The sequence below is a fragment of the Leptosomus discolor genome, chromosome 6 (genome assembly GCF_034619465.1).
Source record: "Leptosomus discolor isolate bLepDis1 chromosome 6, bLepDis1.hap2, whole genome shotgun sequence".
Taxonomy (NCBI): Eukaryota; Metazoa; Chordata; class Aves; order Leptosomiformes; family Leptosomidae; genus Leptosomus; species Leptosomus discolor.
Genome location: NC_141396.1, coordinates 4,323,379 through 4,465,211, shown reverse-complemented (window position 1 = coordinate 4,465,211; position 141,833 = coordinate 4,323,379). Strand labels below are relative to the sequence as shown.

The 141,833-nt window shown below is 48.1% G+C and overlaps 3 protein-coding genes across 4 annotated transcripts; 1 reads left to right on the top strand and 2 right to left on the bottom strand.

The window, feature by feature from the left end:
• Positions 1–16,245: 16,245 nt before the first annotated feature.
• OAT (ornithine aminotransferase) lies at positions 16,246–30,516 on the bottom strand. Of its 2 annotated transcripts, none has more exons than XM_086466606.1 (10): positions 30,475–30,516; positions 27,425–27,651; positions 26,225–26,449; positions 26,042–26,137; positions 23,059–23,186; positions 21,291–21,413; positions 19,598–19,726; positions 18,507–18,620; positions 17,552–17,696; positions 16,246–16,595 (listed from the first exon to the last, which is right to left on the bottom strand). In XM_086466606.1, exons 2-10 carry the CDS (start codon positions 27,621–27,623, stop codon positions 16,435–16,437), a joined length of 1,320 nt encoding a protein of 439 aa, XP_086322732.1. In that variant the 5' UTR covers positions 27,624–27,651; positions 30,475–30,516; the 3' UTR covers positions 16,246–16,434. The 2 variants fall into 2 exon arrangements, with proteins under 2 accessions (XP_086322732.1, XP_086322733.1); XM_086466607.1 differs by having other exon boundaries at positions 30,479–30,516.
• Positions 30,517–42,890: 12,374 nt separating this feature from the next.
• On the bottom strand, positions 42,891–44,747 carry NKX1-2 (NK1 homeobox 2). The gene is made up of 2 exons (XM_086466813.1): positions 44,513–44,747; positions 42,891–43,480 (listed from the first exon to the last, which is right to left on the bottom strand). The coding sequence occupies exons 1-2, from the start codon at positions 44,745–44,747 to the stop codon at positions 42,891–42,893; spliced, it is 825 nt and encodes a 274-aa protein (XP_086322939.1).
• A 3,598-nt stretch (positions 44,748–48,345) lies between these two features.
• Positions 48,346–137,222, top strand: LHPP (phospholysine phosphohistidine inorganic pyrophosphate phosphatase). Its single transcript, XM_086467048.1, has 7 exons — positions 48,346–48,461; positions 63,372–63,559; positions 64,311–64,464; positions 68,162–68,225; positions 69,398–69,490; positions 77,944–78,035; positions 137,132–137,222. The coding sequence occupies exons 1-7, from the start codon at positions 48,346–48,348 to the stop codon at positions 137,220–137,222; spliced, it is 798 nt and encodes a 265-aa protein (XP_086323174.1).
• Positions 137,223–141,833: the final 4,611 nt, after the last annotated feature.

Genomic DNA, 141,833 nt, shown 5'->3' with positions numbered 1-141,833 from the left:
CCTTTGGCCAAGGTAGCTGCAGTGGGGAGGTTTCTTCAGAGAAACTCACGGTTTAGAGCAGTCTGTGGGAGAGTGCCAAGCAGACCGTGGGGTACAGTGGGTCAATAGCCATAGCAGGGCCTTTTACAAAAGCATCTTTCCAGAATATACAGGTGTAGAAGGGAAAATAGGATGTACGAAACTTTGACAACCCCAGGGTGCCAGCTGTTTGCAAGAGGATGGCTTGTGGCAGCTGAACTGGTTGCTGGTGGTTTTCCAGGCTTCCTCTAGGATTTGCTGAAGTAGGCGTGATGGTTATCATCACCAATACCTCCTCCAGGTGTTCAGTGCGGAGGGAGGAGGAGGAACGCTACAACTGGTGACACGTTTTGAAGACTGAAGTTCAAATCACCTGCTTTGGTTGAGTCCTGCTCGTGCTGTGCTGACAGCAGTATGTGCTAGAGCTGCTGGTGAGACAAGCACAGCAGGCAGACACAGCAACGGAGGCGGGGGGGGGTTAGCTCAGCTGTGTCACACCAAATTGTCCCTTTTTACACCATGAACAAGCCAGCTGTAGGGCTGCTCACCGTTGCTGTCACTGCAAAGGACTGGGATAGTTGGAGGCTGAGGATGGTGGTCCCGGGGCTGCATGGACCACTCCGGTGTCACCCACATCTCGGTGGTCCTCTGCAAGCTGGGGGTGAGGGAACCAGCAAGGAGGCAAAATGCTCTCAATGGGGAATGTGACATCGCCAAGAACTTGAGGGGAGGAGAAATATATGGAAAAATATGCCGTGATATCCAGGAAGAGCAGTATTCAGCGTCAGGTCACTGTGGGTTTTGCTGCTCATTTGGTCGTTTTTTAACAACACACAGGTTTATAACACCCCTGCTCGGGAGAATTCGTTTGTATCAGGAGGGCCCCCGCAGTGAAGGAAACCAACACGCAGGAGAGCTGGGACAGCGGGGAAACCGTCACAGAGGGTGCAGCCACAGCACATCCTTGGCCTGAGAGGATGCTGGGCTGAGTAATCTGTATATATCTGGGAAAATGTCATCTTGGGGGAGGATTTGCATGGGGGGAAATGGTTTACAAGCAGTAGAAATAAACAGTCCTTGCAAATCACTGGAGGTGGTACAAACCAGCTGGGCCCAGATCTAGGCAAAAAGCAGACCTTTCTGTACAGCCCCAAGAAACCATAAAATCCTCCTTGCCGTCCTGCCCCACATCTGTGATTTACACACAGCTCTAGCTCAGAAAAAAAGGTCTGTTGTTTTTTTGTCAGTCTACATTAAAGGCCACATTTTCCCTGTGCTTAAGAAAAAGGTTTGTTTCAAACCCTTTAGCCTTGTGCTGGGTTAAACTTTGCATAAGGCCAATAATTTTCATGATATTTGGAATAAATTTGGTTTAAAAGAACAGAACTGTGAGTCAGGGAGAATATCAGGCAATAGGACGAGAGTCAGTCTAATGTACTGCTTCTTGTTTCCTCTACTTGGCTCAGCAAAACAGGTTCCAGCAGTTTATTGCTTAATGAAATGTCATCAGGCAGCATCAAACAGATTAAGTTCCTAAGCTAACGAACAAGCCTGAAATATTCCTTCGCCCTGTGGCTTCCACAGATTTGGAAGGAAAGTGTGCTGAGTGGAACAGAAAACATACAGAAACGTGTTCCCCTCGCCTGCTGAGAAAACCCGGCATTGCTGGGTCTGAAGGTAGGAAACGCAACACCAGGGACGTTCACTTGGTATTTTGGGGGGTTCCCAGGCAGAACCGCACCGTCCTTGCTGCATCCAGACCAAAACCTGCCATCAATTCCTCTTGAAAAGCCACTCAGACGTGGGAAGCACACCCAAGACTTCCCAGATGTCCTCAAGGATGTCTGAGGTGCCCCGAAGATAAAATCATAAATAAGGAGATCGGTGAAAACAGGTGATGGAGTGGGCCGTCAGCGAGGATGGTTTTTATTCTGCTGCAGAACTGGAAAGTCCTGAGTGAGTGAGATACAGAAGAGGAGCTGGAAGCCCTGGGGACCGCTGTTCCCAAACCAAGGCAGTGTGTGCGCTGATTTATGTGGCCTAAACACAGTTGTTAAACATGAATGTTATCTGATGAAGTTTTATAAGCCAAGTTTTTGTAAGTAAAAAAATACTTCAGGTGTTAAAAATGCAAGGCATGTGTTTTGGCATGTAGAATGAGATGAGTCATTGTATCAGAGAGCGGCTTTCAATATATGTGGATGCTAAATGAATGATGTTTGATTACAATTCCTCTCCTGAGGTATTTATGGCTATAATTAGACAGAACTTTTGGAAATTACAGGTGACGAAATTATAATGAATGAAACTTTCCTTTGAGTGAGGCTTAAAGAATATAATGAATAAGGCACAGGAAGAGTCACAGGAAAGAAAAACATCCCAGGAAAGTCCAGTTGTCCTGGAGAAGGAATAAATACAAGTGAACAGCAGAATGTCTACTCCAAATTTTCAAATCTCCATACAAAATTTGCCAGTGCTGCTTGCTACACAGCAAAATGTACATCACATTTATTTATCATCTATATTTCCTAAAGGAAAATACTGGGAATCACACTGAATCTCATTGGGAGGAATGATGTTATTGGACATAACATGGAAGATCACTGTTCCCATTGCTTTTACATATGACTTAACTATTTAATCATGCCCATTACATCATCTGCACTGGTGATGGGCTCGCTGAGGAATGCAGATTTTAAAACAATTCCTGCCAACTGCCTGTTAGCCCTCAGTATTTCATTTTTCCAGCCATGGAACTGTGTCAGACATACTCAAAACACATTTTTATGTGTTTGAGCTAGAAAAATCCTAGTCACATCCAAAGCTGGGTATGCGCTGCCAGAGCTGTGAAGGCATGGTCACAAGGTAGCACATAAATCAGCTTCTCTGCATGGGCAGCCCCGTCTTTCAGCAGACCAGTAAATAGGTCAGCACCAGTAAACAGGTTAGGAATTCAGGCTTTGCAGAAAAAATGAGTTTATGTAGCAAAGAAAGGAAGCTTATCCCCACGGTGTGGGCATTGCAAGAAACACAAGGATTAGATCTTCCCAGTTCTACGTGAAAGGGCGCTTTCACAGTCAAGTGGGGAATGGGAAAAAGAAGCTGTTTGTGGGTTTCCAGCCGTATTTCTCTTGCATCAGAGGTGTGTATGATGGTGTCACCCCTTCACGTGACTAAATCGTATTTCTTGCTTGAAACAAAAACTTTGTCCAGGGCGTGGGTGCCATCTCTGGCACATCCCAGCTCCCTGAAGAGGGAACGCAGCCACCACTTCGGGTCTTCTGGGACTACTGGGAAGATGGCAGCGTGCTCCACATGTATAATCCCCAAGATAAAATTGCACTAAAGCTGTGTTGAAAGCCAAAGTACTCAAGAATTAGGGTTAAAGTTGACCTCCAAGAGTATGGGCACTCTTCAGAGGTTTTCATTATCGGAAAAGTTTCCAAATTCAGCTTGCCTTAAGAAAGTTGTTGCCTGACATAAATAAGTAGCAAGATCACTTACCAGCATGGTAAACACGCATCCTTCGGCAGCCATCACCTTTGTGCACTGCTTCTTATCAGCTTCTTTTTTTTCAAAAGCAAGTGCCACATTTTAGCATCTCAGGAATTGCTTCCCACATCTTCTCTTCGTTTCACGAATACAAGAACAAGCCTGCGCTTCATCTGACCATAAAAACTGCAAACGGCAGGTCTCTGAAGGAAATGGAAAAACATGATAAGCCCTGGGGCAGCCTGTGTTTCACTTCTAACATCTGGCTTCTGCTCCTCAGGGTGTAACATCACTGTTTGTGGGACAACCTTTGCTTCAGGTTCCCAGTTGGAATACTGCATCCCAGCCCCCAACACAAGAAAGACATGGAGCTGCTGGAGCGAGTCCAGAGGAGGGCTACCAAGATGGTCAGAGGGTTGGAACACCTTTCCTACGAGGACAGGCTGAGAGAGTTGGGCTTATTCAGCCTGGAAAAGAGAAAGCTCCAAGGAGACCTCATAGCAGCGTTCCAGTACCTGCAGGGGGCCTACAAGAAGGCTGGGGAGGGACTTTTTACAAGGGCCTGCAGTGACAGGATGAGGGGTGATGGTTGGAAGCTGGAAAGGGCAAGTTTAGACTAGATAAAAGGAAGAAGTTCTTCAGCCTAAGGGTGGTGAGACGCTGGCACAGGTTGCCTGAGGAAGTTGTGGATGCTCCATCCCTGGCAGTGCTCAAGGCCAGGTTGAATGGAGCCTTGAGCAACCTGGTCTAGTGGGAGGAGTCCCTGCCATGGCAGGGGGGTTGAAACTAGGTGATCTTTGAGTTCCCTTCCAACCATTCTGTGATTCTGTGATTAATTCAACGGGTGCTGGAGAGCTGAACATGCTGCGATTCCCTGGGTTTGGGGCCAGGCGTCCCCCATATGAAAGCATGTGGATGATCAAAGATGGATCAGGAAAAGTTTGATTGATGTGTGTGAATATGCCATCCTTCCCTGAGCCAGAAATCCTCCTGGGAAGAGGGGGTGGTGGCAGCAGCACGTGTTCGTTAGAACAGCAGCTAATGAGCAGCCTTCATCCTGCTGGAGGTGGTGGTGGAGACCTCTTGGCCTGGAGCAGCAGGAACAGGCTTGCATTCAGGGGATGGGGTGGACCTCAAACTACTCAGGACAGCACTGATTTCATGCATTAGGCATCTTTCTAATAACACATCCAAAAAAAGCCTTGAGTGATGTCTGTCCAGAGGAGGCTGGAGCAGTCAGACAGGCGGCAACGGCTTTCGGTGAACAGGGTTACCAACCCCACCAGGGATGAAACACTCTACGTTTAAAACATAGTGTGAGCTGAGACAAAGCGGCTGATCCTACAATAGCTCCCTGCTAAGAAGGTGTGAAGTGGGCAGAGGCGGCCGGGCAGTGGGAAGGGCTGCAAATAGCAGCTGTGGCCAGCTGCTGGGTATGATCCACCGATGACATGAGCATTTCAGATGGGGGACAGGCCCAGATCTCTGGTGTGTGAGGACAAGAGACTCATTCAGAGAGCTGGGTGGCTAACAGAGGGTTAAATTATCATACAAAAGAAATTAGACATCACATAATCAGCCTCAAAGGACACATAGGAAGTGTCTTCTAGGTAAATCTAGCCTAGACTACATTTTATGTTGCTTTTGAATATTATATATTCTTTTGAGCCTTTGTCTTAAGCCTGGATAAATAGCCCTTTACTTGTGTCACCCCAGGAGCGCTGGGTTGCCCGTGGGCAGAGTGGTGCTCCCCATTCTCCGCTCATCCTCTGCCAGGGGATGAAAAGAGGATTGGAAGAGGAACAGGGCGTCACAGCCCCCAAGAAGTTTCTCAACACCTTTTCCTGCAGACCAGGGCTCTGCCCACACAGGCAGCCACAGGTAGGAGCCAAGAAGGCACAAGCTCAACCTGCTGCTCCCACAGCAGTCTTCAAAAAGGGGCCCACTTTTGGGCTGAAGCAGCCCAAATGCAGCTGATGAGCCAGAATTTCACGCAAAGGCAGGATGAGAGCAGCCACGTGCACCGGCAGGAACAGCGCGGTGCGGTGTGTGATACAGCACGGAAATTCGGTTTGGGAACGTCAGGTAATGGAGCAAACGCTTGTCTTGTAGAAACCTGTGAGCAGCAGGTCCCTTCCAATCAGCTTTAACTCCGTCTTGTGCCGCTTTAAACTTTTATCGATGAGCTGGAAGAAATGGAAAGCTTGTCCCTAAGCGAGCTGGCAGACAGCACAGAGATTAGGGAGCAGACGAGGAGGAGGACACGTCGCAGAGGCAGCAGTGATCTCAGTAAGCTCGTGTTTGAGCTTACCCTATTTGAGCAGTATTATAATGCAACCTGGGCAGGCTGACGAGCCCCAGCAGCTGCTGGGATCTAGCAGGGATCTAGCAGGGATCTGGCAGCCCACACAACCTCCACCTGGGCTGTCCAATGGGCAGCAGCTTGCTTTAGGTTTCTGAGATACGCCTTTGCCAACAGGCGTTGGAATTACCGTCTTGCAGCGATAACTGTAAGATGGAGGCTGGGGGATACAAGCCCATGGGCCAGTGGTTACCCACGGTGGTGTGATGTGTTCGTAATGTTAATCACCTGCTCGGAACTTGGTAATCAGCAGGGATCATATCCTATTAACAGTCCTCATTCTTTCTCAGTGACTAATCCCCTTCCTTAATTTCAAAGCTTCCCATCCGCAAGATGGGCTGGAGTTAATTGTCAAGTTTCTGGCTGCTTCGCTTTTATTTTAATGCTGCCTATTCAAACCCACCGTGACACTTCATCTTTCATGCCTGCATGGGATGCTCTGAGAAAACCCACCCGCTCACACAAGCTGATGATCAGCAGGCATGATGGACTTACAGGGAAAATATCACATAAATCAATTTGAGTCCCTTCCGTAGCAGATTGACACTATTTGTGAACAAGGGAAAAGCAGCAGTCATCGTGTATCCTCTCACTGGGAAGGTTCTCGCTCCTGCTCTCCAAAGCAAGCTCTGAAAACAAGGTCTGCATGAAACTGCAGTAGGATCGGGTGCAAATAAATCTCTTGGCAGCTATCTGGAAAAATGGGAGGAAGCATTTAGCAAGGGTCTGTCCTGGACCTGGTTTGAGTCAGTGCTGTCATGTCCCCCCGGAGCAGGCTAAGCTTGACAGAGCCAGGAGGGGCAGCAGGTAGAAGACTGTCAGGGATAAAATTCAGCAAGATCTTGAGAAACGGGCGAAAGAGGCAGCAGCAAGGACAAGTGCCAAGAGTGACGCCTGGGCAGGAATAATCAATTGCATTGACAGACAATGGAAAACCAGCCACGGGCAGTTACCAGCGAGACGCAAGTCGTGCTGTTGCAAAAAAAAGTCAAAAAAATAAAAAGGGAACAAAATATCCTGCTTAGACGTCTAAATAAGGAGAACAGCCTTCTTGAAGGTGTGCTGCTGCTCCGTGTAAGCCCTGGAAAATCTTCATTTGAAGGCTCCAGCCCGGTTTGGGAGCACAGCAAGGGGAGAGAGCACCACAGAGAGCAACAGAAGCACTGAGCAGGCCTGAAGACACAACATTGGTGGAAACAGTTGAACATCTGGATTGTTTAGCCTCAAGTGAAGAGCGAGGGGGCATGGGCTAAATCTTTAAGAGGAGAATAAATTGTTCTCCAAGGCCTGGGCGATAAAAGCAAGGAATCGAGGTGGGAGACGATGGTCCAGACACCCTTGGGCAGAGCAGGAGAATTTTTTGAGGCTTGGGGAGAGAGCACTAGCTTGGGAAGCATGGCTGAAAAGAGCCCTGTGACCTGGTGCCACTGCCAGCACTTTGTTTCTGTTCTTGCAAAGCTTCTTCACTGCTCTTGTGCAACCTCAGCTAGCTCTGCTTCCTCCCACTGAGCTGTTTCACATACTCACATCCTCGTTATTTTCTTGTTCTTTAGATAAATATTGATCACGTTCCAGGTTTCTCTTCAATTGCAAAAGCACATTCTCCAAAGATCCAAAACTTTAGCTCTGCCAAGAGAAGGGAGACACTCAGGACTTTCTCACAAGGCAAGGCAGGCACCGCTACTTCTCTGTAAGCGCTGGTTTTCACCCCAGATCTTATTTCCCCTCTGCTCAGTGATTTTGCCTTCATTTCTGGATTGAGATCTCAGTTGCTCTAGTCACAAAAAAACGCCAGCGTAATTGCATGGGAACAGTTGGCCCAGCCATACTGAGACAAGGAAAGTTGTGCCACATGGAAAAGCAGGTCCCAGGCACCACCGTGCTCGTCAGCCCTTCTTTTTGGTTTTAATTTACTTGTTATTGGTTTAGCATGTGACCACCCACTAGTCTGCAGAAGAATAGTGTGGGCAAAGGACTAGGTTAATCCAAAACGCTCCTGCTCAAACTCCTGTCATGAGAATTACAAACTGGTGACTTTCAGCTTGGAAAAAGCCATCCCCATCCGTCTCCGAGCGCCCTGTGCTCCCTGGCCCCTCACTATGGTGCCTCCCCCTCGCTGTGAGGGGTCCAGGCTGCAGCGAGAATCTGTTTGGAGAACAATCAGGAACACCTCGAGACTCTCCTGGAAAAATCTGATGACGGGATTCCTCACCCACAAAATAAAAACACCCACAAAGCTGAAAGCCTGCATGGGTGCACTAGGGACCCTCCATCCCTCAGATCATCCCAAGTTCATCCAGGTTGCCTAACGATGAGCTGTGCATCCCTGTGGCTCACGCCTGTGGACATACATAGTGGTATCAGAGCTTAGAAAGCCCATTTACATAATCCCAGTTCATCTCCACAGTGCCACAAAGAGCAGGGCCTTTCAAAACTGTATTCTTTCCTTAGCTCCTGTGCTAGCAAGAAGCCACTCCGCTTGGAGAGGTCACTCTGCACCCACCTAATGTCTTTAACGATGCAGGTATCGTCGGCTACAATGCAGTAGCTGCGCAGGAACGCCTGCCCGATTTGGCTTTAATCTTGTTTTCATTTTTGTGCTCTTGAAGGTTAACTTCAGAGCTGGGAGCTCCAACCGGAGCTCTTTTGCTCAGAGCCCGTACCGCATGCAAATACCAGTCCCTTTCCCACACTGCCTTTAACCTTGATGTGAAGGAACTGTTCCTGCAGATGAGAGAGGGAGAGATCAAGGAGTGTATCAGCGAGGCCACGGCTCTGTGTTTGTGCTCCAACTGCCTGACATTTAGCGCAGTCTAGACAACACAACGCCCTGATTACGTGGCTCTGGTCCGTGCGCACGCACAGCCTCCCCCAGGGACAGTCAGCCTGGTGCAGAGACGCAAAGCGGTGTAAAGCTTTTCATACAACAGCATCATTTCCCCTGTCCTTTTTTCTTTTCCCTTTACAATATTCTGCTCTGTACAACGCAAGTTCGCAAGCCTGCATGTGTATCATCATTGTTTACACGGGGATTACTCACATGATGGTATTGCTTAGATGCCAGAGGAGGAATCACCATCCTGTCATGCCAGGCACAGGGCACCTTCAGAGGTGCTCACTGATGCCTCCAGAGCCTCTAGTGAGTCAAATGTGGTGGCAGAAGGAAAGCACATACATTATCCTTGTCCTGTAGAGGAGGAAGGTGCTGTAGGACTCATCCTGCACAGAGCTGGGTGACCATCCGCAGGTCACTGCAGTTCCTCAGGCACCAGCTCCCCAGCAGTGACCCGGGACTGTCCATCACCCCCTTCCCCACCAGAGCAGCTAAGCAGCATTAACTGCTATTGACCCCCTGAGAGGAACTGACCACCACATGGTTAACACCGTCCCATTCCTTAGGCCAGAGTGAGCAGCCAAAGTTCAGTCTTCGGGGGTTTTTTGGAAGAGAAAACAGGAGCAGAGCTGGGTACTCCCCCAGTGGCTTCCTGTCCACGTGAACGATGTAACCTCAAATAAAGGATGCTTCTCACAACCATCTGCTCCAACAAGGCCTCACCCACTCACCACGAGGACAGTCTGTGTGCAGTCGTGCATCTGTAATACAACACGACTAGTAATTTTCTGCTGGATGTTTTGTCCCGACCCAGGTTGGTGTGTTTAATTACTGAAGTACAGCATGTAAAAGCTGGGGGAGTTCCTGCATCTGTATGGTGGCTCCTGCTCCCACTCACGAAGACAGAGCTGGCTGGTCCCTGTGGGACTCACCCTATGCTTGTTACTCAAAAAGATGGGCATTTATCATCAGAGAAGGTAGGAGCTGCCACGTAACTGGAGGCAGAAGGTGTGTTTGCTGGAGCACAGGATAATAGTTGAAGCTTTCATGTGCTTTGTGATGTGTGGAAATGAATGAAGGTCATTTTTGGAGAAGTTCTACTATTCGCATATTATTGAAAAATGCTTCCAAAATACTAAATAATTCATATTTAATGATGTCTGATTGTTGTTAGAGTAAAAAAGACTACACAGGAATGCAGGAAAGTAGATGTTCTTGTCACAATAGAGAGACCTATAGGTGCAGTGGGTAGCAGCAGTAAGGGAAGCACTCCTGTGCATCTTCTCACTCAATGGTCTCAAGATGATATCTGGACATGAGTGAAACTCCCACAGCATCCTTGTGAGGCTGCTAGCTCCTTCAGCACAGCCCTAATTGCCAAATACCTTAATACACATTGACCAGGCGTTGGCTGTACTGCCAGCAAACGAGGAGAGCCGGAGGGAATGATACACCTCTGCCAGTCCTACCTGGACAGTCCATTTGAGCCATAGGTTTATTTCTTACACAAAACTAGGCTCTGGCACAACTCATCTAAGGCAGGGCAGCCTCAGTGCCTGCTGGAAATACCTATGGCATACGGGAACTAAATGTTTAGAAGGGTAAGTTACCTCCTCCTACGTACGGTTCGTTCTGCTATTTCAAACTGAGGTGTATAGCTGGACCAGCTTTACCCCTTTTTTCACTTCACAGCTACTCCAAATGACTGTATTAGCTTGAGGATTAGGTCTCCCATGTGTCAGACCCCGGGGAAGGGCTGGGAGTTCATCCAAGGTCCAGGCATTTGTTTGGTTTATGTGTTGTGCAAAGGGTCAATACTCTTGAGGGGCTTTCTACGCAGCCTAAATCATGGCAGATTAACAGGATTTTGTACAGGAATGAGTAGGAGTTGCTTTCTACCCTTATTTATTTGGACTAGCGCCGATAAGAGCCCGGGGATTTTCCAGACAGTACAGTCTCTGCACACATTTCTCCAAACAAGCCCGAGCAGACGGACACCGAGCGTCGAGGGAAAAAAACAACCAAAGAGGATTCGTTATGGTCACCTCTTATCTGTGCCACATTAGCATTCAGCACGCTGGGCTGCAGGGTGAAAACAGGCTCCCTCAAGGATGAATTATTTTCAATAACAATTTGCACTGGAAAGAAACAACAAAGGAGGATTTTAACCAGCGGCCCAAGCCAGCAGCTCTTCCTTGACCCCCTCAGCAATCTGAACTGCGTGGGGCTCCGACAACCCCTCGCAGCTCCCTCGTGTTTTACAGACCCAGCAGTGCCAAAAGTTACCGCTCTCAAGTGTTTGGGGCAGATGCCAATACCCCTTCCAAGTGACGGTCAACACAGCAGTTTTGTGAGCTTTCCACCAGGGTAATATGAGGGATTTTTAATTGCTCAGTAGGGCTGGCACCATTTTTTTTCCCTGTCTGCTTTTCCTGCTGGGGGCTGAGTGAACGTTCCGTAAAACACCTCTTTTTACTGCACAAATACAGCAGCTCCAACTGGTTAATCCTCTCGCTCTGAAGTGCCACAGGGAGGCCCAGGGAAATCCGTTCTGCAGTTTAAAGAAATATTTAAAATTTTGTCTCAAACCTCCACCTTCTGATTTGGTCTACTTCAGTGCTGTGAGAAGGAAAGCCTCTTTCTTTATTCTTCCCAGCTGTCCCTACATCCCTGTCAGTCGTACACTGACAGCTACGAATCACTGGGCATTTGCCACACGAGAGATACAGGAATTCTTTTTACAATCCCCCTCACAACAAGATTAGCCACAGGAGTGCACAGTGCAAGCTACGCCTTGAGATAGTGCCCGCAGAGGAGACTGGAGTTTGTGCCTCACTTTGGTACTAGGAAAGCCCAAAAGCAAACCCCCAGGAGTCACAAACTCCCAAAACTCTACAGCCAGCAGCAAGCTCTCAGCTTAAAGCTGAGCTTCTGGCTCCCTCTGCTGCCAGACAGATGGAAAAGATGAGAAAGGAACAAGAAGCAGCTACAGCCAAAAAAAGAAAAAAAAAAAATTAAAAAAAAAAAAATTAAAGACCTGTTTTTCTACTTAACTTAGCCGCTAACATTGCTGCTCAAAGACAAACAAAACAGGGATTGCTTCATCATGGAAACTTCTAACAGGTTCAAGATGTGCAGCTCTTTACCAAGTCATGACCACTAGGCATTTGGGTCCTACTAAGTAATCTATTTTGGTAATTTTTAACTTTAGAAAATAGTGTTTGATGACATAAATTCATTGTTTTGTAGCTGAAAAGAAGCCAGGATAAAGGACAATGCCACAGGCATGGTTCCCAAGATTGCCACCAGGAAAGGGAGAAAAAAAAAGGAAAACCTGCTTTGTCTGTTTTCCTGTCTCCCCACTGTTTGCTATGCTGCTCTTGCCTCTCAGTGTTTCACATGGTGCCTTTAAATCTCTTGGTTACATTTATCCATAAATAGTGTAATTATTTTTTTTTCATGCCAATATATATATTCCATGATTTCATGCCAAAAACCACACACACTTCTCCTGCCAAAGCGCACGAGTGCCCAGCACAATTGGGCATTATTGCCGCAAACAGAGCTTCCAGTGAAGGTTTGGTGCCCGAGGAATGCTGGTTTGGCTCTTCTTGGGTGCTCAGCTTACCTCCCTGCGTTTGCAGAGCACTGAACGCAGAGTCACTATTCATTTCAAAAAGCATTTCATAGAACCTGATGCAAAGCAACATCAGAAGCTACTTCACAAAAGTATGTGCAAGCAATATAATGGAGACAGATTCAGCCTTTACAGCCAGATGCTTAAAGCAATGTTTTGTAGATACATACGTACACCTTTAGAAAATGTTATTGCTGTATCGCTCTTGTTAAAGGAACCCAAACCCTCTGGATCCGGAATACAGATCTCTTTCAAGTTCCATTTTAAAAATAAATTTCAATTTCACCAGCAAAAAAGCATCACCAAAGAAATGTCATTTCCACACTCTCACCTCTAACTAATACAAAGTAAGAAGAGTACTTGAGAAATGCTGGGAAGGTACAGAAAGGGCACTCGCCGAGTTTGCTTTTTCTCACTTCTTCACCTCCTACAAATCTAGGATGCAAAAAACAAACTCATAAAATGTTATGAAATGTTTATGTATTTTCTTTGCACATTTCCGTGTATATATTATGCTAATTTGTGAATTATTTTCAGTTTGGTCTCCTTCAAATTGAGCTTCGCTCAGGACCAGCATTTGGATGAGCTACATCACTTGAGCAACAAGTGGAACAAGTACAAACCCGAAAGCACTGACTGCGTGGCACTAAGCGGGCAAGAGCACTTTCGTTATCTACATTTTTTTGGTGATATAAGCCCTGAAGAAAATTTCTAAGGCTAATTAAGATTGCAGACAACAAAACCAAAGACTGATTTACAAGCACATTAGTTATACAAGCAGCTGTATCGGAACTCGAGAGGTTTAAGCAGTGTGGCTGACAAGTGGCCAAATCCCAGTTCATGCTTGCTAGGAGACAGACAAAAAACTCGTCCCATGACAAAGCAAACCCTTCTTTTGCCTCAGAACAGACCCAACATATCAAAGGCAGGTGATCCTTCTGACAGCCTGTGTTTTTGCCACTTTCCACACCAGAAGAGAAGGAGCTTTGACATTTCTTTGGGCCATTCCAGCTCTTCCTGCTATCGCACTGACAACTGCCAAGATTTTTGTTATAGTTGTTGAAGCGGGGGGTAACTGGTGACAGGCTCAATGTCTGGGAAGAGAAGTCCTGGGTTCCTGTCTTCACCCCCGAAACAATATATGTAATTCTGTAGTTGTTCTGGCATTGAACTATAATTAAACCACACACTGAAACACCCCTTGTCTGCCTCAGCTCCCAGGCTGCAGTCATACCCCCTTGCCCTTCCCACGCTTCCCACCCCATTGGGTTTTCACCCAGCAGTGCTGTTTCACAAGCATAAGCAGAGTTTGTCCCACCCCAAGAAGGACAGAGTGACAAAGGCACTCGTGTAGGGACTCACTCCTTCAGAGCCGCCACCGAATCGATGCAGAAGGTGAGAACCGCCTGGCCCTGCACGACGCGAGGACCCCGGCCGCCTGAAACGTGTCTGGAGGCTCTGGACACGCCTACGAGCTCTGGGGACTTCATCATCCTCAATCCCGCTCCTGAATTCCTGAGCTGCTTAGGCAGGGACTACGCACCCACCTCACACAGGGAGTTGTGACTGTGGGAACAAAGAGGAGCCAAGAGCAGCTCAGAGGATTTCAACTCATCAATTACCCAGTCATTAAATTAGGGCAACTTAGAAAGACAATTTTTGACTTGTCTTCAGAAGGGCTATACGTACCTTGACTTTCATAAGCTTGTGAAGAAACTGGGTTCATGAAGCAACCCTAAGATGAATAAAAAGCCCAGAAATCAGTCAGCAATGGTCTGCTTCGGAAAAAGAAAAATTTCTCAAGTTCTGAGCAGTCGTGGCCTAGTAAATCTGCAACCAGAAAGTGGGTTGGATGAGACCAGGGCTCAAATTGATCACCAGAAGCCAGAGAAATATTCTCAGTAATAAGAGGATGAAAGTCAGTAGGCCAGGCCACAGAATTTTACATGTATGTAATTCTTGCTTCTTACACAAATAAAAAATGGGGGGAAACAGCTTCAAAGCTGTTCTTCAAAACAGTTTGCACAAAAAGGAGTCTGGGAGCACAGGCTGAGAGACAAAAACATGCTACTGCAGGAAAACCCAAACCCCAACACTGGGGCATACCATAGCCTACAGTGCAGCATACGAGCCACGTGAACTCGTCCAGCTCTGCTCAGCATTAGTGAGGGCACAGACAGAGCAGGGAGTCACGGGAGAACAGCCAGAACGACGAAGGGCTCCAGAAACTGTTACCTCTCAGGAAAGAATTAGAATTTTAACTAGAGAAGGAGCAATGACTGAAACAGGAATGATAAACTTGAAGTACGTAAAAGGTCGCTGCAGAGAAGGAAAAGAGCCCGGTTTTTGTGGCCTGATGGGCACCATAAATGGGCAGCAAGAGAGACAGATGGAGAACACGGCAGGAGACTTGCTGATGGTAAGGACAGGGAAGCACCGACACAAGGACTGGAGTCTTCTTCCCTACAGCCCTTCCACGCAATTAGGCAATGACACAGCTGTAACTGGGGCAGGGGAACAGCTGTAATGACGTCTTTGGTCCTTGCCAGCCCTATTACTCCACAAAAGTAAACTTTTTGGCTGCTAAGGGTTTTTTGGGGTTTACCTTTTGGTCTCTGAAAGGACTCCAGGAAATGCGGCTGACATTACGGTTTCTTTCATTTATTTCACTCCTTTCCAATCAGATTACATAAACACGGCTTTCAGAAATGCCAAGCTTCTTAGGCCACATCTTTCTACATGTTTTCCTTGTTCCTAAGACTAACAGCCACAGTGACACGTGACCCCTTGCAACAACGAGGCCTTTCCAAATCGAAATCAGTCTTACTTCATTCACAGCAGATGACCACTCGTTTCATCTCACCCAAAACGAGGTAAACGGTTCTGTGACCCTAACCAGCACATTGGCTCATTTCCACAAACTAAGTTGCCTTTAAAATACCAAGGGATTATTCACCACTCCCAATTACAAACATGTGACTGTGTTTAACCCCTATGCTTGGCAAAGGGAGCATTTTGCACTAACAGCGATTAATCAGGGTTTAGTCTCTGCTAAAACCAGCTCAGTTAAGAAACATGAAAAAAACAACCTAGTGCAAGAACAGCAGCCAACTCCACAACTGCATACAGAATACCAGATTCCAGCGTCCTAAGGCACAAAAATGCAGCAGCACTCACCCTGTAAAAAAAGCACAGCAGAAGCTTCCATATAGATTGACAGAAATACATAGGCTACAAAGGCAGCACTTGCCGGGGCTCTGGACAGAGGCAACTGCAAGTTTGTGTGGGGCTTGCTCTTTTTGAATACACTGTGTTATTTCAGTTGCACATCAACGTTTAATGCAAGGCATGTTTTAATATAAAAATCCGGATTATAGAAGTTTTATAACAGCAAAACCAGATCAATATGGTCAAATCTATTTTACAATATCGCAAAGCCAAACACTGAGACCAGGCTTGAAAAGAGCATCTCTTGTCACACAATCCAAATATGGTACACACAGAACACAGCCCAATGCTTGCCAAGCTCACCAGCGTAACGCCCAGTTTGTCAAACCTTCAGCGTTAAAGTTTTTTCCAGCTACAACTGAGAAACAGAAGTTGATCCATAATGACAAGTGCTTCCATCCACAGACATCTCACCAGAGGGCAAAAATGCCAAATGTGATGTTTTGGAGTCATATGAGAATGCAAGACCACCCTTACTGAAATATATATATATATATATATATATATATATATATATATGTAAAAATGACACTTGAAACTTTGGCCAAGACTTTCAACAATGAAACAGCTTTCTACAGACTGTTTCTCAAACATTCTGACTCAACTGTTCAGTAGGTACAGGACTAGATAAACAGAACCTCACCACTTTATTTCCAAGTATTCCAAGACTGGAAACTCTTTAAAATCACTCTTTATTTTCTTCAGAGCCATGATAATTTAAAGACATAGCTACGTTTTAAGCGTCAAGTCCTCTCAGATTAAAAGGAACGAGAGATGCTTGCTTCAAGAGCAGGCCCTCATCGCACGTATTTCCACACGCCACCTTGGGTCAGTCAGCAGATAGATACTTTAAAAGCCACGGGTTCAGAAAGATAGAATGGTCTTATGAATTATTTCGATGCACTCTCTGATTTCATCCTCCTTAATCACGAGCGGTGGTGCCAGGCGAATGATATCGCCGTGCGTAGGTTTGGCAAGGAGTCCGTTATCGCGAAGCCGCAAACACACCTTCCAGGCATCGTAGTCTACAAATAAAAGGAGAAAGAAAAAGAAGATGCTTACACTAGGGCAGAAAAAGTGGCACCGTCGCAGCACACGGCGTGCAGGGCCAGACTGCCAACTGTTTGCCACCCGGCAGCGAAAAGCTGAGGCACGTTCCTCCCCCCAAACGAAGCGGTCGCTCCCGAGCAACGCCCCCGGGATCGGCAGCGAACACGCCAGCCTGCTGCAAGACTGCAGTTTGTCTGAAGGGGCTCACAAGTTTGCCTTCTCCGCAACCGAGCGCTTTTCTAGATGTTGCAATACGTTTTAAAAGGTGAACCGTGCAAAAGGGAAGTAGGAGACCGTCTGGAGAGGACTTGGGACAAGGTTACGTTCATGCCTGGATTTCCGTGCATGTCCTAGGAAATTACACCACCTCCCTGCAGCACTTTGTCACTTGGCATACTTAGGACAAAAATAATTGTCTGCTCTGGCTTCTAAGCTGTTTTCTGATATAATTCAAGGTGTTAATCCCTAGAAACTTGTTCTCAGTCACTAGCTTTTTCCTTCCTTGTACCGTCCCGTATTCATTGTGCTCTTCTAAGCACCCTGGAACAAACATCCTCGGCAAATCCTTCCATAACGTGACAGAAACCAGCTTTGCAGATGTGGCCAGTGAGAAGACAAAAGGGTGTTTATTGGGAGCTAGATTCGCCATCAGGTTTGAACGTTATCAAATCATAAAAGAATTCCAATAATTAAAAAAAAAAAAAACACCAAACCTGTTCAGACGGACTTAGTAGAAAAAAAAACCCACCCTATTTTTAATAGCACACAGTCACGTGAGTAAGTTTTCAGTGGGTACTACAGTACTATAGGCAAGACCTGAACCCAAACATGATGCCTATAAGCCATCCCTCTATTCCATTACGATACTTCCGATTTAAGCTGAAAAATATTTTTTCATGCTATGGTTGTGCAGCTGATTACGTTTCCTTACCTTTGGTTTCCCGAATTACAATTGCATTTAATAGTCCTTTTCCTCTTACAGAAGTTACAATATCAGATGGTGTCTTCATGAGCTCATTTCTTAGTATGTTACCCATTATTTCTGCATTTTTAACCAACTCTTCCTCTTCAATTACCTAAAGGGAAGTCAGATCTACAGTCAACTGCAGGGCATTGCATTTGTTTTACGTACCATGCTGAAACAGATGACTAATGACATTACAACTGCTGAGATACAAAAGCTGTTGCATCCAAAGTGTCACTGCAAAGGCTGCATATCCAAGCAGATTAGTATTAAGCCTTTACTCATTCATGTTTACCAGAAACAATAATCTCTTTGCATTTTATTCTCAATTAACTGCTTTTCATTTGCCATTATTTACAAGTAGGCAGTAAACCTCTGAAGACTCTTAATCTGTCCAGCTTCACACGCTGGGTAATGATGAGGCTTTCTGAGTGACTTGCATTACATGTAGTCAATTATGCAGTCACAGAATAATTAAAATCTGGACTCTGGACAAGATGTTTTACCAGCTTCTGTTTGAGCTCCAGCAGCATCTATGTGTTATCAAGCTCACAGAGCAGCAGCCTCTGCAATATGGTACAGTAAAATAAGCCAATTAAGGAATGTCTTTGGGAAATCAGTGAAACTATTTTACCAAATTTACGTAAAGTGCCTTGAAACTTCCCCCAGATAAATTTTATTTTGTCATTTAAGACACTAAGACCATAAGAATACAGAAATGAGGACACGTTTCCCGTCAAGACTTTAGAATTTGTTTTGCGATCCATGCAAACCAGTTAACCACTACCAACTTTCCATTCTGACTTAAAACTAGATTTCTACTCGTAGCCTAACAAATAATGCTCGTTTATTTAAGCAAAGACCATGTCAGCGTGACACCCTTTTTTCTCTGGAATCCAAACCGCTATTACCACACACAAACCTCCAGCGCTGCGATTGCAACACGGCAAGCCAAGGGATTTCCCCCATACGTAGAGCCGTGTTCACCAGGCTTAATGGTGAGCATAACTTCATCATCACATAGCACTGCTGAGACCTGAAACGGGAAGGTCAGCCAATTTATTTACATGTACATTTAGAAGAGTAAAATTAAGCATCTCTGAAGCAAACTTTTCATCAGGGCTCAGGAAAGGATCATTTTCAGCCTATGGTGATAAATTACATTTACATTCCCAGCACTGTGTAGAGACAGCGTATCTGAAAATCACATAACAGCTTAATCCCCTTAAATACACTCAGCCACACTGGTAACATAAACCATCTAACTACAGTTGAGGGGCACTGCTCCAAACTGAATATTATTTCAAGAGTTTAAGCTTCAATAATCTGTTTAACAACTTAGGAACAGCTTCGATCGGCCAAAAATAGTTCAAGGCAGGTTGTAACTTCCAGCCTAATCAGCAGGAATTTAAGTCACTCCAAAGAGGATAAAACCAGTCATGTGGACATGCCAAACAAGTGAAATAACGCCAGTTGTTCAGAAACAGCTTTATAATATATGTTTTAACACACATTAGTATTTTTTTTTCCTTTACAGAATTCATCTGGAAATTAATCACAGCAAGACTGTAATAAACTGCTCTCCAGAGAGAGTAGAAAAGACTAACCAGTAATTCCAGGATGAATGGCTGACCGCTGGACACTTATTTGCCTGACAGGGTAATATCAAACTGAAGAAAACAGATTCAATTAATCAACAAAGGCCAAAACACCTAAAAATTACCATCCTAAGAGGATGGTCTCTAATAACTTGCCACCCTAAGAAGTCAAGTATCAATGCAGAAAGTTCAGGATGCTATTTAGCCATTTCAGCTATAAATGCAGACATTACATATTCTATTATTTTCTTATGTGTCTCTCACAGGTCGGACTATCTGCCTCATAAATCATAGTTAAGCTTGTAAACATCGATTTCCAAGCACAACAAATATCAGATTTGTTTGCCTTCCAACTAGACGTTCAGTGTTAATTACTTAAAAATCTTATTCAACAAGAGATTTCTTTGTTACTCACGGGATATAAGCCACCAGAAAGGGCCTTTCCAAGGAGAATTAGATCAGGTCTCACATTTTCATGGTCAACAGCTAGCATTTTCCCCGTTCTGGCTAAACCGGTCTGTATTTCATCAGCAATAAACAGAACCTTTATAAAGACAACAAGAAGAAAAATCCGCACATAACACAGAATGACTTTCACTCCCGTTCCTGACTCAGTTCAAACAACACAGCACAATTGCACACAGTAAGTCAAAGACCTTCCAGCTGCACTGCATTAAGTACTTCCTTTACCTCCTCTAAACCTCCTGGAGACTTATATATTCTATGAAATGTCAAAATACTGACAAGTGAACACACTGCCCTCTCTCCCTCCGACACCTTTCCCATATTCTTTTCTACACAAGGCATACTGCGCATGGGGTTGTCCAAGCAAAATCTGTGACATAACAACGAGTCAGATCTCCACAAGGTTAGGATTTGTCTGTCTCTACTCCCAGTGCATCATTCGTACACTGACCTTTGGAAGCTTCTGAAAAATGTTATTTTAGCAACTCTGCGAGTGTTGTAGTCTGATGTCTAAGTGTCTAAGTAACTCCGAGAACCTAAATCCAAGTTTTTGATCTTGTTTTCCTAAGCTGCACTATTGTCACGTACCACTATTTGTAACTCTTATTTTTTCTAAGGTTTCAGAGCAATAATGAAGCCAACTTCATTAATTAGATGTCAATACCTTCCTCTGAAGGTACAGAAGGAATCAGGGGTAGAACTTGCAAATTAAGAATCAGAATTCTACTGGAACAGAGACCACCGATTTTTAAATCAGAGAGGCAACACCAAAGGAATAAAAAGCTGTAAGTCAGCAGACCTTTTTTTGGTTGTTTTCCTTACCCTGACAAAGGATGTGGCCTTGGCCTGTGAGAGAGGCTGACCACATTGGTCCTGGAATAAGGCGGCATGGCAGCCTGCTCGTGAGAAGCAGCAGTACCCAGAGACAACTGAAGGGCACGGGAATACATACAAACACATCTTCCACTGACACTGAACGCGAATGTCACTCAGTTTATCTTCACTAGCACACCACAGAAATTACGGCTCTGATGCTCCTTTTTCAAAACTAAACGTTTCTTAGTAGAATTCAGGCAGGACATAACATTCAGAACAGGAGTCAGGAACGTGGTATGAAACAGAATCTGAGAAAATGCTGAACAAAAGAACAAAACTGTAAGATCTCTGCTCTTCAGAGACCTTAAATTCATAATCCTATGACCATTTTCTTTAGAGTTTCATTCTGTGATCCATTACTGTCACTAACTCTCGGTAGCACTTAAGCAATCCAGCAACAAGGTCCCTTGATCGCCACGGTAGAAGCATTGCAGTAATTGGCTTCTGGCCCAAGAAACTTATCATGTGAAAAAGAAATGAGAAGTTAAATTAATTTAAAATAAATGCAGTTTCAAGAAAATTCATTCAAAACTTAAATCGCTGACAGCAGTAAGAAACAGTGAAAAATGTACACTGCTAAGAAGCACTTCCTGGTAAAGTGTTGCCAGGAAATACAAGAAGTATCCCTACCCAATTCGTCTGAAAGAAAAAAAAATTATTAAATGGAGTATGAAGTCCTACACCTTGCATAGAAGGTGACCTTACAAGATATGCCAGGATACACAGTGTGTAATGTTTAAGCCACCTCGTTACAGCGAATTCCTTACATTGTGTTTTGTGCAGAGGTCCCGCACTCCTGTGAGATAACCTTTGTCAGGAACAACCACACCTGCTTCACCTTGAATTGGTTCAACCATGAAAGCTGCGACATTGGGGTCTTGAAGGGCTCGCTGTGAAAATGGACAGAGGAAAAGAAAAGACTTTCAGTCAGGTCACATTCAGAAAACAGAGATGAACACATGTAGCAGAACGTAGCTCTAACCCTGGTGTTCTGCCTCAAATGACAATATTAGTATTCACGGCAGGCAGTTATCCCCGAGTGCCATTTCAGCCCCAACACAGACGCCTATGTCACTATTTGCCTCGAAAAATCAGCTGGTGTGCTTGTTGGGAAATGACAAACCTTAAAAATTGCAAACCCAGACAAACAGGTTATCGGATCAGTTCATGAATTACCTCAGAAATACACTCAGTTTTGCATTACCCCATCCAGGACAAACAATTGCTCAACGCTTCCCCAGTACACCTCAAACAAAAAAAAAAAAAAAAAAAGAATGGAGCCTCTCCAGAACAAGTTTGTCACCTTAAAGCAAAGTCCACAGCTACCTTCTTGCACCATCAAGTTCTAAAAGGTTTAGAAGTCCACAAGACTCAAGAGATGTACTGATTCCCAGCATGAATTTACTACAGCTTTTCCCAGTACTGCCCCATAAACAGAACGAATTCAGTTATCAGTCTGATGCACGTGTATCTAGGGTTCAGGTCTCCAGAGCGCACTCAAAGCCTCAATAAAGTTGGCTGAAAGCCACTAAATACCTACAGGGCTTTCACAACGGGCAGCCTTACGTAGGTTCAAATCTAAGTAAGCTATATCTGCAACTATAATACACTGAGGTACCTCTGTTTCCCCTAACCAAACTCCTAGGAGGCAAGCACCTCTGTCTGATAAACCCTCCGGCCTCCACAGCCGACTCACTCGTACTAAGCAAACCCCAGCAGGCCCAGAGGGCTAACCAACCTGTCACTCACAGAGATGATGTAGCCAGATGATGGAGAAGCGGCAACGCCAATATTCCTAGCGCTTCAGGACTATCTATGTTTCGCTGGAAACCTTTTGCCCTCCCAGGTCCCAAGTCCAGCACCATATGGCTGCCATCCAGCACCACCTTTAGTACCTAAGCCCACATTTAGCTTTAGTATCTAAGCCCATATTATGAGGGTGGGAAATTTTAGACTAATCAAGGTCTAACCTCCCCAACAGCCTGACAAGGTGCGTGTCAGAACACCCAGGGAAATGCAGAATCACTGGTGTTTCAGCAGGTTAAGTGAAACACCAGCCTAGCATGGGCCGAAGGATGCTGTGAAACTGGAAAGACTTGTTGGCCACTGAAGCGAATCCTAGTCGTCCAGTCGCTGAAGAAAGCACAGCATTTCTGAGAAAAGTAGGTAAAGATATTAGTTTCAGAATCCAAATCCTGATTTTGGAATGTATGCTACTGGTCTGAATTCCCTTACAATTTATCTGCTGTTTTTCATTTGTACCTTGAACATCTAAGATGTGGGAAATGAAACAGATCGTGTGGTTTTCCTTTTACATTCTAATGCAAAACTGAAAATCAAAACCAAAGCAGAATTTACACATATTTCCCATAGGTAATTATAACATAGATATTTCTTACATATGTCTAGACACTCGTATCTTAATGTCAAAGCACAAAATTATCAAAGGATAAACTTCCGATTTTCCTGCCTTGCGAGTCACCAAAGAGATACTGTAAAATGATTTCTTACAAGAAAACAAAAATTGCCAAATACCTCAAGAGCTGGTAGGTCATTGTACGGGATCACTTCGAAACCTGGCATAAAGGGTCCAAATCCATCATAGCTGGTTGGGTCGGTAGAGCTAGAGATAGCAGACATAGTTCTGCCCCAGAAGTTGCCAGCTAAAAATAAAGAAAAAGAGGGGGATTGTTACAAAACTGACTAAGAGCCAGAAGAGTTTATAGGACATCACACTTTCCATTTGCTAATACATATTGAGGTGTCCAACACAACCATATTAGCATCCTTCTGCTAATTGTTAGCATTTTACATTGATGCTATAAACACACTGTGTTGCTGTATCAAAACCAAAAGAAAATTATACGGTAAGACCTGTCAATATACAAAATAATGCCCATAAGCTTTGTTAGTAGTCTGAAAAATTGAAAATAACTCAGGAAGACAAGATCTTTTAAAGGAACATGTACAGCTTTTATTACCTATTAAATGCAGGGGAAAAAAGTAATCGCCACCCAGAATTTAGGTCCTAGAAATAAAGCTGCCAGTGAACCTAAGTCAAAAAATACACTTCTGTGCACTTCAAAGTTCCAGGAGAACCCACTTATATTTGTAAAAATATTGTGACATAGCACTGTTTCATATAGAAACATCAGTTAAAATGTCAGGGAACCAACTACCACCAAGATATACTCACTGTAATATTTCAGTTCAACCAACACGCTCTCAGCTAATCAATAAGGTGCTTAACAAGACTAAGGAAGATTAAGGGTTCAACACCTTCGCAGCACGACAAGCCTTCTCTTTCCCCCACCAATTCCTTTGTGTGACTGTGATCCTAGGGGCAGAGGATGTGCTCAAGCTGCAGGAAATCCTGAAGTCAATCATTACTGACGTAGCCAGCTCTAGGCACCCCTGCCTTCTCACCGCCCATGGAAACAGCATCACAGCGTTCACCGTCTCCTCCCAGGACAACCCCTGCCATGCTCTGCCGACTCACGCGCTTACCACCCCAAGGTTAGGTCGGGGCAGTCCACTGCACCCTAGAACCAAGCCCTGCAGCCCGAAGCAGCCCAGGAGCAGAGCAGTCCATCTGCCGAGGGCAGCCTGCGTCCACCTTCGTGCCCCACTCTCAGGGTTGGCTCGCTATCAAGCGCAGAACCTACCTCAAGTTCTCGAGACTGATGTTTAAAGCCATTTTTATTCTGACCCTAGCTACCCAGGAGAGCTTTTTTTCTGCCAAAATGCTGGCTGCTGACAAGAGAAGGATTACTTCTTTCTTTTTTTTTCCCCAACTACTTGCCACATAATTATATATTGTGGTTAAGGGGATGGGATCATAAATATGGAGAGCATATCCAGTTTATCAGGATGAGAAAGCACTTACTAAAAGTTACTTGTCTGAAGAGCAAAATAAAATATATATGGAAGAGGAGGGAGAAATACATTTGTTCAAAGAATTCCCAGAAGAAATAAGTTAAAAAAAAACCCTAATCTATCTGATCCCAGAAACCATAATGCAATATTCAACTATAAACTGCAGTTTATAAATGCTGCCTGATGACAGTTTATGGTTCAGCTACTGTATGCGCCAGAAGTCAAGAGCAGTATTTGCAGCTGTAACAATTTAAAAAAAAAAAAAAAAAAAGAGAGTCAATATTTAAGTCATAAGCTTTATTCTGGAAGGTTTCATAAAATAGAGATCCATTGAACACCATTAGAATTGATAAAAATACTTCACCTATAACCAAAGAATACAAAATGCAGTTATTTGAAGTACACATAATTTTTTTATTTTTTATTTTTTTTTAAGCAAGGCACAAGAGCCTCTTCAGGGGCAGGCAACTCCTCCCTGTTACAGAGCCCAGCAGCGCAGGCAGATAAAGGACGAAGTACACCATGTATATAATCAGGACTTTCCAGGGCCTCATATTTACTTGAGCAATATTGCTTTTACTTTCACTATACGATCAAGACTGCAATATGGCCTTGCTGGGTTAACACCAGCTTCTGGAAGACTTTACAAAGGCCAAAGAAAACCACTGGCAGGGAAAGCCTAAGAGGGAAGCAGGCTTAACCCAGGTGTGGAATCTACGTATTTGCAATTTGGAATCTAAGTATTTGCAATTTGAAGGATGAATTCACGAGAAAGGTACGTAAAAATCAACCAGCTCGGAATAAAAAGCTACTGCACTTTAACACCCAAGCAGCAGTTAAAAGAGCATGGAGGACCAAATGCACTTTCCACGTGAATTCAGGCAGCCACTCATCAATTTTTGACAGCTAAAAAGGTTACGTAGCACAACTAAGGTCCGCTTTATATACTTGATTGCTGTTTACGAAGATTTACAAACCACCCTGTTAACTATGGTTCCCATCCTCGACTTCAGTTCATTGTTGCATTCCCCTTGCAAAAACAGACATGACCAGCAGCTCCTGACAAAGCACAACTACCCTCATTGCCTCTTGATGCGTACAGCTCCACAAGGGAGAGGAGCTGAAACTGATTTGTCACAGGAATTACATTCCTATCTCTTGCTTTTCCAGTCACTTATGTTAAGGTCACGTGCTTCTTAAAGGACACTACATTTTAAAAAAAAAAGTTTATAATTCATTGTAACTATTTAAAGTTAAAATCAAATAGCCAGAAGCATACACAGACTATTTTGTCAACAGAATATATTTAAGACTGAACTTCACAATTTAGAAGGAGGCACGTCGAGAACCTTAAGGTCCTGCAAAGACTGTTGTAGCCACAACAGTAGTTTTTTATCAGAATCACCAACTGCAGATCTATGAGTGCGACATAACCAGTTAACAGGCTGAGATCTTAGCTTACATTATTAAAATGTCAAAGGTTACAGAGACCTTCAACAGACTTGCTTCAGTGAAAAAACTGAAACATTAATAACACCGCAAAGTAATCGCTGCAGCGACAGGAGAAAACAGAGTGCTACGTCCAGTGTCTAGAGCTCCCTTCCGCCTCAATACCTCCACTCATATCATGCACTCTACATACCTGCAAAAATAATTTTTGCTTTGTATTTTGGAATTCCTTTCACAGTGTATGCCCACTTCCGAGCCAATTTACAGGCCGTTTCTCCAGCTTCCACTCCTAAAACATAAAGCAGTATCGTTACCACACTTGTACACGTTCAGTCTCACAGAGAAGAAAGAAAATGGAAATAAAATTTTTTTTTACCTGTGTTCATCGGTAGGACTTTGTTATAATTGAACATTTTGGTGACAAACTCCTCGTATTCACCGAGTACGTCATTGTAGAACGCTCTGGATGTAAGGGTCAGTTTTTCAGACTGAGCTTTCAGAGCGTCCACGATCTTTGGGTGACAGTGGCCTTGGTTAACAGCACTGTAAGCACTCAGAAAGTCAAAGTACTTTCTACCTTCAACATCCCACACATAAACACCTAGGAAAACAACGGGATGGTCAATACACAAAATAAAAGAAGACAAGAGTTAATACTAAATGGTATAAGGTAAGAGCTACAACACAACCTGGTCAAATATGAACGGGATTCTCGCTGTTCCTTAGGGCATACCTGAAAGGCCCTCTAACTGGAAAACAGTCAGTTCACAAAGAGAGCATGAGCAACAAACTAGCACAGTACAAACAAATGCCCAACGAGGAATCAAGAAAAGAAGCATTTCTCATATAAAGCTACCATTCCACTAAGTCAGTAAGTAGCATGAGAATACTGCTTCCCCTCCAAGTCCCTGTTGTGGGTCCCAAAAAAGCAGACGGAGAAAAATGTTTTTGTAAGAGAATTAAAAAGAACTGGAGGTCATAACAGAAAGAACAGAACCAACAGAACCCAAACAGTCTCAAAACATAAGAGACTGACAGCTCTGAGCTGTCAAAACATGTACTGATAAACTAGTACAGACAAACCATTGGACAGCATTTCAGTGCAAACTCATAGAATTTAACCTGCAGAGCACAAAAGCCCCTTAAACATAATTAAAGCCCAAAGTACATTTAAATTAAGCAATAATACAGGAACAGCACACAAGGACTTAAATAGGGTTCCAATGCACGTTTTCGTGTTCACATTAACCTTAAACCTCTCCACACAAGGTACCAGATGTTGCTCAAAACATTCCTGCTGCGTTATTCCAAATTATGAAGATTATCAGAACTTACAACTCCTATTTGGACAAATCATTTTAGAGAGACTACAATTTTATCAGGCAGCCTTATGCATAATGATCCAGTTCTCTAACCAGTCTATTTTATCAATTATCCCAATCCTACCCACCCCATCCCCCAAAAAACCCCAAAGATTCATAAATCTATTAGGTCAAAATTATTATGCCATGATCCCATCCCACCTACACACACATATATCCCATCTACACCACCCAGGGAAACCTAAATAAAATACCTTTTCCTTTCTCCAGAGCCACGGGGAGCGGGTGGTAATTGTGGGCACCATACTTGGCCTCACGCTCAAAGATGAACTCAGAGGATGGAGGTCCTTGAATGGTTTTTTTAGTAGCAACTGAGGTAGCAGAACTCAGCGAAGCATGAACACCTCGACAGAGAACAGCAACGCTCTGAGAGCGGCTTAGCTTGGAAAACATTATTGCCTTCAGGTATGCTGCTCTAGATCTAGGGGGGAAAAAAAAAAGAAAGTTAATAATTAGCCTAAGAATACTTCAGAAGAAACGTATGACGCGACTGAAGTGTTTTTACTGCCAGGATTACAGGTTTCTCAACTCTTTTGCAATCCAATCAAGAAAGCTTATACAAAGTATTAATGAATGTGGCACTAAGTTCTAGTAAGTATTGTTTTCTATTTTAACATATACTCACAGTAACAGAAAGAAAACTAAAATGTGTGACTCACCAAGCCCGTGAACTAGGCACATAATTTTTCCTATAAGCATTCCCTTTTCATTGTGCCTTAAACTGGGACTAGATTCATTAATATAAACTACAAGAGAGTTAAGGTTATGAAACTTCTTGTGCTATTGAAAAGTCTTGCATTTAACAAACATTTCCGTAAGACAAATGTTGTCACAAAATCAGAAAGTAAATAATATAATACTGGAAAGAAGCACCTGACCCCAACAAAATTTATAAAGGATTGATTAGTTTTCACTGAGGTCAGCTTTAAGAAGAAGAATTTGTGATTTATACATAAATTGCATTCTTAATTTTAAAATGTTGCCACCTGCACATGAAGCACTCACTGTTAGTAGCACTTCAAGACCATTAAAAAATAGATGGAAAGTAACAATTATTATAGCACCCTGTATTTTCTTAGTAAAACTCGGTGATTTCCCCTGAATCCATAAGCTTGTGCTGTTAACATCTAAGGATAATCTGAGGGTAGAATTTCACGAGACGGATTAAAATGACAAGCGCTCTGACGATCAAATGCAGCCTCCTTTGTAGCCTGAAGAGCTAAGTAGCTTTGTCACTGCTCCACTACCTAACAACAAAAGCATACTGTAAAAGTTAATCAAAATATACTTATTAAATATCAACAGAATGCAGGGATGGTTTACACAAGGGTGTTGTTATTTCAGTCTGCTTGCAGAGACAGAAATATTAAGTCACAGATTTATTCCAAATTTATTTTGGAAAAGGCCTGCACGCTGGATGTGTCACCTTAAACAGAGAGGCATTTCTTTCTGCCGACTCCTCACTTCTAAGCAAAACCAGAAGGCGATTTTCTGCATCTACCAAAATCCAAGCCTATAGGAAGAGTCAATAGTCTCTACTCCAGCAAGAGATGAACAGCAGCTTCACAGCTCTCGGTATTTTACCAGCTATCACCAATACCATTAAATATTAGCCATTTGTGTTAATACTTTTCAAGACTGTTATTCCAAGATTTTGCAAACAAAAAAGACAAATACTTCTCTGTGCAGGAAAAATTTTTGACAGAAACTCAGCTCAGCTGCACCAGTCAAAACTACAACTTGCTTAACTTCTAAAATTTAATTGGGCTGGGACATCCTGGCCCCTGGCACATCTCCATGGCAGAGCAGCTAATTCTATCACAAGCTTCTGTATTTTTGGAGATTTTTCCAGACATTCCTGAAATGAAAGCTGTGAAAAAATTAAAACTCTCATCTGTCCTGTATCAGAGAGAGCTACCTTTCTGCATGAAGAATTACAGACCACTCATTTGTGGTTCTTCTTTTACTCCTGTCAGGTTGGAAAATATTAATCAGAAATTTTTAAAAGGGCTTTCCCCTCCATGAGGAGAAATGCCCTGCAAACTACACTACTGAGGTCTCATCATTTGAGCCAAAGTGGGGGAGATTACATGGAGTAGGGCTGACTGAAACTGAGAATTATGGATGCACCTGGAGTTAAAAGGTGAAGAAAAACTTGGTTTTGATGATCAGCAGGACAAGACGAACAGAAGTTTCAGGAAAGAGGCAGAGCACAATGACGGGGGAAAAACCCAACCAACCAAAAGTAAAAACTCAAACTCATTACTGCGAGGAAGTAAGAAATATGATCACACCCCAGCATACGGTACTGGAATCAGAAGCCAGGGCATTTCACCAAGTGGAAGAGGTCTTGCATCAGAACAGAAAAGCTACTGAAAGCACAGCTGTAACATATCCTTGAACAATTGTTGAATATCCAGACAAGAGCATTGCACCTGCAGACCTCACAGGTCAATGTATTTACCCAACCCCTGACATACACTGAAACACACCCCAAGGTAAATGGCATATATTACCAAAGACATGAAAAACACTCAGGTTTCATGTTGATACAGCACAGAGGAATCCGTGCCACGCTGCAGCCTTTACCAACTGAGTACGAAGGGGGTGAACGTTCAAGAGGACAAGCTATAGCAAGAAGGCCATCAGTCTGGACATGCCAAACTACCCTTTCAGCTTAGCATCCCATCAGAAACAGCTTAGGACCCACACTGGCAGACAAGAAAGAGCAGGAAACCCAGCGGTGAAATACCAGAATCTTCTTGCCATCCCCCGGCCAAGACCACCACGAAGGCAAAGACGGTCTCACGGACGGCTGCGGGGCTGGCAACAGACACAGAGGAGAAAAGTGACTCCCAGGCGACAGGGCCTGCCCGCCCCTCGGGGTCAGGCTGGCACATCCCCCGCTGCCCGCACGGCAAGACCGCCTGGGGGCGGCGGGGGGCAGGGGGGGCGGTCAGGGGGCGGCCCGGCCCCGGCCCCGCAGCCGCTCTGGCCCTCTCCGCGGCCAGGCACTCCCGGCCCCGCCGCCGCGCCCTGCCTCGGGAGGCATCCGCCGTGGGGCGGCCCGACGGCTCCCACTGCCTCGGCGACGGGGCCTGCTGCGGCCTCGCCCGTACAGCCGCTGTCCCACCGCCCCCGCGGGCCGGAACCGGGGGCAAGGAGACCCTGCGGCACCGTGGGAGGCGGGAATACCGCCCCCCCCCCCCCGCGGGCCGGGCCGCCCCCGCTGTGCTACACCTACCTACCGGCCGCCGCCACCGCCTCTGCTGCTTCTCGGCCCGGAGCCCGCGGCGAAGAGGCGGAGGCGGCCCACGGCAACTGTCACGGCTCCTCGCTCCGCGGCGCGCCACGCCCCCGCCCGGCTGACGTCCCGCCGCCACCGCCGCCGATTGGCTTACGGCCGCAGACTGGCAGCTCCACCCCCGCTCCTCCACTCCCCGCCCGGCGGCACGAGCCGTCCCGTCCGCGACCGCCTCCCATTGGTCGGACGGCTCCCGATTGGCGGGTACGCCTCGCGCTCAGCCAATCAGAATGGGAGGCCGGCACACACCCCGCGCCGAGGTCCCGCCCTCGGTCCCCTCAGAGCTGCCGCCTCAGAGCCGCTGCCTCACCCCGTGCCTCAGGCCGGGCCGCCGCGCCCTGGGCGGGCTCCGCTCGGCTCTGCCCCGGTGGGGCTGGCTCGGTGGCAGTTTTGGCAGCCAGAGACACCCCCCCTCGGCGGGCTGAAGCCCCCGGCACCGCTGGCTCTGCGGGCCGAGCGCCCTCCCGCCGGGTGTCGCCCCCCAGCCGCCTCCCTCGTAGTGCCAGTCGGCCCTTGGCCCTGCCTGGGAAGTTGCTGTAGAAAAGGGTGAGCACGGAAAAATTTTAAGAGGGACTGGGAAGAAATTCATGGCAACGGAAGGTTTGTAGGGTGATTGTGGTAACTCCTGGCTGCTGCTCGCCGTCCTGTGGCCCGCCTGCGGGGGTCGTGGCCTCTGCAGGCCTGTCCTTCACTGGTATTTTACAAAATAGTACTGTGAGGGTAGTAGAAGCCAGTCCTTTACAATAGCTGTGCAGGATCTTATTCCTTACCTTTTCATGTTTGATAGTCTGAAGTTTCAAAAAAATAATAGTCATTCACCAGTTTTTTTAATGAATTCCTTACATAGCTCCTATGCCAACTGTTGCTGCCTACGTGTAGAATGCACCAACACCTTCCACAGCTCCTCCAGCGTGGTAACGCTTCAGGAATGGGCTGGTGGTCTCTGTTGGTAGCATGGCATTGAGGGAGCCCTGGCCTTCACACCCTGCTGCCTTGGGAGGGCGGGAGGTGTGCTGCAGGAGGGCCCGGCATGGTTTTGGGCAGAGCTTTCAGCTGGGAGCCAGCAGGTGAGCAGGGGCAGGCTGTAACTAGCCAGCACAACCCTGACCTTTCCCCAGGCTAAATTACACTTGGAGAGCATTTTGTAACCAGAAAATCGGGACGTTTACAAGGAACCGTGAGGTGTGTTTGATAAATACATGCTGGTTTTAATCCAAACGAAAACCACTGAGAATATTCTGCTTTTTTATCCACCTCACTGGGGGAGTTGGATAAAAAAAAACAAACCCCAGTCTTAGCAGTGATGGCTTCTGGGCGCCTCTTGCTTTTTGTTCATGAATTGTCCTGACAAATTTATCAATGCTGGACAAGAGTTTATTTTTTTCCCACAAAGAAAACGTGGTATCCTAGGTTGACACAGAATTTGCGTATCTTGCCCACACTAAAGCAAACCTATGTTTGAAAATATTCCTGATTCTTGTCATATCTCCTAAGCAAATTGCTCAAACCTTGGATGTCAGGGAGCAGCATTACTTATGCGTTTGGAGAACGCTGCCCTCAGAGAAAATTTTCCCAGTGTGCAGTCAGCTTGATGCAGCAAGGTTCGGGAGTAGAACAGATGATACTGTGCTCTTTATAAATACACATACGGTTAGGCTCAATTTGCTGATGTATTTATGTCTCTTACTAGCCTAATTCTGCCAGCGAATACTGCCCTACATCTGCTGCCAAAGTTGAGTGCGTAAAGCACCAAAAGATTGTGCCTTAGGTGCTAAATTGCAAAACACATTTCACAGTCATGTCTGTTAAATGAACACGTGGTTGTACTGTGTCAAGTTTCTTAAGTCCAGAAGCAGTTATTATCTAGCAGCTATTGAAATCCCTTTATTTGTGGTTAAAGGCATGAATTTTTTTGTGAAACAGCTAAAATTTTAAGGCTGAAAATAAGCAATGACCCACCTGGTTTGAGTATTATACTTGGTCCCAGTTTATCTCTGGTGTATGGAAAAAAATGCATCATTGTGTCTTAAATAGCCTGATTGGGCATGGGCCAGGATTGCAATCCATGAGATCAGTGTGATTTTCCCGGGTAAGAAATGCAGGTTTAAGCTGCCTGTTGGGTTTTTTTTTTACTTTGGTATTTCATTAGCATGGTAGATAGCTTATCAGTTTGCTGAAGTCATGCTAATGATGCCTTCTACCCATTTAGCCACAAAAATAAGATGCTGGGAGATACATTCTTCTCATCTTTCATAGACTGAATTCTCACTCAACTCAAGAGCAGCCTTTCACCTGCATTTAAATGCTGTTTTTTCTCAAGGACACTGCCAATTGTTTTAGATTCATCCAGCCATGCGTTTTTCAGAGGAAGCAGAAAAATGTAGAAAGGGCAGGACTTGTCCAAAGGATTAAATAGCAAATACCATATGACGAAAATACACATCTGACAAAATAAAGAATGCAAACTAAAGGCAGCCAAGATCAATCACTGAAATGCTGAATCTTAGGGTCAGGCTCTGCCACACAGAGCTAGAGGCATACCGCCCTGAGAGATGATTTCAGAAGCCAGGCATCCAGCCTCGCTCCCAGGAAAACAGCCATCACGTAGCCAAGTGAGCACTGCCGATTGGGGTCTGAAATACGGAGTTTCAAACACAAACAAATAACCCTCAAGCAAGAAAGGGGCATGCTTTCTTTTGGATTCTGCAAGGCCTGAAAGAAGAAGAGAAAAGGTTCATGTGCTCAAATACAGACATAATATGGAGGTACAGATACTACACGTAAATGTATTTTTAAAGCTGGTGTGGACTGTTTCTGAGATTTAAAAATTACAAGTAAGAAATAACTCTCAACTGGAGTCTAGTTACTCAACACTTGAGAGAGAGTGACTTCAAACCCCTACCTCATGTAAGCTTGATCACAGTTTTATACAGGATCAGTGTAGTCCCGCTGTGACTTGCTTTCTTTCCACCTTTGTTTTTGGCACTTATAAGCAAGACACAGAAAATACCCACTGTTCTCCTTCAAACGCTATCAAGTTGGAATTTTAAATTGTTCACATTGTGCACAATGGCAGCTATTACTCTAGATCCTGAAGCAGTTGCTCTCAGTTAGATGTAGTATTTCCTGTGACTTAAAAAAGGAAAGCAGAAGCTTAATGTGTACTGTTTAGTTACCTGTAGATACCGAAAAGACTCCACATGACAGTAACCAAAAGATGAAAAACAGAAGACATGAAATGTTCACATTTTACAGTAATTTGCCCCGCAGAAAAGAAGAAAATCTTGACCTACTTGAGGAAAGAGGGTTATTATATTCATTCTGCTTCTGCAGAAAATACAATTTGACATGTAAGTAAACCATAAAGTTATAAGAAGGAACAAGTTAAGTCATGCCAGTTGTTAGGAGTAATTCTACAGTTCTGTCTCTGGCAGAAATGCTCATTCAAGTCGTCGGGAATTAGCCATGTGAGGAGACGGAGGAATTGCATCCCAGTTATTGTGGTTATTTGGAGGTAGGGCCAATGCAAGGGAATTACAGCCTTGGCCTCCTGAGTCGGTTCGTCTGCACAAGCTCATTGTCCGCCTCGGATTAACGCGCTGCTCGTGGGAGCTGCTGAAGGCACCGGTGCAGTGGCAGGGTTGCAGGACCCTTTCCTGAGTTTAACGCTGTCTTAGGTCTGCTGCAGTAAGCGTCTAAAGTGCCTCAACAGCCAGCGTTGAGGCATGTGGCACCAGTGTTCAATTCTTCGATGGCTTGGTAGTTTCATACTCAGCTCAGAGGAGGAGTTCCTCACCTCAGAGTGAGACCCAGCCCAGCCAGCAGGTTGGATATGGAGTTCGAGCATCCATGTCACGAGGCTCAAGGTGCAAGTTCAGAGTTAGCTAAAACCAATGCAAGTCTCCAGTGCTGGCAGAAAGACAGTCCCACTCATCTTCCCGTCTCAAGAGGAGGCAGTCTTCACCCTTCCTCCTCTTGTTGAAACTGTGCTGCTACTTAGCACAGATAATTATGCTTTTCTGAGCCAAAGGCAGGTTTCAAGGCAAGCCTAGCGCCTATAGCATATTGCCCTGGAGAACTCAACCACACTCCCAGTCCGACAGCTGTCCAGGTCCTTCATACCGACCAGCTTTCCGAAAAGAGCGTGATGGTGCCACGTACTCCACAGGCCAACCTGTGTTTGTGTCACCTGAGCAAGGGTTGGCAAGATAACAGTACGCAGTGACGGGACTCCTGTGACAGGTGGAGGTGGGAGCGTGGGGACGCAGGCCGTGCAACGGTTCTTGGCTTGCCCGCTGTTGGAAAGCGGCTGGTGTGGTACCAACCCTAGGCAGCGGTAAGACTTTTCTGCGGTAGATGTCTCCTGTTTGAAAATGTATGTCTGGAAAAGATCCAAGAAGAAGATGAAGGTGCTTTATTACTATGGTGGTAAGATACCAATGGATAGATGGGTGATTTCAAGAATTTTCTACTTGTACACGTCAATCTTTCATCAATGAGAGTTTATGCAGATTTTTGATAGTGCCTTCTATAGGAAAATGGCTTTCCATGGCCCATGTTTGTGTTATTCCAGTTATTTACTGAAAGAGGAATTCTACATTAAGATATTTCTTGCAGGACAAGAAACTTTAGTCTTCCCTGCAGCACAACTAGAGTATTTTCCAGTGCAGTGTGTCAGAACATAGGAGCCACAAACTAATGCATGCAAAGCACATCTGCCTCTCAAGTTCAGTTAGAGATTTCTTTTTTAGCTCCTATCGTTCAAGATAGTTTGGCAAAGCATAGCACAACCCCCTCAAAACAGTGCTGTTTTATTGGCTGGATGTTAGTTAACCCAGCTTAAAGTACCACGAACAACCCTTAGAGCTGATAGTCCTATTGCAATATAAACCTTGAGCTATTGTTAGTACTTATCCTCCCCGATTTGTACATTGGTTTATTTTACAAAGATCTCAGTGGTACGCTGTTTGTTAGATGACAGCGTGGATAACTGAATTATGGAATCAAAAAAGTTTCAGTTATTGTCTTCTGTTAGGTGTTGTTTCCAATCCTTGAACTTCAATTCGGTTATTTTCCTTTGCAGCTTATAGATGCCTACGTCAAGAGCCTCCCACAAATGAGATGAGACATTCTATTTGGATGTGAAACCTGGATTTAAAGGTAAATTATAAGATCTTCTATTTCTTGAACCTGTAGTTAATGAAACGAGAGTGCCTTTCTACGTACATTTCTGGTGAGCATCACGTTCCTTGGGCATCACACTACCAAGAAAATGCAAATTGGAAGGTGGTTGGGAAAAATAACTTTCAGATGTACCAAGGCAGATGAAAAGAGGTCTGTATCTTCAGCTCACTACTGACTAGTTTTAGATTGTCCTCCAGTTCTGACATGCAACTCTGACAGTAGTGTACCTGCAATTCCAGCAGCAACGCAATCCAAGCGTGAGATCCATGAGAGCAGAAAGTGGGCAGGAGTCTGAGAATTCAGAGGACCCTGATAAATGGCATTTTCTGGCATAAAAATCAGAAACAAGAAAATAAAATCCAAATACAATCGAAATGAGACTAACTCAGTTTGAATTTCAGGCTTTCAAGTGCCTCATATGTGAGCTTGCCGCTTCCTTGTACAAATGTATTTTGATCTGGATCTTGCAGACCTTCTGCTTCCTAACTTCCGTTCTTCATTCTTGGATTTTATCAGGACAGCGATTTCTGGAAAACAAAACTCCTTTACCTGCTCTCTAGAGTTTCAAAATCTGACCCAGATGGCAGCTATAACTGTTAGGAGAGCACACAGAAAATGAGCATAAATACATCTAACTGCGTAATAAGAATAAATATCTTGTCAATTTGGTTAATCTCAGGATTGAGCACTGAACATCTGGATACACTTTATCTCAGGAGCTGGGAAAGTCTTCTCAAAATTCTGCTGCGGCACATCCCCGCCAGCCCGGCTGTTGGAGTGTTTGACATTGCTGCAGCAACGGTTGCTAATTTTGCTAAATGGTGAGCGCTCATCCGCTCAGGGCTACTGTCGTCTGAGACTGAACAACTCATGTAACGCCTCTCCCAAGCCAGACTTTAACTTGGCATCATCGCAGTGAAAGATTAGTCAGGGAACCTCTTGCATCATCTGCCACTTGTCGCTACCGCAGGATGACATGCTGTCGGTTCCTGAACTTTCCCATTTAGGACTTTAAACTAGCCTTAGGTTTTCTGGAACACCAGATAATTCAGAAAATTACAGGCTTTCTTGATACATGTTAGGACAAAAGACTTTGCTTTGAAATCCATTGTTTTAAACAATTTCTTTCATATAATTGTTTTCAAAAATCACACGAGGTACCGGAAATATGGAGAGCATATTGCCAAAAGGAAGCAAGATCTTCAGAAAGCAGAAAGGTCTCGACAGAAACACTCTTTAACTATCATATGGCTGCTCCTTAGAAGGGGACAAATAAACTAGCAAAGCACTGAATCCATTCTTTGCTCTCTGTGGCTCATTTATCATTTCTTCAAACTAATACTCTTCTGCAGCAATTTCAGTGAAGTGCAGCATTTCTTGAATTCACTGATACCGGTGACTTTCGGTGCAACTCAGTGGAAGGGACTGAGTGATGAGAGAAGCTGTCAGACTAATGGCTGCCCGCCAACACTGAGCGAGAGGTGTCAGCAGAGGTGTTGGATGTTGGGACATGATCCTAGAACTGACCTAACCTGAGAGGACAAGGTTTCAACTCAGCTGACTCTCCATTTGTTATGTCAGGTGCTTAAAGATTCCCAGAAACACAACCTGACATCTTTTAAAAGTCTATGTATCTCTGTATATTCTTTGTTGAAAAACAGATGTTTAAGGCTTCTTTCTGTAAACAACAGCAGTAAAATAACTTCCATGATCAAAGGTACTGTAACAAATCAGCATGTGTAGAAAGGAGTAAAATCTTTTCTTTGTATCGATCTCGTACATGGATCTGGTATCTTTGAAAGGTTTTTCAGCATGTCAGAGGCTGCTTGGTGGAAAAGCGTGAATCTTGAATACTACTGCAATCCCTCTGCAGTGTTACAACGCGCCTGAGCCCCATGCAATGCCACATCTTTAACTACATTTTTCATGTGGCGTTACTCTGAACATAGAAAATTAGATGATCAGCTTGAGAAAGAAGCTAGCTTGGGAACTCTGCAGTGTTTGACGGGGAAAATCTAAGACAAATCGAGTTTAATATTGGTGCTACAGTAGTAAGCAAAGGTGGTGTTGCTACAGGCTACCTGAATCAGAGCAACCACAAAACAGCTCCTGTGAATAAAATGGCAAAGATGCCGACTAAGAGGTTAAAGCAGACCTGTAACATGCAGCTCGTAAATTAGTTGCACGCTCCATTATCTTCCCAGAAACTTTTCCTGAGTACAGTACCAGAAATGGGGCCCAGAACATGAGTCCTCCATGTCAAGAAAGTGCTGTAAAAGATCTGTTCAAGGTGACTTCAGCTGATACGGAGTCATACTGGAAAACAAAAAATGTGTTCAGGTCTAGTGACGCAAGAACGCTATTATCGTTTTTTCTTCAGGAGGATCTCACCCACCAAATATTTTGCTAGACGTCTAGTCTCCCTGTGAGTTGTAAAGCTGCTGGAAATCAGACTTTGATCTCATTCGTAACCACTATATGAGTCTAAAGCAATGCTTCTCAATCACTCCTGAGTCACCTGACCACTTAGTGGGCTGATGAGGCATTTAATAGATCAGCTGTTAGATTTTGTGAGGCCTTTGATAAACACATGGGTGCCTTGACTTTCCTTGCTTTCCTGAGCGTGGTATAGAACGGGCAGATTGCCAAAGACAGCATCTCTGGTGTTTAATGAAAGGAGGTAAACAACAAAAAGGGTCAAGCCGTTGGACTGAGCGCACCAAGACGAGGTTTGCACAAACCTGTTGTTGTACTACGTATCACAGAAAATGACGCAGGATTAGACACCTGCGTCTTTAACAGCAACTCCTCCTGCTTCCTGCATATCCTACAGAAAAAGTGCTGGCTGGGCTCCAGCCCGCAGTAACTAATTTTGGAATGTTTGGTGCGTTTCCTGCTGAAGATCTTCCTGGTCGACACCTTTAGTAGTAAGAGCGAGGACTCGGTTTAGCCCAGCTATCTGGAGCCCGTGAGGTAGTTGATAAAGGGAACAGCCCCAGCGAACCTCCATGTTTGCATCTCCTGTGCGTCAGCCTTTCCACGCAAGGCAGGTGGGTCTGGGTGGGCATGGATGGCCAAGAGGACATCCGCCGGAAGACATTGCTCCGTGCCTCTCGACACAAATACAACCCGTGCTGCTGTCAGGAGGTGGGACTTACGTGCTCCACCACAAAAATCAGTGGTCATGCCTCTTCTGAAGGAACTGTTCTGCCAGAAGCAGGGAGCAGTAGAAGGCCTCTGAGCTCTCTCTCTGCCTGCTCCTTGTCTTGGGTCATCCCTGGCTCTCATTACATGGCCCTGCTGGATCTCAGTAAGGAAAAATCCACAGCTGGAAACCGGGGGATTCTATCATCAGCTCAGGAACCTGTGTGTTGGTAACGCATAGCTAATTACAGATGTTCTAGCAAATAATAATAATGAGAGAGAGAGAGTGAGAGAGGGATCACTAGGAAGGAAATGGACTAGACTAATTTGACAGTCACACGTTACACAACAAATCATACTGGTTTTCTTCATGAAAAATGCTCGGTCACTGACATTTCAATAAATACATTTTTTTTGTTCCTCAATGTATTTAATTGCTCAGTGTATTCTTCAGACTTTGCAAACCCAACTGTATGAGTTGTTTTGGGTTTTTTCTTAAATACAGATCTGAAAGTCTAGTTAAACTGACATTTCTGACATTTCCCTATCTGTGACGTCATGATGTTCCCCCATGAACTTCTTCCATTATCAGGTTAAATGAAGTTGATTTCCAAAATGCTTTTGTGGTTCTTGAACCACTAATATTGCCTGGGCAGAGAGAAGGTACAAAACAAGAATCGAGTTTTTTGCCCAGAGATGAGCACCGTATGAGTCAAGAGCTTTCCCTTCCTACAGCTGAAGCAGAACACACGCTGCCTTGCTGTGCTCTGAAGCACCAAGCATTTGCCATTAGCGGAGGTGAGATTTCAGGCCCAGCGCCCTCCTGCCGTGTCACATTTTGGAACAGAAAGGAAGAGACTATAAGCAAAGTTCTACCCAGGGCTGCTCGACCCAGAAGTTACCAGTAATTTGGGCAGCCTGACACCCAGCTGCTGATGCCTGCTCACGGCAGACACCGTTAGTACGGACAATGTGGTGGGAACGAGGGAGGCTACTAACAGTCCTGTTCTCTCTGGAGCATTGGAGTTCAAAGCTTTTTTGATTTAATAGAGATGCATTTTTTGCTTTTTACACATGGGACTGGCTTGCGATCCCTTTTAACGTCTATATTCAGCTGTGAGTAAAGTCAATTTTTGCCTGTGCTTGAAAATATTGCACAAATCTGTATGCAGAATGGTTAGAGATAACGGATCCTCAGTGGGGCATTTCCAAAAGTGTTACCAGCGCGAACAGCGTAATCTGCACAACGTGGCGTTTGACAGCCACTGCTGCTTCCAGGATTGCTTTGCATTACAGCTGGAGCAAGCGGCCAGTCGCTATATCCCTAACTAGAAGCCAAAGAGATCACCCACCCAAGCAGCCACTCTGTTGACAAAGCAGGAGGGGAAGGGTCCCCAAAGGGCTGGGAAGCATTTAGCCAGAAGAGCTTTGGTGGCCCGGCATCAGCGCGGCAAAATTTGCAGTCCCGTTGCTGCGCAGAGGTGCAAGTCATGCAACGTGGGAACCGGGACCGACACCTTCTCTGGAATTAACTGTAAAACGTTTTTGGGAATCTGGGCTTATAGAAGCGATTAAACAGAGTGGTGGAAAAAAGGGACTGGCATTTCTTGCATAGGAATCAAGTGTTCGGGTTTCCTGTACAGCTAATGTAGTTCTGCCAAAGGCAAAATTGCTGGCAAACCACGGAGCCTTGACAAGGCTTATGAACAGCGAAACCACATCTCAAAGGAGGAGACAATTTATACTATTTGTGACATTTTGATTTGTAACATTCACCCTTTTTTTGCTACGATTTACACTTCTTAAGAAAAGGAACTAACCACATGACAAATGACAGGACGCCAGTCTTTTTTCCCACCAGGGATTTCAGTGCACTGCAGGTGACCAACCATTTCATGCTCTGGGAACGACTTCGAGTGACAACCAAATGAAATCAAGAACTGGTGTTTGCGTGCACGGTGATGACAATCACAAGTAGGAGGCCACAAATAAGTCAAGAGGATTTAGGTCTGGTTAGTCCTAACTTGAGGCAGGGAAAATGGACTAGACGAGCCTGCTAGAATGCCTTTCCCTCCCCGCTGGGCTCGAGCTCTTCATTGACCACAGGCAGGCAGAACTGGGCAGCCACTTTGTTAGCAGCGTTGCGTCCTGATGGCTGAGACACCCAGGAGTGCTGATTCAGTGGCCAGAAAACAAGGCAGCTCTGGATGTATGCTGAGCGGTTGAACGACCCTGTAACTCTACGTCAAGTTTGAGTTAAAAAGTGACTTTAATTAACCTGCAAGTAAATACATTCATACAGTAGCTATGACTTCCAGAACCATGACCCGAGGCAAACCTCGTGTTTTGTTAATAGCTATGCAAATACTCGAGAAGACACCGAGTATCTCCTCCCCGGTGTGGAAAGACAACTGCGGGTAGTATCAGTCAGCCTGCCCGCCGGCCCGGCAGGGCGCAGGCAGCAGCCGTTCCCCCAGCCTGGCCTTGCGGGTTTCACCCCTCTGCTCCCTGCAAAGCTGGAAGTCGGGAAGGTGATTTCTGCCAGAGAGGGGTGTCCCGTGAGTCCCCTCCTCGCAGCCAGCCCGGAGGAGGTGGGGTGCCACCCGCTGTCGCTGACACACGACATGGGGCGCTGTCGAGATCCCCACCCAGTGGGGCAGCAACCCACGAAGCAAACGCTGCTTCGTCCGAGTACAATTAAAACCAATTAAACACGGAATAATTTAAAAAAACTTTTTATTTAGACAAACACAAGAAGAGCTAGATAGGATTTCTGAGCTAAGTTTTTTGGTTGGAGAGCCAATGTGTACTTTAAAGCATCATAAGAGACTGAGAGGATCGTCTTGAACAGCGTGTTGTAATAATTCGTAAAACTGCATGAGACAGATTTTTTTAAACCAATTACTTCCCGTCCGTTCAGGGACGGATAAGCCCCCAGCTAAAATTCCTTTTCATTCCGGTGCTTGTAACGATGAAGATGAAATGTGATTTTCCTTTCTAACAAATGCTCAGAAAAGCAAGCAAGAAAAAACATGTGTTTCTGTGTTATGGAAAATAGGTCTCGGCATGCTGGAAATTCTTCGTTTTACTTACTTTCTACCACAAATGCCCCATTTTTAAAGAAATGAATAATGTAATCATTTTCTCCGATTTATGTTTTCTTTTCTGCCTCATTTGGCACTAATGCTGTGTTATTACAAGAACAACTGTTCTCTGCAAAAAGAACGATCTTTAGACATCTCATCCAAAACCTTTGAAGTCACTGGGAAGGAACTGGAAAGAAAGGCAGAGAGGCCGTGTGCATCAGCAGCAACTGAATACTTTCCCACCGACCCGGCAGATTTTCTACTCGTGGCCAGATGACACGGAGCTGCAGTTTCCTCCACCTTCTCACACAAAAAGACAAACTCTTCCAGGTAGGGTACCAAGTACGTGGCTTGCAGTTTGCAGGTCAGAAGTCAGAAACGATAATAAAACGTGGGTCAAACAGGGCACAACCGGGTCCCACGAGCAAATTCAGAGCCTGGGGACGGCTCTGCTGGCGAGCATCCCTGGGATTTGGAACGGCCGCGTGCACCATCAGCAGCATCAGGAGGACAGCAGTAGTAACCAGCGCCCCAGCTCCCGAGCTCTCGAGGTTTGAGGCATGTGCTGGCAAGCCAAATGGCAACGAGGAGTGTTTTAAAAAGGAACTTGGAGAGGAATCTGGAGGGAATTAGTGTCAGGCATGTGTAAAGAGGGTTACTTTTCCCATTTCCAACTCCTATAATTACATCTCAAATGTGCTAATAAAATCCAGTGGTTACAGCGGGTTTGGGTGGTTGTTTTTTTTTTTTCTCTTTGCCAAAGTATGTACCTTAAACATGCTGCTGAAAAAAAATCAACTTTCTTACACTTCGAATCGCCATGCAACCACCAGAAGCGAAGACGTTGCTCCCCGCCTGGGCCAGAAGGGCCGAGGGCCGTGCGGGGCTGCCGGACGGGCAGGAGGGGCCCGGCCCCACCGCCCCCCGCCGGCTCTGCCCGCCTCAGAGGTGCGGGGCGTAGAAGGGGCCGAGGTACGCGGGGCCGAGGAAGGGCGCGAAGGGGCCGCCGCCCAGCGGGAAGGGGGCGGCCGGCGGGACCAGGACGTTGGCGGCGGCGTAGGAAGGGAAAGTCTGGAAGGGCAGAGCGCCGGGAACCGGCGGGCTGGGGCTGCCGCCGCCCGCCGCCACCGCCGCCGTCGTCGCAGGGGATGCGGCCGGGGCCGCCCCGTCGGCACCCGGGTGCTGCTTCTTCCACTTGGTGCGTCGGTTCTGGAACCAGATCTTCACCTGCGTCTCGGTGAGGCTGAGGGAGAGCGCCAGGCTGAGGCGCTCGCAGACCGATAGGTACCGAGTGGCCCGGAACTTGTTCTCCAGGGCCACCAGCTGCTCGTAGGTGAAGGCCGTCCGAGCCCGCCGCGGTTTGCCGCACCCCGCCTCGGCCCGCCGCCGCCTGACGCCCCGCGGCGAGCCCGGCTCCTCCGGACCGGGCGGGTGGGCGGAGGGTTGAGTCCCGGTCCCGTCCCCGGGAGGACCCTCCTCGGCTTGCTCCTGCCCCGCTGCCTCGGCGCCGATCTCCGCCGGGGAGCGCGCATCTGAGGGGAGATGGCGGCGCTCGTCAGGGGGGGCGGCCGCGCACCCTCCTCCTCCCGCCCCTCGCCCAGCGCCGAGCCGCCTGCCACCCCTCGAAACCCGGCTCTTCTGCTCCGACATCCCCTCCCCCGCCCCCCCTCCCCGTGATAAAATCAGGGAAATCGTTGAAATAAAGGGGGAGAGAAAAAACACCGCCCGCCGTGCGACAGCCCCTCCGCGCTCCCCGCTCCGCCATCGCATCTGCGGCGGCGGGGGGGGGGGGGGGGGGGGAAGGCGTCGATATGGATTTCTTACCAATTAAAAAAGAAGTTATTAAAGTCCCCTTCTGAAGCGAAATAAATCCCCCCCCTCCCCATCCCCGCGCTAATGGAGTTTCAGATTTGCGAGGGCCAGATCGATAGATGTCATCTATTAAAGGTAAGTTTTAATCGAACAATATTAGGATCAGGCCGGGGGAAGGAGGTTTGAAGTGGGCACCTGCAAGCTGCGGGCAGGAGATAGGCGGGAGTCGGTAATAGGATATCGATCAACGGGAGCTAAGGCATCCTCCGGTGGGGACGGGCTGAGCAATTACCCAGCCGGCCGTCCCGCTGCCGGTCAGGGCCGGCCGGGGCAACCGAGCCCTCCTGCCCCGGGGGAAAGGGGCGCCCGGGGGCCGCCGTGCTGGAGGAAGGGGGGGGGGGGGGGGGGAAATAACCCCGTGCGGTGCCCGGCTGGGGCCGAGACGGGGCGGCGGCACGCCCCGGGATGCCCCGTTCCTCCTCGGGAGGATGCCGAAAGGCGGCGGCGGGGGACACACACACCGAGAACTTTTCCCTTTGCATCATCGAGATTTAAAATGCAGTTCCAGGCCCCCCTCCCGCCCCCCCGCCCCCTTTCTCCCGCGATGCATCTTCCTGCGGGAACCCCCCCCCCCCCCCCCGACGGGGAGCGCACCCCGCGCCGGGCTCGGGGGGCCGGGGGTCCCCGTCTGCCGGCGCCTCCACCTGCTCGCCCCGCCAGCGCCGGCCGGAGAAACTCGAGCGCGTTCCTACCATGTGCCTCTAGTTTATTCCTCCCGCTGCCGGGAGCAGCAGCGTCCTTTCCTACTTCAACTCTTCCCAAACTTTTCTCCCGCTCGCCCGAGCGGGGGGCGCTGCCCCAGCTCCCCGCGGCCGGTTCGCGTCTCCTGCTGAATTTCTGGGGATCCAGGATGTCTAAGATGGAGAAGGAGATTTTATGATGGACGGGGGCCGCCTTGGCCCCGCGGTCTGGGGGGCATTCCGGCATTCCTTCCCCCCACCCCTACCCTCCGGCTCTTCCCGGAGGAGACCTGCTGGCTCCCAGCGCGGAGCCGGCGGAGGGGGCTGCGCCGGCCGCGGAGCCGGGTCGCCTCCCGAACCGCACGCCTCGGCGCTGGCGGCGCGGAGTGAGCGGCGGGGAGGAGGGTCGGCCGGGGAGGGCGGAGGGGTGGGGGCAGAGGAGGGGGCAGCGCAGCCATTGGCACGTCGCCTCCGCGCCCCCTCCCCGCCGCGCTGGCTCCGCGGGGGCGCAGCGGGCGCCTCCCTCCATCCCAACCTCCCGGTGACTGGGCTTTCCCGTTAACCTGCCCCCCCCCCCCCCCCCCCCCCCCCCCCGCCGCGGGGTGGAGATGGGATGCGCATCATCGAGGTGGGCCGGGGGCGGCCAGGAGACCTGGCACCAAACCCGGGTCCTTCGCCGGTACAGGGATGCGACGGCACACGGCAGCCCGCCGGCAGCTGCTGTCCCCCGGGGGTCTGGGGAGTCCCCTGGGGGTCTGGGGAGTTCCCCCCCCCCCTCCAAGCTGCCTCTGGCCCTCCGCTGACCCACCTGCAGCTCCCCCGCGTCGGTGGCGGTCCTGCGGGGCGAGACTTGTGTCTCAGAGGGACCCAGAGAGGAGGGGATGGCTCCTGCACCCCTCTACTGCGCCGAGCGGACTCCAGGCTCGAAGCTCACCCTCTCTGCCAGCGGCCGCTGTTTCAGATGTGTGGTCCGCAGGGAGAAATGAGCAGCTTCTCATTTTGGGGCAGCTCAGGGTCAGTCTGGTTCAGACCCCAGGTCAGCGCTAACTCCTGCAGCTCGCTCGTGGCGTTCACACTCGGCTTCCCGGTTAACAGGCAGGGAAACTGAGGCATGCTTGCGCTGGAGGAGTACCTGCCGCGCTGAGCAGCCCCCTGACTAACCCTCCTTGCCTTGCGTGGAAACGCTTTGCTGTTCATACCTGTAACCGGGTCAGGGTAAGCAACAGCAGGCCAAGCCTCTCCACCCTGCGCCGGTCCCATGACCACGACCACTTCTAGCTGTGCTTGTTAAAAACTTGCTAACAGCGTTCTTTCTGTAGGGTGCTTTTCCCTCTCCTTAACATTTCTGCTTGTTGGTGCCGTGAATCGGGCTGAGGTGTAGATGGAAGGGGCACCCTTCGGCTGGAGGAGGCTGGGGAAGGCAGCCCTCGGTGGAACCTGCTGCTCCGCCTGCTTTTATTCCTAGGAAGAGGTGCAGACCGCAGCTCTCCTCCTCTTTACAGGTGTCTCAGCCTCAGCAGAACTGGGCTTTCTGTTTGCCATTGCCAAGGTACAGACCGTAAGATAACGAGGGTGCGAAAAGATGACATGAAGATGTGCAGGGCAATGGATTACAAGTAATTGTTATTGTTAATTATGTGGTGGCAGCATCTGAGAGCCCATTTGGCAGCGGCTCCTGATACGAGATACCATACACATGTAGAAGAGAAGGGAGCTCTGTCCGGAGGAGTTCACACAGTAAAGCTCCGGAGGGATAAAGCTCAGCTTTGGGGATGCACCCTGCGTGAAAATGGAGGCGGTGGTGAACTGGAAAGCACTGCTGCGTGCAGTATTTGGAAGTTCCTGGAGGTGCAGAAGAAGGAGAAGGGAGAGGAGCAGTTGCAGCTGCCGGACAGCTTGCTTCCAAAGTGAGACCAAATCAAGAAAATGGATATGAAGTCTTAGCGCAGATCCTATTAAAGTTTTTGAAAGGAGTTTCTTTTCGTGGCACAACATTAGTTTCAAACGACACAGAGAAATCATAGGTATTGTCGTACGGTAAACAAGTGCACGGGTCACTGTTTTAAGAATGCTCACAAGCCTTGCCAGTGCCAGAGATTTTTTATATTTGAAAGAAAAAAAAATATCTAATCCGATATATGCGAGACTACGAATACTTCTGTTTGAGTTGTTGTGTCTGCAGGAGCTGAGAAGGTAAATAGTAGCACTGAGATTAATTTGTGAGCTCTTAGACATCTTCAAATCTCATCGGTTTGACACGTGCATGCACGCCGACCTACAAACACACATGCATGTGGAAGGGCACACACGGAGAAGCACACGTCCATGGATTAGTTTTAGCAGTCTGTTTGAAGTTGGTCCATTTCCCAGCTCAAGCATTAAAATTCAGCCCGAGTGCTGTCTTTAAATTGCTTTGATGCTAGGTGGGTTTCAACCCTGACCTGTCCTGACGGCAAGTGATGGCTGTAACAAGCTGTGGATCAATATTCATAGCGGGTGTCCTGGACTGATAACACTATCCAAGACAATGTTCACTATCGGTGGAGACAGCTGAGATATTGCGCCATTAGTGATGTTGTTTTAAATAACCTGATCCATTTCTGGGTCTGTTTAATGAATTTCAGAGTTTAGATATTATCTTTAAGGAGAAGCCAGAGGCTGTTCCAGAAACAGTGATGCAAATCAATGCTGCCAAGGCTCCTCTGCTTTTTTTAAAACAAAGTGGACTATAATTCCACCGCAGCTCCTTATATATTCTGGAAGTCACGGCACGCTATTGATAGCATTAGCACTAAGAAAGTATTTGGACTTTATCGAGGGAGAAAACAGTATTATCTGTAAAGCTGGAACACAGTTGATAAAATCTTATCCGTGATTGTAAAACGAAGGGGATCGGTTCAGTTCTTTATACGACAAGCCAACGGTTCTCTCTGGGCTGTCTATATGAACCGCTGGGCATGTACGAGAAGAGACCATCGAGGCAGGGCACAGCCCTGTCAGCGTTTCGGCTGACACGGGTCCCGTCAGGCTTCTGCTGCCGTGTGGATCAGCGCCGCGGTCCTCAAGGGCCGAATCCTGTCCTGCTTCCGACCCACAGAGGCACCCAGGGCGGTGCAGGGTGCGATACGGGCTGCACGGCAGACCCGAGCTCTGCAGCGGCCGGGGGACACCGCCGTCGCACCGGTGGCCGTCCCACCACGCTCCCGCTCCTGCGGGAGGCTGCGGGATGGAAGCACGGCGATTTTCTCGTCGCTTTGGGAAGGTCTGACCCAAATCAAGGCCTGGGGTGCTGTTGCGAAGGTAACGCTGAGGGTCTGGAGCCCTTCCAGAATGACAAAAACAGTGTAAATTTTTAAGGAAACATGTCTGTGGCCTTTACTTTTGACAGGTGACGTGCGTATCTCAGAGGGTGGAACTATTTTTCCCAGGGATGCGGCGTCTGAGGGAGTTTATCGTGGAACAGGGAACGAGCCCTGGCACTCGGCCGATGTTTTATTGCCGATGCTGTTCGCTGGCCCGTTGGCTGGGCTGTTGGCAGTGGGTAGCCCAGGTGCAGGGGCTGCTGGCCCTACCTGTGGAGAGGAGCAGAGGTTTTGGCGGGTGGATGGAGACACCGAGCACTTGCCGCGCTCTCGAAGATGCTCCTGCCATCGCCCGGGAAACCCAAACTTGGTCCCTGCGGCCACGTGGCTCAGGTGTTTAAAAATAAATGAATGAATTAAATGAGAGGCGGGGCGGAACGAATCTGCACAGCGTAAACCCCGGTCTCCTCCCGCCGCCTCCGCCTCCCCGGACTCCATTTCCCAGCAGCCCCTGCGGCGGGGCGGGAACGGGGCGGGTGGGAAATGGCGGCCTGGGCGCGGGCGGTGGGGGGGCTGCTGCTGGATGTCAGCGGGGTTCTCTACGACAGCGGCGGCAACGGCGGGGTCCCCATCGCCGGCTCGGTGGAGGCGGTGCGCAGGTGGGTGCCAGGGGCTCGGCGGAGAACTGCCCGGCTCGGCCCCCCCTCCACCGCCCCGCCGGGGGAGGAGGAGGCCGAGGCGGGGCCGGTGGCGTGAGGGGCCGCCCGGGGTGGGCTGGGGGGGGCACCCCAGAACATGGTGATACGGCCTTGGCACCCCGCAACGTAACAGTATGGGCCTGGCCCTGGGCTTTGGAGCTACACCCAAAGGCGAGCGAGGATCGGGGTTTAAAACCACCCCGACCGTGCAGCCCTGAGGGGGACGGGACAGCGAACGTGAACATTTGGGTTCACCTTGGTGGGTTTTAGGCTTCTTTAAGCTGTGGGGGTGTCCGCTGAGTTTGCGGATCTGCTGCCCCTGGGCTGGTGGGGAAGGGAGCCTGGAACAGCGCGGGCAGGTCACGTCCCGCTTGATTTTCTGTCGTCGCTGCCCATGTAGCAGGAGCAAGCAGTATGTAAGAGGTCTGGCACGTTACCCCGGTAATAGTTGTTAAAATATTGCCCGTACTGGCGTGGTGCTTCTGTAAATTGATGAGCTTTGCTGTCAAATTAGCTGGGACTTCTTGCAGAGAACTTGCAGCCCAGCAGACATGGGGAATTGCGGCACTCCGGTTAATGATTGCCCGGCTCGTAGCTGACTCAAAAGCAAAATACTGTTGTGGCAAGTTTCTCCCAGGTGGTGAACTCTCTCACTTTTAGCTGGGTAACGTAATCCAGTTAACACTGCTAAACAGACAGTGATTTAATTTATTTAACTTAACTAACTTTAATTAACTAATTGACTTGCCAGTGTGTTATATATCGGCTCTGCTTGACCAGAGGAGCAGGATGGGGCCAGGAGAGAGAGCACTAGCCTCAGGGCCATCTGTGTTTAAAGACAGGTATCGATTCATGGGTCTACCCTGCTGGAGGAGGTCATGGGTTTCCAGAAGAGCCTTTTGGCTCTACGTGATGTTTCACTAACCCACTGCAGAAAATCTGCTGCTGCGTGTACCCCACGTGAAATGTGTTAAATGTTGAAATACTGAACCCATGCGAAATGTTGACAACCTGCTTGGTGAGCACCTTTGCAGCTTCAGTCCTCTGGGGCCGCCCAGTACGGATGTGCTTGTGGCGAGTGCTTTATCAAGCAGGGAAATATGCAGGAAGAAATACTGAAATCACTAAAATTAATAACATGAGTTTAGTTAAATACATGCCTAAATGTTGGTGGAACTGCCATGGAAAATGCAGAAATGGAGGAGATCTAAATGTACCGTTAATAAAAGGAGCCTTTACTGCTTTTTTTTTTGTTTGTTTTTTACTTTTTTAGTTATATGTATCTTGAAATACGTGTAGCGGGCACATTAAGTGTCATCGGATGCATCTTCTGGTTTTGTCTACAGGATGAGAGTTTCCAGTGCAGTCAGAAAGCAGTGTTTGAAGCAAGTTTAAGGCTTACTGAGGCTCTTGGCCCGTTTGCGGTGCTCAGCTGGCCCCAGCCAGCTGCGGGGAGCTGAGGGTGCCAGGACGGCCAACGGGGAGCCACGTTCCAAGGGAATTCAGTGGAATTAGGGAGCGGGAAAAGTCGCTTTTATAAAGACATCATATTGAAATCCTGTGGCGTGTCGGTTTTCCAAGGGATTGCATGTGACTTCTGTTCCCATTCCTCCATGTCCGCTTTATGCAATATTTCAGCACAGTTTCTGTTCTCGTGCCTTTCTGTAGCTATGGTACAGGCTCAGGATTTAAGAGAGACCCTAAGAGAAAAGGCTTGTAGCAAAATGAAAGCATTTGTTTCCCCCTGGATGCGTAGAGCAGCCTGTTTGCTGACTGCAAGGGGGCAGGCACTGCTGCAGCCTCTGCCAGGATTAAACTTTGCTGGCTTTCCTTCTTGTCTCTCTCCAGTCCTCCTGGTAATACTGCTTTCTGCTTAGGCTGATGCCTGTGCCAACTGGTCTGTTGGTGAAGGAGGGTCTTCTCCTGCTCTCTGTCTTCCAGAACACATCTTACCACCTTACTCTCACTTCTTGCTGACTGGTGCTTTCTTCTGGGACCATCACATATACCAAGTTTGTGCAGCCCTGTCCTGGTTTGGCTGGGACAGAATCCCAGCCCAGCCATGCTGGCAGGCTGTTAGCAGTTCCAGTCAGCCAGGGCAGCTGACCTGAGTGAGCTGCAGGGGTAGCCCATCCCATAATGTCATGGGCGTTATAAAGGGGGAAGGTTTGCTGAGGAGAGGGAGCTCCTGTGGGGTTCCTCCTGCTCCTCCTCTGGCTTTTCCCCGCTCCCAAGGCCTGCTCTCCTGTTGACTGACTGCTGCATGCCCGTTTGGCTCAGCAGAACTCCGTACGCCTTTGTTGGTATTGCTGTTGTTTCATTAAATCTGTTTTCACTTCAAGCTGGAGGTCTGCTCTCCTTTTCCTGATTCCCCTCCTTGGCTGGGAGGGGTCATCAGGTGACAGAGCAACAGTCCGAGCTTAGCCCCAGGTACAGGCTGAAGCGTAGCACAGGACAGCCTGGATCGTAGCTGGAGCCTTCAGGCATGGCCGAAACAAACATAACAACTGTGTAATTACTGTTGGAGATCGGATCATTCCTTTAAAAAACAGGATGTATTCAATAACATCTGCATTATGGTTTGCCAGATGCTTTTGACATATTATTTTTCTTCCTCCTAGGTTATTAAACTTCACTTTCCATCGGGTTGCAGGCTGTTATTAAATAACTTTTGTCACTGCGTTTGCTGAAGCCCCCTGTATGGAGGCAGCGTAAACTGCAGTTTAACTTATGGCAATGTCAGAAATACCCTGGTGAAACGACAGTAAAACTCTGGCCTGGGGCTAAATGTAAGATAATACAAGCTTTCTCTTGAAATACTGGAAATGTCTAAGCCCTCGTTCCTCATTAGGGGTTTCTGTGACTCGGCAGCTAATCTGACCCGTCTGCCTCTCTTGACCTGGAGGGGGCTGCAGGGGCCTTCGAGGAGGGTTTGGAGATGCGATCCAGCAACAGGCTCCTGAGGGCTGTGCTGGGAAAATCAGGCTCGTTGGGGCAGGATCTGGTGAGCGTCGGCAGGGGACGGCACGGTGCCGGTGTGTGCCACGCTGTGTCCACCGCCCTGCACGGGGAAGTGACATCCTGCACCGCTCCGTGGGCTGGCGTGGGCAGCTCCGTGCATGTTTCCTGGGGAGCGTGCTGGGAACATGATGGTTGGTTTTGGCATATATCAGCTTGGAGGAATTTTGTGTCAATAAGCAATGGAGAAGCTGTGGTTGTAGCTGTGTAAATTTGGGATGGCAGAAGTGGGTATGGAAAAGTGCCAGGAAGAAGAAAAAAAAACAAAAACATTTTGTTGGGGTCATACAACATAAGTGGTTAAGAATAATCATCTTCCTTGGGTGAAGTCAAATAGCCTTATTTATCTGCCTATTAGGTTGGTAATTGTTCTAGCTCACACCATTTAAAATCCTTATTGACTCATTATCCTGTTGCCAGTTGGTCATTAATATTTGTGTCTGCGTCATAGTACAGCTTGGTGGTTTCAAACAGATGGGTTAAAGCTAAAAGCGGCTCTTTTTTAATTAATTCATTTTTGTATCAGTTAAAAAGTCATCATTGGAGATAACTAGGAACTTGACAACTAATTCAAATTGATAGGATCTTTGCTAAAAGAGATGCCTAAAATCTTTTACTGCACATGTCTGTATGTTCAATAGGAGCCTTAGATACCATTTTGATAATTCATGCTATAGGTACGGAGTCTCGTAATGTAACAGCTGACCTGTTCTCTTCAGATGGTCTTGCTACATCACCTCCCACACCATTACAGCAATTAACTCCGTGTAACCAGATACAGTACACACCAATAAAAATCATAAGTAAACATTTTCATTTGCGGTCGGGTTCGTATGACCGAAGCCAATTTGACTCCGTAAAACTATTTCCTGCATTATTTTTCTAATTTTCAGCCAAATTCTGCTCTGCAGTTAGTATCTGAGAGTAGCAACGTAATTTCTGCCAGCAGAATTTGGCCTGGTTTTATTGATGATGGCTGCAGGGCGGTGGTTCTCTCTTCTTTGTTTGTTTTTTTAGCTAGCAGTACAGTCAGATGGATTAGAAAAATGACCAAAGAAGCTGATGGGCACTGAAACATCCTGACCGAGATGACCTTCAATTACACGCTTCCCAGTGCCTTAGGGACCCTCCTGAGGAAACCATCAGTAGTCACTACCCAAGTTGGTGTAACTTGTGATGAAACACTACGTGTTACAACTGGGAATGCTTTATTTATTGCTACTGTACCTGCATCTCTTCTAAATTTGGCCTCTGAAAGGGAACTGGCAAATCAGAGGCCTAAAGGATGAACCACAGGAGTGTTTGCTGTACAGAGCAGGCCTCCTTCTGCACTCAAGCGATGATTAGGTGAATCCAGATCCTTCATGTTACTCGGCAGGACTGTGGCGGGCAGGCACCCGTGTGCCTAAGGGCATTGGCACCTCTGGTTCAACCCAGAAGCCGGGGTGCCAGGGCTGTTGTTAAATCTACCAGGGACTGTTATTGTTAACTTTAGGTGGGGATATTGGAGTGGTAGGTGACTAGAAAATTCAAAACCAGCTTGATAAGATAATTTGGCCCTTTAAAACTTTTAACCCGTGACGTTTCTTGATTGTTTAGTTTACTGTGGCCTACGTTTGTTGTGTTTTAAAAGAAATCCTTATAACAACTTAAATAAAACACATCTTTTCCAAGTGTGTGCGTTTAGCTGGCAGATCAGAAAGCCCATTGGTGACTTAAAGGCTTCTTCTGGAGCCAGCCTTAACAGTGCCTCTGTACTGGGCTGTTACTGTCTTAATTGATTTACACAGCATTGACACGAGGTGAGCTATTCGCTTTTTATCTTACAAATAGCAGGGAGCTGGTCTCTTACAAGACAGAAGGTGGTTAAAGATCCATAAAAGATGCTCAGCCTGTGCTCTGTTACTTGAATTTACAGCTGTGTGCTGATAGTGTGTCCATTAGCATATCCATATGAAAAGCACACAGTAGTTGGACATTTACAACATCCTGTTGTTTGGCCACTATAGTGCATCTGTTAGCCCAACTTTCTACAGAGTCCTTTAAAAGAGCAACGGAAATCTGGGGAGCGGGGAGGCCGGGGAGCAGCTGGACGGTCGTGTTAAAATAAAATACCTGGGGAGTCTAACAAGGCGAAGATTGTGAGGGGAACAAGCGGAACGGGGACTGTAAAGCAATTCACCTTGCGGGGGTTTGGGTGGGACACTTGTGAGTTTACGAAGAGCCATCTTGCGTGTGCAACAAGGAGTAGGAAGCCTTTGTGGTCGCAGAAGGTAACTGAAACACGGCTTAGCTTAGCACAGTCAGGGCAGATGTTCAGAGTTTCAAGGCTTGCTACACCTTCAGGACACGCGATACCAAAGGAGATGTTCCTCTTGGAAAGAGACTTTCAAATAAATTATACAAACTCTTGTGTAAATGTCTGTTCATTTGTCTTGGCACTCAACTTTCTTTGCGCTTTCTATCCCTACCTCCCAAGGGAGGGTAGGTGTCACCTGCCCTTTCTGAAAGAGCGGTGACACAAAAAGGTGAAGCAGTTCTATCTTGTCATGTAGCTGTTTGCTGGCAGAGCCAGAAGGGGATCCAGGAATTGATCCTCAGTGGGTGCAGAGTTGTCACGGCTGCACTCTAGTCTGTAACGTTAGCTAGGGCCTCAGTTTTGTGAGAGCAGTGGACCTTCCTAACCCATATTTGCTTTTCTAGTCAGCAATGTTCATTATTTTCTTAAAAAGATCTCTGTCCATGAAGTCGTGGGTACTCCAAGTGCTGTCTACACAAATTGCATGAGTAAGTGCTTACACTGGGAGTTTAAACATCGTTAACCTTTAGGGTCTTGAGCTACTTAACTGTCTGTTGGCACAGTTATGTGCTGTACAAATATTTATCAATAAAGAATAATAGAAGATGCTATGGTGATACCTACTGCTTAACAGTACTTCACCCGCTACCTTGTATAAATAGTGATCAATCCCTGATGTGAATGAGCAGCACTCTGCCTCCTTCTGTGTTTCAGAACTCGAGACTTGTCTCAGTTTATCGCTGCGTTAGTGATTTTTCTTTTCTCCCCATCTTTCATGTTTGGTGAACTCCGTCTGGAATCTTAGAATCAAGCCTGATTCTTTACATATCCTCAGCCATTGCCATTCAGGTTCTGTGCTGTCTTTGCAAGTGAAGTGCTGGCATTAGTTGTCGATTGCTTCCGGATTCAAATCACACTAAGTTTGTTGGAACACAGCTTGGTCTTTGAGCTGTTGCAATGCAGTAGTATGGTACTTCCTAAAGCAGGTAAGCAGAGCATATGAGAGTGAATTCTTTCTCTATAAAACAGGCTAAATGAAAGCTTTTGTCAATTTATTTTTCTGAGAAATAGAATTCAGTATTTACAAACAGCAAAGATGCTGTTTGTATACAAAATAAGAATTTGACCTTGATAAGGGAAACTTGGTTTTGACTGAAATTTTAATGGAATGATTAGTAGTTTCCAAGGCAAAAAAATCCAACTGCTTTTAGCACAGAATGAGAACTAATGCAGTATGATTCATTATGTTGTCCATAAAAATGTTTTGCTTCATGCAGATAAGCGTATTCCAGACCTGGTCATGCTAGCTGAATCCACAAAGTTCAGATTTTTTTTTCTGGACAGCTCCAAAGTGGAGGGTTACCGAGTATTTAAAGTCTAGCAGAGTTTGCTTTTGTTACGAAACAGACCCATGTGTTGGCACGGTACTCGGTATTGTGTTGCTGCGATATAACAATCAGCCAGCCCACTGCACGATGAGGTGAGAAGCCCTGATTCAGTCCCTGCAGTGTGGTTAAAGTCCGTGACCGCTAGGAGTAATTCTTCAAGCTAATTTGGTAATCGGCAGCGATTAAATGCATCTTGTTACTGAACATAATGGACCGGAAAGATTTTTCTTATGTTCTGCTTTGTGCTTCTTTTCTGCAGATTCACTTCGAAAGCATGGATTATTCTTATTAAATACTTAATTCTGTATTTCACTGTTGTGGCATGTTGTTGTCTACAAATCTGTAGACAAATCTGTTGTCTACCCTTCTGTTCAGGCAGGTGGAACTTGAGTTATGATATGAAGTCATTTGTTCAGTAATTCTGGTATCCAGCTGGTTTTGGTGGTCAGAGGGAGGCAGCGTTTGTGGAGAATTCGGGACAGGACAGACTTTGTGACTGTTTTGATGTACAACTTTCAGTATTTATTTCCACCTCTGAAAAATGCCAGATGATTGAAATAGCTAAATAAAGGCATTGGTAGGCTTTTGAAGTTTACTTTGAACTACAATTTAGTGATTTTTTCTGGTTTTGCTGTCAAACTGTGTCTCAGACTGGTGTTTCCAGAGTCTTTAGTTTTATAACGCTGCTCTTTCTTATTTCACCCTTGCCAACCCTTAAATAACATTGGCCTCTTTTCTTGTGGCTCCTTCATATGTGCCTATTAGTTTGGCTTCATTCTTGCTCAAAGGTAATGCCCTCCTCTCTTTTTAATCCCTTTTGCAATCCCTCCTTTGGATTCTCTCCAAATGATTCGCTTCTATATATAGAGAGAGGTGAGCCATATGGGTCTGGAGAGGAAATTGTGCTCGTGAGATAGCAGATGTAGAGATGAGTTTCAGACACAAGAATGCAAGGGGGAGCGGGGCCAAAAAGTGCCGTACGTAAGGATTTGTCAGGCTGGCCTTGCTATGTGGAGCAGAAAGCTGGACCACCAGAGAATGGGAGTTTTAATGAGCTCGGCCGTACTCGAGACAAATGACAGGACGTCAGTGAATGGAAACAACAGGAGATCAGGGGACAAAAGTAGCATCAGAGATGTGACAGCGAGATGTAAGCAGGTTGGAGATACTGTGAGGATGGCAGAAATCAGAGGAACAGAAAGATTTGGACACTGGGATAGAGAAGGAACAACCAGAAAGCAAGCTGAGGTCGCTGGGTCACAGGACTGTGCATGGGGTTTCATCCACAATCCTCTCATCTCATCGCACCCGGCGAGGAAAACAGGGGGAAGTTCAGTGCTTCTGTGGACTTGGGAGAGGCTTGTGCTGTAAAACCTGGCCAAAGGGATGGACGAGGGCTTTTATGGCTGGCCTTCTTCAGACTTTTGAAATAATGATTTTGCTTGGTGTCATTTCAGAAGCTGAAATTACAGATCAAAGATGCTTGCTGCTGAAATAGTCACTGAAATAACAGGAATGCAGATTTTGCCAAGAAAGTATAACACATTGTGGCCACAAATACACTTTTTAAGCAGAGGGCACATAAAGCAGAGCAAATGTTCTCCCCACACGCAAGCATTTCCACAGCTGGACCCCAGAAGGGGTTACTGCTTTCGGACAGTGCTGAGCCAGAAAACCCTTTTGCATCCTCCTCGCAGGTATGTGTGCTGCTCCGGCAGCGGGAGATTCTCCTGGGCAAAGCCTGCAAGATCAGCCCAGGATTTGCATTAATTCATAAATGTAACATAGTCTGACACTTCAGGATGTAACCTGTTCATCGCAGGGTCTAGAAGAGGGTTTGTGCCTTCTGTGTAGAGCAGTGTGTGACTTGCATGGTGAATTACTTGCCAGCAGTGGCAAGGCCAGCCTGGGAGGCTTTCATGGGCAATGGACTAACATCCCATTGCCTGCTAGTCAGCAGTGTCTGAGGGCAAGGAAGATTGTGATTGTAGAGTCATAGAATCACAGGATGGTTTGGGTTGGAAGGGGCCTTAAAGACCATCCAGTTCCAACCCCCCTGCCATGGGCAGGGACACCTCCCACCAGACCAGGTTGCTCCCAGCCCCATCCAGCCTGGCCTTGAGCACTGCCAGGGAGGGGGCAGCCACAGCTGCTCTGGGCAACCTGTGCCAGTGCCTCATCACCCTTGTAGTGAAGAACTTTTTCCCAATATCTAACCTAAATCTCCCCTCTTTCAGCGTGAAACCGTTACCCCTTGTCCTGTCACTGCCCTCCCTGACCAAGAGTCCCTCCCCACCTCTCCTGCAGCCCCCTTTCAGCACTGGAAGGCCGCTAGAAGGTCTCCCCGGAGCCTTCTCTTCTCCAGGCTGAACACCCCCAACTCTCTCAGCCTGTCCTCACAGGGGAGCTGCTCCAGCCCCCTGAGCATCTTCGTGTCCCTCCTCTGGACCTCCTCAAGCAGGTCCCTGTCTTTCTTGTGCTGGGGGCCCCAGAGCTGGAGGCAGCCCTGCAGGGGGGGTCTCACCAGAGCGGAGCAGAGGGGCAGAATCCCCTCCCTCGACCTGCTGGCCACACTGCTCTGGATGCAGCCCAGGATGCCGTTGGCTTTGTGGGCTGTGAGTGCACGTTGCTGGGTCATGGTGAGCTTCTCATCCACCAGCAGCCCCAGGTCCTTCTCCGCAGGGCTGCTCTCGATCCTTTCATCCCCCAGTCTGTATTGATAGCAGGGATTGCCCCAACCCAGGTGCAGGACCTTGCACTTGACCTTGTTGAACTTCATAAGGTTTGCACGAGCCCACCTCTGCAGCCTGGCACGGTCCCTCCAAACCTCCCCTCCAGTGTGTCCCCCGCACCACACAGCTCAGTGTCATCGGCAAACTTGCTGAGAGTGCGCTCGATCCCACTGTCACTATCACTGACAAAGATGTTAACCAGCTATGGTCCCAATACCTCTCTTTGCCCTGATCAGTTCGCGTTATGCAGAGTGTTGAGGACTACCACAGATAGCTTGTTGCAAACCCCCTTTTAATTCATCATTTTGAGTGTGATTTTTAGACGCTGGCTAAAATGTTGTCATGCTCTGTGGTTCTCTGTCATCCAGGCAGGCTAAAGAAGTGGTATAAATTTCTGCTTTTGTCAAACTCTTTCTTCGTTATTGACCTTGAAACGAGACAGATCATTCCTACTTTTGACCATTATGCTCAGTTTCTTCTTGTCTCGGTTTCATCTCCTCCTGACAGGAGATGTTTCACCTGTAGCACTGGCACTCTGGCCCTTTCAGAGGGCAACAAGCAAACGTTAGCCCTGCCCAGGTGGGAGAAAGGTGGTTCTGCACAAGTCCTGGTTTTACTTTATGGTTTGGTTGCAGGTAGATAACTCTCTGGTACTGTTATTTCCCCGTGTTTCAGAGCTGGTATTAGAGTGCTGACAAGTTTACACTGAAGCACACTGGTATTCATCCACTGATGCAAAAAGAGTCAAATAACATAAGTGGTTAGGGCGCTTTCTTTTCTTTTAAATTAAAAAAAAATAAAACCAACCCACTCTGAAAAACCAAAAGCAGGATAAAAAGCCGGTTCTGGAAATCTCATAACCAGTCCTCTTCCAAATCCCTTTGAAGTTGGCGCTGGAGAGTCGCCAGGCCCAGGCTTGTCACCTCTTTCAAGGTTTTGCTTTCTGCCCCCCTGCCCTCCTGCGCAGGACCTGCTGGCTGCTGTAGGACTCTCCTTCTGCTCCCCTGTTAGGAAAAAAAGAAAAAAGAGAGTGGCCAAAGATGGGAAGCCTGAAGTTTAACCTTGTACCATGACCTTAGTTGGTTCTGCCATGTGCAGGACAGTGTGAATTTAAGAAGGAGCAATGGCTTCCAGCCTAGATTCTGGGGCCATTTCTTTTCCTACCAGTGTCGCAACCTTTACATCACCTGAAAGAACAGTTTTTGTGGTTTATCTTTAAGGTTCCTTCCAACCCAAACCAGTCTCTGATTCTTTGATATGCCCAAAGGCTGCCTGTAAAGGTTGGCAAGGGCAGTTGGTTAAGTCTGCACAAGGTCAGTCAGGATGTCTAATAATTGTCCTAACACTTTACCTGTTATGGAACAATAATGAGAGTTTTTTCATTATTTTCGGGTGAGTGAACCTGGCAGATGCTGACAGCCAGCAGATGTGTAAAGTTCGAGGTGATTTGTAAGGGACCGGCTCATCTGACGCACGGTAATTGCATTGTGGGACATTGTCACTCAGCGTCGTGTCCTGCTCCGGCAGAACGAGGTAAAGGTCAGTTCAAAGAGCTGGCGTAGCATGAGGGGCAGCTCGGGGTTGAAATGAAAAACCTCATTCCCGTCTTTCCCCTACATGTGTGCTCACGGCGTGCCTGGAGCGGGGTGAGTGCCCCAGTTCTAGATTTAGGGATAGTTTGGGCAACCAAACAGTTGTTTTGGCTGAAATCCCTCCTCTGGTAAAGCTTAGAACAAGTCTCCTTACCCACCTGTTGGTCTGTTAGCTCGGTGCTCATCTGTCCACTAGGATTTTGGGCTTGGAAGTTTTTTTTTGTGACTTGTTCCTTTGCTTCGGCACCTGTGTGCCACAGCAGCTCCCCGGGCAGCCGGTGCCTGCTCAGCCAGCGCAGCCGGCGCTGGCGGCAGAGCCTGTGCAGCGCGCAGCTGCAGGGGCGAAACTGGACTTTTTATCTGCTCCCTGCTGCCCTGCACGCTCTGCCGTCCCCTCTGAGAGCGGCTCCGACAAGTTTCTTGTGCTGCAGAGATGCTTTCAGCCGAGTTTGCCACTTGTGCCACCCTGAGATGTCAGAAGCTGCTCCCCCTTCACGCCGAGCTCTCTGCACGCAGGTGAAGGTCGAGTTCCCCTGTTCCTGCTCGTGGGCACTAGGAGTGGTGCGAGCAGTTGTGTTGGAAATGGAGCCCGTTGGTGTGACGGTGAGCCTGTGGACATCCCCAAGCAGGGAGCGAGAGGTGGCCTTGGGATCTCTACAGCTCCCTGGACCATGCCGTGTCCCCGTGGCATGGAGCGCAGTGCTGCCTGTCCGTGTGCTCAGCTTGTGCTCTAATCAGGATTGACTCTGGAGTTGGAGTGGGATCTTTATCATGGCCACAATGTATGGAAGTCAGCTGAAGCCCTGATTGACTGGGTTTCCTGGATGTGCCTGCACTTCTGTAAGACAGATGCTGATAAATCTGTAATACGCTGGAGATCTTGATAAAATGTGTGTTGTGTAGTTCATCTGCTGTTGCCTCATTCTTCTGTGCTTGCAGGTATCTAATCCCTTGCTCTTTATCTTACAAGGCATCACAGTACAAATTTTGTTCTTTATTCTTCTCCTGACATCCCCACGCTTGCTGGCGCTAGAAATCGCAGTGGCTTGTTCTGCACGTGCTTCTTAAAATGTGAACCCTGGTGGCTGGGTCAGCTCAGGAGCTCGAGGCTTCCCGTTAAGCTGGCCAGTTTAGCAGCAGTCCCTCCAGTACAGTATTGACTTGCTGTGCAAAGCACCTTGCCTCCGTTAGAGAGACTTTCAAGGTGGCTCTTAGTTCCTCCTGGTGCAAAACCTGACTGTGAAAACTGAAGGAGAGTTTTGCTGTAAACATGAGTGGAGCCAGGATTTCTCTCCCATGTAGAGCTGTTTTTAAAAGCTCTAATTACTTCAGCTCTGAGTTAATAGTTGTTTGCTGATGCGTGCTGGCCTGCAGGCTCTGCTCCTGGTCCCCCTGCTGAGCATCGAGGGATGGATTTGTCCTGGTGTGTGTATAATCATGCTCGTGCCAGTAGGTGTGACTGTATTGTACAAGGAGTTGGTGCAGAGCTAGTGGAGGGTCTTTTTAGAGATGCTAACTTTGAAGGAAAAGGTGGCTTTTCATTGAAAAGGTATTTTTGTAGAAGTAAGTCTTCTCTGGACTTCTTGATGATATTTCTTTTGTTAGGTGTTCCAGGATATTTTTGAGAGTCCTTTTCATGTTTCACCAGAGGACTCCCATTTTCTGACCAGCTTGGCCTACCTCTTTGTAGACTTCACCTGACCCGAAACATTTACTCAGCTCGTTTGTTGAGGTGGTAATTGCTGGTGGCCACAAAGGCGTGAAGCAGTCCAGGATGTGTCCAGACTGCTTATGCTTCAGTCAAGCCTTTCAGAAGTGTGACTCTGTTTTTCATCTAAAATTCCGAGAGGGAAGTTAAATTTCTTTAAGAGGAAAACTGAGTCTGCTTTCACCAAGCTGACCCATGAGGGTGCTTGTTTGTCTGTGCAAGTTGGTGGTTAGTGTTGTTCCTGGATTCATTTTCTTGACCTTTAGGAAAAGAAAGAATATTCAACGAAAGTCTGCTTCCAGGCAGTCCTGAATCGTAGGATTTTTTTCCTAAGAGTGTGCAGATAGGCTTTGCATTTAGAATAAGATTTTTTTTTTTAACTGTGGCGCACAATTAAAGTTTATTATGTATCGAAATCACACTGCTTTGCTTTTTAACTACAGCTGAAACCGTGTTTCGAATAACAGATGTGGAATACTGTCATCCCACTGTCACACCAATTGTTCATTGTTCTGAGAAGGTCACATCATAATTCATTAACAATAATTATTCCCTGGGTGCACCCTGCACTTCTTCACTCAATTGCTTCATTAACTTGTGAGCGAATCTCACATTCACTGCTCCAATCAATGAAGATATATTTATAATGTACAAGTGGATGCTATTAGTTACAATATATTAACTGCCTAATTTAAAATAGAAAAGCTATCTTTATGAAGGGCAATTAACCACTAAGTGTAATTGATAATTCACATACCTATGATTAGGAAAGACAAATAATAAGAAAGAAATGAATCACCTGCGTTATTGAGGAAGACACTGGTGGGCAGTTTTAACAAGCGGAAGGGGCTCCTTGGGTCAGGACTGGATTTCTAAGAATCCTTTGAGTGGGAAGTTCGTCACTGGGTGCGTTACCTCGAGGTGGTTTTGGCGTTTACACCAACCAAGTGGGGTCATCTTCCCTAGAAAAGGAACCCACCATGTTTTGTTGTCTTGAGAATCAATGCAGGGCCTTTCCTAACAGAAAAGCCCTTTTTCATCCTAACACAAAGAAATGTAATAATATTTTAATATGAATTTATAAACCTAGCCCCAAGCTTACCTAGGTATCTAAACCTATATTAGCTTAGCTCCTCAAAGATAATTATGTACAAATTCACACTAAAACTGACAAAAATGAGGCGTTTTAATATATTTGAGGCACTGAATGACAGTCCTTTTGGCAAATATTTTTTTTAAAATTGTGATACATTTTCAGTGCTTCTAATTTTCCATTGGTTCTCCAAATAGCTGACAGCTCATCCTTGGAGGAGTCCTTTTCATGACATCCCCAGTAGGTCACTCACAGCCTGCGTTGGGAAACAGAGCCGCTCGGAGGCAGAGGTCTTGCACAAGATTGCAGATTACCAATCCACAGGAACCACGTCCTTGGCTCTGGGCACCTGGGGACGTGTTTTCTTCCCTTGAAAAGCCATTTGCTTGTAAACATTCAGGATTACCCACAAAGTAACAGCAGAGGTGTTTCATGAGACGTTAAATGATCAATGTAACTGAAACCACCCCAGTCCTTGCAGCTGGCTGGCCTCTTACCTGGAGTCTGCAGGAGTGCAAGGCCGTGCTGTCACCTCCAGTTGATCACTGCAGCAAGTGATCAAGAGGTGGCAAGGTGAAAATCCGAGTTAAAATGAGAATAGCCTGTGGTATCACACCAGCTACTGTACTCGTGGCTGTGCAGTGCCTTCAGGTCATGGATGTCTACATCTATGGACCGGTTTAAAGAAAAGGAACTGGATTTGGCTTTTTTTGGTGTGTGGAGGGAGTGTGTGCCTGACAGAGCGTGGTATCCTGGGGATGGTGGGCATCACTTCTAGCTGCCGTGTTCAGCTCGGCTCTCTGCTCTAGAAGGGCAGTTACATGCTATGCCAGGGGCTCTGCACATGGAAACTGCAGCGGTAGTGCCTAGAATCAATATTTGAGGTGTGTCTTGGTCGTAGCACGGGATCCTGCTCCTGTTCTGGGATATCATCTTTGCATTTTTGTTGTAATTATCCAAGTTGGGGCTGGGACAGCAAAGTTGATATTCTTAGCTACTTTTGTATGCTTGATTAACCCCTCTGTCACTTTTACTCAAAAGGATCAAAGCATCTGGGCTGAAGCTGCAGTTCTGCACTAACGAAACCCAAATGACCCGGGAGAAGTTTGTGGAGAAGCTCCAGGGCATGGGCTTTGACATCTCTGTGGCCGAAGTCACTGCCCCAGCACCAGCAGCCTGCCGCATTTTGAAGGAACGCAGCCTGAGGCCGCACTTGCTCGTGCACAACGGTGGGATAACGCTGCAGTAGGTGCTGGGACACGTGGAGGGACACCCCAGAGAGATGCAGGCGTTTGCGATAGAGCAGTGAATTCCCAGAGCGTGGGGGGGGGTGGAGCTCCCAGCTGTTGTTTTCCTACAGGGAAAGCTTTTTCCTTAGCCATGAGACTCTGGAATTGACCTCAGCGGTCTGACCTGAGGGAGATCTCAGTTATGGTGAAGGCACAGAGTTGTGCTGGGGGTCAACAAGTGCACTGGGGAGTCTGCTGCTTAACCACGGAGAGTAGGAGATAGGTGAGGTCTCGTACAGGACATTACATTGTCTTGGTTTTGTTATCATGGCAGAGTTTTTATGTTCAGAGTGTTTCCTTCTGTGGAGCGTGGGTATGGAGAAAGGAGGTGGATCCTGCCCTTGCTGTTAGGATTTTTCATTCAGCTACCCAGGAGTTTTTCCTTGGGTCTAGGTGCCTGGGTGTAACGAGCTGAGGTAAAACTGAGACATGGGTGGCAGGAGCGAAGGCAAGGGTGGGAAATGGTTTGTTTTGCTCTTTGTTGTAGGACAGATGAATAGCAAGATCCGGGCAGGAATAGAAGGGGTCTGTAGAGAGTTGATTCAGACTTGGGTATTTTTATTTTATTCTTTTTTAATGTGTTGGGGAGTGAATGAAGGGAAACACCAATCTGGGGAAGACCATCTGTTCCAATGGGATCTGCAATGATAAGGGATTTGTGGATTTTTTACTCTTTTTTCCCCTTCTGTAGATCTTGTCCCTGAATTTGCAGAGGTTGATAAAGCGAACCCAAACTGCGTGGTTATCGGAGATGCAGCAGAAAACTTCACCTACGCAAACCTTAATGAGGCTTTCCGAGTTCTGATTGGGATGGAGAAGCCTGTTTTGATCTCCCTTGGAAGAGGGTGAGTTAAGCACTCTTTGTTTCTTCCTCTAGGCTCTACATTTTTAATTTCCCTAATGTCTTTGTACTTAATAGAGGCCAGATATCGGTGCGAGTATTCCCACAACTAACTTTTAAGCAGTTACTCTATGTGTTTGGACTGGGAGGCTGCTCTGCTCAGGCATCTGTCAAGGAAGGATCCTCACTGGGTAAATTCGGTCACCTAACTTGGCCTCCTGTCCTGAGTCACTTACTTGTAGTCTTCCCAGGGGTGTAAGGGAAAGCTGAGGAGATTACACTGAAACAGGTCTCCACAAGAAGGTGGTACGGGTGCTCCCCGTGAGGTACAGTTCAGCCCTGGACTGATGCAGGATTGCAGAGGGCTCTGGAAGTCACTGAACTTGCCGTGCTGAATCCTCCAGTTGACTTTGAAAATGCTCCTCAGTAGAGTCTCTGTGCTGCTACACCACTGGGTGGGGCATCTCTTGAATTTCAGCTTTCGGTGGTCTTCTTTCTGTGGACAGTGCAGGATAAGCAGTTGTGTGGATGTGTTTCATCGACCGCTAGAGGGTGAGAGATAGAGCTGCTCTTCTGAGGAGGAATTGTAGCAGCTTTTAGAGAACCTGGAGATGCCCTGGTGTGTAAGCACAGCGAATGCCAGCCTCCCGCGCTTCAAAGTCGGTGTTCCAAGAGTGAGCTAGACCTTGATGAACCAGTCCAGATGTTTGCAGTAGGCGGTGGGAGGATTAAATAGCTGTGGTTTTGTAAGCCACTAGGAGAAGGACTTTTGTTGCTTTCAGAGCAAGTCTGAGATCCTCTTAAATAAAACCCGTAGAAAACACAGAGAGTTTGGATTTGATACATGTGACTCCCAAGTGAATGAGTATTGCGAGAGGCCAGTAGGGTTATAGGCACTGCTTGTCTTTCTGTCTTTGCCCCTGCAAGATCTCAGAGATGAGAACTGTTGGTTTAACTGCTGCCTGTAGCCGTGTGTTCCTGTCTGAACTGAAAAAAAGTGATTTTAATAGTGAAAGAAACCCAAACCAAACAAAAAAATCCAACAGGCCATGCTTGGATAAAGGGCTGTTGGTGTGGATTTGTGGTGCAGTTTGATCTTCCAGCATCTTGAAGTTCCTAATGGTGACGAGGATCAGGTGGTCCAAAAATTCTCCGTTTCGGCCAACAGTCAGCCAGGTTTCTTCTTCCAGGTTCGAATCCTGCCCACATTTGTAGTGGTTGAGATGTGACACTGGATGTGGCTAATGGCCTGTGTGACCTAAATGACTTGTTGCTGGTTGAGTGGTACTTAAGGATGCCATTTCTGAAAGCTGGCATTAGCATCTCTGCAGGTTGATCCGTGTGTATGAAAATGTCATACATAAGGGAACACTTTCATGCTGCTGGCTTGAGAATCATTATACATGAGGAATAGGAAGCCGGGAGAGTTTTATTTGCTAATATAGAAACCCTACCAATTTATGAAAGTAGCTGCAATGCACAAACTTCACCCAAACTATGTTGGAGATGAGGTTAGATGTTCCTCTGGCTGGGAGTAAAGTGTGATGGTTGACAGGTCCTAAGGGGAGAGCTCAAGGATGTACTGAGAAATGGCTGGGCTGGTGTGTATGGTGAAATCCTGCAAACACAACCGTGCTTTTGAAGTGAAATATCAATTGTTTTGATAGTTTGAATATCAGAAGACATTTTTAATTATTCTCTGAACATTAAAGGTAAATTTTGACCTCCTGTTTTCATGTGCAGGAAAAATCTGGTCAGGTAATTTGAATGTTTTCCTAAAACCAATTCAGTTAGATATATTTGGGATTTTAAACAGGAGGTTATTAACGCCAGTGCTGAATAATGGCAAATCCCAACGACTTTGAAGGAGTTATTCTTGTCTGTTGTGCGAGGTATGGGCTTAAAAAAGACTGTGCATGTTTAGCTTGAGGAAACTGTAGTGGCAACTTTTTCCAGTGGTTCAATAGACTGTAATGGGCACGAAACCCCTTCTGGGTTTGTGGGTCATTGATCCAGTTGGGCAGAAGTTATCAGTGGGAAGGAGCAGTTAAATCCGTTGTGTAGCCATACCTGACACTCACGCTCTGATCCTACAACACAGGTGGAAAGTCCTTACTGTTTCTCAGTTAGAAGGATAAGGAGACAATGTTGAGCCAACAGCATAATGACTAATGTAAATTAAATAACCAAGTTTTGAGTTGTGTAATACCAGCTTTCAAAATGAAATACAGAATCAACCTTTGTTTAAGATTTGTAACGTGATCAGTGCAAAACTGCCTTTGTACCCTGTGCATAGAAAAGTATTTATTTATTTGGTCATTCACTGATGTAGACAGCTCTAAAACAGACCCACTGCTATTTTATTGAAGTGTTATTTTTCACTTTAAAATACAGATTTTTGGATATTTTGGGCTCAAGGTTTTTTAATGAGCATATATTATTTTTTTTTTTTATTGTTTGGTCATTTAGGTAATGTGAATGTGAGTTCTGAATGAGTTACTCTGGTAGGTAAGTTCTCTTGGCTTGAAGAAGGGAGCTTATAAATTGGATGAATTGTTCACTTAGTAGAGAAGCCTCGTTGATGCAGAGGGCCGTTCCCTAAAACCAGCCACAAACCAGCTTCGTTTTTAACAAGCAGGGTCAGTGTAATTGGGTGGACCTTAACAAGGTGCCTACCTTGGGCGAGGAGGTTGATTTTTGGTTCAAGTTTTACTCCATTCCATAGAAAATGAAAGCGTCAGAGTCACTGAAGCAGAATGCCCTCCTCCCGAAAATGGAGTGATTTACATTTAGCATCTGTTTTGGGCTGAGAGTGGGAATTGGCTTTGTAATTTCTTCTGTCATGCCACTGTCAGAAAATTAAGCTGTTTACGCTAGACTATAGAAGGTTAATGGCTGTTCTAGCAAAGGTCAAGTGGTCATTTTAAAGGGAGGCTGTGCTGAATAATCGAAAATGGCAGAAGGATAAGGCATAAAATCTTAACTGACTGCTCATCCTACCTTTTTTCCTCTGTCATATAGAAACCTGTCTTTGCTCTGATCGGGAGAGCTTGGAAGACCTGAGCTAATGTGAATTGCTATTCCAGAAAAACACCATAAAGATACAAACTAATTTTAGGAGCTTCATGGCAATAGGAACGTTTTTAGAAGGAACAAAATGTAGTTTGGGGGGCTTTCTTAGTCCCAATGGCTAAGGGAGCTTAAACAGTGCCGTGGCTTTCCCCATGTGGGAGGCTGGTGGCAAGCAATGATGGTCAACTGTTTGGGGTCCCCTTCTGCCTATAGAGAAGAAGGTGTCAGGCTGCTGGTTGGTGCCAACCCTCATCTGCCAAGCGATCTCCGTTGCTGATTAAAGGAGGAGCAGTGTAACTGCTGTCCTTTGCGAGCAGCTAGTACTCTGTGCAATAAAATACAGGCCAAGTTCATCCTTGATATAAGCTAGTTGAAATCTCTTTGAACGAGTGGAGTTGTGTCCCAGATGCCAGATGGGCATCCGGTCTGAGATCTTTTCCCCAGCATTGCACAGTGCTGAGCCTGTCCTTTACTTAATTCCTGCTGTTAAATTAAGGCTCCAGGAGTTTATGATGACTTGACTTTTTGTTGCAGCCATATGGCCATCTAAATAGGCACAGAAATAATAAAATGTGGTTTCTTTGTATTTAACTGCCATTTCATTGGAACTTTATCACTTTCATTTCCAGACGCTACTATAAAGAAACCGATGGTCTGAAACTTGATGTTGGAGCATACATGAAGGCATTAGAGGTATTTTATAGCCTGCATTATGCTTACTTGCTCTGTGCACCTTGTTAAAAGAGTAACTGGTATAAATATGGGTCGTCTTCTGTAATTACTCACCTTGGTGGAGGAAGTTTCCACAGATTGAAACTGATCTGCTGCATTCTAAAGACGGGTGGATTCATTTGTTTTCTGGCTTCGTTCTTTTTTTTAATTTTATTTCACATGTGAACTTTTACCATAGTGGTACCTTTATTGGAAGTGAGGCCCTTGAAAGAAGGAGTCAGAAAAGAAAAGCGTGGAATCTTGTCTGCAAGATACCCAAGAAAAAAGGAAGGTGTTTAGTGTAGCATTGTGAACACAGCCCTTGCCCTTAACAGTTGACAGCAAAAGGCCTTTATTCAGCAAGATACTTAAGTGCAGTCCTGTTTTTAAGTCTGTGCAGAACTGGAACCCAACAGATAAGACAACCTAAGGGTGAGAGACGGAGAGAATCATTATGGTCCCTTTTATAGGCTTGCAGAGAGATAAAAAAATAAATACAGAGTGAACACAGAGAATAAAGCAAAGCAGGGTTGCATACAAGCACAGAAGGTAGTGGGTGTAATGTGTGCTTGCCGCACATTCATTTGTATCCATGTGAGTTCTGGGAAGAGCTTTTGCCTCCTAAAATAAGTTCAGGCTTCTAGTTGTCTAGGAACAATCTAGAAAGACCTTATTTATTCAAATTTTTCAGCACACTAATGATTATTTAGATTATTAGCAGGAGAATAAGAGCTTTCCAGCTCAGGTGGGTCCATTAAAAAAATTCCAGATGGATGAAGAAACTTTCTGCATCTCTTAAGGCCCTCCAGTACTTTCCACCATTTCATATGAAGGATATTTGCTGTTTCTTTGAGAGTGATGCTCTTACAAAAAGGAGCAGTACTGGAGCTGAGTCTGAAGACTGCTCTCATAATGAAGAGCCTAACAGGTCTGTTACTTGAGATGTTTCAGGAGGACTTTCTCTCCTGCCAGAGAACATTAAACAGTTCTGTTACCCAGTTCTCTGAAATTCACCTTCACCTGCTAATCCATTGTGTAATTTAAGGGCAAAAATCAATAATCACATCCTTTTTATACAATTGACTGGAGTTATGGAGTTGAACAAATCCTTTTCTGATCAGCATCTCTTGTGTGTGTCTCGTCTTTTTTTCCAGTATGCTTGTGATGTTCAAGCCGAGGTAGTGGGAAAACCAGCAAAAATGTTTTTTGATTCAGCCTTAGCAGTAATGGGAGTTCCACCACAGCAGGTAAGGTTTCTGGTGCCGTGACTACTGGCTGTGCTGTGTAGTTACGCCCACTGATATATTTTTTCTGGTTTGCTGTCTTTCATGGAAAGTTAGAGAAGAGGGTGAAGGGAATGTGAAGGGAAAAGAAAAATTGTTGAAAAAATTTTTCAGAGGGAAAACCCACCACGTTTGCCCGTTCTATCAAATCATGTGAAGTAGACAAAAGAGAACGGACAGCCAAGAGGGTAAATGCTGGGAGGTGGGGACCTGTTGAATTTCTTCTGCCCTGTTCGTACTTCCTACTCTCCTGAAAGGCATGACATTATTTTCTCTCCTTTTTTTGAGGGTTCTTTTTGACTGCCTGCTATCTCCCTTTTCATTCCCCATGTTCGTCTCTCTCTGCTGTAATGTGCCCTCCGTACCTCTACCCAATTTCGTCTTCCGTCCCTCTGTTCTCTACTATGGCTTCTCCTTCAACTTGTACTGTGTTGTGCTTGCTTATTCACCTTCCTCCCAAACCATATAGTTCAAGAGAACACGCTTTTCTGTTGCGAAATTCCTTTATTTGGAGGCTAAAGAAAACAATACAAAAGAATAAAAATTAGGTTTCCCAAGGAATTACGGAAGATGTTGTGCCTCACAAGGTGAGAGGTGCCCCAATGCCTCATAGTCCGCTTGGCGACCAGAGGCTGCAGCATGGTGGAATTGCAGCCAAAATGTTATTTATTTCCTTTGGTGTCACACTGGCTGCCTTTTATTTTATTTTATTTTTTTTTAGTAAAAGGGAAAGGCAGAAATAAAATATTTTCTAACTTAAGTGAACGGGAAGCACTGACTGACCCAAAAGCTCCTCCCGTGTTACTGGATTCATCACACTTTCCAGAAACACACTGAGTGAGTGATGCGCCTTGCTTACTTAGTACAGCCCTTTTTTTTTCTCCTCTCTGTAGTTGTGCCCAGATCCTCTTTATTGATTTGTGTTATGTCACACAGGACATAAGGATGGGTATGAGATGACTCAGACAGCAGTGAATTACAAAGTCATAATTCCATCAGGGGGTTTTGGTGACATTATAAACAACAGGAGTGAAGTTTGGGTGGCTTGTAGGTCCCTGGAGCCTGGAGATGGAATTATGGCCCTGTAATTCAGTATGTGCTTGGGTTTACTTTATTGTAGAGAGAGGAGATGGAAAAGACCTAGCAGGCCATCTAATCCATCTCCTCCGCCGTGCAGAAGTGTTCCCTGCTCCACGTTTATTAGCGTTTTGTCCAGAGTAGTTTTCATGGAGCCAAACAACTGGGCTTCTGTAAGTACCCTAGGGACAGTGTTCACAGGCGAGCAGGTCTCGTGGGCAGGCAGCTTTTTCTGAGATTCTTTGGGATGCTTCCCTTTTAACTGCATCTCCTTAGTTCCAGTTTTACTCCAGGTAACAGCCAAAATAACTGCTTGCCTTCCTGGACGTTTTCTTCTCCAATTACCCCCAGACTTCTTACCATTACAGTAGTTCTCTCTTACTAAAACTGTGTGTTTAGCTCTCAGCAGCTTCCCTTGTGATTCAGTCCCTCTGCACCTTGACCCGATGCGGTGCTCTTTCTTTCCTGTGCTGTCTTCTCTTTGTTGATATCTTCCCAGTAACAAGATAGTTCAGCCTGAACATAATACCCTGGGTACAGCCATCGCAATTATTCAATCCATTCATCCAACAAACCCGAAAATCCATTTGGGACACAGAATGGCATTTGAAGAGAAAGTAGCTGGGGAAAAAAACAAAAACAAAAACCAAAGAAAAAAACCCAACCCAGAGTTCAGCACTTGGATACTGTTTGTGTAAATCAGATGCATGAAGGTTTGTGTTTCCTTTCTGCTTGTGTCAGAAACGATGTGCAGGATTAGGAGGGAAGATGTTATTTTTTGAGTTTTCTATCCCTGTGACCCTGGTGGTGGCCTTGCCTGCCCTTTTCCATAGGCAGCACGGTGTGGTTGTCCTCAGACGCTGTTTTGCCCAGCTCGTGGTACGCCGGGACCGTGTCAGCCTGTGGCACCGAGGGAGGGTGGCATCACAGGGATGCGACAGGACACCAGAACTCCCGTCTCAAAAACTTTGCCCCAGGAAACAAATCTGATTTAACGCATCACCAAGCTGGCAAAAATGGTCCCATAGAGTGAGCCTCAGCAAGTGGTTCCCATCGACTTCAGGGGGATTTGTTTTGGGTAGAGAAAAGCAGGAATAGTCCCCAGCAGAGATTGATTTTTTTTGTTCAGTCTCTGCTGTTTCCGTAGTGCCGTAGTGCACTGCTGACTAACTTTATTTTTTGACAGGGATTTATTTTTTTCTGTATAGTTTTTGGAGTTAAATACCATCAGTTTGTTGTAGTAATACATCTAGTCTGTAGGTGTGATTTTTTGTACTCTGAGAGATTCGACATGAAGGGAGTATGTGCCTAACCAAGGAGGAGCACAGTAGACACCGCTGCATAATGGCACCAGTCACTCCATGTTTTTGACTGTGGAAAAAGTAGCCCATGCCGCTGGAGTTAAAACCTGGATCGTGATGCACGTACGCAGGAGGAACAAATTGCAGCAGAGCAAGCTACCTTAATTCTGACATATTTTCCTAACTTTTGAGTGCTTGACTTTGCAACTTTAATGTCCTTTTGAGAAGGATTTGTGGGTTGTTTTGGTTGGTCATATATAATAAGAAGAACTCAGCATATGCCCTTGAATGATTTCCTTAGTAATGCACTGTATTATGTTGTAGCCTGTCTCCTGACTGAGCTGTACTTCTGTGTTTGTAGTGACAGGACAAGGACTGGTTTTACCTGCCTTTACCTTTATAAATATTTGCCAATAGTTTATTCCACCTGTGGAATGCATTTAATCCATACCGTCATTAAGCCATTTTAGATGAGCTGTGCTTTTGAAAATATATTACAACTTTCTTTCACCAGACTTTTAATGAAAAATACCTTTTTAATAAAGCTGTCTCACTACAGTAATGCTAGACAGTAGCGAATCTTAAATTTCTCAAGCTGCTTTAATCAATAAAGTTATCACCAGTCGTTTCCCTTGATAACTGCTTCTTACTGAGACCCTGACTTTGCCTTCTGCTGCTGAGATGTTTTCAACCTGCACTTAGAATAGGAGGAACTCCCCGAAGTCCAATTTTCATTTTAACCTTTCCTCAATGGCCTAGAAATAACAGATTGCCCGTATTACTGCAATAGATTGGAAATTTAAACCTCTTGGAGGTAACCAGACCTATCTTACGAGTCAGTAATATGACAAAGAATAACACATCTTAAAGGTTACTGAAATGCCTAATTCATATGTTTTAAGGCAGCTGTAACAGTGGATGATTTTTACAGCTTTACAATAAAACCTAAATAATGTTAAGGTTCCAGTAGTTTTATATAATCATAAAAAGTTCTCTCTGTAGCAAATTGTCCTGCTTTAATGGGAGTGACGGCAGGTCATACTGGAGTGCATAAACTACTGGTGGTTAACCAATTCCCATTTCTGCCACCTGCAAGTCTCAGGTGGGAGTTAGTGGCGCATGAGAGCAGAGGGAGGTCACCCCGAGAGTGGCACAGAGGACCTGCTGCCGTGCCAGCATCCCCTCCCTGCTCACTGGCCACCACGGAGGAAGAATTTCCGTCTCCAAAAGAAGAGTTCAGTGGCTGAGGGAAGTTTCAAGCTTTGAGCCCTGCTGAAAGCTGGTTGAAACCTGGCTGGCCCTGCAGCTTTTGGAAATCTGCCCTGGAGGTTTAAAGTATTTCTTTGTTTCACCTGCCTTGTCCTGCAGCGTCTCCCAGGTCAGAGGGCACGGGAGGGGACGCGGTGCCCTTTGCGTGTTTGGTGTTTGCACAGGTAGTAGTTCCAAGGTAGAAACATAACTCACAGTAATACGGGATCCCGCAGCCTGGGAGATTACCAGTTGGGCCAAGGAGAACAGGGAAAAGTAAATGCATCGTATTTCTTGTGTAAAGAAAGAGGTTTAATACGTTAATCAAGATTTTGTGTAGAAGCTTTATTTTGTTATGCCCCTGGCACGTTTAGCTTGATTAAGGTTGTTAAGCCTGTAGCAAAAATCTGTTTAGGCATAAATGTTTGACTCTAGAAGCGTTCAGTGTGTGGAATATTCTGCTGAAGCCAGCACGCTTCCTTCTGTGTGTCTGTCCGTTTGCATCCTCTGTAGACGTCAGCCTCTGAAGTACTATACCCGAGCTTGTCCTAGTAAATGCTGCGTGGCAACACAGGCATGACTGGGTAATACAGCATCTTTTTATCTTTCTGCCTCATTCTTTTTCTTAACTCTGTGATTCCTTTTCTGATCAGACACTTTCCTGTGATTTTAGCGAATTTTAAAAGCCTGTTTGCAGACCAAAAATACCTGCGGTTCCTATTCACCACCCTAACAGCACCTCTGAAGGCTGATTAGTGTCGGCTGCTTCTGTGGGTAAGAGGAGTCAGTCCCCACCTCCATTCAGCTCTGGGTCTGTGGCCCAGGCACCACCAGTAAGATTGCTGACCGTGATGGTGATCTCTGAGCCACAGACATTTGTCCAGTGGGGATTATTTTGTGCCTTCCCACCCCGAGATTCTTGGAGGTCATGTTCATCGCCTCCGTTGTCACTGCTGGGTCTGGGTTGAGTTTGATGGGGACCCTTCAAGAGCAGAGGCTTCCTTCAGCTTTGGCACGCGTGGGCTTTATTTATTGTGTGTGTGCAACCACACACACCATCTCTCACCAGCTGTATGGTTTAGGAAAACATAGATTACACCCATCTTAATTCTTTGGCGATTTTGTCTTAAAACCAGAGAGACTCTGTCACCGTAATTTTGCCTTTCTTCTTAGTAAATTTTCAGCTGGTCTAAAAAAACCTAACTTCCGCAGAATAATTGAACAGATTAATAGTGTGATCCCTGTGTAAAATGTGAACATGAACGGGGATCTTTTAATTCTTGCTTTCAGTGGGTATGTGACCTTTCAGTTTTATATCTTTCTCTCTCTTCTTACCATATTGCAGTCAGAGAGGAAGTTAAACCCAGGTTTGACAGGTAGAGTTTTTTTTATTTCCCTTGACAGCACACCTTTTGACCTCTATCTTCTTGCCAATGATTTTTTTAAATCCTAAATGATTTGGGAATAATTGCTCCTCCTTTAGTGATTATTGCCCTTCACCGATAGTAAATCTGTGAAATCCCCAGGGGCTGGAGAACATTTTTGTATGCGTATGCCACAAGCTGGCCTGGACAGGCATCGCTGCTCATCTGCAGCTGCACTTGCAGAGCTGCCGGGCGTCTTGCAGGAAAACTTGCCTGAATGGGGTAAAATAGAGCCCAGGCAAGCGAGTGAGTGCTTCGTGGGCTGCCCCGCTCTGCCCTTTCCCATTTTCAGAGGAAAATAATTTTTTAGGGTTTTGAGAACCCAGGACTGGAATTGTCTTTACTTCAGAAATCTCGCTCTGAACGTCTGGGTTCAGGCTGAGCAAGGGCATGCAGGTGGTGGAGGGCAGGTCTGCCCCGGGGACCCCGCCGTGGGACTGTTCCCTGTCCCCCTCGGGGAGGTGTTGGAAGGAATTTTATAAGAAAAGGGGATTAGGAACTATTAAAGCTAGTGGTTGAGAATGATTAAATATCTCAAAGCAGCTTGGGGAGAAATTGGTCCTGGTGGTTGGCTGGGAGCGGTGTTGCCAAGTTCTCTGCAGCTCTGCACGTTAACAGTGGGGCTATTCTGGTTTCCTCATCTGTGTATACATGCTTTATTTATTAATGACTTAAAATTAACCCATCCTTTTCTCCCCATTTCGTGCTGGATTGCTTGTTCGGAGGAGTGGTAAGGAAAGGTGAACTGTCTGGAGGGGAAGGCATCTTATTAGGAACACACGCACTTCCATGAGCAGAGTGGACAAGGAAAATGGTCCAATAATGAAAGGACGGAACAGACTGAGCTCCCCATCGTCTGGTGGCCTTGAAGCAGGTTGTGAGCAGAGAGCGGGAAAGGCAGAGCTACCTGTCCCACGGCCTGCTGCGGCTCATGCCCTCTGGACATGTTTTCCCCAGCTCTGACCCCTTTGTCACAAGTCCTTCTGTCTCTCTGCTCCTTAAAGGAGCTCTCAAAGCCTAGTCACAGTGGCGACTCTTCTAGGCAGAGTGAAGCAGGGGGTGGGATATATAAACTGATTCAAAATAAACTAGTTCAACGTGGTACCAGACAAATGAGCTTTGACTTGAGAGGGCGTCCTGTTGTGTCCCATTACCTGAGGGTTGATGATCATCCCTCATGTGAACGGTGTTAAAAAATAACATGGAAGACAGGCTGTGCTGTTAACTACTATATATAATCTTGCACACCACACCTGATGAGTTACTCAAAAGAGGATTTAGTTTTTATCAGCTGAAGCTCTTCCAGATAGACCTGTTCATAGCTCAGTTTGGTTTATGAATGCTCTCAGAAAATCTTCTGCTCAGCTGCAGCTTTAGGTATAGCCTGAGATTTCCTTTACATGCCGCGTAATAAGTGGGAGAAGATTCTGTTGTAATTAGACGATTAATAAAAGTAGCTCTGGAGCTTTAGTATCTTTAGACTTCTTCAATATGTATGATATAATCCTGCCCAGCAGACTGCTTATAGAGTGAGAACTGAAGAATTGGTGATGCAGGAGATGAACTGGCTCCTGTATGGTTGCATGCTATGTAAAAAAGAGGTGCTTCCATGTGAAGGCGAAGGAAGAAGAGGATTTTACATTAGGCAGAACTGGTAACTGGAATGGCTGGCGCCCGCGACGCAGACTCTCTCTGTGTTTTTGACCTTAAAGCTGCAGCCATCTGTGTGAAAAGACTCAGCAGTCCCATAGGTTGCTGCTTCTGGAGAAGCCGATCCTTGCTTCTGCTGTGTGTGCCTCATTCCCATGACCTTTCTGACAAGGGCCTATTTATTAGTTCTCCGCAGCTGGAAAAATGCTGGGTTGGCTTTCTGTGCGCGCCCAGCGGAGCGCCCCTTGGTGCTGCTCTCTGTAACCCAGCCATGCAACCCTGGTCCCCTTGCAAACGTGCCTTTTAACCTCCCAAGCACCATACGTGGGGCAAGGACCTGTCATGGCAGACCCTAGAAAAAGCTCAAGCCGCCCAAAATATAAGGGCAGTTTCTTGAGTGAGGAAGGAAACCCTTTGCATGGTGTATCTGGTGTGCAGGTATGAAAATGCTCAAAAGTACGTGGAAGGAATGGGAATTCAGGCAGGAATTTCTAGAGTTTCAAGGTGCCATCGTTGTGAAAGCCTGGCTGTTACATTTGTGAAGCAGGAGGCTAAGTCATCAAGATGAAGGTCGAGCGGCTAAAGATGCAACTAATGAAAGTATTTTAGATAAAATTCGGCTTTGATACAGAAGGTGCAAACCCACACTTTAAAATCAGATAGATAAACTAGATTACATATTTTCAAAGCTGGCGTGTTTCCTCAGGTTTAGGTGCTGCCTGCGTTCTCTTCAGAGTTAGCCAGCGTGCCTTTGGAACGTTGAAAGCTGGTTTTTGGCGTATTAATTGAAGATGACTAGTTTGTGTATATGCTGGTTTTGTTAGAAACTGGAAAATGAGCCCCTCCAACCATTTTTAAATTTGAAGACTAAAACAAATGTAATTTTTTTTTTTTTTTTAATGCAGAATGATAATCAGCACTTGAAATTTTGAAGATGCGGTTGTTAATGAGAGAGACCTCTTGGCTGATACACTTCAATTTAAAGATCTTTAACAAAGACAGTAACTCTGAAGTGAGCATGCGTGCTACATGTTTTCCTCAGACACTCGGACATACCTTAGCACAGCCAGAAGGTCTCTTCTCAATTTCTTTTTATTTTTTTTGGTAATCAACTCAATTGAGTTTATTAGTATTTGCATAGACTTAAGCTGGCTGTGACGCAAACCGTGCTAGGCCTGTACGTATCGTATCACACTGTGCAAAAAGAAATTAGATTTTACAGTGTTTTTCTGCATTTCTGTGTCAATCTGAGATGGGTTGGGAGGAAGCTCTGCAAAGTTCCACGCATCTCGGCGATCACATCTTAAGCTTTTGACTGGCTTTTAGAATACCAATTTTAAGGAAATGTTTGAAAAGTTAAGCTTGACTTAAAGTGCTGGAGGCATGACATAAATGCATCATTAGGAACAGAGTAGGACTAGCTTCACAAAATTCAACATTTTCTTTGAACTGTGCCGAATCACTTTGGTTTTTGTGGTTGATCACAAGTTGTACAGACGGGTACTGCCCTAGTACGTTGCTCGAGGAGCTGTAGCGTGAATTATATTCAAGGTAGGGTGACTTTTAATCCATACGATGACAATATTATCTTGTTTAATTTGTCTGATGGCAGTATTAAACCTCAAATCAAGCTGTTTGTTATGTCAAAGGAGCGTGACGTATGGCAGAAATAAAATTCACCTGACGCCGGTTTTTCTGTATTTCATCGCTTTGACAGGCCATCATGATTGGAGATGATATCGTGAATGATGTAGGAGGCGCGCAGCGGTGCGGGATGAGAGCTCTGCAAGTGCGGACGGGGAAGTACAGGTCAGTGCCCGCCCTGCGCTCCGCGGGGGGGCGGTCAGGGAAAGAGGGGAAATAACTGCAGGTAATGATTTTTGTATTTACCTCTCTGCGCTCCAGTTCCCTCACAACACGTTCCTTTCGGAAAGCTAAGGAGTTACGGTTTGCAACCTGGGATGCATCCAAAGGGAATGCCCAAGACCAGACTCTTTTCCATGCCTTTTCCAGGTCTTTTCCTGTTGGTGGCAGAAGCTGGCTGTCAGTGTACACTTGCATTTGTTGTCTGAACAAACACCTCCCCGTGCGGCAGTTAGGCTCGGGTGGATGATGACATTTTTATTTGCAAAATGCAATTTGGGAACACACTGCGTGCATGAAAGTGGCAGGAAGGGGAAGACATATTGTCTTTGATCTTTTAAAGAAATCTTTTCTGTTAAATTGCTGCTATAATTTTTTCCTCACAGTGCATAGGACTGGTGTGTTTCTTCGGTTTTGCTTATTTTATTTTTTTTTGCTGCTGTGTGAAAGTGTTGTACACTTGATATAAGGCGTGTCTGAAACTTCTAGCAGGGTTAAGATTATAAAATTAGACTGTCGACTCGGTGATCTCTGTGGGTCATATCTCACAGCTTTATGAAGGACTCCATATGTCTGCTGTTTCCTCCAGACATGTCTTCAGCACCGAGATGCCTGAAATGCAAGAGCTGTTTCTCTATTTCTTGTCTTACCAGAGCGCAGGCTTCTGCAGGCTCACTCATGTCTTTCAAGTGACCCCTCAAGCCCTTCTCCATGACCAGGAGAAGGTGTCTCCTTGAGGCTGTGCTTTCCTTGACCCAGGAGCTACCTCCTGGCAGCTGCTGATAGGAGACCTCAGTGCAGTAATAAATGGGCATGGTCCAGGGCTGACTGGTGGAAAACGGAGCCGTCACTTGATGCTCAGGCCAGGTTAGGTTTGAGGTCAGCTCGAGGCGACTGTCTAAATGCCATGCAGACATCAGTCCCTACATTTAATGTGTGCGTTCCATAACTCTCAAAATCTCCTCTTAACCATCTCCTTTTAACCATAAGCATGCCTCTTTGTAGCAGGCATGGTTCAGCAGCACCATCTGTCATTTGACATCATTTATATTTTTACAGTTTTTCTTGATTTTCAAATACTGAGACTGTAAAAGAAGAATACTCTTTTGGGGATGCAGCAAGTGAGAATGATGCTTGCCATAGGCTATCTGAAAAGTTATTTTGTTAGTTTTCAAGTCAATCTGTCTCTCAATTTTCCTTTTAGTTTGTGTAAGGTGATAAACTTATACCCTGTGCCTTCATGCTAATGGACCAGTAAGTGATGATTTCTGAGGAAAAAAAAGAGACAGATAGGAGCGTGTTGTATTTTGTGTATTTTTGCATCTTTAAGATAGTGCATCTGAAAATCAGTTATCTGTCTGAATAAAGCTCAAAAATCCCAAAGATTTAAAAGGTAAGTATATAGTTTATGCTGTTTGGATTATTTGTCTGTAATCTGTGTAATCCCATTGATTTCCTAAAGGAGAAAATAAGGATTCAATGGTTGATTTTACTTGTGATATTAGCGGGATCGCTTTGTGAATCCATACCTTAATGTCACACAAGTATGGGTGTCAATGAAGGAGGTATCTCTGCACAGAGAGGTAAATTAGACCTTTGCTGCTGAACAAATATCTCCTGTGACATACTTTGCCCATCATAAAATATGCCACAGGTAATGCTGCATCCAAACTGTTGAGGGAACTGACATAAACCGTGTATACACACACACACACATAAATATGTATCATCATATGCTGGAAAAACATTTTCTTGTGTCAAGTTTGAGTCATGATTTCGCAGCTGAGTCATCAGCTGTTCTAGATGGGGGGAAAAACATTGTTTTCCAGTGTTACGTTGCCTGTTTCACTGCGTGGTTGCTGTTATCTGAAATCATGTACACTGTTGTGTGGCAGTGAACTGCGGATGAGTGTCTCTCTAAATTGAGCGCGTGGTGCCATTCCTGTTGTTAGCAATTGTGAGTAAAATGAAATAGCTTGTGTTTGCCAGGAGAGGTCAGAGATGTCTATGTTTTTAAGAATGCCTGGTTTAGTATGCATGGAAAATCAAAACACACAGTGAGTATTGAGAGAGATGGAAACAAACGAGTGAAAGCTGATGGGCGAGATCAAAGAAAAAGAAAATGTAGTTATTTTATGGCGGGTTTAGTTTAAAGTCTGATATATAAGGTTATGCATAGGTCATCTCTGACACTGGTGTGGGAGTCCTTGCCGACACAGAGCTGTGTGCTACACCCGAGTACCTCTGGATGGCACCATTAGCACATTCACTTCAGTATTAGCTACGGCTTCGGGACCTTCCCCGAAAGCTAAGGCTATTTTCGCAAAAGAAGTGCAAAGCCCAAAGGCATCAGGGTTTTGGTGTAGACAATGAGTGTTGGTGCGGTGGAATTGCCACAGATTTCAGTAGTGGGAGTCTTGCAGCTCGGGACGTGGGTGATCACCCCGCTTGAGTTGTCTCTGTGTTTTTACAGCTGTGAGTAGTTTTTTCCATTTCTACCACAGCAACGGTGCCTCGCTTCAGCAAAACGGATGCAGAGCTGTTTTGAGAATAAAATAAAAAACAGCAGAGGCACTATCCAGAGGAATTGTTGCAGATGCATTTCACAGCGTACTGCTGGGCGCGTGGGTGACGTACAAGTTATCCCAGTGAAAGCATTTTTGCGTCTCATTCTGTAGGTCCAAGGGATCCTGTTGTACCTCGCCATCCTCGCCTAAACGCTGTCCCCGGCTGGCAGACATTGTCACCTCCAGCGCACAAGCGTGCCTCGGGGCAGCCCTCCTTATTTCAGGGGTCAGTGCAGTTTACGTGAACATTTTTGAGGTCTGCTGCCCACCAAGTGCCACCGAGGGTTACGTACCTATGCCCAAAAGACGACACGTGAGCCAAGGTGCGCTCTGCTGTTTGTTGTATTTCAATACAAGGCGATCACGTGCAGGTTGCAGGCTGCAGAGCATCCCGGCCCATCTCACTTGCTTTAATAAGCCAGAAGAAAAAGTCTTCTTTGGCCCCGAAAGCCTTTTATGGAAAGAATCGGTTGAGCTGCTGCTGCAGAGGTTTCAGCTGGAGATAGAGGTGGACAGGTCTTCTGCGGGGTGGGCAGCCTCCAGGCGGGTGCAGGAAGCTGCCTTCAGCCCGCAGCCTCGCAGGAGCCCTTCTCCGTGGTGGTGTTTGTGCCGTGTTGCTCAGTGACGGTGGTGACGGGCACCAGCTTCCCGCGGAGCTGAGGAACTGGTTTGGTGAATGCAGGGTGGGGGTGGGTGGCTTGGCAGGGCGAGTCGAGGTCCAGAGGAAAAGCAGAAGAGAGGGGGTGTGCATGCAGAGTCGATGGAGCCCCAGGGCTGCCTCCCTCCCTGGGTTCTCACCCTCCTGGCCTCTGCAAGGTCGTCTTCAGTGCTGGCTGCTCCCAGGGTGAGATTCAAAGTGTGGATGAAGCTGCTGCAAAAACATTCAGTTTATACACCACCGTGCATGGAGGTCCTGAAAGTTAGTTAGCTCCTCTGTCCTGCTTCTTTTGGGTCTTTGAAGTTTAATAAAACTTGTGCAGCCGATTTCCTTTAGAATGACAAACTTTTCACGTTCCTCACTCTTGCATCTATACTTATCTTCTCCTCTAAAGCACTTAATCCTCCAGCAGGACTTAATCAGAAGTGTTGAGCTCTTTCTCAGTAGCCAAACCAGGCATAGCATAGATTAGTCCATGAAATGCAACAAATTCTAGGAATAAAATTACTGTTGGTGCAAGTCAGGGCGATAGTGGGAAGGTGGAAGGATAAGATGGTGTTTTGAGCTGGCCTCAGCCGGCACGGTTCTCTGACATGGGGTGGGTAGTGGGTTGGCCAAACATAACCTTTCTTAGTTGTAAAATCCAACTGCAAAGGGTCAGCCTGGTCTGCGGGTTTGGCCGCTTTGGCCCATCTACAGGACAGATCAGGTCATTGCTGCAGACTCTTGTGTACCAAGAGAAGAAGCTGGTGTTCGGGTTTTTTTTCAGCATTGGGAAATCTGACGCTAACGATGAAGTTTCTGTGCACACCGGTGTGCAGGTCCTTCATAGCCAACATCTTTCCCATCTAGGGAAGAACATGTACTTGTCTTCCCGCACAGGGTATGTGCTAATTCCACTTGCAGCTAATTGGCCTTGACATCAAACCAATAATTCCCACAATAGCTATTGATTCCGCAATGCTGCGTAATATCCTCCTTCCTCTTTGTAGCCTGCAAGTTAGAGCAGAGAAAAATTACTTTGAGGCTTTTCCAACTGTCTTCCCGTAAAATCGGAAACAGCTTTCAGGTGTGTCAGCTTGTCAAATTTTAGGTGGCTCTTGGCAGGGTGGAAGAATTACTTACACCTTTCTCCTCATTGTTATTTACAGGTCTTGATTTGTAAGTGAAGAACTTTCCGTTGCTGGTGTGCAGCAGTAGCCAGGAATATTCACGGCAGTGGTGCCCGCTGCCCCGGCTCACCCAAAAACAGTTTCAGAGTCTGGCAGTATGGGCTCATCCCCTCTCAGTGCTCACGTGAGGTTTTCCTCATTTGATAAGGGGTTTATCTCATGCCACGACTGATACTGCAACATCGCTGAGCTGCCTCGTTACGGACATAAAGGATACCCCAGGGATGGAGGATAAAAGGATCGAGGCCCGTGAGAGCTGTCATCTCTCTCCAGCTCTGCCACTGTTCTCCAGGAGAACTGGGTCAAGTTACTTCATGTTGCCATTCTTCAGTTTCCCCACTTTATAATTATCCCCTGAGAATAATTATCCTGACTTTATTAAGAAAGTGGCTTGTGATCCGTTCCTCTTATCTGATTGAAGAAAACATAAAGAATATGTACAGATTTACAGGAAATCGGCTTGCCGGAAGAAAAATCCAGACACGATCAAGACAGAAGTTGTGACAGAGGAGAAGTCTTTTAGGCTGCCGTTGTCAGCTGCGTAAGGATTGAGGAAAAACAGGGTGGGTCGTTATAATAACCTCCTCAATGAAGTTACAGAATTATTCTTAAAAAAAAAATTAAAAAAATCCACCCATAGATAAATTCACAGCTGTCGCTGTATTAGTAAATGAAAGCTCCTGACACCTTTTGCAAAGAAATAGTCACCTCTTACTGCTCGGCAGAGAAGCAGCATCCCTCCACCCTCGCTTTCTTGCTCACTGCGTTACTAACCGCAGCCAAGATGAACAATTTTATTAGTTTGTTCACGTCTCCCGGGTCTTGATGGAGCATACCAGAAGTGCGTAATGAGAACGAGCAGGCAGAGGCACTCCCTTTGTGCTGAAACAGAACCAGAGGCATTTTGATGGCCTCACACTCCTGATAATTAAGCCTGTTTCCAGTATTAAATGGAAAGACTTCCAACCCGTGTTTACGCTGTAAAAAGCTGTATTATAATTCATGTTATTTAACATCTTAAGCAATGTTTATTAAAACCTGTTGTCAGCAAGTCAGTTTTCGTTTTGGCGTGACAGCTGACTGCAGTCGATCCTACGGCATAGTCTTATTCACCATTTATTGCACATTCAAGTCACAGTTTGCTCTGTCCACGTGAGGACCTTCACATGTGTTTATCAACTTCTTCACCACAATTTGGTTACCGTAGTCTTTGAATCAGCTTTCTAGGAGAAGCTGAGAGTAAATGCCACAGTGCCTTAGCGTACTCATACTCCTCTGACAACAGCCTTGAATTTTCCCAGTATATTCAAGTGTCCGGACACAGAAATTACAGTTTTAGTATCTGGTGCTTTAGGAATGAGTGGCCTATGAGAAGGTTTATGTTCTTGCTGCTGTAGTACGGCGTGGTAATTCAACCAGCCACTTTTCAGCGTAGGGTATAGCCAACCTCAGGGCAAAGTAACAAATTGCATTGGAAATATGTTATTGTTGAACTACAAATGGTGAACTTGGGCAGCAGAAGATTTTACCCTCTGACTCTAAAGATTCATCTTTTGTGTGTCTTGAGTATATCTGTTTCCTTAACTGAACATAACCAAGTGTTTACTTTCCAGTAGAGTTACTATTTGACATTAGAAATACCAGTTGGACTAGATGATTGTTGCAGGTCTCTTTCAACAGAATTATTCTATTCTAGTCTACTCTAGTCTATTCTAAATGCAGATTATACCTGAGCTAAAACACACCTGAAAGGAGCAAGGGGAAATAGAGAGTTCTGCTGCATTGTAGCCGATGTGCAAATTTAATTACCTTCAGTCTAAAAGAGAAATGGGAGTTTGTTGGGGTTTTTTATCACAGGTTATTTGTTGGTACCGTAGTAAACCTCGAGGAAGCAGAGCGCCCTGAGGATGTAGCCGTGCTAGGCGCTGTATGTGTGCACACATGCTGTTCTGAAAAAATTAGTCTGAATATCAGAAAAGAGCTCAGGCTGTAATGAGAGTAGGGGCAAGGATAAATGAGGAACGTCTCAAGTCCGTGAGGAAAAGCAATATTACTCAGCAATCTCAACAGTTCTGCTGTCTACCTGTCTAAGGATGACTTTTCCTTAGCAGTCCTGCTCTAATCAGCTGTCAGATCTCAAGCACTTGTGAAAGGAAGCGATTTGCGTTTTGCAGACCCAGACGGTGGTGACCGCATCAGCCTGTGCTGCAGTTCTGCTTCCCCTCTTGCTTCGCATCCACACCAGGCATGCAGTCGCAGAGACGGCCGTCTTAAAGCTTTCCGTTTCTCCTCTTCTGGGGTTGATAAATAAAGCCCTGGAAGAGGAGGAGATGGTACCAGGATCTGCTACTAGAAGCAGGAGGCGGTGGGACCTGGGAGGGCACGTGGCTCGGGTGGGCTTGACGTACGGACTAAACCGCTCCCAGACCCTCTCTGAAAAGCGTCCAAAGCTAATGGCCGTTTTCCTTTCGTTCTCTTTTGCTCTGGTGCCTCCATCTCTTGGTCGTACATGCTCTCTCAGCCTGGGCTGGCAGCCCTCCTCCACCCGACACGGACCTGTACACTCGTGAGTAACGCCAGAGCCCTTGGCAGCTGCTTGTCCAACGCATTTGTGTTTCTCTCCTCCCCGCAGATACATAATTCATGAGCTGAGGTGGTGGTGGTGGTGGTGGCAGGGCTGCCTGAAAGGAGGCAGCTCAGGGCCTTTCCAAGGTTTCCACAGCGTGTGTTCATCTCCTCCGCAGCACGTGCTGTCACTGCAGACACCCGTGGCCTGTCCGAGGGGACCGAGAGGCTCTTGGCAGGACAGGCCCACCCCTAGCTCCTGCTAGACCCCCCAGCCTCCCTCCCTGGTACGAGCCCGAGCAGTGCAGTCTACGAGATGGGACAGGGAGCAGATCCTTGCTTATTTTTATCTTCGGGGGCCTTTTCTCAGCGGCAGCATAAGGCTGCAGTAGAAAAATTCCCCAGCGAAGCAGTCCTGGGAGCCGGCCGAGCGCAGCAGTGTTTCTCAACACTTGTCACTTGCAGAATGCCGAGCTGTATTAGCTTGTTCAACATTTGACAGCGATGATGAATACCATACCAATCACTAACTACTTTATTTCCGTAAAAATGCTAATGAGCCTGTTGAAATGTGCTGCAGAAATGGCAGAGCTGGGACAGCTGCGCAATTGTGGTTTCACTAGATTTCCTATTTTTAAGACACAGGTTCCTCTTCTCTGCCTGTTTTTTTTTCTCGTAGTTAAATGTCATCCCAGCTCACTTGGTGCGTGGAGTCCTCTGGGCAAGCAGCACAGGGAGCGTGGCAGAAGGGGAGACTGCTCTGATTGATAAACCCGAAGCAGAGCGTTGTTTTCAAAGGGAGAGAGAAGCAAACAAGAGAGAGGCAGGCCAAGTCAGCTGCTGATGTAACTCCCTCGGAGCAAATGGTTCAGTATCTGAAATTTAATCTTCTGGCTTGGGCTCTTGCTCGCTCTGTAAACACGCTCAGGAGCCACGGTGCTGGAGCAGTAGCTTGGCACCCTGCAAGCACGACTGAGCAGTCGTGCTTTAACGCTGTGCGCCTGGCCCATGGATGCTGCGAGGGTCACCTGCAGGTTTATCTGGTGACACTCGGTTTTTTCCTCTTAAGAGTGGGTTTAACCAGCAAACCCAGGGCAGCTGCCTGGTCCCTGGTGTGTTTTCTGCTCTTAGAGGGCCCTGTGTTCGTATCGCCATCTGCTCGGGCACTCAGCTGTGCCGTTGGAGGGGCAGCCGCGTGCTCAGAGCTGGGCTGCGCTCAGGGGACCACCAGCCCTTGTGCCTTGTCCCACAGCCGTGCTGGGGGCCCTGCTACAGGCGTGTGGCTTTTCCAGCAGCTGCAGAAGGGCCGGAGGTGGGTGTTTGTTGAGGTGCACGTGAGTGGGGCTGCCAGCCTGCTCAGGCCGAGGGAGCAGCCACAAGGCGTGGGGACTGCTGCCCCTCCAGCTGCTTCTGCTGGGCTTGGACTGGTGGCTGGTTTTCATCCCCTTTGGGAAGCATGATGGGACTCACCCAGAGTTAAAAATAAAGCACCCGGCAGTGCCAGCTTTAGGTCTTCTGCAAGCCCCGAGAAACTCTGATGGCTCCGTACGTGAGTGGTTTTGTGCTGCGGGAGGAGTAAGAGCATCATGTGAGAAAAGGAGTTTGGGTGAAGAGCTCCCCCACCAGCGCCGGGCCGTGCTCTTCGCTGGGGTTGAAGAGAGCCTGCAGCTGGTGCTGGGATGTGACTTGGGTTCACACTTTGCCCTCAAACGATTACAATTCTTGCTTGGTGGTGGTTTTCAGTCATTGTTAACAGCATATACAGTTACACCTCAGCCCTGCACGCTCACAGGTTGCTGAAAGATAAACTCATTCAGCACGCAGGGCCGGTGCTGTTGCATGGGGTCTGCATCCTGTGTTGAGTCCTTAAACTCAGGCCATCGGCCTCCCTAAAAACAGCCATGGGCCTCGGGGCCGTGGGGAGCTGGGGAGCCCTGGCTGGCCGCCGGCTGCAGCCGCTGCACGCACTGTTGCTCTTCGTACCGGCCTGCAGCTTATCTCAAAAGCTTTTTCCTTTTCTTCTGAGCTCTCCTCTGACTGAGTCTAAAATGGGCCCACATAGTTAGCTGGGTTTAATACTCTGCTGGATGCTGCTCCCAGTCTGTGGGCCCATTCCCGTGCCAATACAATTTCTGTGGCACCTTCAGGGACTGACTCCAGTCATTTTGGAGGGTGATCTCGGCCATGTTTCTTGCATGTTACTTACGCCATGTATGCTTTTATTTCACAGCTCCGGTTGCTTTTCCGTTCCCAGTTGGTCTCCGAGTGCTCTCTGAGGTGTACGGGGAGGAGAAAGTGTCAGGTTTGCCCTTCCAGCTTCCGCTCACTCCCAACCTGTTGTAACCTGTCTGTCTACACGTAAGCGGAGCTACACAGTCTGTCCCTAGGTGGGAAGCTTGGCCCTGCAATGCCTGTCACTGTGGTGCTGCAGAAAGAAGGCCTGTAGGTCATCCTGCCCCGTTTCTGACAGCAGCAGAACCGACACCCGAGCTGGTCCCCTGGGTGGCCTTTGCAGAGGGAGCTGGGCAGCTGTAGGTCTGAGTCCTCTCATCCTAAAGCAAGCCAGGCAGAGCTGGATGTGCTCTGGGGAAGCGTCCTCTCCCCCCAGGCTGGGCTTGGTGGGGACCAGCTCTACCCCCAGGAACACATCACTTGCTTAAATGGCCAAAGCACAACACAGGCATTGGCTGATCAGCGTATTGCGAGTAGGGAGATTAATGCAAAGAGCTATTTTGCCACTAACGAGAATTTGGGGAGGAGTAGGGAGGCTCAGCCGGGTGATGGAGTTAGCAGAGCCAGGCGGGTGTGTGTTAGCTCACAGGCTGTGGGCTGAGCAACACCCTGCACTTTGCACGCTGCAGCCACAGGGCCCTTCTTCTCCATCTTCCTCCTCATCCCCTGGGACGCTGCCAGTTCCTGGTTTGTGCTGGAGGGGACTCATTTCTCACCGTGCGAATTTCCAGAGGGCTGTTTGGGGCAGGACGCAGGCAGCAGCGCTCCGCAGTGCCAGATCAAATTCAGACCCTGGTTTTGGATTTACAGGTGCAGTTTGTGGAGGGTGGGAGGGAGCTTGAAGCGGTTTTCATGTTGGCCTGAGCTGCCGGAGCACCGTGCCGAGCAAAGCAGCTGCCGCCTGCCTTGAAAAGGGGCTCCTGTGCCGCAGAGCCCCTTCACCTGCCACAAAGCCGAGCTTTGTTCAAACCCCGGCGGGCGTTTGCACTTGAATAACGTGAACTGTTCAGCTCGGCTGTTGGCTGCACGACACTGAATTCAGGCCTAAAAATAGGAGGATGTCTGACCCTGAAGCGAAGGATTTTGACTCGTAACCCAGCCTGGCGCCCACCCAGAGTGACATCATCTGGAGGGGAAGTCGGAAAACCTTCCAAATTTGATGCTTTCTGCGCAGGAGCGCTCAGTGCGTGTGTCAACAGATAATCAGGCGGCACGTTCACCGTGTGGGTGAATTAAGGGCAGGAGGGAAGGGGGAAGAAAAGACCTGAAGATGGAGAAGAAGGATTGGAGCCGCATGTCAGAAAAGGGTTTTGGGAGCCTTGTCTCGAGAGGAGGTGGTAGGAGCAAAAAAGATCCCTTTCAGGCAGAGCCTGTCCCGTAAATGTGACGCCTTTGTTTGCTCTTAGATGTGCTAGAAGGTGTTGAGCTACAGTCCAGGTTCTGACCATCAGCCCACCCAGTGGTATCTGGTGATACTAGTTACGGTTGTGGTTTGAGTCTGTATGATTCAGACTTGCAAGTGCGTGGATGCTGCTCATGGTGGCCGTGGGAGCATCTGACGTGGCCAGGTACTGAATGACCTCTCTTGGTTTCAGCTCTCTGATGTTTGAAGGCAGCTTTGCCCAGGCGAACCTTCAGGGATTTGATCCAAATCTGTGCTCAAGTAGCCTGGATGACCTTGCAATTGTTGTTCTAAATCCAAATTGCTTGAACCCAGTTCCTCATATTTCTGCGCTAAGCTGCTTTGTCTCCTTTAAAAATGATAGTGCGTAAAAAACGCAGTAGGCAGTTTTCCACTGAAACTTGATGTCTTTTTCCCTCTGGATGCTGCCAGGCGACCCCTGTGCTCATCCTTTAACAAGGACACTTTTACCTCGGTGTCGATGAGTGCACGCTCAAATTCATGGCTCTTTTAAGATGGTGAGAGCCAAGTGTGATATTTAGATGTGGTGTCTCCATTATCTGTTTTCCTTCTGCCTTTTAAATTCTCATTACATATTTATAACGCTGTTACAGCAGAGATGCCTAAAGCACAACCGTGGGCAGTGTTTGGTCTCTGAGTCCCAAATGAAGCTGAAAAAAACTCTCGTTGCTATGTAAACACTATGTCAAGAGCTGATTTCATGCATACTGCTGGGCACTTTTAACCAACAATGATCATGAAAAGAAGGGAAGAGTTTTACCATATCAATGTCTAATCTAGTATGAAACCAATTGATTTGGTTAGAGACTGGGGAAAGTGTTCGGGCATGCCAGCCCTTCTTGGGGTTTTCAGGCTCTTAGATCATCAGAGCAGTGAAACTCTTCCTACAGACAAGCCGGTTTATAGACATCTGCCACAGCAACGGGCGCAGACGAGCTGCTTTTCACTTCATCAGCCTTTGGGTAGGATTTGTCTGACTAAGCATGAAGATATTTCTGGTTGTCTGCTGGGAAATGACCAGGCTGCGGTTGCATTCATGGGCATCGACAGCCTATGGAAGGCAGATGATAGCCCAGGCAGGGTGGGGAATTGACTTCCCATACTAGGGTTAAGTATATGCCCCAGAGAGGGACTCCGTTTTTCCCTGTTTTACCCATTTTTTATGTGAAAGCTTGAAGCCTCTCTGACTGAGAGATAAATCTCTATTTGCAGCTACACTGTGAAACTTCGTCGCTTTTGATCCCTGATACTTTTGATTAAGTACAGCCTAACTGGAGTAACTGTGGGAAAGGCAGGGACCTAAACCTAAACAGCTGGGATAAATCTCGTGTACGCCAGCAGCGAGGGCCAGTCCCGCTGTAGGTCAGCTGCTCCGTTCCAGACCCGTCGTTTCACGCGGCATTAATGGAGCTGACATAAATGAAAGCGAGGCACGCACTAGAAGAGCTGGCTTTTATTCTTGCAGACGGAGCTCTTTATTTTTCCTTGCTGGTTGAGATGTTCTAGCAAACACTCGACTTCCTTGTCATCTTTAAACTATGTAGAGAGGTGGAGAGTTGGCTTTTAGCAAAGCAAGTGGACTTTTGCTTTGAAAAGTCCCTTCCTGCAGTTTTTGGCACGACTGATCACGCTGCTCTCAACAGTCGCCGAGCTTCATAATACAGTAGTTTTGTACAAAGCTGTAATTTTTATGCCCATAAGCTTTTAAAGCTGCATCTCTTTGAAAACATGTCCCTCAGTAGTCAGCCTGTCGTTTCACACACAGGGTTGGAGATGGGTGTGGAGGACTTACTGGGGAAGAGGCAACAGCCTCCCGGTGCTGGCGGACACACGGTGATGAGCAGCGCTGCTGCACGTAGCACAAGTTGTCGAACAGCATTCAGATAAAAATACTATGTGTTAAAGGGCCGTTACGGCATGAATTCACCCGTATTGTGCGTTGGCTCTGAGGAGGGGTCCGTAACGAAATGCTCACGTCCCCTTTCCCCTCACCGAACCCTCATCTCCCCATCGCACAGAGCAGACACAGCCTCGAATCTGCTGGGACTTACAGGGCGATTTTTTTCCCCTCACCAGTCCCTGGTTTCCATGTGGGTTTTTCTACCGTGCCTTTTTGGCAGTTAAATACAAGCTGTAATGCATTTATTTCTGGAGCAGAGCTTTCAGATCCTGCCTTAACGGTGCACGCAGAGGTTAAAACTAACGCTGGCCCCAGGGTCAGTTGCTCGCAGGCTTAGTTTGAAAGTACTTGAGCATTAACATGTAAACATATGTTGGAAACGCTGCTCGCAGCTACCGCAGGGGGCATCTGTGTGGGCTCAGCCCTGCTGCAGATGGGCTCCCAGCTGGCCCCGGGCAGGCGCTCAGAAAATCACCGTGCCCAGAGGAAAGCCTGGGCATCACGGAGGAACAGCGAGGCTGGGCAGAGGGGGAATAATATGCTCCTCTGCAGGGCAGCGCTGACCTTTTTCATCTCAAAAACATCTCTTGTCTCGCTTCATCAGGCGTTGGAGGTGCCGGTCTCCTTCGGGCTGGCTCCCACGGGCTCTGCTGAGGTTGCTCTTCCCTCTGTCCTGGCTCCCGTTAGTGGAGCGAAGGGACGGGTTTTGGCTGAGGCCTCTGAGGCCAACTCCTGTGCGTACAAAGCGGGTACAAAGACCACAGTTTTTCAAAAAAAAAAAAAAAACCCACCCCACAACCAACCTGTCTGCATTTAAATCAGCCTAATTAAAGTGGCTTTTTCCAGGAGCTGGCAGGCACGCTGCATTGCCTGCCCAAAGTGATTTGGGCAATTACTGTCTTTTGTGTTTGTCTGGTGGGGGTTTTTTTCCTTACCTCACTCCTTTATGGGACTTTGCTCAGATCACCTATGTGCAATATGTTATTTTAAGTTTAGAAATAGGGGGCCGGGTTCTCACCTGCTGTAAGGAGTGGAGTAAATCAGCAGAGTTCTGCTGATTTACACCTGCTGGTGCTCTGGCCCACTGGGTGCCTGGAATAGCTTAGCAAGTGTAAAAGAGAAAAAAAAAAGATTTCTCCATCCATCTGGAACACATTGCGTACGTCAGTGGAAGGAGAGGCATTTGTGAGAGTGAACGCTTCATTTATCAGTGCACGAGCTATTGAAAAGACTGGACGTAGCTGGGATAATTGTAACCGAGATTAGTCTTCTTGGAATGGAAAAGTAACGACAGTCCTAATTTTACCAAATTCTCTGAAATTTACTGACTATTTACTTAACACCCTGGACACTTTTCTGCAGCAGAGGATCAGTTAGATTTATGGAGGTGCAGTTTAGTAAGCGAAATACTTGGGAGTTCATCTGCGTGGCCCGTGGGCTGCTCTGGTTATTTTCCCTGTCACCGCTCGGAGGCCGTGGGAACCGGGAATGCAGATGGGAGCACAGGGAGGCACAGGCCAAAAATCAGCCTGAGTCAGTCAAAACACCCTTCTTCCACTTGCTTTGCAGGCGAGAAGTACTTGGTCTTCATAGGCAGCTCTAGCTGTCCGTGCTGTTGGAAGGGAAAGGAACAAAGCTCCTTCCATCCCCTCTTCAGGAGCTGTCTATAGCAGCACAAGAAGGAAAATCCCCTTGGGATAATACAGGCTTTGTTAAAAAAGAGAGGTTATCCAGAATCTGTGAAAATGAAGGCAGGCAAAGGAGCAGAGCTGTGGGTTTGGAAGCCCTTTTGCTGCCATCATTTAATATTAGAGGAAAATGCCTGGACTGGGGTTTAATCATTGTTGCTGTAGCAAGTTTGTAATTGCTAGGCCTGTCTGCATTTGTGGGTTTAGGAGCTGTGCTGCCTTTTGGCTGAACGTTTACTCTTTTCTTACCATGAAAGTAAGCGTCTTTTCCAGTCTCCAGCATGCCTTGCAGGAGTTGAAACGCACAGCCTTGATTTCCTGTTCAACTCTAAAGTACTGGGATTTTGGAGTTTTTATAAGCACACACAAAACCCTGAACAGCAAACCCTGAAAGATGAAAATAATGGTCCAAAGAAGGCAGAAGGAAAATTTCCTTTGACTCCTTCTGAGTCAGGGTTTTAGTCCAAGGGGTTTGGTAGCGCTGTAAGCCATTGTGCTTCAAGACACAAGCCAAATTCTCACTAATAAAATTCAAAAGGCAATTTTCCTTCAGGGCACAAATTCTAATATAAAATCTCCTACATTTTCCTAAACCACTGTCAGAAACTGGCCACTGTTGAAAGCGGAATACACAATTAGATCAGGCTGCCTGTCTGAACTGGCGTGGCGGCTCTCGCATGCTACGCCTTCCTATACGAGCACGCAGGAGGGGCGCGTTGTCACCAGTACTGCTGCATCGTCGCTGGGAAGGCCACAAGCTCCAGATGGGTCAGGTAATCGAGGAGGCAGGAGGGGAAGAGGGGTTTGAACGTGTGTTTGGGGGTGTATCAAGAAGCCTCGGTGCCCCGGTTGCCGAAGCAGTATCTTTACAGTCTCGTGCTCCCAGCTCCTGAGCTGCCATCCCTGCCTGCCCCTCACCATGGTGGCGGACTCACATTTTTCCATACATCCATGTCCTGAAGAGTTTGGGTAAGGTGTTAATTGGTGCAGGGTTAGTGGTTTATTAGGGAACGTCAGTGCTTTTTAGCCTGGGAGCTGCAGAATGGTTGGCCTGAGCAAAACGAAGGAAGAAATCTTGGCGTGTGCTTGGGAAAATGGTGGGACAGCAACACAAAATGTACCCAAACCAGATCTAGTACCCTTAGGGCCAGCTCTGCTCCACATTCAACCCTTTTCTAGGCAGGTGGAACGCTCCCAAGTGTTAGGAAATCAAAGTGGCTTCCTGAGGTCTTTGTATCTCACCAGTTTTCTGCTGCAGCGTGGGCAAAGATTATACAAGTGGGGTATCTGGCAGCGGGAGGCAGGTTTCAGAGTGGCTTCTGGCTCATGCTGCCAGCTGTGCGGCAGCTCCGGTGCGGTCATGGACAAGGGAACGTGCCATCTATACAGGACAGCCTCGTTGGGCCGGAGAGCCACGTGCAGGTCTGGTCCCGCTCTGTCTGGAGCCACTGGGAGCCTTTCCCATCACTCCTGAAGAGCTGAAAAAGGTCTTGCAACTCCCACGTATATCACTTTCTTTCTGTTGGTGGTTTTTTTTTTTATTTTTATTACTTTTAAAACATTGCAGACACCAGTCATAAGAAGCAGAGGCGTTCTTGAAATCCCTGGGATCGCTTTCAGCTACAAAAAAAGCGGCGGCAATATTCTCCGCACCGCGTCTTGGGAGAGTGTTTTCATGTTGTGTAAACACAGGGTTTCTCAGAAGTTGCTCTAAAGAGGCTCTTAGAACGTTTTGGGAAGCGTGTTGCAGGAGATGTTAAATAGGATGGTCGCAGAGAGGGGGATGGAGTAACCTCCTTGCCTTCCGTCCGTGTGTTGGACCCTCCGTTCCAGCTGCAGTGTATATTACTTAGCTCAAAATTGCTTCTTCTGGCACCCTCCCACACACTTGTGTACTAATATGGCCATTCTCAAGGGCTTTGTCCTTGCCAAAGCACAGCCTGTTACCGAAAGAAAACGACAATTCAGAGGAAGCAGTGGAGTTTGCCGTATAAACGTTTAAAACTTACCCACACTGAATAATAATGCAGAGCGTTGCTTCATCCAGATGCTTCCTGGATCGAAAGGAGCGACTGGATCTGATGGGAATGGATAAACAGCTTTGCAGCTCCCAGTTCCTGCAGCTCAGGTCCCCAGTGTTGTCCCTTCCTGGCCCTGGGTCACTGCAGGCTGACTCTGCGTCGGGGAGGCTTGAGGATGGGGGTTCATGAGCAGCCCAGATCTTGGTTGTTGAAGGGTCTAGATGGACGCCTCTTCCCGGCCCCAGCATGGGTGCACCTCCTGCTGGCTGCCTGCTCTTAGGCAGTGCCCAACATCGTACACCCTTGTCCTGGGGAGCAGAAATCGTTTCTGGGTGGCTCTGAACAAACCAAGGGCAGTTGAAAACTTCCCTCAGTCCCCTCTTGGATGCTGGCATCGCTCCCACGCGTGCACTTCTTTTGCCCTCCTTCCCAGATCATCTGCTGCACGGGTTGAAGTCGCTGGGCAGGGGCCTCCTTGCTGCTGGTGGCTGAGCTGGTCCTGCACAGTCACCTTTGGATGGTGTGAGGACATCTCGCAGGCATCCCTTCCCAGGAAAAGCCAAGCTCATCTGAGCAGGATGCTGTAACCCCCAGTGCCTCAGGAACAGGCTGTGTTGGCCCTCCTGACTCTATCTGGGGCATGAAGCTGTGTTGCAAGCTTGGGGGAAAGGTGTGGGGAGAGGTTTGAGGGAAAAGCAAACCAAACTGTTACTGGGAGGTGGAGAGGGATCTGGGGCTGAAAGCAGAGCGCTGGACCAGCCCAGCCTGCGCTCCAGGGTCCCAGCAAAACCCGTGCACACGGCCAGGTGGGTTTTATCCAAGAGAGCAGCGCTCAGGAAGAACGTGCAGGAAAGCTGTGGTGCTTGTTCCAGCTCACGTGCACCCGTGTTTTCTGAATGGAAAAGTCCCCAGTCCTGTGAGAGTGGCTGGAGAGAAACGCCATCTCGTAGCCCTCTGTGAGAGCGCTGCAAACAGTGGAGACACGAAACAACTCATATACAAGAGTAACTGCAGCATCCTTCTCACTTCTGCCTGACCTTTTCAGTGCTCTTTAACTCGGTTACCGTCCGTTCCTCTTCTCCTCCGAGGCAGCCTGGCAGGTGCCGTTGATGGGACGAGCCACTAAAATGGCAGGAGGTGGCAAGAAGCAAGAAGCAGCTGAGAATATTACTGTTTTGCCTGAGTATTTCTGGATGTGAGGGCAGCGATACGGTATTTTGCTGGGACTGGATTGAGTGCAAACTGCATCCGCACTCAGCGCTGTCTCGGCCGGTTAGCAAACTGACTTGATCCCAGGTGGCCATCATCTGGAAAGCGGCCGGTTGCCAAGTAAATCCAGGAGCTGCTGTCTTTATAGGAAACTCCTAGAAGATTGACTAGGCAGTAAAACAACAGTTTTCTATAGCAATTACTCTGCAGGGAATTTGGCCAGATCTCTGCGTTGCAAATGTATAGGACGTATGCCTATAGAAATCCTTGAGAGTGCCGTAGAATTTAATCAATCCCATTTGTTTGTATGGAGAGTCAGCCCAGATCTCTGTGGCAGACTCCCAGGGAACACTAGAGGCAGCATAACCTGTTAAACAAAGATATGTGTGGCCCTACAGACAGAATACACCAAATTTGCCCTTTTTTCCCCCCCTCTGTCAGCCCTTCCCCTCACTGTGTTCAGTCTTTACTCATCCTTTCATTTGCCTCATTTTTTTTTTCCTTCTGCCTCTTTGCCCCAGATTCCTGTCTTTATTTATTTGTGTCTTTATTTTATGTGTCTGCCTTGCTTTCTTCTTGTGCTTCGTTCTGTGCTGGGAGGCAAGAAGCAACAATTGGACGTGATGGGGCTGTTCTGCAGCCCTGCTCGCTACAGATCCCTGCCGGAGCCTGGGATGGGACAGGAGCATGAAGGTGCTGAGGGTCCTGGTGGGCCTCCGGGCACGCTGTGCCCTGTGATGTCCCTGCCCTGCAGGCTGCAGAACGAGCCCCCCACCGTCAGTGGGTGTCCTGGCTTTGGAGTTACACCAGTCACACAAATCCCAAATGAGTTCCTAATGATCCGTGTTGTTTTAAGCTTTTTTATTTCCAAATAAGCGATTTTCTCAGGCATGTTTGTTATTCCCTTTGAAAACTCTCCGTTCTGCTGTATGTCCGAGCTGTGCACAAGCAACAAATAGTGACGAAGAACAACCTATTGGCACGGTAACGCGCAGGCCAGCTGGCTGGACTGTGTATTTATTGGATTGGAGGTACAGGCAACATGGAAATATGAAGATCTGCTGGCAGCTTAGGCTTCTCCTCTGTCTTGTTCGGCCTGCTGCCTGTACAAATAACATGGAAGTTTTGTGTAATTACAGGAGATTTGAAAAAAAGTTTGTAATCTTGGTTTATCTGTTCTGAGTTTGCAGCTTGCATACCAACCGCATGTTGTCTGCCATCGCTTTTACTGCTTCCCCTGGGTAGCTAATTCTTTTTGTCTCTTTATTTTCTGGATCTTTTGTACAGCAAGAGGAAAGAGGACTTTTCCAAAGGCACAGCGCCATGTGACTGTAAAACCACAGGAGGACTCGGGGCAGGGTGTATACTCCCTAGAGTGGAGAAGACAGACCAATGGCTCTAGAAAGCCACGTGGCTGTCGCTGTGTTGTCAAGCTCGGTTCAGAAGAGTGTGGGATAAGTGTCCTTTACACCGAGATTGCTGTGCCTGCTTTCCAAGGCAGTGCTGGCTCCACATCCAGAGCCAGCACATGCCATGTAGTTGGGACACTTGGCAGGGATTTCCTATCGGCAAACTGTAATTACTGGAACAGAAAAAAACCCAACCCTGGGCCAGTCTTGGTCTTATCTGCTGGGATTCTTAAAGAAAAGGCACAAAACCCACTAAATAATCCCCCCAGGAGATTAAATATGGTATTTAGCACCTTCCTAAAATTGCTAGGACTCAAGAAAAGCACCGCAGTGTTGTTTCTCTGTCTTGCAGAGTGTTTGCATAAAGCATCCCCCAGGAGTTTGGGTCCTGCAGACAGTGCTGGGGCTGTTGCAGAGTGTGGCAGCATGTTGTGGGGGGAAACAGCGTCAGCATCAGAAAAACTGACATGTGAAACAGGCAGATAAATGAGCCTTGCTTTTCCTGTCATAAGCCTGCCTGGCAGACTGAAAAGCACGTGGGTGGGGAGGAAAACGCAGTCGGCACCGTGGAGTGACTCGGCAGAGTTTGGTCCATCGTCATGGGAAAATCCCAGGAGTTTCAGACATACCGTCCAAATCTCACTTCTCTTGTCATTTACGGGCAACAGCCCAGCTTTGTCTGACTGCAGAGACTGGTGCCTGCACTGGGCTGTTGCTGGAAGCGAAGGAGCCCTTCCTCCCTTAAATGGCTGCTCTGTCCCTCCTCTCCCCTCCTAGGAGGGCTATAATCTCCTGTAGATTAAACCTTACAGCCAGGGACACCCTCTTCTTTGTCCTTCTTTCCCATGGCAGTGCTCATTCCTTGGGCTCTGCCTTCCTGCCTGTTTTTTCTGGACATCTGCGGGCTCGTAGGACCGGCACACCACGTTTCTGCAAACCTCAGCCGCGCTGTCAGAAGTCCCACCGCGTCTGTGGATCCTGTGGACCACCGCTTCGGCCCGGCAGCCTTTCCGAGCCTGCATCCCGCTTTGCAGCATCCAACTGCCCATCTGAGAAAGCCGTCATTTTTTGGTCTCTCTCTCTTTTTGATCACAGCAGCAGATCCCAGGTCGTGGAGCCACCTTTCCAGTAGATGGCATCAAAGACAGCGAGTTCCTCTGCCCAACCCGGCTGGGAAAGGCTGTTTCCCCGCGGTCCCATTTCCCAACAGAACAGCACTGGAGCAGCCCTTCCTTAAAAAAAAACCCCAAGTTCCTTAAAGCAGCTGAATCTTAAAAAAAGGAATGCCGAAGGTTGCTTTTCTTTTGCTTCAGCGTTAAGTGACATGACCCGGGTCATATGCCAACGTGGGGCCTGTTTTTCCACCCGGCAGTGGGGACCAGGTGACTGCTGCTCCCTGCCTTTCACTCATGTTGGACCATTCAGCCATAATCTCACCTGAAAAATACATTGGAAAATACATTGATGAAAAATCATTATAGACCTTTGGGTACAGTTTTTGATGTCTGAATTTGATTTGCTTTTTATGCGTGTATGTGTATATATTTTGCGTATGCGTAGTAGGAAGATTGTAGGCATTTAATCTTCTTTTTCTTGCATTCTTTATAAACCACGAATAGACCTGATGGAGGTCATTGATCTACTGGACGTGAAGAAATCCCACCTGTAGGAATTCCCACGATCAGCAGGTTTAGCACAGCAGGGAACTCCACTGCGCCGGAGTTGGCACATCCCGTTTGAAAATCTGATCACTGACTCACTGTTATTTCTGTTCTTTTGGGGACTATTTCCAAAATCAGGTTCCCTACGTTAGCAGAAGAAGGTCAGGAGGAGCAGGAGCCATGCGGTGAAGTTTAAGAGGATGGAGTGTATGTGTAGCTTTTATTTTTAAACTTAGACCCCAAGTGACTTCTAAATGTAATGATCGTAACATAACCTGCCCTTGGGAAGTGTATTTAAGCTGCCTCCCAGTGCCTGCATTAGCCAGGATTTTATGGATCTATTTTCAATTAAATGGCAAAAGCTGGAATTTCTTCCTGCTGGGTTCGTCTTCTGCTTTATTTGTAAGTTCAAAGAAAAAAAAAAAATTGCCTTCCCTTCTTTGCTAGGCCCTAGGTACCGTTTATACCTTGGGCCTAACTCTTCAGTCCTCGTCTTCTCAAGGTATCCTTGGCTTCAGCCGGCAGCAGGCAGGATTTGGCCTGGTATCTGACGGTTAAGGGAGGCAGTCCCTGGTCAACCAGCAGCTCAGCTGTCCCAGCAGCATGGCAGGCAGTGGTGGCTGCCCCGAACACACAGCTCTTGGGGTGCACGGTGGTGCTCTGTGCCTGGAAGTCTTACTGTAAAAGCCTGTGAAGCTGCAGGAGGCTTTTCTAACTTGAGGGCTTTCTTTTAAGAAGCATTGGGTTATCATCCTGCTGAGTGCAGAATCAGATCTCTCTGTTATTTCAGTTCTCTCAGGCTATTAAAAACCCTTGTGAGCAGAGTTGGACCTTGCTGGTGGGCTGCTGGAGAGGGCAGCGCACAGTTCATGCGGGACCTTTTGTCTCATACTGAGGGCAGAACGGTCCAGAGCTTTGGGGCTTCTGGCCTTGAACTGGAACAGAACCTTCAGTATTTTGACAACTGCTTTCAACCTGGACCAAGGGGAAGGCAGAGAAATACTTCACGGGTTACTGGGTGAGAGCAGCGGTTTGGCTAAAGGCAGGCATCTCTGCCAGGGAAGGGTGCAGAGGTTTGGTTGACTCTCCCAAGAAAGCTGCAAGGAGAGTGGGGAGAGTTATAGCATGGGGGTTCAGCACCCAGAAAAGGCGGTGAGCAGGGGGCTTGCCACCTCTAGTCTGCACCTCCTGTGCTGCAGGCACAGCCCCCGGTGCCTCTGCACCCCAAGTGGGGCCGTACCCCTCAGCCCGGTGGGGACAGCACCACACTCACGCCGCGACATGACCTGCTCCAGCATTAACGGGTGCGAAGCCAAGGATGCTGTTGCCTGTTGCCAAACTCTTGCCTCTTCATGGCCTAACTGGGCATTTGCAGTCAGGGCTGAACTCGAGCTGGAAGCGCAGCAGAGAGGGGACTGGGGTGACTCCTTAGTTTGCAAGGGTGCTGGAGACTTCTGCTTTGAGACAATAAAAAGAGAGTCTCTGTGGACTGGCTTCCCTTTGCGTTTTGAGTAGGGTAAAGAGTACGCTATTGTTTAGCCACGAGGGCTGTTGGAGTTTCTCACCCTGGGGAGATAACAAGGCACTCTAGGACAGAAAGTCAAGTGGTGGTGCTACACGTCCTCGAGAGGGTCTGGTGACTGTGCAGAAGCGCAGGCTGCTATGCGGCGGCAGCAGCTCGTGGTGTCTCGTGCACCTTTCAGGGCTTGGAGGACGTGGTCAGGCTGTTCAGGAGAAGCACAAAATGTCATTTTTCGGTGTGTTTCCTGGGGTGAGTTACCAAGCCTGTGCGCAGGCATGCTGGAGGACAGAGGGTTTATCTGTCCCAGGCAGTTTTGGTTTTTTGCCAGGATCTGTGCTCAGAGCAAGGCCACTGCAAAAATCTTGTCTGAACACAGAGTTGACACAAAGCTTTGCTGGAGCTCAGGAAAAAAAAGCAAATCTGTGTAGGGATAATGCATTTGTTTAATGGATTAGATCTGAAAACAGGATTAAGCCCTGCTGAGGGCTTTGAGATGGCAAACAGAAAGCTCAGGCAGGCCAGTGGGTGTTCCTGTGGTATGGTCACATTGCACTGCTAGAAATGGCCTTGGCACTTTTCAGTGAGTGCTGGTGCCTTGGAGGACCTTCGAGGCTGCAAGGGGCCGAGGGCTGATGCCCACCAGGGCCAGGACCACCTGGGAGCTTCCAGATGTGCCCCTGGCCTCCGTCTCGGGTGGGAAGCAAACAGCATCCTCGGGGATGAGCAGCCCAGCAGCGCTCCTCTTCAAACATCCAGGCTGCAGAGCGGTGAGGGAGGGAATCATTACAAATTTAGCACATGACTCCTAAGGCACAAACTTAGCCCAGGATGTAAATGGGTGCAAATCCACCAACTCCAGGGACTAAACCCCTTTCACAAGGGCAAAGCAGGACCGTGTTCTCCGTGTGTGATGGTACCGCAGTGCTGCCCAGTGTCACACGGTGCTGCAGTGCCAGGGAGGTGTTTTCTTCCCAGGGAAAAATCATGAAAGGTGCCGGTCACTTCATTACTGGTTATCCTGTTCCCTTGGAATGAGGTGAGCAGAGCTTGAGGAACAGGCATCGTAGGAAGAAGGGGGAATAGAGGAATGAAGTTGAAAGACAAGCAACCTGATGCTTTCCAAGAACAGATCAGAGTGCCTGGGACCATTCAGGTGTTATCCTTGGTTACAAGAGCTGAAAAGCTGAGAAGAGTGCTTTAAGTGGGAGATAAGAGGGACCTCTCCAGATGACAACACCTTATAACATGATAACGAGACTTGAGAGGCACCTGAAATCTCACTATTAGTACTTTTTGTTGAGAAGGGACAGGTGGGCATGCTTTCACAATGCTGCTGTGCAATGGTAAGCCCTCTGTCCCCAACATATTCCTCATTTGTAGCTTCAGGAAGGTTTATTTGCACAATACAGTGACCTACTCGACAATATCTGGGGGCTTCACCCCAGTGTCCAGTCTGCAGCCCTTCGTGAGAGCCTGCAGTCCAAGGAGACGGGCAGAATTTGGCTTTGCATGCACTGAGGAATGAACGAATAAATAAATAATCCTTCCTGGCCTATGCAATTCACCATTTATAGTCATGCAACAAAATCCTGCATCCTGGTTTTCAGCGAGCGGGGGGCTGGCTGAGGGCAGGGAGAGGGACATCCTCTCCATCGCTGCAGGGAAGCCTTGTCCCAGGCACGGGGCAAAGTCGGTCTGATGGGAAAAGCTGAAAGGAGCCCGTGCTCTGCAAAAGCCACAGGGAAGTCATCCAACAGCAGCTCCATTTTGAGTTATCCTTGTCTGGTTTCCACATTGTTCATCTATATATGAACAGAAAAACCAGCAGGGCTCGGTTTTGGGCTGAGGCTACGTAGAGGCAATCTGTTGTTTGGCTCAGAAAATGATTCGGCTGCTGTCTCACAGACTGACGGGGCTCACCTCTCGTGTTTTGTAGGATTGGCCCTTGGGTTCGGGGAAGTCTGGAAAATTCACCTGCTTGTTTCAGCGAAGGCAGCACATTGCCTGGCTGGAGCGCTGGGCCCTGGGACGATGCTGCCTTATAATCTAATTCGAGCAACCTCATACGCGTTTCAGATTTTGCAGAGATTCACGCAAAAATTTCCTCTGTGGTTGTGCCGGGGAAGTGCAGTGAGGGGCAGGTGGTGGTTCAGAGCCAGGCGGTTCGTGACGGGACATTGAGAGCACAAGGACGCGTGAGGACAGAGTGTGCCAGAGAGGTTACACCTCCCTTCTCGTGTGCATTATAAAAAGTCAGAGATTTATTGTAAGGGGCTGGGATTATCCTGCTTGCTTAACTTTATATAAACTTTTCAGAAATAACATTTCATTTTGTCATTTTAATAAAAGAACATCAATCTCCATTCCCATTTCACAGATACTTGACACTCTTGAGAAAGAGGAGCTCATTTTAGCCCGTGCAAGGTCTGTAGTTGCTTTTTGGGGTATGTTCGTGTGCCCAGGTTCAGTTTATCTCAGCTAAAGTGGATTTCCTTTTCTTTGTTTTGTTTTTCTTTTATTATTTTTTTTTTAATATCCAGTTTATGGGGCTGTGAAAACAGCCATCCATGGTTGCTGCAGTTCTGTGAAGTGCTTCAAGATATTTTTCAGCTCGTCTGTTTTCAGTGAAGCACTTAAGCATGTGCTCAGCTTTAACAAAGCCTTAATCTTTGTCCCTTAAGATAAGGATAAGTTCAAGTATATGGTTGAAAAAGGAAAGATTTGCTCAATCTATGCGGGGCTCAGTGTTCACCATAACTCCCTGAAATAGCCGTAGTACAGAATAAATTTGTCTGCTCCTGCTTAGTTCTCGGCCTAATCCCTTGATAGTACAAAATGCAATTAGCAAGTAAGGGCTTCACTCGAAGTCATTTCGTCCTATCGTTTGCCCCAGAGGTGGAGCTGAGAGAGGTCTCAGGGAAGAGACTGAGCCTGGTAGCAGAGCTGCTGAACATCCCCACTCCCTGCTGTGCTCCTTGAGGATGCGTGCTCAGAAAGCGGGCAGCTTTAGCCACGAGAGCGCTGTCTTGTCGCCCTTTTGAATAGCCCGCATTACCGTTCTCACACAAAAAGCGATGGAAGGCTCTTTATGTAAAGCCAGAATTGCATGAAAATTAGCTGGGGCTGGTGAAGGAACATCTGTGTTATCTTTTCCTTAACCCTGTGTTATCTCCCCTCATCTCAACATGTAAATCCCGTCGGTAATGGGATTTATTGCACAGAAACCTCAGGAGCAAAATCTGCAGCTTTTGGAGGAACGTATAGCTTAGTGTTCTCACTGAATCCTATCACTTCTCTTCAGGTTGTTTTCCTGCAGCATGGTCCTGCAATCGTGTGCCTGCTAACTTTCCTAGTTCTCACCGGAGTTATTTGGCAATGCTAATAGACACAGAAATACGGACTCGCGTGCATTTGAGGCTTCTCCTTTTAACATCCCAGAAGCAAACGAGCCCAGCAAAGGGAGGTGTGTTGAAGGTAGCTCCGTTGTTAAGCCGACGCTTCCTTTCTTGTTGCCTGCATGGGGTTGTTTGCCCCAGTGAGCACAGGGGCAATGCTGGAGTGGGGTTGCCTTGGACGGGTGCACACGTGCCTGGGTCCAGCCTCTCAACGCACCTCTGGCTTTGGGGCTGCCCTCCTGGGGTTTGGCCAGTTTTGGTGACGGCAGCGCTGGATGCTGGGTAGAAACTCCCAACATCTTTCTCTCGCTTCAACTCTTTGATGTCTTTGTTTTCTCAAGGCAGAGCGGTCAGCGCTTTGTACCCTGACTCATAGCCTTCCTCCCATCCCTGCGGTGATGGTGTTCCCAGCCTGTCCCCAGATGTGCGTCCCGTCGGCAGCTTTCTCCCCACCCTGCCTCTCCCTCCGTTCCTGGTGGTATTTCGGAGTCAAAGCACTAGGGTGGAGGGGGCCTCTGCGTGGGGCGTTTCAGACCCGTCTGTGCCTCTCTGATGGAGCAGCTGGATTTTTTTGTCTGTTCTTCCTAACAGACACTGGGCACTTCTGTTTCTGACCATTGCTGTCCTGAAGTCCTGTCTTTGTCCTTGAATTGGATTGAATCATCTTCTCCTTAACCTTCTCTTTATTTCACAGTGAATTTGCAGGGTGTTGAGTTGTTCGGACATGGCTACTTTGGGCTGCGGGCTCACCCCTTTCTGGGGCTGCCAGCATGAGTGATGTTATCTTATGTTCCTGTGCTCACCTTATAGCATCTTCTGTCCCTCCAGCTCTTGGCCACCTAGTAGGCACATAATGAGGTTTACTCCCTGCCCTCAGCACTATCTCCTCTCCACTTGGTCGGTTGGGTCTCTCTCTTCTCAGAGGCAATGGTTGCGGTGCAGCCCTTGCTGGGCTCGAGCCCTCTCTGCCTTGCTCATAAACTCATACCAGAGACTTGTACATCAGGCAAGCAGGATTTTTAAGTCATCTTCCAAATTATAGTGTAAAACCTCCTCCCTGTATTCATGCAGGCACACCCAGGTGTGCACAGTCGAGGACTTGATATACTGAGTGAAAACGAGTTACTAATCCCAATTAACGTGACCGGTTAAGGCTGTCTAAAATGAGATTATCCTGGAACTGGAAAACTCACAGGTGTTGTGACACTGCCACGGCAGGGCTCAGCAGTGGTGGGGTGGTGGCGGGGGGTGGGGTGGTGAGAAGGGCCCTGCTGATCCCAGACTCCCCAGTGATTTGGGTTGAGAGAGGTGACCAGAGCAGTCACAAAACCATTAATAAGCTGCTGTGTGACAGTCTGGGGGAAGATGTATGACCGTGGTTGTGGGTGTGGTGTTGGAAGCGCTGTGGCACCACGACCAGAAAGGTTTGCGCCATCAGACTTGTTGCAACAAGCCGCCCATCTCCGTCGTGCGTTGGAGGTGAGGTGTTGCTGCGTGGCTGTGCTGAGCACCGTTCGCTTCGAGTGTGACCCAAATGAGATTATTTGGATGGCAGGAAGCCTGTAGTTCAGACTGGTCTAAGTGTCACCTCACATGCTGCTTTGTGACACCTTGGCTCATAACCACAAGCTCTTCCTGAGCTCACACGTTCTCCTCCCCAGCCCTGCCTTTCAGCAACTGCTGCTCTCACAGAGCCTCTCCACCACTCCTCATGGCCAGGAGACCAGAAGCAAGCTGCACATTTCCAGTTCTCCCCGCAGCTCTGTCTGTCTGTCCGGGGAAAGCCAGTTAGAGACTGGATTCCTTCCACCTTCTGCTGGAGCGAGCGGCTGGGTGTCCAGCAGCGTGTCTGGCCTGACGATGCTGGGGGGTACCTGGAGCAATGACACGAAAATTGGCTCCAGATTTAAATAAATGATGCACCAGCCTGTCGGTGCTTTAACTGTCCCAGTCTGCCGAGTGGTTTTGGGACCTTGCTCCCTTTGGAGCTAAGTTTGCATTTTCCCCATGCCCTTCCAAGCATCTCCATGTGGTTCAGAAACAAAGCTCTTGCAGGAAGGGCTGCTGAAGACAAGTGAAAGTCACGGCTGTGAGAAAAGGGATCACAGTTATTGTAAAATATTTTTTTGGTGGTTGGGGAGGCCTTGGGGGCAGCGACTTTTTGACTTTGCAGACGTGTCACTTCCCGTAGGAGCTGGGTGGAGACATCACCTACAGCAAATGGCTTTCTCCTGCCTCAGGCAGCCTCCAGAAAAAAAAAGGAAAGGGCTGTGTGTTTTGTCTTAAAGAAGTGCAGAAACAGGTGCTGCCAAAAGAGTGGAAGAAATTAAGTCTAGTGCTTTCCAGGGAGCATGTCCTGTTTCAAATCCCCTCTTCGTTTGGCGTTAAAAAGTTGGATTAAAGTAGGTCAGTTCCTCCTAGGGCTGCAAAGGCGAGAGGTGGAGCTGTAGCATGGCACAGACAAGAGATGCAAGCCCTTCCCCTCTCAGTCCTGACCTCCAGGACTCGTGGCATTTCAACCCTGTGGTCTCTTGAGCTCTGCTTTACTTTTCTGATCAGAGCTTTGCTTGGCTGCTACTGATGTACGAACGCTAAACACCTTTTCCCCACGGCTGCTGGCAGCAATAGGTGTCGTTGCTCGCAATCCATCTGTTGCAAGATAATGATGACCTCCCCGCTCTACGCTGTGCCCAAGAGCAGGGTAGCAAATGGTACGGCTCTTACTGCAGTGATGTGCAAAACGCGTTTGCACCGAGTGGTTCAGAAATAGGAGCTTTCTTCGTGTCTTCCCCAGGCTGCTGGATCAGAGAGGACTGAGGAATCAGGATTTATAACTGGAGGGCAGAGGAGGGGTAACATGGAACTAACAGTCCAGATCTGTACTCCAGCTATTTCTGAGTGCGCAAGAAAATCTTATCTGGATGCATCGTTTGAAGTAACATGAATTCCACTTGGATGAAGAAGCTAATTAAGGCTTTAGACGACACGTTAATAATTTCAACAGTTTGACCCCAAACAACCGTTAAACCTCTTTCTGACGGCTAATATATATGTTACGGGTTTTTGTTTTCGTTAGAACGAGAGGTAATCCATACTTCAGTTAAGTTCATTAGACTCATAAACTTAATGCAATCAAAAGATCCATTGGTCATTAGCTAAGTAAGCCCACTGTAATTAACATTTACAGAAAACTTTTTAATTGCGTGCCTGTCCTTCACAGCAGGTGATGAGGGAAGTGAAGCCTTTCTCCCTTACGCTGCTGGTGTTTAAATCAGGTTACAAGCTCTATACTGCGTGTCCCTAACTCATGACCAGCTAAACCCCCTTTGTAGCGGCTGGTTAGGAAAGCCGGCAGCTGGCCTGGAGACACCAGACCCAGAGGGCTTCGCGGTGTGGCCTGTCCTCTCCCCAAACAGCTGGCTGAGCTGGACGGGGCCGTACAGGCGTTGTGGTGGGCTGGTCCAGACCACGACGGCGTGGTCAGCTCTGGCCAGATGTGCACAGTGTTGGTTTTTGGTGGAAAGTGGAGCTGTAGGGCCAGGCCTGCTCCCCACCGCGTCTGCTGACAGCTTGCGTTGGCCTCCTGGCTCTTGTGGCGTCCTTTGCCATCATGATTACCCCGACCTGAGTGGGATTTCCACTCCCTGCTTCAGTGCAGCGTCCTGGGGCAGCACAGCCAACGCTCACGGGGACAGCCGGGGCTAAACGCTGAGCCACGGGGAGGCTGGAGTGGCGGACACTCTCCTCCCTGCCAATTAGCACGAGTTCACAACGGCTCCGAATTCAATGAGTGCCGCCAGCCCAGCAGGATCCAGAGCGAGGGAGCTCTCCGAGCGACGCGCCGAAATGTGGCATCGGCTCGGGACCGGCGGAGGGAGAGCAGCACGAGGGCCAGCCTGTCGGGGGACGCACCAGCGGTGCCCCGGGGTCGGTGGCACAGGGCTCCCCGCGTCGTTGGGTGGGCAGGTACAGACACCCCCACCGAGCGACACGATGGGAGCTGCTGAAGCCAGCAAGCGGCGCTGGCTGTTGGCCGAGCCGTGGCAGCAGGCTGTGCCTTTTTGCACTGGCAGCCCCTAGATCTTCTCCAAAATTGCTTGTCTGCAGATAATAATGAATAGTCCCTTTATGCTTCGTAACTGGGTAGTGCTGGTTTCGCCTCCCTGGGAAAAACCAGCATCCCTCCTCGAAGGGACAGAGTTATGCTCCTTTTTCCATATGCAGGCTGCATAATTCACTATAATTTTATTATCTCTGTGCACTCAGAAATACACCACATGGCTCTTCTGTAAGTGGAGAAGATAAGAGGCTATACCAGCATGAATTTTCTTTAATAAGATTACACTATGATAATAGGCTACTAGAATAATTTAGCTCCTAATGATTTTGTTCTTCCTTGCTTCCACATGATCAAGGGCAATATGCATTAAAGTTGCAGAGGCTTTTTTAATTATGCAGTAGTAAGTATATATTTTATATAACAGCTTTAATGATTCAAAGGGAATTTTTGTTTTTGTGGGAAATACTTATTTGGTGTTGCCGTTTGCAAGGCTCCGTGTGTTTAAGCACATGCAGGCGTACGGTCGAATTTCTGTAATAAACTGGTGGTGTTTTTGTGGGAAAAATCCAAGTGTCGAAACATAATGCATAAAGCCAACCAAGCTGTCTGGAAGGGGATCAACCTTGTAATACTTTAATCTGATAAAAAAAGAAAAAAAAAAAAAGTAAAAATTGTAAATGATTTCTTCATGCGGATGAGTTGCCTAACATCAGGCATTCAAATTAGGAAACGTTGGCTCGAGTCCCTCAGGGCCTCAGTTTCCCTTTCAGTAAAACAAATGAAAGAGTCGTCGTGACTTTTAAACCTCAGTGGATATCCCAGCTGGTTTATATTGCGCCCTGGGAGCGCCGAGAGATTTAGTTCCCTAATGTTTGTAAAACTTTTCAAGATCTTGAAAGAAAAGAGCGCAAAGGCTTATTTTAACATTCCCAGAGGCAGCGCTGCGTTCCCAGAGGCCGTCACCTGGATGATATCCAGTCTTGGGGGAGCATAATTTTATCCACGATCCTACCTGGCGCTGAAAGCTTTCAGCCTTCCATGGTGGAGTTGGCTTGGCCTTCAGTGCTATCTGAACCTGCTGTGCTACATGGCAGCCTCTCTCAAATCACAGCTCTTCTGGCCTAAATGTGGCTTAATTTGGCCCGATTTGAACAATAGCTCTTCAGTTTAATTTGTATCAACGTAGTTCCTGACATCAGTGGGGGGGGTGGAGGCCCAGTGCCACACATCTATTAACCGGAGCCGGATGTCACTTTGCAATTCATAGATGGTTTGTGCAGACCGGAGTGGAAGGAAGCAGCGCTCTGCAGCGAAAGACTTCTGAGGTTTCCTCTGAAAGGACTTGTCACTGAGCATGACATGCTCCCCCACCCTATGGCCATGTCTTTGTGGCTTATGTAGCATAACAGAGAGGACAGAATTCACACCAGCTGGCAAGTTGTGGTCAAATTTTTTTCCCTTCTTCGCTGGCTCCACATGAAGAAAGGAGAGAGAGAGATGTCCGTGCATCTCGTGAAGCTTTGGAGCTCCGTAAGGATGAGGGATTTTCAGCAGATGGTGTTTGCACTGGGGTTTAAGGCCTCTCACCATTGCCACTGGGGCATGGTGGTGGGCATGGTGGTTTTCCCTTGGACCTGGTGGTGGGAAACTTAATGCAGGTGGGACTTCAGGTGCAGGGACAGATGGAGGGCACCAGCATTTCAAACGCCGCCTTGCTCTGCTGGCTAGAAGAAGGGTTGTATGACCCGGTGCTGGGAAACTCATCAGCTGCCTGAGCTCTGCCTGCACTGGGTCTCTCGCTCCTTTTTCCAGCAGGCGGGATATAGTAGCAGAAATTTTCCAGCTAGATGAGGCCGTGGAGTCAGGGGGTCTGGGGAAGGGGAAAGGATCGGGTGTGTTTGCCTTTGCGGTGGCAAAGGCCTTTCCCTGCTGCCGTTAACCGGGAGGATTTAACGAGCGAGTTCTTCAGCCGCAACTCTGCCACCGACCCCAGGCTGAACCCTTGGGTTAGGAGCTGACTTCTCACTGGGGACTCACGGGGCCTTATTCTGCAAGCTAAGTCAGAGCCCAGATGGCTTAGAAAAACCCAGAGAGCTCCAACCTGAGAGCAGCTCTTGCCACGCACGTTCCCATGCTCTTTCAACAGGCTGGGGCTGCTCTGCCAAGTGTGATTTCAGAGGAAGCTTGGAAAGAATGTCCAGCCCCCATCTGTCGTCCTTTCTTCAGAGAACTTCTGGTGCCTTTGCGATGGGCAGAATAGCCGAGAGAAAGGGCTTTTACAAAGCTCAGAGCTGGGCTTCTGTGTGTCCTGCTTTCCTTCTTCCTAGGACGCGTCCTCTTCCTCCGTGAGTCACCCCATGGATGAGAATAAGAGACTTTTTAGGGCAAAGAGGACAAAACAGCAGAAGCTGTCTCTTCAGAGCTGTTGTGCTGTGGTCGTTTGTTCGTGGATCTGCAAGCATCTGTCATCTCTAGCCTGAAGAGTTCAATCCCAAAGAGCTCCGGCGTAGTCCAGGCTGAATTACTTCAGCGTGTTTGTATGCGTAGCGGCACGCTGTGCCGGGTGGCTGCCTGCCACCCCTTGCTGAAGGTGGACGCGTTTCAGAAGTGAAGCAGTTTGCACGTATATAAATATTCAGTGCCTGTGGGTGAGCCGCAAACTGCGCCAGTCGGCGCGTTAAAATATTTCCTGAAATGTGCTGGGAGGGGTGGACGCTTGAGGGCTGCGGGATTTGCCTCGTTAGCAGCCCAATGGCATGCCTGAGGAGTCAAACCTCTCCTGCCGTGGTGACACCTCTGCGTCTGGCCACATACCCGCAAACCGGGGAGGCATCTCTGCTTTGACATTGGCCTTGGAGCCCCCGTGGGCTGGGAAGGGGCGTTGGGGAGCTGGTTGCTGCTCCCTGCTCCCTCACAGTGCTGTGCTTGCATGCCTGAAGACTTCAAAGGTGGCTTTGCAGGTGTCCATCCAGCCTTCATCTCGACACCTGGTTCCATGCACCGAGCAAGCATGCCTTGGCTCTGAGCAAACATCCCCGCCGCTGCTTCGTCCTTATCCTGCGAGCCGCTTGCTGGAAAACTTGTAATTAAAGCCAGATTATTGGTCTTGGCCCTTCTTGTTAGGGTTTTGGTTTGGGGTTTTCTTTTTTTAAGTCGCTTTAAAATGTCTGGATGGATGATATCGAGGTTAATTTGTTTGTGATAGAGGAAACGTTTTCACACGGTGGCTAAATGTTGTTGGAAAAGAGCAAAATTAATAGCTGCTCACTTAATCCTGATTAAACTGGCAGCTGGGAGATATCGATCAGCATGTTCACAGCAAACTATCCCTCTCTAATGCACAGGGTAAACAAGCCTATGACTGTGGTTACCTTAACCCTTCCCGTGTCAGCAGCCTCACACCCTGGGCAGGCACCTGAACCAGAGCATCGCTTTTCCTGCTCCCCAGCAGAAGGGCTTTGCATGGGGTTAGCTGCCTGGGCAGGGGCAGGGGCAGGAGGCTGGCTTTACCCCAAAATCTGCTGGATTGTGGAGCAGTCACCCAGGTCTGGCTGTCCCTGGGCAAAGCACGGTGAGCCCTGTCCACTGGGGACCTTCCCAGGCACCACTGCGGCCACCACGTGGGATGCTTGAAGTGGGTCAGAGTGTTTCATATAATCCAAAAAAGCTGCCCGGTGAGAGTACCCAGGGGGTTAGCAGTGACTGATTTTAGGGGGTTAAATCAAAATCAAGGCTTATCCAGAGTGGGCACCAGCTTGGACCTGGTCCCAGCTTTGCTGATGTTTCTGAATCCTGCTGCTCCACCGGTTGGTCATTTTCCCACCCACCCTTTATATGTTTGACGTGTGCTTTCTGGGGACAGAGAGCAGGATAAAACCCCCGCACCTCCCAGCCCACCTGTTTGATCATGCTCTCACCTTCAAAGTCATAAACCAGAAAGCAATTTGGAGGATGCCAAGAGAGGGAAGGAGGCTCAATGGCCCCAGCTTTCCTGCGCAGGTGCTTTAGTATTCTCACCAAACACGTGCTCCACAGTAGAGGCCACGCATCCTTAATGCAGCCAGTGCCAGGGTGTTTCCAAACAAACCAAATCGCTCTGGGTTGGGCCTGCCTTCAGTATTCACAAGGTCACTGCGTTTTTTGGACCTCTGGCTGCTGCGCTGTCGTGGGGTTTCTTTTTATCTCCAGTGCCTGAATTAACACAGACCAGGCCTGGAAATACCTAGAATTGTCTTCAGCCTCTCAGGGAAGGAGTGGGACTCCTGGAGTGGATGGGTGGTAATAGGACAAGGCAAAGAAAGAGCTTTCTGGAGGGCACCCAGAATGTGCCTTCCCCAAGGAAAGCACTGCAGGGGCTTAGTTTTATCCTTGGTAAGAATTTCAATTAAAAGAGCACAACCCCTGCTGTTGGAGGTATCGTAACCGTAACCAGTACCAGGTCCTGCACAGAATTAATTCTTCATAGTAGATGTCGGTACTGATCTACCACTAAGTACTTGTGGAAAAAATCAGTGTTTATTTCTTGAATGTCAGATAACAAACGATTTTTCCACAGGCCGAGTACGAAGCACGGAAGGGAAGTGACTTCCCCGATACCTCAGGCAGTGTCACTGCCAGAACTGGCAGCTGTCTCTCCCCACTCCCTTCAGTCCTCAGCCTCGCTCTGCTTCTCCATCCTGGTGCTCTGCTCGCCTCACGCTTGACAGGGTGAGGGTTCCTCACTCTCCCAGGTATCCAAAGAAAGAGATTTCTCCAGATGTTCCTCCTCGTGGCACGTGACACTCTTGCAGGAACGTCCATTGTATGCTGTAAAGATAGGCACTATTATAAGCACTGTCCTTGGGCAAACAGGCTCAGGCTTCCTGTTTTCCTCGTTACCCTTATTCCACCAAATGTTCCCCTGTAGGTGCATCCACACAATAGCTGACTTTCAGCCTACACTTGTATCCTCTGCGCTCCGGTCTGGATGATTGATTGCTGTTGGACTGTGTCTCTGCAGGATGCTGATCGTCCTTTACAAAGCGTGCTGGCCCTGACCACGGGGCCGGCTCGTCCTCCTTGCATCCAAGTTTATGAGTTACAAAGCCATGGCAGATGAAAGCTGTCTGCCATAGGTGAGTGAAGTGAAGCTATTTTACAGCTGAGGAAGCAGGCATGGGTCAGAATGGAAAAAGTGATGGAGTTCTGGCTTTATTGCAGGGTGCTGCTCCTCTCTTTTTTACATGGTAGAGAGCATTGTCGTCTCTGAGCTTGCAGTTCAATTGTGCCTTCAGGCCTTGGTGCCCTTCCTGCGCTCCCTGGGGTTGGTGGCGTCACTCAGTTCTCCTTTGGGCACACGCTTAACTCCCAGATATCACCGTGTTGGCAAACGTTCATCCTGCCGCTCCCCAGGGGACTTGACTTCTGCAAACGATCCTTTAGTGTGTTTGCGTTTGAATTTTCTTCATTCCAGCCTGGGCACGTACGTATGGGTTTTCTTTCGGTCGTTGAGGCCACTCATAACTGACCGCAGCATTTTTTTGCTTTGCAGAATTCTTTCCAGTCCCGAGGAGATGCCGGGGTGAATAGTGGGAGTGTTTGCAGGCACCCAGAGGCATTCACGCCTCGTGCTCACCTTTACCTCTGAGCGATGAACAAGAGCCTGTGGGTTTTTTTCCATAGCCCCTACCAAATCTTGGTTCTTTCTTCCATCCTCCATATGCTGCCTCGGTGGCCTGAACAGCCATTTCTTACTTCTTAGTCCGTCTTAGGAGAACCACCAATTAGCAAAACACCTCAATTAACCTTAACGAGTTATGGCTAAGAGTAAAACAGACCTACTGGGCTGCCACTCCCCTTGTGTCGGCAGCTGTTCCCATTTGTGAGACGAGAGAGGACACAGGTGGTATTTGCTCCTCCGAAGTTGAGTTTTGGTGTGCCCCTTTGCAAGTGCTGCTGGAGGAGGCTGAGGATCTCCCATATCCCCATCCCTTTTCTATCCTTTGATTTGCCAGAGCCTTGCAGTTGCTCATTGTGTCTCCTTCTCACTCAGTTAAAACCTGAACTGGGTGAAGCTGCAGGCAAAAAACATGAGGGGCAAAATTGTTTTCCTACTCAGAAGCAAGAAGCATGGAAATCTGGGATCACTCCACAACAGCTGCTCTCCCCTGACTGATAGGACAAGAGGCACTTCTCTTGGGCCCCAAACACCTTCCCTGTTGGAAGCCTGGTCCTCTTCCTCTCCTCCATGTTCTGTGACAGAAACAGGGATGGGAGGGAGGAGAGTGGACATGACTGGGGTGTGTAGGAGCTCTGCAGAGTCAGAAGGAAAGCTCACAAGGTGTCTCCATCAGGGATCCTTTGCTCTTGTACTCTACCCACACTGAGAGGGGAGAGAGGTTTGACCATGAAAGACAATTTAAGCCACGAGGATGGAGCAGTGTCATCCCCTGTATTGCTTGCCTCTCAAAGTAGACAGTGTATTGACAAGCGCAAGCAAGATGGTCATTGTCATGTCCTGGAGTATCATCATAGTCGTTGTCCATGCTGTAAGCACGTGGGCAACGTGGGCATCCCAGGCACTGAACTGATGCAACAGTCTCCTACATGTAATGCTCAGATCTGCTTCCCTGTAGTGCTTGGTTACATTTGTATGGGATTTGGACAAATGAATACACGGGTCAGTGGGCAGATGGGTGGTTATTTTAACATCTGGGGCAATGATAAGTGCTTCCTTCTTTTGTTATTATTTCTAGAGACGTGGAGCAGAAGACTTGTCATTGTTTAGTTACATATCTGTGCAACCTCAAGGGCAGATCCTGATTCCAGCTTATGTCTGGAAGAATCTGGTGGAGTCACAGTGTGGATTCATTTACAGTAAATGAGACCTAAGACAGTGGAAGGTGGTGGGTGAATTATCGATCGGGCAGGATAGTGTTTTTGAGGGAAAATAAAGAGGCTCCTGCGATTCCTGAAGTCAGGTGTGTTATTTTGGCTCGTTTTACTCCTCTGTGATGTAACCGACACCACTGATCTCTCCCCTGCCTTGGGCGGCACGTGTGTCATGGCCATGAAGAGAAAGCAGCTCTGTCTTCTGTGTTCCGGAGGGTGCTCGCGTTTCCCCCTTCTTCGTCTCACAGCCCTGGTATCGCTGATATTATGACAGAACATGTTCAGTGCACAGAACTATTAAAAATGTAGCTCAGATGGTGCTGATGGGAGGATGACATCTCCTGAATAATTTATTTTAACTGAAAAGATTTGTAACGCTTAAGTGTTAGCAGAGCTCTTCATTTTAACTCTTTATGAGGCAGATGCTTGTTGTGATGCACTCGTTTGGGCAAGAAGAGGCTCGGCCTGTTCGAGCATGGGTTGGACATCTCTTGTCAGCCAAAGCCACCACCTCCCTCAGGGACTGTCAGGCTGTTGGTCGTGGTCCTTTGGAGGCTGGAGGAAGGGGATCTCCGGAAGGACTCCAGAGGGAAGCTGGAGGTGTTGGAAGAAGCAGTCACTAACAGTTTGATTGCCCCTGCCTTAGGAACAGTGAGCTTTTTCCAGGGTGGAGGACTGAAATAGGCTGTAATTACTGGCTGCAAAATATTTACAGTAAGCAGGGAACGGCTGGCTACCTTTAATTCCTGGCAGCAGCTCAGTTCCTTGGGGTCAATGACTGTAAGTACTTGCTCTCAGGAGTAGCTGCTCCCATCCCTCTGTCCAGGGGGAACTAGCTGATTTGTGGCTGGTCCAGAGGTTTGCACAGGTGTGGGTGAAGCAGAAGGAAGGAGAGCGGTTTGTGTGGTCGTAATCCTAACGCTTCAGACATCTCTAAAGCGCGTTGGAGCCTTGAGAGTATAAACAAAGGGCGATCTAGGTGGGAAAAGGGGATGTGGAGGATGCTTAGGTGATACTCAGAGCGTGCTTTTGTCAGTGCACTGCTTTTCGTGCCCGGGTCTCCAGTGGGTAGTTTTGCTTTGCTGTATGCATGTTGAAACTGCAATGTAGACTAACTGGTTTATGCAAGGTCACAAGGATATCGTGAAACGTGGGTGCCAAACACAAGTCTTTGGGTTTTCATTCCGGTGTCTATCATGGGGCTGCACAGAGCCGTGCAGTTACTGCATGGGATGTGGCTTTGGACACCCAAGACTTGGTGCACTGGAAGGAAAGCAGGGCCATTGTATACCTTTAGCATAAACTTTGTGTAGGGGACATCCTTGCACACAAGCAAACAACCCAAAGTTCCAAATTTATGCTGGCAGAAATCCAGTCATGAGGCAGAGATCAGCTCTACGGGGTTTTTTTGTGTTATATTCTTGGTATTGATGTTAGAAAAGCCAAGACCGCTTCTGTGGTGATTATCTAAGGGGTCTCTTCCTCCCTCTTCTGTTTACGTCCAAGACATTACACATAGAGAGACAAATCCTGTTCTCAGCTGTGTGGGTCTGGTTCCCACTCAAGCCAAAGGAAGCTGCTCATGGGTGGTAGAGACCAGAATTTGGCCCATACTTTGTGGGCAAATTTATCACTGAAATTGCTGTGCCTGCACTGTGTGCCCCGCAGACAACTGCTCCTGCCCTAAAGAGCTCCGTGCTGATTCACAGACAACTTCTTCCTCCTGCTCTCTCACTCTTCTTTTTACTGGTCTTGTCGCTTCTGGGATTATTTCATTGCCTTTCAGTAATTCCTCCAAGTTCCTACCAACACTGAGTTTGACAGTTTAGATAAGACACAGTCTGTGCTTGAAGAACACAAAATCTGTATTGAGGAGAGGGAACGGAAAGACAGAAATCCCATTATTTCTGGTTTACAGATGAGGCCCTGCGACGTAGAAGGTGAAGTTCTGATGTTCTTGAAGTTAGTGCCAAAACCCATTTTTATGGCTCCCAGCTGGTCAGGGCCTTGCCCCAGTTTGTGACTGATCCATCCTCCGGCCCCTGCTTTAGGGCTTGGCCACAGATTCATCCATCACTCCGAATCTTATCCCCACTTAATCTTGAAAAGACTGGAAACACCTCACTCTACTGTATCTGGCTTTTTCATAAGGAAGTTTCAAAGTGCTTACACAAAGGAGCAAAGTCTTGTTATGCCAACGTTTCAGTCGGGGAAGCCAACACACGGAAAGGCAAAGTACCTGAGGTCGTGCACCAGGCCAGTGTCAGAGGCAGGAGTCAGTTCTCCGTGTCCTCTGTTCCTTCCCAGCCTCTCTTATAAACCCAAATAGCAATAAAATGAAACACTGGTTCATGCAAGGAAAAACGAGATTCGAAGCTGTATCAACTCAGGATCAACAGTGGAGTCACTGTGGCTCAGTGGAAACCCTGGGGTTAATGACCTCTGCAAAATTGATACATTTTTGCATAACTAAATTCCAAGAAATAATTAAATCCCTCTTAATTATCAAGACAGGAACTAGTAGGAGAGAAGAGCCAGAGTCTTTAGGTCAGATTCATCTTAATCCATCACCAGGCCTAGCAAAAATTTGTCTTATGAATAAATATACCCTGTAAATTAGTCCAATAAATTTTTCCTATTGAAATAAGTTGTCTTCCTGCTTCATGTATCATTTTAAAGGAAGAGAACTGAATATTAATTTTCTTCATCTACAGAGAAACAGACATTCAAAATGAGTAACATAAATGCTAATGCATATATCGTCTGTATCCGTGTCTTGGGGATGGTGCTGACATCTGTGTAGGGCATGTTAGACCGAGACTGACTTTTCAATAGCTGTTGGAGCGGAGACCGGTACTGCTTTCCAACCTGGGGAAAATTCTCCTCAATTCCAGTTTCTTTGTGCATTAGCAATTACTTTCAAATGTTTAAAACTCAATAGCAGTTGCCAAAGTCTGTGTTGTCTCCCAAGACAATGCTCTTAATTTCTTTGCATTTAGATTCCAAATATATGGCTAAACTACGCTTGATGGTAGCTAAGGTTTGGGTTTAGGCAGATTGTGAGTCCACGCACAAAGTTAGTGTCTGGAATATGCACACAGCTGTGACCACGCTGGGGCTACGTCTGTGGAACTGTAAAAACGTTAAAATACACTAATCTTTCCCACATTTCCTGCTATGGTTGGAGGTGGTTTTCGCATTGTTTTGTTCTCAGCTGTCTCAGTGCTTTGAGTCCTCCTGCCTGAGAACCTCGTCTTGCAGTGATTTTACAGCCTCATGTAGTATGTACACATGAAAAAAGGTTGGTTGAGTAAGAGGTTTCTTGGTTTCAAGCAGAAAAGAAATGTATAAAGTCACTAGAAAGTGGCTTTTATGAAGAAGGGCTCATATATAAGCATAAGCGACCAGAAAGATCTCTGAACAAGAGATAAAGGGGACTCGCTGTGAGCAGAAGTAAACTGAAACTGGGTCTTCCTCTTTGATTTTAAGACTTGGTGGTTTAATACCCGTGAAACAGAAGCACCCTCACTGGCTCTGCAAGCTTCCCGCTCCCTTTTTTAACCAACATGGTGCCCAGTCTCAGAGTCACATTGGCACCAGGATGTGTCTTGCAGCCCTGTCCCTGTAGCAGCGATGAAACATCGCTTCGGCTGAAGAGTGAGGGAGGATATTGCATTGCTTCAAAACCGTAAGGAGAGGGTTATAAAATCATCATGCCTGTAAATTCCAGATGTGAGCAATATGATTGTGAAGCCCTTCTCTCCGTCCTTGTGTAAATCGACCCTCTCCTAAGCCTCCTCAACATCTGTCTGCCCTGAAAGCGCAGTTTTCCCTGCGCACATGCAGCGTACACCTTGTGCTGGGACTGAAAGGCCTTTTGAAAAAAAACATGATGCAACTGATGAAGTGTTTGCTTAGGATTAGGGGCCGTGGTTAATATAAGCATTAAAAAGCGCCTCTGGCCACTGTCCTGTGTTGCAATGGCCTCGTATTTCCTCTCCTCTGAAGGTGGATGTTCATCTGGTTTGAGTGGCTTTTGTCCTATTCCCTGGGCATAAAAGAAAAAAGGAATACTGGGCATTTAAAGATGGAAAGTTATGCAGCAGTACTAAATATATCAGTATTTCTTGGACCCGAACTGACCAGGATACGCGGTTCCAGCGGCACTGCCAGCACAAATGCAAAGGAGGCAGGTCTGCCTGTAAGCACTTCGGGGGTTGGTTCTGAAATGGGGAGGTACGTCCACGTGTAAGGGCGGCAGCTTGGGGAAAGCTGGGGTGCAGGGCTGCGTTTGGGGAGCCTGCCTCTCCGCTCCTGGGTTGAGCCCGTGCGAGGCACCCAGACGTGTGTCCTCTTCCCGAGAACGCTCGAGTTACACGCCTCGAGCTTTGTCATAGTAGCAGAGGAAGGGAGAGTACAAAGGTTATGGAAAACAAAACATTAATTTTCTTGACCAGCTGTGTTACAAGCAAAGTGCAGCTTATTTATACCCACGGCATACCGTTCATAAATCAGGCCTGCTCTCCAGCAATGCGTTTAATGAGAACTATTAAATGATTTCATGGTGTACTCATCGTTACCATCTGATAAAAACCAGCGCTCCCTCCGAGGACCAGGACTTTTCAATTGTAGCTTTTGATGCTCGGGGAAGGAGGTGTGGGGGGAAACAAAGCCTTCGGCAGCGTCAGACGTGTTCTGCAAACGTCTCTGCGGGCACATTGTGTCGGGAGGATTGATCGCTCGCTCCGACCGAGCTCGGAGTCTTGCAGCTTTTAATTAGGGAGATGGGCCGGTGACGTGAATAGCCCTTTGGTTTTATGTAATACCTTTCATGTAGAAAATACCCGATTCTGATCTCGCCTCCCTCCGCCGGCATAAATCAGAGCATTGCCAGCCGAGGCGGGTGTTGCTCCCCAGGAGCGCGAGGGGCTGGACCCCAGGAGGAAGCCGGGGAGCTCCAAGGCATCCACCACGTGTCTCCCCCGCTTGCCAAACCAGGACACGTTTGCTATTTGTGTTGAGTTGGAGCCGAAGGGACGGAACCCGATGCAGGGTGGCATCCAGGAGGCTCCCCGGGACCGTTGGGGCTGCGTGGGTGACCCTGAGGGCTCGTTACGGGGGGTAAGGGGGGGCACAGATCTATCTGCAGCCCTCTGGACCTCCGCCAGATTTCCGAGCGGGCGAGGCTGGAGCCGATGGCTGCGCAGAGCCCTGTGAGGGTTCCTTTGTCAAGGGCATACCCAAGCATTAAAATCACGGGGATGGATAATTTATGTGAGAAGGGTTTCCATGTGTCAATGGGGAGGGCACTGCTGCCCAGAGGCTTGCCCCTCTCCGAGTGTTTAATTGCTAATCAGAGGCTGGATTCAGCGGCTCCCATTCTCTGACACTTTCTGTCTCCGTCAATAAAACTCGAGAGGCTCATGCTTTATAACAAAGATGTTTATCTTGCCCAAATTTGTGGGAAGCTCTAGGAGGCTGTCATTTCTTACTGCATAGCTTTAATGGGGTAAACAGTTGCTGTTACTTCGTTTCCAGCCAGATTTTCTGAATGGGGGCTGGGAGGAGGATGCCTTAATTAATCCTTTGGGAAAGTGGTTGGAATTCTGGCTTGTTCTGGGTTTGTGTCTAAAGAACATCTCCCAGAGTAGTGAAATTAAGGTCCAAATGTCCCCTTGCCTTTCTGCTTCTCTCCAATGGGTAATTTTTCTTCCTCCTTCAAGCGACCTGCCCCATTATCCCAAGTGAGGTTGTTGTTGCCAGCCTCTGAAGCCTGCCTCTGCCAGTGTGCCAGGGCATCAGCAGCCTACAAATATCTGTGGGCCAGCTTAAATAGTTTTTTATTCCTCCTGTGAAGTAATGCATGGTAATGGCTCCTGCATAGTTAGTGTAAGTGTCTCACGGGTTTATAGTCGACTGAAAAGAGAAGGTCTCTGTATAAGTATTGGCTGCTTTTGGCAGGAGCTGTTGAATTTGGCTTGGGAAGGTACCAAACGTTCCTTTTTTCTACCTGGTTTTAATCCTGCTGACAGTCTAGATACAGCAGCCGTATGGAGGACAGCCTTCAGGAAGGCGAGATGGTCCCTGCAGGCCCTGGGTGCCAGGGGGCCGCTGAGGGGCTGGGCTTGCCTCCCCCTGTGTGCCGGCAGCCCTGTGGCGCTCAGGGCGCTCAGCCCTCCGGCTTCCCCGTTCTGGAGGGACCCTGGCAGCGGCGCTGCTGGAGCTTGGCCTCGGGGCTGGCTCCGCGCCGGTTCCAGCTCGCAGCTGTGCTTGCGTTTTACAGCCTCGTTAGGGCTCGTCACGTGGGTGGGTTTCCCTTGCGTTGTCTTCTGGAAGCCTACCAGGCTTGGAGAGCAAATGAGCTGGGTTGCTTCAGCTACACGGCACTGGAGAGATCACTCTGTTGATTTTTTTTTGTCCCCCCAAAGAAGGCAGTGCCCTTCTTTTAATATCTGCTGTTATTAAAACTGTGTGTGGGAATGGCGGCATCGTTCAGCATTGACTTAAGGCTTGTCTTCATCAGCAAATAATTTTCAGTAGAGCATGACTTCACTGTAGTATTTACTATGATCTGCTGATAATTACCTGAGAACCCCAGTTTACTCTGCATAAATGTTAATTAAATATTTTGCAGGCGCTTTTTCGTATTATCTTGATTCCTGGAATTTCCAGAGCTTCAGTATTCTCTGAGCAGTATTTGCTGGGTTAGCTGCAAAAGCACAAAAGGTCTTTGTCTGGAGTCAGTATGCTGACATGTGAAAGACTGCCATAGGATACAAGCTACCATTAGCACAGAGGCTAATGAGTTAAAATCAGATTACAGTGATGTTAGCTTCAGAAACTGTAAGTGGTCACAGGCTGGATGGAAAGCTTTCCAAAGTGCTCAGTCCTAGGCAGAAGATAAAAGTCTTCCAGCAAACCTGGCTGGAGCATCACTAACAGATCATTTTACTTCTCAAGGCTTGGACAAGCCATGTCCAGAGTTAGGAAATATATTGAAGTCCCTGGAGCCAGGACTCAGGCAGATGCCATTCAAAGTCAGAGTCTGCAGATTGCCTCTAGCAATTATCTGTAGTTATGTTTTGTAATTTTAATTTTGCAGAATGTCCCACATTGTTTATAACGAGAGTTAAGACCAGGGGCACAACAGAGACAGCTGCTTTCCCAAGAGACACGCCTGTTTTTTCCTTTCAGGGTTTTTTTTTGTTTGTTTTCTTGTTTGTTGTGGAAGATTTTAAGGCTGGCTCATGCTAACCTGGTTGTCATCCACCCAAATTTTTCTCCTGTAAATAGCCTCTCTTCACCTTGGGGGTGTTATCTCCCACGGGTCCCATCAGGTGGGAAACAGCAGGCACCTGCCCCGGTGTCCTTGCCCACGGTGCCTCAGGAGCTTGTCTCATCTTGCTTAATATCAATGAATAATCAAGTATAGGTAACTACCAGCCAAATCGTATCAGAGTCCATATCAAAAGCACGTTATCTAGAAATCCAGGGCTCTGAGTACAGGCATGTGGGAAATACACACCCATGGGGCACCCAGAAACGGCAACCCCACACTGCCCAAGGGAGAAGCGTCAAGCAAATATCGTCTCCACACAGAAAGCAGCGTACTTGTGGAAGCCTGAAGTTCACATCAGCCTAGAGTTGGTTTTCGAGATCAATTGGGGGAAAAGTAGAAGTATAAAAAAAGGGAGGTTTAGTAGCAAAAGAATGGAGGCAGGTGCAAAGCACAGGAAAATATTCCTACATCAGAATACCCAAAGTAACGAAGAGCCCTCCTAAATGTCAGAGAAAACTCAGCTTATCTTCCTGGTGACTTCAGAGGGCTATTTTAAGATATAGATGTTTTTACTTTGTTTTTACCGGTGTTGTAGATCTCTATGAGGGAAGGCTGGAAAACGACTTCTCGAAGCGTAACCGCAGTGAAGGATCGTGCGGGTGGCAGCTGCCAGACCTGTGGGTTTCAGGATTTGCACAGCCTGTGGGTTTTAGCCTCCTCTTTGGAAGCTGAATCAATATTTTGTTAGGTTTTTGCCGCAGAAGGACGCCTAGGTAGGGTTTTTTCAGTGCTTTTTCTTCGCGCTGAGATTCTTCAGCCTGGGTTGGGGTTAGCACTCTTCCTCGGGTTTTACCCACTCTGGTGACCTCTAAGAGGATTTCACACCCGACTTTACAGAGGTGAAATAAACAGGTCTGGAGGAAGGTTTTCCATTAGCTGCAGGTAGTAATTTATGGTGGGAAAGCAACAGGCAATTAAACCCCTTACATTGCTGAGTTTTACTGTATAGTGCCGTAAGTTAGAACATTTCCTTTAATGTTTTACTTGACGAAGGTAAAGCCTCTCTCTTTATGATCTAGTAAAGTCCCTTCCACACAAGGGCTTGAGTGGTTTGTTTCCAAAATTTCTGTATTATCTTTATATGCCCACGTAGCATGCACACACCAAGCCTGCGTTTCAAGCTACTGCTTCATTGTAGACTGGGAAGGAGCAGCAGAAAGGATTGATTAGCCCTGCACAGGTTGCTCTGTGCCGCCCTGAGTGCAATTTGAAAGAGGTTGGGTTTGTTGGATTGTTTGTAACTTCATAGACAAATATCTCCACCCTAAGATGCCTTGCAAGAATTTAGCAATATGTGCAGAGAATACAGTCGTCTTGACTGCTCCACCTCCAGCACAAAGTGATCCTTCGGAGTATTTTGAGTAGTGGATTTTCTCAAAGGTATCAAGCATGCTATGTAAATAAACTTCAGTTCAAGCCAGGTTGAGTTACAGAAGCAGTTGGTCCACATCTAGAACAGTGTTATGGGCCTTTCATTCTCTGAGGGATTACTCTTCACTTGAAGCTGATGCAAAGGGAGGAAACTAGTCTCAACAGAAATGCTCAGCTAAAAGCAAACACTGCAGATACCGAGAAGGTAAAGCGGTCTCCATGCTGCTGTTCTTGTTTGTTTGGGTTTTCTACTCCTCTATTTTAAAACTGTAAGTCTTTTTTATTGATTTCATATTTAAGAACTGTACCAAGTTCAGTCCTATCCTAAGAAATGCTAAGTACCATCCCTAAGCAGGTAGTACAGCAGTGGAAACCAAGCTGCTGCAATAGCCTTACTGGTGCTTTGAGGCCATCATTAGAAACGCAGTGCTGTGCCCTCCCATGACTTGCAGACTCTTTCAGTTTTCCCTTGGGAGAGGTCAGATACCTGCAATGGAAAAATCTTGCGTCGTGCGTTGCACTGGAGGTGGAGGTGTCGTTCCCCCTGGGCCCCCCTTTCATTCACACCTCTTCTGGGCACCTTGCACAGCCTGATCAGTGGCTTCTCGGTCTCGGAGCTCCTGAAGAACTGACTAAGAAACCATCGTAGTCTTACAAGGATGAACGTGACAGGGTCTGAAAACAAAGTGGTGGCAGCGGTGGTGCCTGGTGCCATTGTTCTGAGGGTGCTAGGTGTGGTACAGAACTAGTAACGTTGGAGTCCTGGTCATTTTGTGGTTTCAGGCTGTGGTTTGCAGGTGTGAATAACAGCCAGCAATAAACTGCCATGTTTAGAAGGATCTAGTCAGTCCCGCACAACCTAATTTAAAGAAGCTATTTGGCGGTGGCCGCAGGATTTGTTAGACATTATATTTATGAACGTGGCGGCCAGGGACCGGTGGAAAAGACGGTGCTGGAGGCTGTGTGAGTTCAGCACAGGATGCAGAGCTTACCCGTGCAGAGCTTAGGGGCTGCAGCACCCCGAGGTGAAACCAAGCATCCTGAACGCTTTACTGCTCAAACCCGAGTACCCATCAGTCAGTTGTTTCAAATTTGGGATTATTTATTTGACAACAGAGAGCAAAATCCCTTTTGACTTGACTGGGAGTAGGTATTGACAAAACTCTTGGAAGACTTCAGTGGGGCCAGGGCTTCGTGCTGAGTCAGCACTACACGTGTGCTGTAGCACACAGTAAGTCAAACACACCGGCAACCATCATCTCAGCAGCTGTAACTCAGAGCTGGAAGGAAGTGGGTATAAACCTTGGCCTGCTCTCCTGGTCCAGGCAGAGGGCTGAGCGCCAGGAGCGCTGGGGATTTAATCCTTACACTAACAACGTTAGCTTAGCGTATTTCCCGTAATCCATTCTTAAGCACGAATGTAGATGTGGTTTGACACCTTGAAAAATGTGCTAGCTAGCTTTCCTCAGCCCGGAGCTCCCTCCCGTGTCCTGCCTGCTGCGAGGAGCAAGTGGAAGAGGGCCAGGAGGAGAAGGAAGACGCCGCGGCCATCCCTGCTGCCTCCCAGGGCAGCGGCGCTGCACGTTTCCTCCTACACTTCCCAAAGAGCTTGAGCTACTTGGGTGAAGCACGGTCCCTCAATGCAGCGTGTCGTCAGTCTTTGAGCAGCTTCCCATCTTTGTGCACATCAGCAACAGAGGACATCCTGCATTTCTCGGGGGGGAGGCAGCCTAGCCTGAGATCTCCGTTGCCAGTTAAAAAAAAGAAAAGGGATCCAACGTGGGCTTCCTAGTGCTGGGCTAGACAGGATGGTGGTGTTTTCTGTTGGATGTAGGAGCTCGCCCCCCAGCAGCCCCGTTCAGTAGCCCAGAGGCTGCAGGCACACGGCACAAGGCTCACTTCACTACCTGCTCAGCTGCCAGGTGGGCCTGGTTTTCTCATCGCTGAAACAAAGCAAAAAAGCAAAGCTGCTGATCAGCTCTGTCACTCTGGGTGGCCACTTTTGGGGATTCGTGTGCCAGAGGACCAGAAGGAGCTGCTGTCTGGGGGATGTGCACGGAGCCGTTTTCCTTGCTCATGCCATCCCTGCTTTTGTAACAACCACTGGCAGAGGCTGGAAAGAGTTCAGAATAATCCATGGAAATGTGTTATTGAAAAGAAGAAAATGATATTGTAGTAGAAGTTCAGCATCACCGAGTGAAGGCTGCGTTGCTGTAGGCACCATGCAGATAGAAAAGGGTACTCCCTTGTCCAAGAGCTCGTTGCCTTCAATGCAAACGGTGCTATATGGGCACATCTGTAGGTGTGCAGATGTTGGTAAAGATATTTCCGAGGCAAATGAAGTCTCACCTCCTTGGCACTGTGGTCATGGAAGCGAAGGTAGGCAGACATTCACAGCATCAAACTTCCAAAGAGAAGATGAAGCCGTTCTCATTTACAGAGTAGCTTAAGCAAAGGAGCCGTAATTTGGAACAAGTGTAGCAAAGTTTCTGCTTTAGAAGGGGCAGGAGTTTCTGAGGAGCACACCCAAGTTATTTGGGGAGCTCTGCCTGCTCAGGTGGCTCTGAGCCCTTTCGGAAGGCATGAATAATGCGCTGACTCAAAGCTTAGGCTGAACTCTTGCTGGTTAGCCCAAATACATATTCCCTTTCGTTGTATCGGTTAATAGCATGAGCATGTTTAGAAACACGTGAGTTCCTGAGATCCCTGAGCGTAGTGAGGTTGGATGTGATACTCCTATCTGGGCTGGGAGGAGGAGAAGTCAGACAGAGCCCCCGTGGAGAGGTCCTGCTGTGCTGGGGTTGCTGCATGACCCTGTCGTTGCCTCGTCCGGGCTGAGCAGCTTTGCAGCCAAAGCTGTAGGGCGTGCCTTCATTTTCCAGTGTAGGTGCTTTTTTGGCTTCTCACATGAGAAGGGTTTTGGAGCAGGGAGGTACTGGCTGCCGTCACGAGTGAATCGGCTCTTCCTGCCCCTCGGAAGGAGAGCTGGCTGCATGCGTGTCTGTCTGCTTGGGTTTCCTGGGAGGGGCACAGATACCTCCTAGTTTCATTCTCGTTTGAAATTGAGGCTGATTTAGCGAGCACCATCTGAAAACAAATATTATTCTCCTTAGGGTAGCTCAAATTCTTGCTTGGTGAGAAACGGCCTTTTAATGCTGTATCTCTGAGTGTCTTGTTTAGAGGGTGACATTATCAGTGCAAATTTGGCCTAATACTTTTTAAATTAAACTTCCCCAAACAGCATTTGAAATCAAATTAAGACTTCTTTCTTCTATAATCTGCAAAGCTCCTTTTTTTTTGCCAGTATCTGGATCTACCAGAGGTCTGTGACTTAAATCTCTGTGCGATGCTTTGCAAATGCAGAAGCCAATGTTCATTTTACATGTTTCATATGGATTTTTTTAAGCAACATATTAAAGGAAAGCAATGAAGTACTCTCTTAGGTTAAGGTCTTTAACAGTGCCTAACAGAGTAAGATGCCTGAGCACCACTGAGCTTCAAATTCAGCCCTTGAAGTTAATCTTTCCTGCTCTCATGTGCTATTAAGTCCCATTAATAGCTAATGCATCAGTTGCATTTAAGATGCACATCTGTTCGTAGATATGCACAAAGAAAATACTTGTGTCCAAATTCTTTCTCAGGGGCGTTTAAAATTATTTTCTACTGAATTGAGTAAGGTCGTTTGGCAAAGCCGTGCAGGTCATCAATAATTAATCCAAGCAGGCAGAGCCGAGTCTCCCGGTGCTTGCAAACACCCTGTTAGACTGGATAGTTTGGCAAAGCGGGGGCAGTTCTCAGATTTTCTCAGCAAACAGCGAATGTGCGCTTCACTTTGGAGGGGGAGAGGGAGACTTGCATTTATTGGAAACATCTGTGCTGCGCTTGCATTGCAGCACTAGGTGCATCCATATGTGCAGGGCAGAGCTTCTGATCGCCCGGTCCACCCCCATCCAACCTGGGGGCCGTTGCACACACTTACAGAAACACGCCTGGCGTATGCGGTTCATTTCTGCCATGTGCTCACAGACTGCAGTAACGCAAGAGGTAGCATTTATCTCAGTTAACTTTATCTAAACTTTATCCAAAAGTTAGACCAGATTCTTTACACCTAACCCTGGCTATCGAAGAACTTGTTCTGGGGTATGAGCTCGTCAGCTGTCTCAAATAGAGTCAGCAGGGAAAAAAAAAAAAAAATCCTCTCTTCCAGAGGATATTTCCTGTCCAGACTTGTTATCTAAGAAGATGGGATGAACATGGGATGAATACTCTTCCCTTTCCCCTCGGAGGGACCTGTCTGTCATGAGGAGGAGGCTCCTGAAGAGGTTCAGGTGACCAGCCTGGGCACAGCGTCTTGCTTTTGGACAGACAACACTGGGTGAAATGGGTCTGGGCCAGCGTGATGGAGGAAACCCAGGTGACCGAGGGCTGAACTTGCACGTCTGTGGAGGCAGAAGCATTTTGTGTTCTCAGAAGTTTATCTATAGTTTCCTCTAGCTGTATCGGTTGGCCTAACAGAGGATGTTGCACAAATATTACCGCTACACGCCCTCACTGCATGAGATGAATTAAAATGGTTTCCACGAGGCTGAGGCGGGCAGTCACAAAGGCAGTAACTCCCTTCCACCCGAACGTCCTCTGAGGACTCTGATCAAGTGTCCGTCATCCCAAGCATGGAGCAAGACTGGCTTTTAAGCCATGATGGCTTCACCTTTGGCTTCAGGGTCGGATGGGACCGCAGCAGGTCCCAACTCAGAGCCCACACGATGCCTTCAGCACGGGCAGAGAAGGGCCCAGAGCCCTGTGTGGCAGAAGGGGCTAGCTGAGTGTCCCACCATCCTGATGGCCACCAGGTTCCAGCCCTCCCTGCAACACCAGCTGTCCCCAGGCCACGTGTGTTCAGGGACAAGCAAGCTGGGAACCAGTCCAAAACCAGAACAGGCATGGGCACTGCTCCCTCTCCTCCACCGTAACGCTGGTACGCACGCTTTGAAGGCCTGGCCCCTGCTGAACTGCTTTTGCTTTACAAGATGAGAGAGCTCTGCAGTTTTGACAAGGAAACTTGCCGCCCAGATGCCTGAACAGCAGTGCTCTGCTTGTTCAAATATTTGTTCGGACCAGCTTGACTTTCCAGTGCGTTTTTGCGTGAGGGGTTTTGGAGGTGGGGGGGAGAAGTCAGCTCTAATAAAAATCTCATGCTGTGGTGTAATCGCACGAGAGCATTTAGCTGACAGTACCCTCTGTCCCAACAGCAGCGCTTCTCATCATGTCCCCCCATTGCTGTCCTGCGTTTCTTCACACCCGTTTCTTACTCAAGGTGAATCTGTCTGTGTCCTGTCCACAGCCCATACAAAGACTTTCAAGGCTTTTAGTCTCCAGAGCTCTTAATCTGATGTGTTCACATGTGCTGTATTTCCTGAGAGAGAAGATAAATAGGGATGGGTGGAGGAAAACAGCTGCCTGCGCCACCCGCTTCCTCAGCATTGTATGTTCAATGGCCCGTTGGTGTGGTGTGTCCTGCAGAAATGGCAGGAATTGGGATTATTCAAGGGATACTTTACAACCGGTGCGAGTAAAGGTCGTGCCTGTGAAGAGAAGTGTTGGAAATGTTTGTGTTGACCCTCTCCCAAGCTTTACGTGTAATATCCACGGATGTTTGTCACTGCCAGTCTGCAGCTTGTGATCTATCCCGGTCACCTCTGCTCCTTTCGCTTCTTTATTTTGACAAAGCCCAACTTGCTCTCCCTGAACCACTTCATGTCTGCAGTTCCATTCGCCATTTCTGTCCTCCTCCTTGCGCCCCAGTGTGATGTCCTGCACCACATCTTGGCAGGCGCCAGTTTAAAAAGATCTGGTGGAAGACCTGGTAGAAGAAACTGCAGCAGAGACGCCGTGTGCTCCCCCGTGCACCCATTTTAGCCCTACCAGTACTCTCAGCATCCTCTTCTAAGCAATTATTTCTGGAATTGTATATCTGAGCCCATTAGTTAGAGCATCACCGTGCAGCCAACTGATTAGAACCAAACAAATTACCACAACACTCCCAATTAAATGTTCAGCACATGTACCTTTGAAAAGTACAAGTGTTCACCCGAGGAAGTGCCTTGAATTCCAGAAAAACAAAGGTCTGGAGACTGTTTGCTAGCATTTGCCAAGTGCCTCTTTTTTTTTCCCTTAGGTAATTTATGCAGAAAGATCACTCCCTATCCCCTCGGTATTTTCCTGTATGTTGAGGTGTATTGCCTGGAGAAGCCTTGTACCTAAACTGGTTTATTCTGCACAGATAAAACTGCAGCAGTTTTTAACATAAACGGGAGTGATTAAGAGGCAAGCCCACAGGCTTCCTTCAGGTGTTAGCAAACAATTTGGCTGTTAATTTCTACCTGTTTGTGGATGCTTGAATTTAAATGAGTTGCAATTAAACACAATTAGCTGTGTGCACCGTTCTGGGAGGCGAGAGAGGAGCGGTGGAGGTTGCTGGAAGTCTCTGACAGGGGTTTGATTTCCTGGAGCTCTTGCAGGCCGGTTGGAGGCCAGGAGGAGATGGCATGGCAAGGTTGTCTCTAGAGGCCACCGACTTCCGCAGCAATGCAGGAGGCATCCTCGGCTGCATGGCTTGTGGTGAGGACTTTCTGCTGATGGTGCCCACCTCTCCAAGCAAAAGCACCTTCCCAAAGGATCAGCAAAGCAAGGGAAGGTGGTGAGGACAAACCTTCTGCCCTGGCTCAACGCACGACGTCACAGCAGCTCTCCAAAATGTGGCGGTTTAACCGCAAAAGCCTCTCTTCCTATTCCAGGGACATCTGTCCCTAACGTGAGATATGGGGTCCAGGTACGGGGTTCCCTGAAGGTCCGGGACCTGCTCCCACACTGGGTGCTTGGTGCAGGTTCATCTCTCGTTGTACCATCAGGGAACCTGCCCTACAGCCATTCAGCAGCTGCCCATCAGCGTGCCGTCAGCCACTGTGGTTTGTTTGGGTTGTCGGTGCCAAACTGATTAAATCGCCTATTTCATGAAAACAAGAGTTTCACTGGTGGCACCAAGTAAAATTATTGCATCTATCCAAAGAAACCAGCAAAGGTTACAGTGTCTGTTTACGTTCCTCATAAAGAAAATCTTGTTAAACTCGGTCTCACATATTTTACAGCCCTGCTACAGCCCTGAAGAGTACACTGTCAGGAGAAATGGTTTCAAGCTTTTTTTTATCGAATTTTATGCAGCAGGAGTATGTGCTGTTTAATTGGGGAGTTAGTGAGAAGTCTGTGTGGTGACACCGAGAGGTCCCTTGGACAAACAGAGGGAGAGCTTGTGGGATGGGGTTTGCTGTCTCAGGGCAAGCTGTGCTGCTGGCAAGGCCAGCGATCGTGGGACGCGCACCAGGTTGGCCAGATGACTGCAGCTCTGTACGCTGGAACGTGAGATCGTTTGTCTTTTCCAAATTAACTTTGGTGCCTTGCTTTGGCCCTGCATGGTGCTTTTCCTACCCACCCCTATTTTTAAAGAACTATGTCAAAGCTAATTTTAACCTGTGATACTAATCATGTGTTGATCAATCCCCATCTGCTCTTGTTCTCTGAAGTCAGGTTTCAGCAGGTCTCGGATTGAGCTGGATTCTGGGGCTGTTTCCATCCCTGTGGCCATGACTATCCATGTCAGCTACCTCCACTCAGGCTTTGATCTGCTACATATTTTGTCCACGCCGTAATCCAGCTGTTTCCTTTTTGTTCTCCATATGTTTTGTTGGAAATGAGTGCAAGTGAGACGCTGAGAAAGTCGTCCCAACTGGTACGTGAGGTTTCCTAGGACAGCATGACGTGAGGGTTTGGTGCTCAGACACCCCCTCCTTGCTCCCAGTGGGGTGTTCGGCTCCCAGCTCCGCAGGACACCCCCGGCACCCAGCCGTGTGTTTCCCTTCGCAGGCGTTCTGCAGCTCCAGTTCCCTCTGCAGAAATTGTCCCCCGTGACAGTGCCGTTTGGAGCCAGCTGCCAGCAGCGCCTGCTGCACAGATTAAACCCAGAATCCCAACTGATACGGGAAAGAAAAGGATTAACTCAAAAGTCTGTGATTTTAGAGGCATCCTTTTGTGCGGTCCCTAGCAGTGCTCTCTTCTGCCCGTATTGGCCTCGTTCGCTTCAAAGACTCCTAGTGGTTCCTGCAAAGGACTGTGCAAAGCAGCGTAGGTCCCTTCATCCCTCACAGATATTCGACGGCATCTGGATGAACCATCACAGAAAGCGACAGAGCAGGCAAGGGCCATTCAAGACCGTTGCTGACAGCTGAGTCTAGGTAGGGAATTTTGTCCGAACAGACCTATCCAAGTGGAAATCTGACCCAGACAGTAAGTAAACCTCCTCATTCTTGCAGAAGTTGATTTTTCACTGCCCCTTATGACCTAGGATTTGGTTTTACACTTCACCAGGAGCAAGCCGTCGCTTCCTGCTAGGCAGTAGCCCCGATACCGCGCTGGAGCTTCTCTTACCAAGTGACTGTGTGAAGAGTTAAAATTGCAGAGGCAGTTTCCAGCAGCACCCCGCTGCTTCCTTGATGTCTCAGGCTGAAGCATTGATCTGAACTAACCCGTTTAGTATGGGCGGAGGATCTGGCTCAGAGCACATGGGGCTGTAGATAGCTGCTCAGCTTCTGCAGCCCTGACAGCGATAAATGGTCCCTGGGAGAGGAGGATGTTTAGTCATCTCCTGAGGATGATCTGATGGACGTGGGTAACTACAGAGTCTCAAGACCTCCGTCCGTGTTGCATCATGCTAAAGATACTCTGTCTTTAATGTGTTGTAACGTACAGATCGCTTTGGATGGCTCTTTTTTCTTTCAAAGAACATATTCTCCTAACATTGCCCTGTGCGCAGAAGGGCGGGCACAGATCCCGTGTCCCTGTAGCCACCAAGAAGGACCACCCCGGATTTCAGAGAGTCCCCGTGCTGAGCCACTTCCTTCCCTCACCACTTCGTGTACCAGCAAGGTGGCCACCAAGAGGCAATGCAGAAACGAAACGCCACAGTTCACGGCCGTCATGGCCAACAAGTGTTCCTTGTGTACACATCCAGGCTCAGCCACTCCAAGGAGTCCTGCTTTCCTGAAGAGCGTGTTTCCCAAGGCTGTCGTTGATTTTTCACAAGCGAGTTTGTGCGCTGGCCAAGACTGCCGACAGCTCAATATTCAGCTGCAGGATACAGTTTTCTGTCGTTTTGATTTATGGTCTTCTCTGCTACAAGAGTCCCACATGGAAAAAAAAAAAAAAGGATTTTATCTTAAAGTTATCTCAGTGCAAGTTTATTCTCCAACTGACCTAGCAAATGAAATTTTTTAGATTTTTTTAAATTTATTTATTTCTAGAATATGAAAGAGAAAAGCACTAGAAAGTCGCCTCCGCTGTCAGCTTTGGGACCTGCTGTTGCGATGTCTGCTGTTGGGCAGTGCGAAAAGGGTCATGGAAAGACTCCCCGAAAGAGAAGCCAAGCTGAAACTGGGGCAGCAAGATCTGCTCGTGGCTGAAGTTTCCACCTGCACCCGGTGGCCCTGTCCCGGGAGGCTCTGACACACCCAAGCAATGCCCGGGACATCAGGGCCGAGCTCCAGAGCACAGTGCTCCGCTGAGGGGTATCGTGAAGCTCTCAGTGACTGGGGTTTTCTCCTGGGGAACAGCCCGAATCCCCCGGGGGAGAGGCTGGCGTAGAGCCACCGTCTCCGCTCCCTTCGGACCCCAAAAGCAGGGCTCATCCTCCAGCAGCCTGGGTTTGCCCGGAGGTTTGATGGCCCTCTCCGAAGCTCGCTCTTCTGCCTCCCTTCTGGCACCCAGGCGCGGGCTCCTGGATTGTTTTTGCTACGTTTGGAGTGTTGCTTCTTGGCGTTAGCGTTGGGGGCTTGTTGCTTGCAGGGTCCTTTCGACAGCGGCTTAAAAGAGCAGTTCTGAGCTGGGGGGGGGGGGGTGGGGGGCGCAGAAAAAAGCATCACTTGGCTCTTTGTGTGCAGTTGTGCGAGTTGTTCTGCGAGACAAAGGAAGAGGCCACATGAAACAGCGCTTGGGGGGGGGCACTGAGGAAGAAAAGCTCCTCGGCACGGCCTTAGGAGGAGGCAAGCGAGCAGGGAAGTGGGTTTTCTTCCAGTTCTCGGCTTTCCTGCAGAGCTCAGACCATTTTATTTATTGCGTTTCACCCCCCTTGGCAGCGATGAGCCTCTAGGTGAGCTAAGACAGAGGACGGCTCTCAGAAGTATGACACCAAAATGGGCTGAAATGAAGTGCACTTTCCAGCCCAGGCGTCGGGATGGCCGGTGTGGGGACACCACGGTGGCAGGGGGGGGCTGCTCCCCACCACGGGAGGGAAGCGGGGTCCTGGCTGGAGCCGGGCCAGGCAGGGGAGGCACCTGCTGCACCCCTGGGCTCTGCTGCACCCCTGGGCTCTGCTGCACCCCTGGGTTCTGCTGCACCCCTGGGCTCTGCTGTACCCCTGGGCTCTGCTGCACCCCTGGGCTCTGCTGCACCCCTGGGCTCTGCTGCACCCCTGGGTTCTGCTGCACCCCTGGGCTCTGCTGCACCCCTGGGCTCTGCTGCACCCCTGGGCTCTGCTGCACCCCTGGGTTCTGCTGCACCCCTGGGCTCTGCTGCACCCCTGGGTTCTGCTGCACCCCTGGGCTCTGCTGCACCCCTGGGCTCTGCTGCACCCCTGGGCTCTGCTGTACCCCTGGGCTCTGCTGCACCTCTGGGTTCTGCTGCACCCCTGGGCTCTGCTGTACCCCTGGGCTCTGCTGCACCCCTGGGTTCTGCTGTACCCCTGGGCTCTGCTGCACCCCTGGGCTCTGCTGCACCCCTGGGCTCTGCTGTACCCCTGGGTTCTGCTGCACCCCTGGGCTCTGCTGCACCCCTGGGTTCTGCTGCACCCCTGGGCTCTGCTGTACCCCTGGGCTCTGCTGCACCCCTGGGCTCTGCTGCACCCCTCCTGCTTTAAGGGGAGACATCTCCTGCCTAAGGGCTGCAGATTCCTCTTGTTTTCTTCTGGATAACGCCAGCAAAGTGTTATTAAAACTATTGGAACCCTTGTGCTGTGAGCGAGGCCGTCTGTCTGCAGCAGGAGGGTGCTTTAGGGTTCCCGGCTGTACCTACGGTGTCAGGCTGCAAGGCAGAAGAGGAATCATCGGGCTCGGATGAATAATAGGGGTGCAGCAGGTAAAAACGAAGGCCATGTCCACCCCTGTGGTCCCGGGGAGGGGGTGGCTGGGCAACGTGCAGGGGTGAACTCGGAGCTCCCCGGGAGCTAAGGTGGGTTTTGACATTAACCTCGCTGGAGCCAGGAGTCGGTGGCTGGCCAGGCTGTGTGCTGTGATCGCATGTTATTTGGACAAATGGGTAAAAATAACTAATTTCCTAGTTTGCTTTACTTTGTGTGTATATATGTGTATATCTGTACAGACACCCCTTCCACATACAGGTCGTTTCCTTGATGAGTGGCATTTAGCAGCTGAGTTACAGGGGGATTTCTGTGTAGTCAGCGCAGATATCAAATCCAAAATACTTTTAATAGATCAAAGGGTGCTGTGTAATTGAAAATTTCTTGTAGAAGTGTTCGTCTTAAGCGGTTCTTAAAATTTTCTCCTGATGTACAAGCTAGGAAAGGAACATTTTTCAGGGTGTAAAGTGGAAAGAAGGTTCATTCATTACTTTTTTTTTAGAGCTCTACTCAAATTAAGGATTACTGCCAAGAAATTAATATTTTACCACACCACCTCAAAGGTATTTCTGTATTCATAAAAGCCACTTGGTTAAAGCAGGGGGGTGAGCAATAATCGCCACCTAAGGGGTGGATAGATACCGGATTTTTACTTGCTTTAAAGCTTTTTCTCCATTGTGTATTATAATTTGCTTTACCTTCAGCAATCCAAATTATTCTCGAGTTGAGGAAAACCTAAAAACCATCATAACTACTGTTCTTAGTGCACCCTAGCCCTCTAACAACATAGAGCTTGGATAATTAAATAAAGACCCGTGGAATAACCTTCCACCTTTTCAATAAGATGCTTTCATGACAGCCAGCACCAATGCAGAGTCCCATTTCATGGAGCCATCGTCCTTGTGCCAAACGTGGCTTTGCAGGTGACACAGGGCAAGCTGAACATCAGTGTCTTTTATTTTTCTGAGTTGCATCTGTTAAGTTTGCAGCAAGTAGCATCTCGAGCAGCGTGGGCTCCCGAAAGAGGCCGTGCCTTTGCAGGAGCACGTGTACTCGGACATGCAGAGCGCAGCTGAAAAACGAACAGAAAGGAAATAGCCCTGGGGAGCTGCGGTGCTGGAAGTGAAAAAAAATAACTTGGTGCTTGTACAGACAAGTGCTCACCAAATTCTGCACATCATAAATAATAATAACAATATTCTCTCTGCCTCCCCTGCGTCCGATGGGAAATGCATCTTCTTCCCCACTGAGAAACTGGCCCGTGCTAAATAAAGCTTTGCCCTTTACAGGCAGCCAGAGCGGCGGGAGGTGGACACGAGGGCTCTCATCTCTTTCCCAGAGGAAAGCCGTTAAGCGTGTAAAATGCGTATGTTTTCTCTTCAGCAGCTGTTGGGTTTCTCAGCCCAAGAGCCATAATAGGACCACGAGGTTCGGCAAATTTCTGCCTCCCGCGGCTGCCCCCCTCCCCACCAGCAATGCTGCTGACTCAGTAAAACAGGATTAGGCATCGGCGCCTCGTTGGGCCAGGGCCTCTCATTGAATCGTTGGCAAAAAATGGCTTCAAGCCGCTCTGCGCTGGCGTGGGGACTCGCGGTGGAGGGCGAGTCTGACCCTTTTCTTGTCTGAAACCGCCAAGAAGATGGTGGTCCTGCAAAATGAAACCCTGACGGAGCCTTCCCCTTCACTGATGCTACGTACAGACCTTTCATGTCTCTAGGTCTTTTCTTTGCCTATTTCTAGAGAAAAACCATGGGGGAATAATAGCACGGTTCCGTAGGATCCTTGGCTTGCAGTGGAGTGTCCTCCCAGCAGCAATTCCCTGCCTGACGCTGCGGTTGCCTGCGTGAAGAAGTGCCGCGTGAAACGCAGCCCATGGGTTGGGGTGAGGTAGTCAGCGAGGCAGACGGCCTTCCAGACAAGGCTTTGCGAGGGTTGGCCCAGCCTGGCTGCACAAGGACGTGGGATCCACCGCAGCGTGCAAGGGAGACCTGGCGATGGGGGAGAAGCCAGGGGGAAAATCATTGGGGGCTTCAGGGAACAGACACGGTAACCTTTGCTGGTTTCTTTGGATAGATGCAATAATTTTACTTGGTGCCACCAGTGAAACTCTTGTTTTCATGAAATAGGCGATTTAATCAGTTTGGCACCGACAACCCAAACAAACCACAGTGGCTGACGGCACGCTGATGGGCAGCTGCTGAATGGCTGTAGGGCAGGTTCCCTGATGGTACAACGAGAGATGAACCTGCACCAAGCACCCAGTGTGGGAGCAGGTCCCGGACCTTCAGGGAACCCCGTACCTGGACCCCATATCTCACGTTAGGGACAGATGTCCCTGGAATAGGAAGAGAGGCTTTTGTGGTTAAACCGCCACATTTTGGAGAGCTGCTGTGACGTCGTGCGTTGAGCCAGGGCAGAAGGTTTGTCCTCACCACCTTCCCTTGCTTTGCTGATCCTTTGGGAAGGTGCTTTTGCTTGGAGAGGTGGGCACCATCAGCAGAAAGTCCTCACCACAAGCCATGCAGCCGAGGATGCCTCCTGCATTGCTGCGGAAGTCGGTGGCCTCTAGAGACAACCTTGCCATGCCATCTCCTCCTGGCCTCCAACCGGCCTGCAAGAGCTCCAGGAAATCAAACCCCCTTAATCCGAGAGGGGAACGCTCACCTGAGGGTGCTCCATCTGGGGCCACCTCGGCGCCGTGGCTCTGGGAGCGCAGCCGCGGCAGCAGCCGGATGCCAGGGGAGGTGGAACCTGGTTGGGAGCCGTCCTTGCTCAGCCGTGCCCTCCCGTCTCCCTTGCAGGCCTTGCGATGAGAACCACCCCCACGTGAAGCCCGATGCCTACGTCAACGACCTCGCCGAAGCGGTGGACATGATCCTCCAGCAGCTGTAACGCCGACGGCGCCGCGGGCCATCCGCAGGGACGGGGGGGGACGAGGCACCACGTGCAGCCCCTCCGTGAGGCTGCTTCGTCCTCTCCCACCTCCATCCGACCTTGGTGGGCCCAAACCCAGCCTCGCCCGGGGTGGGGGTGGGGGGGGGGAACACCTGCATTCCTAAATATTTCACGTAACGGCACTAAAACGATGGAGTGACCTCATCCGAGGGGTCACCAAACCCGCATGATGTCGTGAATGTCATCCCCTCGGTGCCGTGCCCCCGCCAGGGCAGATGAAGCTGTCTCTCCCAAAAATGCCGGGCTCTTCCCCGGCCGGGGCTGAGCCTTGTGTGCCCGAGGGGAGCCCTGAGGGTGGTGAGGGGCCTCTGCCTGATGCTGGGGGGGGGGGGGGTGGGGGGGCGGCTGTAACCCCTTTCAATCTTCACTCACACCAAGGACCCATCCCAGAGGTGCCCAGGCGGGAAACAGGGAACTCGGTACCCCTTCATGGACACCCTGCGCTGTTTAACTCGCCCTTTCCCTGCCTTTTGGGGTGCCCATGATGGGATGGGGGATGTCCTTGAGAGGTGATGGAGGCCACCAAGCCCTGGGGTGCACCAGGGCAGCCCCGCTCTCTGGGGACCCGTGTGTGCCTCTCGCTATGGGTGGCACGAAAACCCTGGGGAGGGGACAGCCCCTGCGCCCTTGGGAAGCCCGTAACGGTGCTTGTGCCACGATGAGCCCCTGTCCGGCACCGCCCTGGGTTAGGGCTGGGGAATCCCGGGAGGCTGCGACCCGTTACGGGATAACCACACCCTCCTGTCGGGAATAAACCTCATCCTGCGGATCCGGCCCGTTTGGCGTCGTGTTGAGTCACACCAGTGCTGGCAGGGATGCCCCAGGGGACCTGAAACGCTTTTCCCTGGCTGGAATAAACTGGTGAGGGCTGTGGGACCGCTGGGATTTTTCCTTCTCTTGGCGGGGGCGGGGGGAACTTGCAGGCAGACACGGCTGGGGACACACACGGGGGTTTCCTACCCCTTCCCGTTAAACTCCCAGCCGGGCGCTGTCGGCGTCGAGTCCCGCACAGCTCCAGCGAACCCACCGGTGGCTGCTCCGGTGGGGAGCGGCACAGCCCGGCCTGCTTGGTCCTGCCACGAAGGCCGGCACGGGCGGCTCGCCTCCAGCCCCTTCTGCTGCTCTGGCTTTTCAGGTTCGAGTCCTGACTGGGAACCAGTCTCTGTGAAGCCCCGGCTCCATCAGTCCTCCTGCCACGACTGTAAATTCTGCTTTGTACGTTCTCCGTGGAAACGCTCAGCCACTGACTTTTCTTACTGGTGCCGTTGCTAAACTCTCCCCCCGCCCCGTGCTGGACACCAGAACCCCCAGCACACACCCCTCCCTGATGGCTGTCGCTACCTGAATGCCGCGAACCCCGTCTGCTCGCTGAATATCCCCCAGCGTGCCCCCGCGCCGGCACCCTGCGCCAGCCCAGCACCAGTTTAGCCCCAGCTCAGCCCCGTCCCGCTGCCAGGGAGCGCTGGGCACTCGCAGGGCTGCCCAGCGATGCTCCGCGGAGCTGGGACGGGCGTGAGATTCGGCTTTTTTGTTCCTCGTCAGACCCAGCACCGCTCCGATGCGCTGCTCCCTGCGCTGCAGTGCTCCCGCAGGTCCCCCGGGGTTTTGAGCGGCTCTCGCCCGACCGTTCGGCCGCGCGGCTAAAACCAGGTAGAAGAGTTAAAAGATTGGGGGTTGCTCCATCCTATCCTCCGCCCCAGGGGAAGCCCACCTTCATCGGCGCTTGCAAGGGTCACCCTTTTGTAGGCAAAAGTCCCCTTTTAACCAGCAGCTCCGCACCCCCTTGGGTTTTAGGCGAGACTTTGGGCTTTAGCCTGGAGTGGAACGAGGCCATTTGGGCTTTAAGCTGCTTCAGACCTCCCGTGGGACCACGGCAAGGTACGTGTTGGGTACCTGCATTTGTCCGTACGCTCAGGCAGCGTGCTCTGGCCACCGTCTGCCGTCAGCTACTGCTTTCTGCAGTTGCAAGCGGGAGGTAAATGATTAAATTCCAGCCTCGCAGCCAGCGGTCCCAACAGCTGAAGACGACCCCGGTCACTGAAGGACACCGGAGTGATGCTCCGTGTTCCTGGAGCAGCCTGCGAGCGTCGGAAACCCGTGTTTTTTCAGAGCTACCAGCTGGCCGCCGAGCTGCACGGCACTCCGCGGGGACAGCGGGGCGGGGGGGGGAAAGTGGGCTAGGAATTAAATTGTAATAAAATAAACCACGTCTGGGAAAATGACCTGAGCGCAAATTTTTTGTTGGTCTGGTTTTGTGTCTTTTCGTCCTCGGGGTAGCGGTTCAGCCAAAGCGTACGGCACCGCGTGCATCCACGCACACGCGAAGGATGCTGCAAACCCTGGTCGGCCGTCGGGGCTGGGACGGATCACGGAGAATTTGGGGTTTATCCTATAATTCTTCCTTTTTTTGTTCCAGTACACTGAGCCTATCACTTCAAGCTGATTAAATCTCCTGCCATCTGTCATGGAACTTGTTAAACTGTTTGCTCGCTCAAGGAAACGCAGCCGTTTTCCTTTCTGCTCTACAAAGGCTGCAGGCAGAGCTCGCCCCGTTTCCCCAGGAATTTCTTTTAACACCCCCCTGTGTGCCCTTGCCCTGCTGTGCCCTCTTGCCTTGCTCGGGTTTGGGTTTTATTTTGAGGGGTGGGACATCATCGCTGTCCTCAAACACGATGTGCAAGGGGCTGCTTGGCAGTTAGGTGCGGATTTGCATTTCGCTGTTACCTCTTCGGCCGCGTTACAGCTGAATAACAGCCAAGGGTCAGGCCGGGGGGGCCCATGGGGGAACGTGTCCCCCCCCACCATGGCCGGGGGGGGGGGGGCAGGGTGGGTGCATGACATCTGCCTGCACGTGAACATCACAAAATGCCCCTTTTTCTGCTGCAACCCAAGGCTGGGCCACCCTCTTTCTGACAGGGCCACCTCGACGGCGCCACCTTTCCCAACCCACACCCATTTTTGGGACACACGCACACCCCCCACACCCCCCCCCCTCCACCGCCCACCCCACCAGCCCCCAGGGAGGTGCAGCCAGACCCCCTCCGGGAGAGGAGAGACACATGAGGCTCCTGCACCCGCACCCAGCTCTGCCCCATCAAACCCCAACCCGGCTCTTCCGTCCCCCATGGGGCAACGATGTCCCCAACACCCCTGACCCCGCCGCAGCACGGGGACGGCAGAGAGAGGCGAGACGCCGGCGGGGGGGTTACGGAACCAGGAAGCTTTATTTACACAGTAAAAGTAACAAGCAATTTCCTGAGACTGAGCTGCTCTAGTGCAATCAAGTCATGGAGGGGGTACGAGGGGGCAGCCTCCTCGCCCACCCCGGGGCCAGGGCAGCCCCTCCCCGGGGCCACGCACGTCCCGCTGCGCTTGTGCAGTTGCCAGCGAGACTTGGCTACTACAGGGCGTAGCTGCGGAAGGCTTTTCTTTTTTTCTTTTTTTTCTTTTTTTTTTTAATTTTTAAAATTTTTTTTCTTCTTTTCTGGTTTTATTTTTTTGGCCATCCTCTTGATTTCTTGAACATCAAACCCATGAACGCCGTAAAGCACTGCTACAATCCTAAAACATCCTACGCAGGTCTGTTAGCCTGTTCAGCCCCGAGCTTTTAAACAATGCACTTGAAACACAACTTCATTGGCCAAACAGGCTATGCTAGAACGTGGAAAAATTACAATCTATTTTACAAATACTTCTTTTTGTGGGATTTTTCTTTTTCTTTTTTTTAAAGGTTATCTTTCATAGCACAGGCTCGAAGGGCTGCCTCCGCAAACACACAGCAATATCCCCGTGTGCGCGCGAAGACTTTTCCGATTAAAATCCTATTTTTGTTTCAGGATGATGCACCCTTATTGCTGCTGGCACAGCTTGCTGTCATCCTGACCGGCTGCTGGCCAGGCTGGGGCACGCCTTGGACCAGCCACCGAGTCTTTGCACAATGATGAGCCTGTTTTAGCCACCTAGCAAGGACTGACATCCCTTGTCTGCATCTGACTGGAGTATCACATTCTGGCGGCCGGCAGGCACTGGCCGGCGGCGGGGGGGGGGGGGGGGCGGGGGTGTCACCAAAGCAGCCGTATAATGGGTGAAGTCCTTTACAAAGCAAGAGCAGGACCCCCGGGGGGGGATGCCCTGCTCTCCCGCTGCGGGCGCAGGGTACGGCTCTCCTGATGCTGGGGAGCAGCGCCACTTCTGACTTTACAATCAACAGGATGTCCCCTGAATCTGAGGCACGTACTATATTATATTTAATATTTTTAATTACTTTATTTATATATATATTTATATATATATAAATCCACAAATGTTTTAACCTCTACAGAGAGAGAGAGAGAGAGAAAAAAAAAAAAAAATTAAAAAGTAAGGCTTTCTTAAACTGAGAAGAAGTACATGAAATCATACAAACCCAACAACGAAATACCCAACAGAACACCACCGTGGCCTCAAAACCGTCGCTAACTGTAGTCTGTGCCTACGCTAACGTGCCCAGTATAAGGCCAGGACTCATTGGAGAAGCGTCTTTAGTAAGGCAAACGGGTTGTGCTGTCT

Bases quoted from the DNA above. Each gene is read 5' to 3' on its own strand.
- LHPP (XM_086467048.1), top strand. From the start codon at position 48,346: ATGGCGGCCTGGGCGCGGGCGGTGGGGGGGCTGCTGCTGGATGTCAGC. The intron at 68,226-69,397 runs GTATTTTATAGC...CTTTTTTTCCAG, and splicing joins CATACATGAAGGCATTAGAG to TATGCTTGTGATGTTCAAGC. The intron at 78,036-137,131 runs GTCAGTGCCCGC...TCTCCCTTGCAG, and splicing joins GTGCGGACGGGGAAGTACAG to GCCTTGCGATGAGAACCACC.
- NKX1-2 (XM_086466813.1), bottom strand. From the start codon at position 44,747: ATGCCGGAATGCCCCCCAGACCGCGGGGCCAAGGCGGCCCCCGTCCAT. The intron at 43,481-44,512 runs GTAGGAACGCGC...ATCTCCCCTCAG, and splicing joins GAATAAACTAGAGGCACATG to ATGCGCGCTCCCCGGCGGAG.
- OAT (XM_086466606.1), bottom strand. From the start codon at position 27,623: ATGTTTTCCAAGCTAAGCCGCTCTCAGAGCGTTGCTGTTCTCTGTCGA. The intron at 21,414-23,058 runs GTATTTGGCAAT...CCATTTTCACAG, and splicing joins ATGACCTACCAGCTCTTGAG to CGAGCCCTTCAAGACCCCAA. The intron at 17,697-18,506 runs GTTTGTGTGTGG...ACTTCCCTTTAG, and splicing joins TTGCAATCGCAGCGCTGGAG to GTAATTGAAGAGGAAGAGTT.